This window comes from Mastacembelus armatus, chromosome 3 (assembly GCF_900324485.2).
Source record: "Mastacembelus armatus chromosome 3, fMasArm1.2, whole genome shotgun sequence".
Classification (NCBI taxonomy): Eukaryota; Metazoa; Chordata; class Actinopteri; order Synbranchiformes; family Mastacembelidae; genus Mastacembelus; species Mastacembelus armatus.
Genome location: NC_046635.1, coordinates 4,600,040 through 4,742,952, shown reverse-complemented (window position 1 = coordinate 4,742,952; position 142,913 = coordinate 4,600,040). Strand labels below are relative to the sequence as shown.

The following is a 142,913-nucleotide window of genomic DNA, read 5'->3' as shown; positions in this document are numbered from 1 at the left end:
GTTGAGTGATAAGAGTTTGAATTTGTGTGCAGCAGTTGGAGTCAAGATGTTTAAGTAATTTGTTTTGTTCCCTCAGAACACCCAGAACACCTACACCCTTTCTTAGAAGCCCCCTGAACAGCTCCTCCTGATTGTAGGTCCACTGACCGGGGGTGGGGCTCTATTGTGTTGACATGCCCAAAGCCCCTTTTGTTTCTTGGTCACACCTGCAGCTCAGCCCCTTTGTGCTCCAGTATAACAGAACTACAGCTGAGAACAGCCTTTCTCCTGTTTCACTCCTCCTCTTGCAGAGGTAGAGGAGAATGGGAGGGAAGCATGGTTTAGGGTGGCACAGCCCTCTCCTTCTGCCAGATCCCCGAAGCAACAAGTCCAACCAAGCCACTGAGAAGGAATTCTTAAGGTAAATAGCATGCGATTAAGGGTAGTGGTTATTACTGAAGTGGGTAGAGGAGTAGTAATCATTTCTGGGCCCATGTGGTGGTTCCTTTAATCATTTGTCTGACTCAGTCACCTGCGTGGCTGCATCTTGATCACTTTGTCAGAGCCACAGCAAAGAGTTGAGACATGCATTTTACAACAGACGTGCATGTATACACATGCATTTAGACATCAGACTATCTGGTTTCGTATGCCATTAGGTTTACAGCTCAATATGGTGCAAGATGACAAGTCAAGTAGCCTCAAGCTGCAACAGCATTGTTCTGCCGGGATTACATCCACCTATCTCATTGCCAAACAAGTTACGAAATCTCACGCACCGCTGTTTGCTGTATTTTTACTAGCCTTCCCTGCAAAAACACATCCAGGAGAAGAATTTATGGCTGACATATGGCAGCTGAAGCACAGCTAAGAGGTAAATATGAGTTAATCTGACATTTTATGCTTGGAACAGTAAAGCTTCAGCTGTAGGTGCCAGAATTGGGCTACAGACCCCTGCATCCACCATCAGTAGAAACAGTAATCCACCAGACCCCTTCCCCCTCTCTCCATCCTGTGTTTAACACCATGGGTCTGAGCCAACAACATCAGCAGGGAAAGTGCGTGGTTGTAGGACACTGAAAAGTATGTAATAACAGAGTGAAGCACGGCTGAACGGCACTGCGTTGCGTGACAAGCCCAGCATCTCTAGGCCTGTTGAGGCCTATATGTGCATGTACACTCATACACACACACCCACCCATGCACACAGTTGCACACACACTCTGGAGGGCAGCAACCAGAGAATGCTAAGGAATAGTCAATAGAAAACATGCTGGGCTCACTAGAGATTGAGAAGTAATTTTAGACCACTGACCTCTGGATGTCTTCTGTTTCTGTTTTACATTAAAGTTTCTGAGGAGGGGAAAGCCTTTGCCTCCGCATTATGGCTTTTACCATGCAAGGAATAATGGGAGATGGGAGCTGAGCTTCTGCCTCTAGTTGGAGTGTTTTTTCTCCTGAATTGTTTGAATGGCAGGAAAAAGTGATGTGTGCACGTACAAAGAGGCAATATAGAGTAGGACTAAATCCTGACAACCACAGAAATGATTTACCTGAGAACAGCCAAGTTTGAGAGAAAAGCACAGCCTGCAGCCTGTATGATAGCACTATAGAATTGAAATGCAAAGCTTGGGTTATTTACCTTTCATAGTTCCTCTTTTTTTCTGTTGTTGTACATTTGGTATCTATTCCTGTCCTGAGTTTCTCCTAGAAACTCAGTAATTTATTACTGGGGTTTTTAACCGAGCACATTTCTTGGTACATCTGAGCCAGGTAGTAAAAAATAGCTGCGGTGCTTTTAAGGAACATCACTGTCTCTCTGTCACTTGTCATTTAAATTAAGATGCTGATGGCTGTTCTTCTGTGTAGAGCTGTGGATTATTTGTGTCCAGTGATCCATTTGTATTTAGATTTGACGATAGTGACTACTCAAGTACCACTGGTGTTTCAGGAAGAGAAAGCAGTGTTTTGGGGGCCATGCAATCTTTATATTTTGTCAAAACATCATACCTATAATTTAGGTATTAAGTGGATTAATTGAGACAGAGCATTGTCTTGTCCAGGCTTTGCATTCCTCAGTCGTAATCACACTGCTCTTTCATAGGCCTTGGTATCCCACAGAGATCAGAATAACCATGATTACCAGTGACTGATGACTAAAACATGCTGCCATTACTCTGATTCCATCTGGGCACCACTTCCGTTCTTTTTGGTGACACATCTTCATAAAGTTCAGACCTCAACTGGATTATTAGTGCCTGGAAAAAAACAGTGTACACTTTATGGGAGGTATGAAGGCTGTGTGGACAATTTATATGTTATGTAATCCTCATAAAGTGACAAAACACTGACATGCAATACAAATCATATATTGCTGCTGTCAAGTAAACATCACACCACCTAAATTTCTGCTTTCTACATGTAATCCATGTACTTGACAACCATGTGTATTACAGTTCGTTTGGTGTTAGGAAATATTTCAAAAGCCCAAGCTTCATCAAAGATGTCCAGCCTATTACAAGATGAAAAGGACCAGATTTAGATTTACAAAGTTCTCACATGGCTACGGTGGTATGGTAAAGCCCATAGACTGCCTTTGCTGGCTGCTGATCTCCCATGCTTCCTGTGTGGATCAATCAAAGCACTAATGGCTTGGCAGGCAGGGCTCGCAGACAGCACTGGAGCAGGTGTGCTTTGGGGCTAATTGAAAAATGAGTCAATACTGTGTGTGTGTGTGTGTGTGTGCCTGTGTTTGTGCATGCACACATTTGTCAGTCTTTGCATTACACCATTTGAAAGAATGATTATGTATGTGCAGCCTCATGTGTGTCTATGTGTATCACAGTATGCTCCCAGCTAATCCATCCCTCTGCCTGTGTGACGTCTCCCGGTAAATTGTTTATATCCGTTCAGGCTTTGCCTGCATGAATAATTTGTTTGCCTTATAAATATTTGAATGTACACTGATCATTAATATGCACAGACACAGTCTGTCTCTAAAGCACTCCTCCACACACTAACATACACACTAAACTCCTGCCACTCCCACAATAGATTACCAGTGTAGTTCTAATCAGATGCTGTACAAACTGTTATCACAAAAAATGATTTCTATGGCAAAACTATTATTAATAACTAGATCCTCGTAATACACATTTAAGTGAATCACTGCACTACAGTGAATTACCCAAGAAAAGGCTGGAGCAATAACAGCCAAAAGAGAGTTAATAGAAGTCAGCTAGGGTCAGATCAAAGGCTACACTAGTGAAGGTGATAAAGTTGCTCTGCGCTGATTACTGTTGAGCCTGGCCCAGTACAAACCAATAGAAGCACAGATGTACAGACACAGCAGGCCTGCCACGCTTCTAACAGAGTGGACTTCCGCTGCACACACACAGTGAGACACCCCACCGGTCAGTTGGCTGACCTTCCATTAGACAGCAGATGCATGGAAAGGTAGAAGGAAAACGCCAAGCACTGCCACTGAGAGCTCAAACATCAATAAGCCAGAGAAGAGGTTATGTTTGCATTATGATTGTATTTTACCAACATGCCGAGTAGCAACAAGACAAGTTCTTTTTTTTGGGGGGTTTTGATCTGAAGAAAAAGCTTGGATTTGACATATATTAATGGTTTCAAACAGGTTAAGTGTAACATGAAATGTATAACACAAAGCATGCATTTTCTGTGTTTCCAGGTAACATCTCCACTAGTGTGAAACAGGAAGTGTTGTCTGTGAGCAGCCATGGGCCAGAGAGCTGCGCTTCTGCTCAGTGAGCTGCTGCTGCTGCTGCTGCTGCTGACAGCCTCACGCACTCTCCTCGCAGTCAGCTTCCCTGAGGATATTGTACCGCTCGATGTCGTTGACGCACACTGTGAGTACATGCGTGCAGCAGTACAAATTACAATTTCTGCAAATTCACTGAAAAACAACTCTGCTTCATATGCACTTTTTACTTGAGCTGCTTTGTTGTTAGGCAAAATAGACATAGAATAAAGAGAAATAACAGAACCCACATTCTGGTCATGTCAGCAGTTCAGACACCATCATGCCATGTTCATAGTAATAAAATGAATCTGTTGCATAGTCGGTTGTAGCATGAAGTGGATTTTATTTTCATCTCTGTGATGTACTGGAAGAACAGAGAAATGTGCTGGCATAGGCAACAACTAATGCACAAGCACAACAGAATGACACATAGATGTAATTATACAGAATATACTGCTTTGTTTTGTACTGTACCATTACTATAATTGCAGGAGAATTTGTGTAAAGCAGACACAGATGATGCTTAATCTGTACTGTCAAGTTACACATAAGTAATGAATGGGGTTTATTCATGTACAGGTTTCCCATTAACAGCAAAGGCGTGTGTGTGATTTCTTTACAGTTTCACGGAGGTACCCTGTGTTCAGAGGCAGGCCCTCTGGCAACGAGTCACAGCATCGCCTTGACTTTCAGCTGATGACCAAGATACAGGACACTCTGTTCATCGCTGGCAGGTAAATGCAACACACACACACACGCAATCTCTACCACTTTCTTTCTCAGATCCCCCACACCAACATAGTCAGTCACTCCTTGGCAGGTAAACAGTGGCGTAAGGGGGAAAAAAGCTCTTAGTGTTATTGGATCTGTGGCTTCTAGGCCTGCATCTGATGTATTTGGGCACTATTGATTCAGGAAAGGTGTCTATCATGCCGGCCTGACGCTGTCAGGGATTTCTTGGCATGTTTACATGCCTTTTTTGGTATTTATGGACACTGGGATTAATCTGACCGCCAGCACTAATACTGTAGCAGGAAATCACCCCGACATCTACAGTATAAAACTCTCACCTCTGGAGCTCGCATAATCACTATCACATGTATCACTGTATCAGGTGGAACCCTTCTTTTGCCATGTGTTCTCTTTGGGTCGCTAAAATTTGATTTCCATTGGTTTTATTATGTTTTTTTATAACTAAAACATAATCAAAACAATAAGTTGCAGTGTAAAATGGTTTAGCAAAGAACATTCATTTAACAGCCAGCTGCATAAAAATTTAGTTCAGTTGCTCAGATTATACCAAAAAAAGATAAATGCTATAGTAATTATAGTAGTAGCAATTTTTCAAAAAATGTGAAGTGTGGGTATGCATGTGTAGAAAATGGGTATTTTTAAATTAAGCCTTATTTTTATTTTATTTATTTTTTGTTAATATTTAAATCAAAAATGAAGACAATTCAGACTTTTTTTATAAATGTATTCTTGGTTGTGCTGTTTCACTGAGCTATGTGTTTTGTTGTCAATTCACAGAGATCAGGTGTACCTAGTCAGTCTGAGAGAATCCTACAGGAATGAGATCATTCCTTACCGGGTAAGGTTCTCGCCACAAGCTGCTCTCTCAATCCACAAACACTATAAGGGCTCCATAGAAAACACTAAGCCATTCATCACAGACTGGACAGGCTGTAAAATGAGAGTGGAAAAGGACTGCGTGAGCATGTGCACCAGCGTATGTGTGTATTTAATGTGCTGCATGTGTATTTATTGCTTCTTAATGCCTGCCGTTGCTTTTTACAGAAGCTAACATGGCGATCGGGCCAAGCTGACAGAGAGATGTGTGCTGTCAAGGGAAAACACAGAGTATGTATTAAAACATAATTTACCTGGCACTTTTTGTTTAATATTCCACCACATGGACAGAAATTTCAACTTTCCTCTGTGTTTTTTGTCTGTGTTTAGGACGAGTGCCACAACTTCATCAAAGTGCTGGTTCCCAGAAATGATGACCTGGTGTTCATCTGTGGTACCAATGGCTTCAACCCTATGTGCAGATACTACAGGGTAAGTATCCAGTGCCAGGACCCACTATGGTGCTTTCAGAAGTCAAAGTTGGTGTGTTTAGGTGTGTTCACACATGCAAAATCTGCTTTGGTATTGTGTAAATGTCCTTAAAGTAATTTGGGTAACATGCTCTTTATTTCAATTTCCTTTTAAATAAATTTGACTGGACTACTTTGACTGGTTCATGTACCTGCTTGTGTTTTGTGTTAGATTTCACTGTGTCCCTTGGCAAAGCTCTTTTAATGTGTGGGTGATTGTTGTGTTCCCTTCAGCTGGATAACCTAGAGTTAGATGGGGAGGAGATCAATGGACTGGCAAGGTGCCCATTTGACTCCAAGCAAACCAACGTTGCCCTCTTTGCTGGTAAGGGTCAAACACACACCCGCCCACACACATAGTTAATCTTACTGAAGAAGAAATACTGTGTTCCTACTTACGCTCTCATCATCACCTCTGTCTTTGCCATAGTAAACTGTGCTTGCAGCACTCACAACTCAGCCAATTAAGCCATATAAAGGAAGCGAAACAACAACACTGAAGAGCAGTGCATCCTAATTTTTAGTCACTGTGCTCGTTTCGTTTTTTTTTTTTTTAGAGGGGAAGCTGTATTCTGCAACTGTAGCTGACTTCCAGGCCAGTGATTCTGTCATCTATCGCAGTATGGGTGATGGATCAGCCTTGAGAACTATCAAATATGACTCCAAATGGCTGAAAGGTAAGCGAATGCCACTACGTCACCTTCAAACTCTTTTTCACTTTGCTTTCCTGGAGACATATATGTCTACCTGCCACCTAGCAAATGCCCATGGTGCCATTGCATGTTGAATGCATGAATGTGGCTGTCAGAGCTGTTTTTGGAGTGATAGAGAGCTCTCCTGCCTTGCCAAGATCCGTGGGGATATGGTCTGTTCTCTCCCAGGCAATCTAGGTCACCCCCAGTCATACACTGCCTTGTACAAATCCCTGAAATATTCAACATGCACAGTGGTGGTGACGATGCAGAAATACACTTCAGCTCTCTGCCTCTGTCTCTCCCTCAGAACCTCATTTCCTGCACGCAGCAGAGTATGGGAATTATGTGTACTTTTTCTACCGAGAGATTGCAGTGGAGCACAGCAATCTGGGCAAGGTAAGACAGTACACCTGCTGTTTATAATGCATTACATATTCCGCACGGATACAGGATGCAGGCCTTTATCCAGAAAAGGCTTACACCTCCCTCTGCATGCATTTCTGGCACAAATGGCCTCGGTGGTAATGGGGCCCATTCAGGCGATGACAGTACATCGCATTAGAATAGACGAGAATTTTCAACAGCCAGTGTTTGCTGGGAATGTTGCACTAATGTGAAACCATTACACAGCAAGAGGATTTGTCTCCTGGATCTTGCGCACTCTGCGTCTGTCTCTCCCTAAGACACACACACACACACAGAGGGCATTCGAATGTTCTATATTTTAGGCCAACTTCAGATTTGACCATGCCCCATTCCTGATCTGGCCTGGCCGAGCCACGGGAAGCCAGCATCCACCATCAGCCACCAGATGATAAATATTTCAACCCTACTAATGCTGGGGTGACACCTGGCTTCTGATGGAGGTTTGCACTGATAAATTATTAAAACTATCTAAGCCAACTGCTTCACACACTTAATTTATACTCTAAACCTTGATAATATGCACAATCAAACACACTGCATTAGGCCTGTCAGAGCCAATGGATGTGTTCTGTTTTTAAATGTTTGTTTCAGTCACAAGGAACAATCCCCACACCTAAAGTCGGGAGTGTGTGTTTGTTAAGCTGTCTGGGCCAAGTTGCTACAGGATGAAGAGATACATTATTCAGCACACTGAAGTGTTTTTAGTGACGTTCACTCAGCTGCCTTCCTCTTTCACCCATTTCTGTCCTCTCGTCTCCTCACAGGTTGTGTATTCTCGCGTGGCCCGGATCTGTAAGAATGACGTTGGTGGCTCACAGCGTGTGCTGGAAAAGCACTGGACATCTTTCGTGAAGGCGAGACTGAACTGCTCTGTGCCAGGGGAGTCTTTCTTCTATTTTGATGTACTTCAGTCCATCACCGACATCATCAACATCAACGGGGTTCCCTCAGTGGTGGGAGTGTTCACCACACAGATGAACAGGTGAACCATGGCTGTTATTTGTTGACTTGACCCATGCAGAGGACAGAAATAAGAAATTCGGAAGCTAACCATGCACATCACATCACTATACTTCTCCACAGTATCCCAGGGTCAGCAGTGTGTGCTTTCTCCATGGCTGACATAGAAAAGGTGTTCCAGGGCCGGTTCAAAGAGCAAAAGACTCCAGACTCTGTTTGGACTCCATTTCCAGAGGAGAAGCTGCCCAAACCTCGGTAAGAATTACGCATTGTAGTTCTTCAGAAGATTTCCTAAGTCAGAAGTTTGTAAAGGATGCAACAACAAGGCAAAAGAAAACACCAATTAGAAAAGACCTCTTTAATCTAAAACTTTTGTTTAACCCCGTTTTTAATCCAAGTAGTGGGCACTTAATAAAGTAGCAGCAGTTTACCCCTATCAATTTTGCCATTTTTTAAGACTTTTTTTGTCCAGGTTGATGAAATCAAAGATTTTTCACTAATATGGCACCAGGTCATTAGCTTTGACCCAGCACACATATTTACCATCTGCTGTTGATTAAATAATTAATTTGGCATAATTAGACGTGATGCATATTTAACGTCTTTACAGTCAGCACATATATTCATAGCACTGCCCTGTGTCCAGAAGACAGAGTCCACAAAGCACCTCATTACCTCAGTAAATCATTCATGGAGGAACAACCACGCATATGTATATTTTATGTTTCCAGCTGAGGCCTTTTTGTGATCCTAATAAACACCTGCTCTTCTCCTCACCCTCTCATTGCACTTTCCATTCATTTCAGTACAAGCTGTTATTACTCCCTGGTGTGCAAGCACATAAGCTGATCTTTGAACTTTTGCCCTCTGTGCGTGTGCACCTTCCATCCTAGACCCGGGTGCTGTGCAGGTCAAGGTCCAGCTGCAGCCTTTAAGAGCTCCATTGAGTTTCCAGACGATACCCTGCAATTTATCAAGTCTCACCCCCTCATGGACACAGCTGTGCCTTCTATCGGGGACGAGCCTTGGTTCACCAAAACACGAGTGAGGTAAATGGAGAAGTACATGAGGACTGGATATCTGTGCCAGTGCTAATACGAGACCTGAGGTTTTGGAAATGTTGTTTCTTGTGATACTCCAGTTTGAGTAAAAATGTTTTTCTTCTATTTTCTCTATAACTAAATATGCCATGTGTCTCCCATTGCAACATTATCTAAATCAGCCCTACGGAACTTTGCCAAAAGCAAATGGTGTAAAAGTCATAATGTGAATAAGAATTAGTGAGCATGAGTAAGAGTGCTACACACACCTTTAGTTCAGTACTCCAAGCATGGTGGTTTAACAGCTAACCATACAAGTATATTATGATTTACCGGCATTTGTCAAACATGAAGCTATATATATTGAAGCATGCTTTTAACTTAAAATATCCATTGTGGGTAAATAAAAAGGACTTTGATACAAAATGTAATAGATGAAGTAGAAAATGTTCGTCATTTACTGACTCAAGAGTTGGTGATTTATGGATTGAAATGTCTCTCCTATTTTCAATGGGGTAACCCCTACTAGGACTAACACTTTGTTTTCTATCATCTGTGAAGGTACAGGCTGACAGCACTAGCTGTGGACAATGAAGCAGGACCCCACAAAAACTATACAGTGGTGTTCATTGGGGCTGAGTCAGGGGTTGTCCTCAAGGTATTGGCGAAGACCACGGCTGTGTCCCTGAATGACAGCCTGCTTCTGGAGGAGATAGATGTCTTCAACAGGGCCAAGTATGTCCACACACACTTTCCATCCTCTCTCTGTCTGCCTCTGTTCTCTTTTTCTCTTCCCCTTCTGGCTGAGGATTTAGCAACTCTTAAAGTGAAGCTTCCTGGCACAGATGGCATTGTCTCTGTCTATTCTGCGTATGCACAGTATGTGTGACATATTTATTTGTGCCTGTTTATGAATGCAAACATGCATGTTGCCATGTGTCAAAGGTTAAAATCCTGTTAAACTGTGATAGAAAGCTTTATGTGACTTCTCCACCTAACAAGTGATTCAATCTTCCGAGACTGAAACAGTAGACTGACTTGTCTGATAAATCTCTGATCAGGTTTCCTGCGTCTCTTTCCAGGTGTCTGTCTAACCATGAGGATGACAAGCGTGTCCTCTCACTGCATGTGGACAAAGACACACACAGCCTATATGTTTCCTTCTCAAGCTGCGTCATCCGTATTCCCCTAAGTCGCTGTGAAAGGCATTCCTCTTGCCACAAGTAAGTGATGTGCTAATGCCCACGTGGGAGGTTAAAATGTGCTTGGTACAATCGGTCATAGGTCTGTAGCTTTATTGTATTGTTTTTCAGTGAATGTCATAACAGGAATGATAACAGCTTCAGCTTATACCTTGTGGTTAATATTCAGTCAGTCACAAATGATTATAGTGCACCTTCCATAATAATTAAACACACTGTTCTATGTGGCACCAGGTCCTGCATTGCATTAAGGGATCCTTATTGTGGCTGGAAGCCTCATGGAGTCTGTGAGAGGATACAGCCTGGTGTTTTGTGAGTTCAAGTCCCAACAGCAATATGAAGTCCAAATATTACAGATGAGAAAATAAGACAACAAATATTGCAACTTTTTGATTAATCCCTCTGTCTCCTTTTTCTCTCTTTTCAGGACTGGATATGAGCAGGACGTTGAATTTGGAAACACTTCCCAATTGGGAGACTGTCACGGTATGAATCTCATCTCCATTCCATGCCATATATCCTGAGACACCAACTGTACATATACACACACACACACTCACACACACACTGGCATACACATGGACATGTACACGAATAAAACACAGCCTCATCCCACACATACACCATGATCCTGCACTCTCACACCAGTAACCAGTCCAGTAACATGTCCCTACATAATATATGTGCAGTATTAACACACACATCTACATACAGTACATGGCCACCTGTAACTAATGCTGCCTGTGAGGCAGAATCATGGACATGTACAATTAAGGGTCATGTTCAGCTGGTGCAAATGGTAGAGGTCTTAAGATATCTGATGGTCAGAAAAGGTGCCTTTTACTGATTTTACTTTAAAAACTCCATCGCTTCATTTGTACCAACTAAACATGAACCAGCCTGAACCTCAGTATTGATCAGAACCAGAGGGCCTCCAGTGACACCAGTGAGACGCTGCTAGGGAGTGCTTTATATCTTTACTGTTAAATCAACTAAACTGCACTCAGTGTCTCCTGGAGAGTTATTTTTTGTTTTGTTTTGTTTTTACTTCTGAATGCCCTTATACTGATTTCTTGTCCTTTTAATTCTTTTAGCATTTTTGGGCACTACTTCAGCGCCAGATTACAAATCATTTGGTGACCCTACCTCTGGTTAGTTTGATCTTTTACTCAAATGGTTTCTTTCCTTGAGTTCAACATCTCCAAGCCTGTCTTTCCTCCACTGCCACCCTTCATTTTTTTTTTCTTTTACCAAATACCTCCTGAATGCTAATGACACCTACTTCATTTTCATCATAACAACAAATCCAATAGGCAACATTAGTACTCCATCTCAACACAGATTCACTTTCTCCTTTCCACTCATAACATCCTGTTCCAGGCCCTCTTCCCTCTTGCATGCTCATCTACAATTCCTTGGCATCCTTACTGTTGTGTACCGACTCCTCTTTGCCCCTCAGTATCCTCTTTTTTTCCCTTCCAAATTGCCTAAAAATGTACTTTCATTGATCTATGAATGTGAAAACGTAATTTTGCTAAAGTTTAACTGTTTATTTATTATTTTTTCAACACTAACCTTATAAATTACCCATTGCCTATGTCTGCTAACAGGGGTGATAACAGTGTGCCTTACCCACTTTTGCACAGTTTAACAATTTGTTTGTCACCACAGACATGGAGTTTTCATCAGCGCCAGTCACTGTCCAGCCCAGTGGGCCCATACACCCCCCAGTACTCATACCCACTCAGAGCCCCAGCTCTGGGCCTGGTCCAGAGCTCTATGGCTCAGGCTTTGTGCTGCAGGATGACCCAGCCACCTCCCATTCTTTAGACTCTATCCCAGGGGGCCAAGAGGGTAAGGCCCTTAGGGAGGCAGCCAGCATGCTGCATTGAGCCTGATCTGATAGCTGCCAGCAACTCTCACTAAACCACACAAATCTGAATCCACTTATAGTCTCCCATATACAAACACACATACATGCACACAATGGCAGCTATTTAGGGTTTTCATTAGATAACATGGCAGATTAAATTGAGTATTTTTCTTTTTTAAATAGACATTTTGTACATAAATTAGGTTGTCATGCATATTATATTTTCTTCTTACAATTGTTTTTTCTTTTAATTTCTTTCCTTAATTTCCTTCTGTTCTTTCTTTTTTCTTTTAAATTTTATTCACAGTTTTCTAATCATTAAATCTTACACTTTCAAGAAATCTTCTGTTTGTTAGTTTCCGTCTCTGCCAGTATAGTGTTTAACTGTAGTAACAGTTTACCCCAGCTGGTAGATAATTGACTGGACCGTCACTGCCATATAACTATTATGGCTGCACGATGGATGACTAACTCTTTCATTGTCTGTGGTTACTAACAAACTCCCAGTAGAGAAGTAGCTACCTCAGCACCTGCTTCTCTGTCCTCCGAACAACTCCCTTCTGGTTGACCTCGTGCAAAAATTTTGTTTCGCATAAGAGTGCACTTCTAACCCTTTGGTACCAGTTAAACGCATGATAAATGCATGATAAAAAGCCTCTAGTGGACCTCAAGGCAATACTCTTTTGTTCTGAACTGACAAAGCACTGCTTCTTATAGATGGTGAAATGGATGTGGGTACCTAACAGCTTCTGCCAATTTTCACCATATTTCTTCTTCATCTGGGTTTAGATGAACAGGAATGTGTCAGTGTTATGGAATTTGATTGTGATAGACTGGCTACCTTGTCTGGACTGGGGGGAGGAGGTTCAAAGCAGAAACTCACGCATGGTTGTGTTCACTCACAAACATGCACATTTGTGCTGTTAAATGGGGAGGGAGGATTTATTAAGCATTTTTCATCAGGGGTTCAACCAATGCCCAAATGTTTTGTAGGTGTGTGGGATATTCAAGCAGGTGAGACCAACCAGATGGTCCACATGAACATTCTCATCACCTGCGTGTTTGCTGCGTTTCTCATGGGTGCTCTCCTGGCTGGTCTGATTGTTTTCTGCTACCGAGATTCATTCCTCCGTAAGCCAAGACATGTCCACAAGGATGCAGAGTCTGCACCGTCCTGCTCTGACTCTACTGGAAGTTTTGTAAAGCTCAATGGCCTATTTGACAGCCCAGTAAAGGTACAGTTATAAACAACTTCAGTGCTACATTAAAGACATTTGTGGATGGCAGAGATTGAACAAGATGTGAAACTGTGTCTGATCTTACTGTTCTGATTTTACTTTCACATTCATAGGAGTACCAAACCAATATTGAGTCCCCCAAGCTGTACACCAACCTGCTGAGCAACGTCAAAGACCTGAATACACCCAATGGTGACACCAAGACCATGATCCTGCGGGATGGTTGTCAGGCCCCTGAGCTGGCTGCCCTGCCTACACCTGAGTCCACCCCTGTGCTTCAGCAGAAAGGTCTACAGCCTATCAAAAACCAGTGGGACAGGGCTCATGGGAAGGTCAGTGGCCCAAACAAGGAGTCCAACTCATCAGCTAAGAGTCCGCAGTACCTTCTATCTTCTCCTGCTCCTCCTAACTCCACCCCCCACCACCCTCACCTTGGACACTCCCACATTCCGAGTGCAGTCGTCCTGCCCAACGCCACACATGATCACCCCAATCTTGAAAATGGAGATGAGACACTGCCCCATTCATCTGAAAAGAAGTTGAAGAATCCAGATTCTAAGGGAAGTAAGAAAGATCAGAAGAGGTCTGTAGATGCCAGAAATACCCTAAATGATCTTTTAAAACACCTTAATGACTCTGTGGCCAACCCCAAGGCTATTCTTCAGGAGGGGTCAGTGCCCCGCCCAAGGCAACAGCTCACACTGGAGCCCATGCAGGAACTGACTGAACTACCCCCCAAGGTGCCCAGCCGTGAGGCTTCCTTGTACTCCCCCTCCTCCTCTCTGCCGAGGCACAGCCCTACCAAGAGAGTTGATGTGCCCATGCCCACCACTCCCACCACACCAACGGGTAGCCTGAGCATGGGGGGCACCCTGGAAAGGCAACGAGGAGGATACCAACTCCACCGGAGTGCCTCTCACAGGCACTCCTTATCCACCTCACCAAATGGGGTAACCATGGGGGTGTCTGTGTCTCGCCAACACAGTATGAACAGAGGGGGTTACATGCCCCCAACACCTCCCTCCAGACTTGACTCCCATGGCGGAGTGATGGGGACAGGAATGCACTCAGCCCACCCACCCTCTGTATCCCGACAGAGCAGCTATAGTGGACATGGCTCACTCCCTCGCACAGGGCTTAAACGGACCCCATCGCTAAAGCCTGATGTGCCCCCTAAACCCAATGGGTTTTCACCACAGACTCCACAGATGCGAGTGGTCAATAAGTACAGTTACTAAAGAGCATGGACACTTTTGGGTGCGCTCTTGGCCATGACTGTAGAGCTTTGAGCCCTGAGGGCTTGGGGAGGGGGGGCTACAAATGGGGTAGGGCCTAGTGTGTGTTTGTGTATCGACTTGAGGTGTGTTCCCCCTTTAACAGATATGCACATTCACTCACACTAAAAAGGGAAAATCACGTATGTGGCCAAAGATACTCCATGGGGCTTCTTTGCTCCCTACATCTCCATGCCCTTTCCTTGTCACAGCTGCCACAAGATATGAACAGTGGACAGTGGTGAATCTGCTGCTCCCCATTGTATCTGGGCTTGGGTGTTACCTGCTCCCACATGAGCTACAAGGTTTAGGACTCTAGCAGAGGCCGCTATGGCGTCTGCGCATGTGTTACCAGGTCAAAAATAGTGGAATACTTGAAGAATGGGTCTCATTTTTCACTGCCCTTGAGCACTGTCTTCCCACTAATGTGAACTGAACAGAGAGGAGAGGTAGGCCATGCCTTTGTTAGTAAGATGGCTAGGGGCAGAGGATAAGAAAATCAATAATCAGTGTGCATGTTGCTTAAGATACATATGAACGCAAAGAGCTGAATCTGATAGCAAATGAACAAAGAAAGAGTGCAAATGAATATGTTTGTGTTTGTGTGTTGGATGATTGGAAAGCAGGTTTGTGTAAAGGCTTATAAGGCCTTTGTACTTGGTTATCGAGTGGTGCTACATGCCAGAGGATGACCTGTCTAAAATCTGACACTCACAAGTCAATATTATCGCTTCTTCAGTCTTTTTTGAACTATCTGAACCAAGCTGAAACCATATTTTTGTGTTACTCTGTGGTGCTTGTGGTTATTTGGTTATGCCGAGGTTAAGTTGGTCATTCTAGCTGAAGATGGGACAGAGACTTTACAAGTACATTTGCTGCTATTGGTTTAAACATCGGCGATTGTCTGATGCTTTTTTTTTTCTCTGCCAGATTTGGATAGCCCCGTATAGAGGCATGCACATCTGCTTGTGTGTGTGTGTGTGAGCGTGTGTATTATATTGTAGACAGAGGCCAAGAACAAGTACAATTTTCAGCAACCAAACACACTGTTAAAAACTGATACATGGGAAGAGATACTTCTTTCCAGGTCTGAAAGATCCACTGCCCCTTTGTAGGGATAATACTGGGGTTCAAGAGACTTCTTTCTTTATGTAGCAATGGTAATAAAAACATACAAACATTTCTCATCTCACCCATTAATGAATTTTGAACAAAATTATTTACCTTTTTCCTGTTTTTTTTTATTTAAAGAATCTATTACACTGTATGAAGCTAAAGCAACACCAGTGGCTTGGCTTATGTATATGAATTCAACATTTCAAGGCACATCTGTTCTGTTAAACATGTGTGTCCCTCAGTAGAACACTAGAATTTTCCTTCTAGATCGATGCTTTTTAAGGTGTATTAAACTGACCCAAGAACAATACATGGATGTAACATCACTGTCATCTCTCGTGCTGGTTCTGCAGCCCGTGTTTCCTGTGCAGCTTCCCTCTGAGTGGCCAGTGTACAATCAACAAAACATTTACCAATGTGTCCAAATGAGTCATGCTGGGAATGACCAGATCCTGTATATACTTATATACTATAAATAAGGATTATAAATATTTTTAGGCAAGTGAACCTGAATCTGTGCATTGTGTGCCTTATTCACAAAATGAACTACTACAGTATATAATATTGGCATTGTCAACTGGTCCTCTGTATGTTATTGTCATATACTATATAAACATTTTTTATACAAGCAATTTGAAATTCAGCAGGATGTGTGTTGGAAAATTACTACCTAATCCAAACCAAAGTGATGTGGAAAATAAATTGACTTGACAAACATTCCACTTGCGAATGAAAATCATACAAAAAGACAGGCAAAAAAATTTATTTGGTGCATGAATCAATTTCTCTCCTTTACTGCCGGTGTTGAAAAGAATGGTGTTAATCTACCGCACAGAGGTGCCATGCAGTGAATGTATTTTGTTGACACTGGGATGTAGGGTGGTTAGACCTTGCACTGTGGAGCAGTCAGCTCAATGCAGCACATCCTGCCCACAGCCAATGTATTAACACAGTGTTCATATGAAATCCGTTTATTGGCCTGGGCGGCAGCCACACAGTATCTGTACTTCCCCAGGATTGCAGTGACAGGAATTATGTCTATTGGCCAGTAGGGATGACTGAGGGATCAGTTTTCCAAGCAATGGCTGCGTTATTTGGGTGACATCTGCAATCTTTTTCAAGTGTCAGTTGCCTGCTTAGCCCAAAGCCACATTTTGTTTACAAGTGATGATTGTATGTAAAGACTTTCTGCCTGTCATCTCACTAGTGTGTGGGCTCTCTTTTCTACTTGACACATGCACACTGACATCACAAACATACACTCAACATACACTGCTCAACTGCCTTGTACATTGCAATATGAACTGGGTCTTTCTGTTGCAATCTAAACTGAAGCCTTTTCTAGTCCAGTCTGAGCTCAGTGTATGTGCAGATGAACCAGATTTTGTCATGTAATTTTGATTTAATACTGTGCAACATGGGGATGTGAGGCCAGCTGTATATACAGTGTGATCTCCAGCGTATTTGAGCGTGTAGATATGTTGTAAAGTTGTACTGTGAATGTGTAAATAATTATGGTCTTTGTTTCATGATTTTTTGGGTTGATTTTTTTAACACGGCATGTATAGTTGAAATAAAACAGTACTGCACAGATGAATGGTGTGAAGGGTTTTCACGTGTTAAGGACGTCGAACTTAGTGGTGTTTCATAAGTCAGCTCCTGTTACATCATGTGTATCCTGGTGTGAAAGAGAATGACAGAAAGCTGAAAAAAGTTTAAAATCTTATGCTTGGTGGCTTGTGAATCCAGTCTAAGAGCCCTGAGATGGATTCAGCATGGCAGAGTACAGCAGTAGTCTGGGAAAAACTGTATGTGTCCTTGCTGAGCTCTTATGAGCTGACTATCAGAGACAGAGTCTGCAGAATCATTAAGAGCTTCAGATTATTTTTAGAACTGGGTTGTTTTGAAGTTTGGGGCTAGCACAGAGTCAACCACACCAGATAGCATGTGGGAAAGTTTCCAAAGTAGTTTGTTCCTGTAGACACTAAACATCTGGACTAACTACCGCTCAGAGCTTAAGATCTAAGCCACCAATGAGCTGTGGAGGAATGCATACATATTAGTACTTGCATACATTCAGATGCATGTAGCATAAACATTGTGCATGATGTTACGCACAGATAGGGCTGTGGTAAGATTAGTTGTCAAAGAATAAAGGAGTGATGGTTGGATGAATGATGAGCACTTTTCATGCGTTTCCAATTTGAAGAACTGAAAATAATTAAGCAGCAATAATAAACAGACACCACTTACTACCCTCTCAAAAGAAACGTCCATACAAATCAAATGTTCACACGAATACAGTAACATGCAGGGAAATACAGAAGGGGCAACACATAATTGCTGATGCATCAGCCTAAATTCTTTCACATCACAACACTGTGGCTTAGTGGTCTGAAAACACATAGCACATAACAGCATCATCCTCAGTTTAAACAAGGGTCTTAGTTGCGATCTAAATTAAAGCTCTCTTCACCACAGTCCCTGTATGTGCGCTCACAGAGCACTATCAGATAAAGAAAACATAGCCAAAAAATCTTAAAACACATCAACTTTTTACCATCATATATAATAACCATTTGGAGTGCTAACTTTCTGCAGAAGCTCAGGTCAGAATCTACAGAAAGTCCAAGTCAAATAGGGAGAAAAGGGAAGGGGTTTTTATCTTGTTGATCTGCACATAAAGAAAAAGTGCAATAGGGCTCTGACAGCACGGCTCCTGCTTTTTTGCAGTGTGGTGATGTAGCCCTTTGGATATTTGGCTGCAAGGCTGTGTGGCTCATCGCTGCCGTCAGAATGTTGACACAAGTGCTCCTTCATTTGCTTTCAGCAGGACCTCCTGAAAACTCACACCTCCTAGCAACCCAGCACTTTGTTTCTCTGGCTCGCTCGCTCGCTCGCTCGCTCGCTCTCACACACACACACACACACACACACACACACACACACACACACACGGGAAACATTCTCCCATCTGGGTGTTCTATTGGGGGTTGGGGTGTGATTTGGTTGGGAATGGGGAACAACAAAGAGGCGCCTTTTGCTATTCTGATGTACATCCCATCCTCTCAATTTATCAGATGGTCTCTTTGAATTAGTGGAGGCAAATCAAACACAGCCAGTGAATCTGTAGCTGTTTCATTCATTTGTCCATACGCCTGGCCACACTTAGTATCATTACTAGCACTAACTGTTCCTGGATAAAAAAAGCATGTGTTTGTTGACATGCAGACGTGTGTGCGTGTGTTGGGTGGGTGGGTGTTTTTTCCACTTCTCAAGGAAGAGAGGCAGCAGATGCTAAAAAAGCACATCTCTTAGTTAAGTGTAGGGAGAACACAGCAAGGTCACTCATCTAGATGCAGGGAGATGAAAGTAAATTGCTTCAGTTGAAAGTACAGATTAAAATGTTCTTTGAAACTGCATCACTTGCAAGCAGAAAATACTGAAACACAAAAACCCACATAGACACACATAGCACACCCTGACACAGAGAGTAATCTGGTCCATTTCTCTACTTTTTGGCTTTCTCCACAGCATCTCTTTGGAAATTTAAGGCTGGTGATTAGAGCGAAAATCATCCATCTGTACTCCTTCCTGTCATCTCTTCTTAAAAGCCCAGAGGTGAAACCAGCAATTACATTTACAAGCCTCAGTCATGGGAAGGTGCTTAGAGGGTTTCTTTGTGGGCTTTAGCAAGCACATGTGCTCTCTCTCTGATACATTAAAATCTGACAGTGTCCGGGTAATGCTTCATTTGAAAGTGGAATTAAATGACAGGGAAGAAGACGAAATTTTACAGACTTGGATTGAAAAAAAGTTTTGATACGTTTGCAGTACATCCTCCACAGTCAGGAAAAGCCATCAAAATCTAATCCATGTGCCTTACAGTGACAGTTGGTTAATAGCACACATTGACTTAAAAGGCAGGCAGGCAAAAGCAAGGAAGAGACAGGAATTGTTGAAATATGAAGACTGGACGCACAGAGAGGAAGGCACTAGTATTTCCTATGATTTTATGCATAGATACAGACATTTGGATGGTGGATAAACTATAAACAAAACAGTTTAATGAGAGGAAAAGAGCACACACATACAGGGACTTTTCCCAGTTCTCTCTCACTGAGTTTCAGCCAAGCTCTACAATCAACTGCATTGACACCACAGAGAGATGGCAGGAGGAAGAGAACTAGGATACAGAGATTTGAATTCATTGGTATATTATATAATGGCTGCTAAGATTTCCCTGCAGTGATTGACTACTGTGTTCCCAGATAACCTCTGCAAAATGACATGATCCCCATTTTTTTATGCCTGCATCTGCACTGCCATCTGTTTTATCATGAAGCATAGTTATTAAGGAGGAATATGGAATGGGATACATATGATACTGTTGCCTCAAAATATCAAATTGTGAACTTTTTAATTGATGAATTTGCTGCCTTCATTTTTGCAGTTTCACCAACACCATCATGCCTGTTTTTTTTTTTTTTTCTTTAAACCAAGTCACATCTCAAAAATATAGTAATTCATTCTGATGGATATCACTGCAACTTTCACTCACACTGTATAAGCAGGCAAAGCATTAGTGACATAGAACAGTCTGGGAAATGGTCAGCAGGAATGCATGATATTGTAGAAAACCATGCAAAATGTCCAACTTCATTATCCTTCTGATGAATAAATATAACAAACCAGATATAAACAATCAGCTGTAACAGATGTCTGCGAACCTATTAGCGAACAGGAAATAATAATGGAGTGACATAAATTACCATTGTTTGTGAAGATATCCTAGTACCATGAAATTAAACATTAGTATAGTGTGATGTGCAGTAAAATGTTGACTTTGGAGTTCCATATTTGGCTAGTTATATCTGTAAATATAAGTAACAAGGTGTCAAATCTAGATATATGTTATTCAGTATTAGAGTGCATAGCATCAGGCTGGCGATCAACCAGGCCAATCTAAGAGGACGAGTCAAGAGACAGATAGAGAACAGGCCTAAGAGCAAGAGGAGAGAGTGAGATTAATATCTGTCCAGTGTGTTTTTTAAGATGTACAGGCCCTGTTCCAGCACCTGGAAGTAAAGGTGCTTATGTGTCAGATTTCATCTGCTCACCTGGCCATGTGTGTGTATGTGTGAGTAAAGAGTGTTTTTGAGAAGGGGAGGGTGAGTAGAGCAAGTTGCAGCAAGCCTATCAAGACACATTCACTTAGTTAGACTGTAAACTAACTCTCACTGTGAGGGTATCACATCTTCAGTTTATGGATTATCACAATACATTGTCCTAATAGCTACACATGCCTGGCTTTTTCTAGATGGCAATACATGATTTTGTTTATTTTTTAACTCTTTCTTCCTTTTTGTTTCTTTCTACTGTCTTTATCCTCGTCCTTTAACCTCTCTGAACCCTTTACAGCGTGGGTGTTCTGGAAATGTTGTTGGTAAACCAGTGGATTATCTCAACTGCTTTATGACTAAAGCCTAGCCTGCTATTAAGGGGCTTTGTCATTGGGAAAATCGCAACTTCCCACACACGCACCTTGAGACACACCTCGACATACACACCCTATCCCCGAGGGCTGAAGAGAACATGCACATTGCAGTTGACAAGACCCTCATAACCTGCGAAACCCAGATCCTGGAAAAGCCCCTGATGCACAAACACATACAAAGACACATAAATACGCTGTAGTGTAGACTTACCCTCAGGCAAATTCTTCAGTTGAATGAGCAGGATGCTGTAATAATGATAAAAAGCTTACGCCATGCGCAGCAATATTTCTTAACCGAGATAATTGCAGTCCAGATCTGAATTATAAAATCAGACAAAAATTACTGATGAGAGCACACCTGCAGAGAGACAGGGGGAAAATAAAAATACCAAGCTACAACTGTATCCCATGGATTGGATTAGGGTGCAGTTGTAAGTGCTGCACTCTGCCTTTGTTACCCAGCTTAATTGAACATAGCTTGGACCTGACGTTGGCTAACAACATGAAGTTAGCTCTCCCTGCATTAGTGCCAGAGCAAATTAATTCTCCCTACAGATCAATGGGCTTATAGTCTATACACATCAGCACAGAGAGATTTCACAAGCAGGCTGCTGTATCGGCTGCTTCATTTTCTGCCTATACTCCACAGTCACCTCCCAGCCCACCTTGTTTATCAATGAGAAGAACTCAGATCAACACACAAAGGCCAACATCGAAAAAACAACTTCCCCCTGTTGTTTTTCACATTTTCATCTATATAGATACAAACATAAACATGCTCTGGCTGTCCTACAGAGAGCCCAGATCAATATGTAATGGGGATCACACTGAGCAGATGAGCTCTCTCACTCTTTCTGATTGAACCCTGCCTCTTTGTGTTGTTAAGACACATCTCCAGTCTCAGAGAGAGTGAAGAATTGAAGAAGGGTAGCTGGAAGGAAAAAGAGGCGTGAGGACAGAGAGCAACAGAGGGGAAAAGATGGCACAAAAAGGAGGGAAGAGCTGAGTGCCAAGATGTTGCACAACAACCCCTAGTCTTTCCAAAAGGCAGAATTATCATTCAGGGCAAAAACACATCAACAGTAATCCAATACCCTGGACTCTGAGGATACAGCTTAGCACCACCCCCATACCATACAGCACACAGCACATACCCACACATAACCTACATGAAGACTTCAGTCATTTCCATAGCCAAGTTATATTTAAGAACACACCCAAAAGAATTATAGTAACCCTTAAAGGATAACAAGGCATTTTATTGGGAAGAAAAGTTTATCTGTTTGTGGCACTAAGCCATAAGCCAACTGTACTAACCATGAACAAATGAAACGAATAAATTAGTATTCATGTACGGAAGAAGAATTAAGCCATTCATATTGCCATTTCATCGCTTCTCTCTACTATATAGTCCTGTGAGAGACAGGGTACACCCAAGACACACTACCAGTCTATCACAGGGTTGACACTTAGAGAGACAAACACTGACATTCACACCTCAAGGAAATTTAGAGTCGCCAGTTAACCTAACCCCAAACTGCATGTCTTTGAACTGTGGGACAAGCAAGGAGTACCTGGAGAAAACCTACACAGAAAGGCCCCGGGTTGAATGGGATTCAACCACTGCCCCACTATGCAACCCAGTGCGATTATATCTTATATCTATATCTTATATCTATATATATCTATATTATATCTATATTATAGCTCATTTATGTTTTTCATATTTTTTTTTGGACAAATACGGAGGTATTGGCTCAGAGGAATATTTTGGGTATTTTTATAATATATATAATACCTTTCATAATTCTTTTATAATTACTGATAATAAAAGGAGCACTGCTGGGTTTTCTTTTAAATAACAAACAATGGTATATAATTGTTCCTCAGTGACCAGAATTTAGATTTTTTAAAAGATATTGTGGTTTACTTTTCTTTCTGAAATGTGAGATCTAAATCCAATTTCAGTACAGGGAACCTATGTCCAGTTGGAAGTGGCTGCTTTCACAATACTTTTTCATGCTAAATCTTCATGGATGAAGTGCTTTTAAAATCTACATCATGTGGGGAAAATGGCCAAGAACCTTTAGTCACAGACAGTTGCCCTTGAGTGCTGCGTTTACAATACTGGCTAGTCAGAGTAGTAGGAATAGCTTAGCGGCTGCACCTCTGCATGATGTAAAAAGTAAAAAGACTGTCGTCTGGCCTTAGGAGCACTTCAAAAAACCCAAAGCAGTGTGAGCTGCAGCACAAATGACAGACACACACAGGGGGTCAATGGTTTGTGTGTGTCTGTGTGCACTGTGTACACGTGTGTTGCAGCCTAGGTGGACGTGTGCTTGCGTGTGCTTATGCATGTCTGTTTTTATGTGTGCTATGTGTGTGTGTTGGATGAGGGGAGGCCTATTAAAAAGCTGCCTGAGGAGAGAGCTTTCAGTTGGGAATCTGTGGGGGGCACAGAGGATGGCAGGGCCATTGTGTGTCAGAGTTCCATCCTGAGAGCTGGAATTAGAGCCTTTCTCCTCTGCTCGGCTGGAAGACTCTGTACCACCACCGACCCCGTGTTTAATTAGAGCAGCTCTAGAGAGACAGCCGAGAGAGATGAAGAGAGGGAGGAACATGAGCGACAAGGATAAGAAAGAGACAAATGAAAAAAAAAAAAAAAAATCACTGGGTGATTGGGTAGGTGGAAGAAAAATTGGATTCACACCGTTTGGAAAGGCTGTGTAAGTCTGATTGGAATGTAATGAGGTGAATGATAACATGATGTGAAATATGATAAAGGTTAGTCCTGGCAATGTCTGGAGAATATCTGTTGCATGCTACTGATTGGAAACAGCAGCTAATATTACTTACTTTCACAGGGTGTATCCGACTTTCAATTCAATTAGCTTCCACAATTTAGGATTCCTCATATAAACAATGTTGAGGAGTGCATGATATGCCTTTGTGGAGGTTATAGTCCAATCACATTAGGTAAACAAACATTAATGGATGATAATGAATGTGACCATTATCTCTGAATAGAGTGGCTATTAATATTGATGATTGTTTTTATCCCTACACATTACAAACCAAAGCAACATCAATATTTGTCAGAGCAAATGAGTGCGAGAATGTACGTTTATCAGTGATTGGATAACTAAATGGATAAATGAAGGAGATAAACATGAGTTGTTGTCTCCTCTGCTGATGATCTATCTGTTTAAGCTCATGAGGTTCATTTATGTTAAGTGGGTTGATTGTTATGGGAGGTAAACAACTTGTCAAACTTTATTCAAAAACAGCTCATTCTGCTTACCTGTTAATGCCAAAAACATCTGCTGGTAAAATGGCTCGTCTTTGAAAATGCTGCTTGTTTGTGAACTGACAGGGCGATCAAAAGGGTTGTCCAAGTGAAAAGGTAGATAATACTGGATGTCAGTGTAATCGCTGCTGTTGATTTGTAGGTAGGTGTGCGTGTTTGTAACTCCCACCTGACAGGACTCCTCACAAAAAAAAAAAAAAAAAAAAAGGTTCAGTGAAACTGGTGATGGATTATCGGAGACTCCCTTGTCATAACACTGTATAGCAATTAAATTGAAAAAGGGCCTATCATGGGACATCACAAGACTGGGTCCACAGTGCCAACAGACACACACACACACACACACTCTAGCATGAGGTGCGTGTTGACCCCAGCTATATTTGGGCTTTCTCTCTCCAGTGTGTCTTAATCCTGCTGTCTTCTGTGTTCCCCCTGATTAGTCTGATCAGTCACTTCTGACAGGCCCATTTTTATCCCTCCAAAGACACAAAGACACACACAGAAGTCATACACTCTCATACAAACACACAATACATTGGAGATACAGGCAATCTGACTCAAAGGGAAAGAAAATAAAAGGCCAAAGAAAGTGTCCAGTCACTCACAAAGAAAATATCCCATCATAGCCTACAGTTACAAGTGTTACACGTCACTTCACATGACCAGTCCCAAACAGTTGCACGCGCGCACAGACACAGACACAGACACAGACACAGACACAGACACAGACACAGACACAGACACAGACACAGACACAGACACAGACACAGACACAAAGCTGATCAAAAAATATAAATCGCCCAGGAAAAAGTTTCCAAGCTATAATATGCATAATGAATCAACGTATATTACCCCAGGGGATTTTAGTGCTGAAAGATAGAGGTATGAACAGGAGGCAAAAAAAAAAAACAAAAACAAAAATGCAAATGTGAGGTGTGACTGTGGGATAGGAGCTAGGTTTCCCATCCAATGCCTGAACAATATTGTCCTTCACCTGCTGAGATCTAAAGCAGTAATCAGGAGGCATGGAGAGCCATGGTGACTATTTCTGTGCGGGGGACCTTGCTCACTCTGAATGACTCCCTCAGGCTGTAGATAAGAGTCAGCATAGTATGTGTGTGTGTGTGTGTGTGTGTGTGTGTGTGTGTGTGTGTGTGTGTGTAGGTAGGAAGCGTAACCCTCCCCCTCTGATAAATCATATATCTTTCTCTCTCTCATTTGTCCCCTCTCATTGATCCTGTATTCTAAGCATTTCCTCAAAGACCAACCTGCTTGTAGAGCTGTAGTTGTATTCAAACTTGATTTAGTTGAGTTTGCCATGCTTGAACTCTAAGGGACCATTCTGCTCAGTGGTTGTAAATTACATTTATTTACAAGGAGGATCAGAAAAAGAAGGAAAATGTGTGGGTGTGGATGTTTATCTGTGTCCATGCTGTGCATGTCCATACAAGGTCAGCATTGCTTTCTAATAAAACACTCTTTGTAATAATTATAAAACTTCTTAAGGATTAATAAATAGATTGTAAAACAGATTGGAGATTGTAAAAACCTTTAATTGGTGCTTTTTTGTCCCCTAGCATGAAATGATTTGCTCTCTGATAGAGTGACAAGAGAAGACTGATACACTCTCAGATCTACAGAATAAATATACAGCCTGAGCCATTGTTAATAAATAAATTGTGATTGAGATGTTTGCCAACAATTTCTTTTCTTTCTTTTTTTTTTAAACAATCTGGCATGTCAAACATTGTTTTAATTAACATTAACTTATTGGACAATTAATAAAAAGGACAACAAGTCCATAAATTATTCGCTATTAGTAAATGCATTAGTTAGTACCTTATTGGGAAATGGTGCCACTGGCTCCAAGAATTCATTGCATCATGTTCCTGATATCCTATAGGCTCACCTAAACCACAAATCCCAGCTCAGTCTAGACCACAAAATCTCAGAAAGAGCCAGAGCTGCGGTTTAGAGAAAGTGAACACAAACAAACTTTGTCAAGTGATTCCCTCTTTGACTTTCATCAGCATGATAATTTTCCTCCAGCCTGAGGCCAAGATCCTCTTTGTTTATGTAACATCACACAGTGTTCCAGATAGCCCTACCTGAAAGCCAGGGACTCATATCTGTTTCCCAGCTCTAGCTCCACATCCCTCCCCCTGCTCAGGCTTCAGCCACACAACAGCTATCCCATTGCTTGGACAAAGGAAGCTTCACTCGGATGTAACTCATGCCTGCACATATAGAAAGTCAAGACAAAGCCTGCTATTCTCCTCTAGCAACAATAACAACTTTTGTTTTCTTACAAAAGAAAATACACTGCAAGCACTTGCCAACAAGAAATAAAGAGATACAAGCAGCCTTAACATTGAGTTGAATTGGTTAATACATAACAAATATATGACATGAAACAACAGCTCATTATGCTTATGCTCACAAATTCATTTGTTATGGTTTTTGTACACACATGTATCTGTCCAGAATGGAGCTAAAGATACTTGACAAGCCAAAGCCCCTCTGGCTAGCCCTGAAGCTCTCTGACTGCTCCTGATACTGTGATGATAGTGGCAAAAAGAAGGGTCCTCTTAGGACATATCCTAGAAAAATAAAGCTTTAAAAACAGATGTGTCCTTCCTGACTTGTACTGCAGCCTTTAAACCAACTTTATATACAGTACATTGCATACTCCGTCATTTGAAAACTCACAAACTTAAAACAAAGGTCAACTGCATTTATACACGTCTGTACACTCTTCACTTGTCAAATGATTCGTACTGTTAATTGAATTTTTGCACACAACTTTGAAACTGAAAAGTCACACCTAGAGTCACACAATCAGGACCTTATCTCACACCTGAATTTCCGGCCTGTTGCTTATCTGACAGTACTGTAGTTGCTAGTGTGTATAAAATGCACTGCACTTCATAAATGTTAAGGTCAAAAGACACCAGCCATATAATGTTTCCATAAACAAGAGATGAGGCCAAACCTAAAAATATATCACACAGATGTGATTAAAAACATGAGCTGAACTTCTATATAAAACAGACGCCTGCCAGGACGACACCTCATTGTAAACACTGTGTGCGTTACTAAAATAAAACTGAGTTTTGGGGTATGAATTTTCAGGCTTTGATAAAAGAGCAGCTATATGATGGTCTCGTACATATAGTTAAACAAAATATCGCCTACTGTGGAGACAGTCCTGTCCAGAAGATATGAATTATCATTCTATGCTGACTTTTCCTCTAGATTCATCCAGTGCTGCTGCCTTCTTCCATTCCTTCCCCCAGCAACATCCCCCTTCTTGCTCTCTTTTCCATCCACCTTCTATGTTATTTCACCATATGAAAGCATCTGCTGTATGTGTCAACTTAAGCCAGTGGACATAACCTACCTTGGCATGGTGGTTTGCTATGAATATAAATGCAGAGAAACATGATATTGCTGAAGAAAGCACATGGCTGATAGAGAATAAAACAGATGGGAGGCGTACATATGAACTAGGAAACAGACTGCGGGAGACTGTTTTACAACGCTGCCTAGTAGTACTGCACTGTTCATAGCGTCAGGATGTCATAGTGATTTACGCTGTACTGTGTCATTCATAAAACAAGGCAGCAAGTAAAAATGTACCTCATAAGTCTGCTGTGCACTATGCAGACAATGCAAACACATACACTAATTTCACATCTAACTCTTATTTAAAGAAAATAGTATATGCTCGTATTTACTCTTGCATTCATCTTATTATTCTCTCAAAATATATCTACAAATATTACATAAGTGCAAAAAGGAAAAACTAATTCTTGTTCATAATAAAGGCTCAGTATCATTTTATCTACATCAAACTCACTCAAATTTTAATTGCAACTGAAGCTGAACATGTCCTAGCACTGACCCTTGAGCTACAAAAATTGGGACAAACCTTCAAGTGAATTTTATGAGTGAACCAAATGCCAGCTACAGCTTGTAGACACACTGTGTAGGAAAACACAGGCTGGCCTGTGACAGATGGTCAGAGTGAACAGGTCAATTCTAACAATGTGTGCTACATTCAGGAAAGTACAATCAGCACAATGGTTCAGAAAGAGAGAAGCATCTGAAGCTTCTGTTGTGTTGCTTAAGTCAGCTATACAGCTACAATGACAATGGATGGAGACACACACTTTCACAATGGGATAGAAAAACACAGCAGCCTGTAGCCTGTCTGCCATGAACATCCTGGGACTTGTGCACAATACATTTTTCAGCTGACAAATATTAGTATTTTTGTTTTTCTCAGCTCCATCTCACCTGCCCTCTCCCTTACACCGAAACTGTAACACAAACATCACCCCCTCCAGTCACCACGTAATGCCTCTTTTGCATTTCTCTGTGTCCTGCTAGCTCTTTGCAATTAAGCAAATGGGTCATTAATTAATCGCGGCAGGCCACAGGACACACGAGGAGTTAATCAGACTGGATGGATGGACTGCTGGGACAGTGTGCACCACACAAACACACACGCACACTCACACACAAACAAATGCCCGCTATCACAAACTATTGACATTTCTGAAAAGTGAGCCTCCAGTAAGATGTGCATGAATAAAATTACAGAAAATGGCAGGAGGTGATGAAAAGCAGCTTGATCATTGATTTGTGTTGTCAAACTGTGCTGAGTGGCAGTTTCTTCCAGGAGGAAACTTTGGTTGAAACCTTGCCTCAGGCCATCAACATTCAGAGTGAGACAAGAGGATATGTTTCCAGTGCATGATGGTACACAGCTCAATTGTTGAGACTGAGGACTGCTGACAAATCATTTTCATGAAGTATATACAAATAGGGCTATTGATGGGAAAACCACACAAGGTTCCTATAGACTGGATTTATACTGAGCAAATTGGTTTGATAAGTACAGGGCTGGTCTCACACAGGTGCAGAGTCAGTGCTGAGACATCAATTTGGCTGTTGAGACATATGTTGTGAATGCCAACATGTTTCTCTGACCCTTTCTGTTTAAAAGGCGGGTTTCTCCTGAGGCGCTTGGTGCATCTGTTTTTTCTCTTTCTTTGGTTAGATTCCCCTCTCTCCCAGATGTGTATGTTTTTGTGGGTAATAACATGCAAAAATGTTTGGAATGTTTTGAATCTGCCAAATCTGAATTTGTTTTGAATAGCAGCAAAAGAGAATACATGTGAATAAATGTGTCCCGTACCACACAGCAGGAAATATAGACACAGCAGCTATTATGATTAAATCTAAAGAGGGCTGCTTCAAACAATTATATTTCTCAAATCATTTGCTTTGTCAAAAATGTTTTAACATTTTGCAGAACAGAAAGACAAGTACATGCAGCAAACCTTAAAAACTATCCATCCATCCATTATCTATACCCACTTATTCCTGTTTAGGGTCACAGGGATCAGCTGGAGCCTATCCCAGCTCTCTTTGGGTGAAAGGCAGGGGTACACCCTGGACAGGTCACCAGTCCATCACAGAAATACTAACCAGGCCTGGCCCTGCTTAACGTCCAAGATGGGCCGCTCACAGGACAGTATGGCCATAGGCCACCTTAAAAACTAGAACCAGAAAATGTTTGGTATTTTATAAGATCAAAAGAGTTGCAGTCTCATTTTCTGTTTGATTACCTAACTAATAGTTTGGAAGTCAGCTAGTGTGGCTTTTACAACTAAAGCAAACCAGAACAAACCAACACTTAAAATCAAAGCTAAGTTCAAACTGGAAGGAGCAATACAAAAATCAGATGAAAGGCCCAGTTTTTCACTAAGAGTACAATCTCTTGAACTACTGTGTTGGATTCAGATAACCATGGGACATCACTTCCTTCCCCTGGAACTAGGACAGACAGGAAAAGGTGTTTTTTGCTACATCCATTTATTTCCTTCAACCTCCCATGTCAGCCTGCCCAACCTTTTTCTGTCCGTCAGCAGGAACAGAGCAGAGCCGGCAGGTCAAAGGATGGAACAGGTCAGGGTGGGAGTAAAGACAATGGCACAGGATGAGAGTTGCTTTGTCCAGTACACTCAGCACTATCTGATCTGTCAGAAGGACAAGAGGAAAGAAAAGGTGACACCAAGCAGAAGCTTGTACTCTCATCTGGACAAACCTAAAAAGTTGCTGGTGTGGTGGTGATATTGCAGTAAATACATGCAGCTCATTTGAAGTAGACACTTCCTGATGAGATAATATTGGCAGCAAACGGGCCTGAATGCTGCTGCATTGAAACGTCTCGCCCAGTTTGAGCCACTTAAGAACATTAACTGATTGGCCAAAAGACATGAACACTGGAGGGAAGAAAAGGAACCGAGTAATATTCTCAATATTTGCACTAAATCATTGACAATAAAATGCTAGAAATTTGAAGGGAGGGATAATATAGATACCAGGGCTTTTGAGCTAATAGTCTATGTAAGAAATAGAAGAAAAAAGAAAATGTAATTCTTTATTTACTGAATGGATTTTTTTTGTTTCTTACTGCTCTTTTGTAATCAAATTTCTCTCCTTCATTAAGATAATTACTCAGAGTCTGGAACAAGAACAACTACTGTAATTTAATTAGAAAGGCTTTCTCTTCTGCTGTGCAGCTTCAGCACAACAGAAGACTACACACACACACAAATTTCCCTTCTCACCCCTATGGGTGGTGTGTGTGTGTGTGTCTTCCTCAATCTCAGGTCCTCTGGGAGTTTGAGGGTTCTTCACAGTATCTTAGCTGTTCCTAGCACTGCGCTCTTCTGAACTGAGAGCTCTGATGATGTTCCTGGGATCTGTTGGAGCCACTCTCCCAGTTTGGGGATCACAGCCCCGAGGATGCCGATTACCACGGGGACCACTGTTGCCTTCACCTTCCACATCTTTTCTAGCTCTTCTTTCAGCCCTTGGTATTTCTCAAGCTTCTCATGTTCCTTCTTTCTGATGTTGCTGTCACTTGGGATCACTACAGCTACCACTATGGCCTTCTTCTGCTGTTTGTCCACCACTATTATGTCTGGTTGGTTAGCCATCACCAGTTTGTTGGCCCAGCGGGAATAAAAAACATTTGTGTGTATACATGTGCCTTTGTCTTTTTCTAAACATGGGGACCCAAAACCAGGTTTTGGGCAGGTCCACATTGTGGAGACCTGTCTTCCTTGTAACAACTTGGTTTAAGTTTAGGGTGAGGTTAAGATTAGTCAAGTAGTGGTTTCGGTTAAAGTTAAGACAAGCATCCTGGAAATGAATGCAAGTCAATATACAGATCCTCTAGTGACAAAAACAAATGTGTGGGTGTGCCTGTGTGTGTTAAAGTGAATGTTGTAGCCTCAATAAATACTTACAGGGGGCCTAAGATCAACACGACCACTAAAACTCTTCACCTGGGCCATTAAAGTATACAGCCAGTGAAGGCTCTATTTCATTATGGTGGGATTTAACACACTCTACTTTTCACTCAAGCAAGAAATTTCTCTGGTACCTGAAGACCAAAAATAAAAAGATGAGACCAGCTTTCAGGCCATGCAGTTTTTACCTTTGCTGGAATTGAATTGAAATTCGTTGTGAGTAGCAGTTTCCTCCACTAGGTGGTGTTGCAGGGCTGTCATAAACATTCACAGGGACAAACTGAGACACAGCAAGGTCCACAGGCCTAAGGCTTGCACTTAAAGGAATGTCTTCCTGTTTATTTAACCAGAAACATAGCCCTATTTCGTTTATTTTTTTTTTTTTAAAATCAGTCCCAAGGCTCCAGTCAGGTTTATTCACCGCCATGGAAAACATGAGATATTTACTGTGATTAGACCGTATAGGAGCAGATAAGTTCTCTGGCCACTACAGTAGTTAATTCCAGTGTTTGATTTCTATCTAGAGCTGAAGGTCAAGTGTGGTATTAGAGTACAGCCACAGACTAGTATGCCATTAAATGAAAACCTTCTGACTCAATTTTCTCTTTAACAGCAGCAATAAATCAGACGAGCACCACCGCTGTGCCGAGCGTGCCTCTAACCCAGGGTTTGCCAGTTGTTCCCAGCCTGGCCAGTTAGCTCAGTATTGATTCTTTGTCTTGCTGTGATACCATTATAACCATCTGACCTATGAATGCTGAGCTCACAGCCATGGCCTGGAATCCAGTACTTGCTGCTTTTGAGGGGAGAGGGAACACCATGAGAGGAAAGACCCAGCTCATGCACAGGGCGCTGGATTGTGCTGCTTTCACCTAAAACGTCTGCCCTTGGCTTCTGCCTGCTCTAGCAACTGCATCTTTCACCTCTCACATACCTTGACCTCATCACACATCATCTTCTTTTCCTTTCGGCTGCTCTGTATCCTCCACACCCACATCAACTATTCTCACTGCCTTATAAAAATGTACTCACATGGTACAAGGGTCAGCCCTTGGGCAACAAGAGAGTTTTTGATTATCAGACATTATTGTAAGTTAGCAGGAAATAAGTATGGACTGCCAAGTATATCTGCAGAGTCATTGTCTAGGAGCCATTGACCACAGGGGCCTCAGATGTAGATAAACTGAAGGCAATGGCCCGAGGCAAAGAAGTTAATGTTAAAAATCTTACATTTGATTCTAAATGATGTTATGCTTCATGTATAAGTAAGGAGACGTGGCTCACTACACCAGTGGTTCCTACCTCTCAAACAGTCAGTTTTTAAAAATTCATTAAATAGTTGTTGGACAACTTATGCTTTTATACTTTACCTTCTCTCTTTATGAAATATTAAGAGTTTTACCTCTTCAGGCCATCAGACTAAAACAGATCAAATGCAACAATCAGAGGGAAAAAAACCACAAGACAAAATGATTGGGAACCATTGACTGGAGAAAAAAAAAAAAATCAATTTACAATGTTACAAATTCCTGAGTGACTCAAACACATGACAGAGTTGCAAAATTCCAAAGAATTATTGCAGTGTCATTTCTGACTGTACTGCAGATGTACTCCTAAAACGCAAAGAAAGAAATTGTAAAAAATAATATTTCTATTCCATTGCCATACAGCTGCATTTCTCTGCTTGCTCAGTCAGGCCCTTGTGCATGTGATGCCATGATTATCCAGCTAAAGCTCAAGGTGTGTGCAGATCAGCTCCCACCTGTGCAGAGGTAATTACAGTTTCATTCCTCTCCAGCAGTCATTGGAAATAAGACCATAACTCCGAGACACTACTTAGCTACACATAGACCTGCCTGATGGAGAGAACCACACCTGCACACTCACACACTTATGTATTCGCCCTGCACACATTCAACCAAAAAAAAACAAAAAAACAAAAAAAACAAAAAACACTATTGTTACAAAAACATAAGCTCATAAAATTGGCCTCATTCTGAGGGATTTATTACATTCTGATAAGCATCAATGTGATTTCATCTAGCAGATAGCATTGATTGTTTACAGAAAAACGTAAGACTCCTGGAATCCGTAAAACAGTAGTCAAACTGATTCAGTATAGGATATACAGTATATTAAGTACCACAATCAGCACACATCCTCAAAGAAATGAGACAATTCCTTATCATTTACTGAAGGACACACTTAATCTTGGAATTTCAGAAATCTTTAAAATGTTCCAAAATTTAACCATGTGAATGTTCAGAGGTAGACCGCAGGGATCAAATAATCAATAATCAATAATCATCAGAAAAACCTGGAAGCCCTTTTTAGGAACACAAATTTGTGCTTGTACATGAAAATCAGTTGTTAAACAAAGGAAACGCCCTTAGCTTATATATTACTTTTATACCAATAAAAATAACTTTGTAACTGATAAATCAGTCAATGTAATTTTAAATCTGGTACACATAAATATAATTTTTCCTATCGAATAGTCAAGATAACATCTTTTGCAAGCATAGCAGTACATGTACAGTTCCTGGGACATATATTGCATTGCCAGATTAAAAGACAATATAAGCATATAAGCACTTTTTGTGGAAGGACGTTACGGCCTTGATTTCAACATATATTCAAAAGCTCTGTTGCACTTCCTCCCTAACCTGTTTTAGCTGGTGTGTTCACTATGCAAAACAGAAATTTGACACTGGCATCACTCCATGACTACTTGGTATTCAGGCTCTATTTTAACCATGTAAGGTAACTTCCTGAGCAAACCCTTGCACCAACACAGACAATAAGAACAAACAATGAAGTCCAAGCTAATTACAGGTTCATTAAGTATTGAGATTATTGGAAATATTTTTCTGAAAATCTATTTTAGCATGTCTGCATTACAAGATGAATATTGCTTCTGCTGGAAGACTATAATGTTATTCCATTGCGCTGGTCCAGTGATTCCCAGAAAAACATCTATTCAAACAGGGAATTTGACTGTGTCCTTGTTAGCAGCTGTTTGGTTTTCGTTGCTGTTGTTCATCCTCTCGCAGCCTCTGAGTCTCCCTCAAAGGCCCTGTTGTCATAGCGATGCTGATGTCTCTCTGGGTCAAGGCTCCCCGGGTCAGTCAGTGGGACTTCGTACATGTGTTCTCCTGCGACTGTGATCACAGTGACATCTGGTGGTGATTCAACAGGAATGCTCTCTTTTATCTCCTCTTCAACCCCCAGAGCCTTCAGGATGTCACACTTACACATAGGGCAGGTTCTCCTCTCCAGCAGCCAGGGCTCAATGCAGACTTTGTGAAAAATGTGGTCACAGGTTAGGACTGTTACCACTTCACCTGCTTTGTAGGACTCAATACACACAGCGCACATGTGGGAATCAGAGGTAGTTTCCTCATCCCCTCTCTTCAGTGTGCGTACTTGCAAACGTCCAATTGCCCTCTTAGCCTCCGATTTCATCCTCCTCTCAGCGCGCCTATGCACACCCAGATTATAGAGACGATGTGCAGAGATAAACACAAAGTACACGATAGAAGCTGCTGTCACAATGAAGAAGGCGATGGACAGGAAGTAAAGCCAGTAGGTGTCCATCCAGGGTCCATGTGGGCTGCCTAAATCAATAATCATAAGAACATCTGTCCCATTCTTCATCAGCTTGACAATCTCCGTGCCCAGAGTGTTGCCGATCATGATAGCCACAATACCATCTGCATCTGAGTGTACCATATGAGTGGTGCTGTTCCCACTGCCATCCACATTATACACCACGACTCCAGAAGCTCCTTGACGTTTGGCACCATTGATCTTTTCAGTGAAGGTACAGTTGCCCCTTTTAACAAGAGCTATCCAGGGTGGTGAGCTGGAATTGCGGTTATAAACAGGGTCTGGGCCACAGCCTTTGGGGTCTCCCTTGGGAAGCGTAACAATGCCTACGGCTTTCTCCAGGGGAGAGCTCCGACCATACACCCCACACTCACAATATTTGTCCACTGTGTCATTGTTACTGTTAACATAGTTTATTTCAACAACGGCTGTCCAAATCACCAAGGCAGCTGAACAGTGAACAAGCCCTGACAAACACAGCGAAAGCAGCAGGCAGTGTTGTGTCTTCTTACCCATGGTAACGCTCTTCCTAAAACAAAAAGAATCCCTTTGTTGGCTTCTTTAAAACTCCTTTGTTAGTCCCAGTTTCTGGTTTGTTCGAGCCACAGCGATTTGAAGGCAGCTACAGTTTCAGCCAGCCTGCTGTCTCCAGTAACCTGATATCAACGTTTGGTAACATAACACGAGCTATGCGTCAGCCACTCACCACTTGTTATCTTCCTGAACCTTGAACACTGAGCACTCCACACAGAGGGCAGGGTGCTGGTATTCAACAAGTTGAAGTACACATAACACTGTGCTGTTTCCAGAGCCAAGGAAGAGCTTATGAGAAGCGAAGGCAATATGAGCAGATGATAAGGATAATTTTGTTGACATAGGCCATGGAACAGAGCAGTGCAGTGAAACAAATAAAAGCTGCCGACCGCCTGCAACGAATAAAGCAACTCATCCAGTTTTTCGGGTCTGACTCGATTCCTTCCTCTATTTTCTTAGTGAGGTCACTGTTGTGAAACTCAAACTGTCAAGTGTTTTTCCTCTCTGCCTTTGCTATGAAAGAGAAAAGGTTTGACTTCACCAAAGATGTAGACCAACATATAGAGCTATATTTGAAATGTCCCCTAAATCACACAGGCTGTGCACACATTCATATAATAAAGGTTTCCTCTGTGTCTGCTGGACACTTCAAAGAGTTTGAATCCACACAGCAGGCAGAGCTCTATCAAATGAGATGGAACAGGACATTGACAAGTTTCCATTGTATCTTCTTACACACAGGTGAAAACACACACACACACACACACACACACACACACACACACACACACACACACACACACACACACACACAGGCTTCCAGTGACAAATGAGATGGGGAGGTTTTTGCCAAGCTGCTATATTACCTTAGTTCTCAAACACACACAAGCTGCAGTACACGGTCCTCTGTGGAACATGCTATTAAATAATTTATCTCACTGGGACAAAAATCTGTAAATAAAAGAAGCCTGGTATTTATTCTTAGTACAGGTCATGATAACAGGAACAATGGTGCTGCTATGACTCTTAAGTTCCTGAAACTTCAATAATGACAGAGATGCAGCAAAAAAGCAAAGCACAATGGGAATACATATAATAATCAAATGAACTGAAGAGGAGAAATGTTTTGTTTTCTTCATAACACACTTTATTGTGTCAACTGTATTTCCAAAGTAACTTCCTGCTAGAGCACTGCCATCTACTGGTAGGCTACGGGTCTGGTCTACAACAATAAGCTGCTGCACTAAGTGAGGGTCAGATCAGAAATCCAGGCCTAAACACATTGGACCTTGTACATAAGAGCTGATACAATACACATAATCTTATGTGTAAAACAGACAGAAACATAACCACAAGATTATTAATTAATCCAGCAGATTTTAAAAGTTGTACTGCACCCAGTACTGAAAAGTCGAAATATTGACATTTGGAGCAAGGGCTGATTGTAAAATACACAAATAAAATAAACTTAAGAAAGACGTTATTTTGAACTAAAATGTGCTGGAATTCTGTTGTGAAGTTATTTCAGTTTCTTTTCTATAGTGACTATTTCTTTGGCTGACCTTTCCATGTGTTATTTATTAAGCTTGATCATGGTTTTATAATAGCTTATCTATGTTTGATACCAAACACTGTGAAGCTCCGTGACATCCAGGACAGTCACACCCAGTTAAGCATTTCAGTTTCCGTAAAGTAAAAGGCAGTCAAACCACCAGGTGGCTCACATTGTCGTTACACCACACGGGGGCGCCAAATACTCACTGCTGTCCATTACATGACTAATAAAAGCTCTTTACTGGGTTACTGTTGGACCCCAACACTCTGGTGCAAACTGTGGGTGAAGTAAGGTCTGTCACCCAGGGAATGTTTCCTCTTACCTTAATCTGAACCTCACTAACCCCAACCAGTCATGTCTTATGATTCTTACCTTGACCCCATCATTGCCCTCTAAACTATTACCTCTACCTACTCCTGAGCATTGGGGTCTAACGTTTACTCGCTTTAAATCACTGTCACCCATGACATCAAGAAAACCATGTGCAGCATAGTTTGGCTGATTGCGAGCACAACGCCATAAAAACGCCACCCATACCTGATGATAATACAATCTTCATGTTGTCTGGACTGAGTTAAACACACTCAGCCCTCACTGTTTAGTGCCGGTACCGGCTCATTGAAAAATAAATAAATAAATAAGCAAAGCGACTCACCACTTGTTGGGCTGGTTTGTTTCCGCAGTTTGAAAATCCACTGTGCGTCAGGTAAATGTCTCCTGAGGGCGCAGGGTCTGAAATGTCCCCTGAGCCCACATGTCCTCCGGTCTATCAGTTTGGGGGAAACTTGGGGCATGTCCAAACTAGCCCGACACTCGGAGTGCAGCGTGGAGAGTGCAGTCTGTATTTGGAACAGAGACACTGACTAATCACATGTTCAGTTGTGGGGACATTACACATAAAGTGATAGAAACTATACGGTGAATTGGCCTAATGTGAGACACTTCGCTCTAATGCCTCCTGAAATAAATGAAAGTCAATGTAATTGGAGGGGTTACTGCAAGCTGTGATGTCATGTGATCAAAGTCATATGATATCTCAACTGTCCAATCATAGATTAGGGTGCAGGAACTTTCAAAAAGTAAGCACCCCATGTGGAGGCCACCCAAAGGTCAATGACATAGCATTTAGATACATTTAATGTTAAGGGTATACATATTTTATGAGTAGAACAAGTTTTTTTTTTTATCAGGATGTGTTCATGACATGTTTGTTCATGAAATAAAAAACAGAGAGACAGACAAAGATGATAACACATAATAATAATCATGACAAAGAAACATTGTTTCCATGTGTGTAATGAGGTAATTTCTGCAGGTTTTCACACCTACACTATGCACTACAGATTAGTCATGACAGGTTACTGTTAGTAGTTTTCTGCAGGTAAAGTTTTAGCATTTGAAATGTTGTATCCATCCATCATCTATACCCACTTAGTCCTAACCAGGGTCCCAGGGATCAGCTGGAGCCTATCCCAGCTCTCTTTGGGTGAAAGGCAGAGGTACACCCTGGGCAGGTCACCAGGCCCATGTATCATTCAAATACGCCTATTATAGTTACATTGGTCACTGTTAAGTGAAATAGAAATATTTTATATTAAGCATTTGAACCATTTAATATTTAAACTTTGCAGTTCACGGCAGATTGCATCTCATTTGGTTGTTTGGCATCTCTTTCAGTGTTGTTTTGCAGCAGAGCTCCAGAGGATCCTGTTTTTAATCCCATGTATGTGGAAAGTAACATTTACCCAAGTGCTGCAGAAATGTATGATATTCTTTACTAGAGTATTTTGTATGCACCTTTATAACTGTACACACCATTACATTCCTGAAGCATTTTTAAGCCAAATATTGTACTTTTTGCAGTTTATGAAGTCCGCTCTGACCAATGTTAAACAGCTACAGCGGTAAAATTCATCATTTACATGAATGCAGCAGTAATAATCCAGAAACATACTGTATAATAGTATTAACAGAGGCATGATTTGTCTCCATAATCAGTAGGCTGCTGTCACTTTTGAGGCCTTAAGTACATTTTGCTAGTAATGGTACTTCTACTTGTAGTGGAGTTTTTTGACAATGTGGTGCTGGTACTTTTATTTGAATAAAGGATCTGCAGATTTCTTCCACCACTGATCCTGATCGATGACTCGATGGTTAATTAAGAGAAATCTTTCCAGCTTCTGGCCCTGCTCTAACTATTCACGGCCATGCGAATTGGATTTCTGTTACCACAAAGAAAAAATAATAATTTTCCACAATTAAAGACGTGGCAGGACTGTGTTAAAGTGAGTTTATCATGAATTACACTCCTGATGCGCCTCAGGCTGGAGCGTGAAGCCGACTGGAATGACTTGCAACTCGTGATCCCCCATTCATGGCAGCAGCAGCCCTTAAATATGCTTTCTTCCCCCAGTAATCTCCCTCTGTGTCTTTGCAGCGCGTAATCGTAGTGTAGTGTTAGATGCAGCGCCTGCCAGCACCTTCGGCCCACATTTAGCCGCATCTTTGTTTTATTACGAGTGAAGTGACACATGATTCCCTGGAATACTCGCTAATTTCACATTATTGACTCAATGACCATGAATCAGGTTACAGCGGTGCAGAAGAAGAAGAGAAAAGATTTTATACCTTATTTTCTGGGATTTGTAATATTTTTATTTTGCACGGTCCATCTTGTGTCATTTACAGCAAAAGCAGTTCAGGAAGCCCATCCTGCCAGGGTGCGTCGGGCTCTTGGTAAGAAAACTATATGAAACAAAGAGAAAAGTTATGTTGTTTGTTTGTTTGTTTACCTTGAGCCAGTTAATCTACTCTAGGCCTGACTCTCAGAGTGCTCGGTCATCATGTTGTCATGATATGTTTTAATGAAAATCTCTCTATCAGCAGCCTAATTCACCACGAGCAGTTCAGTCCCTGATAGTTTCTCCTCACACTGTGTTAATGCATTACCAAGCACCTGGTTTCTCCGCCATAGGCCCCAGTTGTGATCCCAGTCTTAGTCCAAGAAACAGCAGTTAAAGCATATTTTATTTCCACAAAGGGAATTTATGTCTAACACACTGGAAAGTGAGGTTCAAGGCGCGTTAAGGCTTTAATTAGGCCACTAAATCTAACACAGTTCTCATATTCACACTGCTCAACAATAGGTAGAGCAAAAAAAACAAAGCAAAACAAAAAAAAAATGGAAGTGGTCAGTTCTCTTCCCCAGACACAGCAGACCTCCGGTCATGTAAATCTCCCACAGTATTAGAACAAAGGTTTATCGTTTTAATCTGTCAAGACGTGCGTCATTAGAAATGTTTCTACTTGTATTGTTTTGCAGGGTAAGTAATCAACAGGGGCTTATACAGACTGTGACAGTGTTTGCTCGAGGCTACTAATCCTCGTATTGGCATAAAATACCGATGTTTTGGTGGTGGCAGACTTTGACGTGTGTGTATGTGTGGGGTGTGTGTGTGTGTGTGTGTGTGCGTGTGTGTCTTCCTGTTGCAGAGAATGACACAGACTGCATCGCACCACAGTCCTCCGAGTTTCCTGAAGGCTTTTTCACGGTGCAGGAGAGGAAGGACGGAGGGCTCGTCATTTATTTTATGATCATTTTCTACATGCTTCTGGCTGTCGCAATAGTTTGCGATGATTACTTTCTGCCGTCCTTAGAAGTGATCAGTGAACGTAAGTGACATGACGTTTCTGTGTTATAGGCTGGATGTGGGCTGGTTCAGAGGCCTACATGAACTGTAATGTACTGTGACACTGGGAATAATGCTCATATTGATCCAAAACTATGATGTTTGATGCTTTTATGACACGTCACACCTCTACTGATCATTTTTGAGTTGTAGTTTATGGCATTGTTGAATCAGAATGAATACAACATGTCAATTGTTATGTATTCTTAATGGTCACTGTGTCTCTCTCAGGGCTGGGACTGACTCAGGATGTGGCAGGAGCCACGTTCATGGCAGCTGGGAGTTCAGCACCTGAACTGGTCACAGCCTTTCTAGGTATTCACACCTTAGTGATTACTACAGGCAATGTTGATGGTGACACCAGCACCTTTATCACTGTCACGACATCCCTTCCCAACCTGATGGACTGTGGCTTAACCACCATCTGGGAACAGAAAGAGACTGCAGCCTTTGATTAGGACATCTTTCCTCTCAGCAGTTTATTAGCCCTCTGGACTTCTCCTTCTCTTTTTCATCAGTGCTTCCACATCATCCCTGTTTCCAACACTGAAATGTGCCATTTGTGTGTGTTGTATGTTAGGTGTGTTTGTGACAAAGGGAGACATTGGGGTCAGCACCATAGTGGGATCAGCAGTCTACAACCTGCTGGGGATCTGTGCAGCATGTGGACTCTTGGCCCCTATGGTATCACAGTATTAAAGATTAACAAACAGACTACTTCTATGTATAAATAAGAGTGACACCTTTACTTTATCAAAGCAGACAAATGATTGTGTATATTGTGTCGTATAAGCTGTAAACCACTTATTTTGTTTCCTTTATCAGGCAGGGCGCCTCACCTGTTGGCCACTGTTCAGGGACTGCCTGGCATATGGCATCAGTGTTGCTGCTGTAATTGGCATCATTTCTGATAACAAGGTGTACTGGTGAGTGTAGGTGTGTATTTGTGTGCACTGACTAAGCATCGGGATAAACTTAAGTGACCTTCAGACCTTACACCATGTGAATGTAAGGTGATGTAAAAAACAAAGGCCCATATAGCTGTTTACTGTGTCTTGTGACATGAGAACAATGTAGAAAAGGACAGTGACTTGTTGACAATAAAGGGCAATAAATGTCCCCTGAATCATAAAAATATCTTACCATAAACACAGCAATTGCAGCAGCATTCATTGTTTATGAAAGATTTCTGTGTATTTCTGCAATTACTTACTGTTGGTGATAGCGCAGTATTAAACGAAGCAAAGAGCAAAGCTCTGATCGAGGTAGAGTGAGTCATAAAAACTTATCGTCTTGTAAAATAAAAAAAAGGTTAAATTGCCAAACGTGGTTAAAAATAACAAAAAATAATGAAAATGACACCTAAGATCATAAACAAGCTAACGTCTACACACGGGACAAGTACAGCAATTTCCAAATAAATTAAAAACAAAAACAAGAATAACCCGTGAAACAGTTTGATAAATCTATCCATACAAAACACCCTTTGAGGCCATTTATACACTGTTTTGTGGAAAATGACTGAATAACGTACATCCTCTGAAGGTAATTTGGTTGAAAGCCCCAGGAAAAGCTTAGTAAGTTGATCTTGCTCAAACTGTTTTCTTTACAGGTATGACGCTGCCTGTCTGCTGCTGGTCTACGGCATCTACGTCGTCGTTCTGTGCTTTGACCTCCGCATCAGTGATTTTGTCCTGAGGAAGCTGAGCCCCTGCTGCACCTGTCTGGGTAGGGGATCTGACGAGAAGACTGAGACGCAGCCTCTGATGGGCTGGAATGACGACACCAGCCTGCGAGTCCACAGTCGCTCCAGAACAGACAGCGGGATCTTCCAGGACGACTCAGGATACTCTCACCTGTCCCTCAGCCTGCATGGCCTCAATGACATTCCTGAAGGTAAGACACACAGTAAAACACACTTTTTAACAATTCAAGCACACTGGTTCACAGATAACATGATAAAAATCAACTCAATACATGATTTCTCTACTTGTGTTCGAGCAGAGCATAAAAGTGTGTTTGCTATGCCGGAGAACGACCTGAAACGGATCCTCTGGGTTCTGTCTCTGCCCATCATCACTTTGCTTTTCCTGACCGTCCCTGACTGCAGGAGACGGTTCTGGAAGAAGTGGTTCATGGTAACCTTCTTCATGTCAGCTGTCTGGATCTCAGGTTTCACATACACACTGGTGTGGATGGTCACCATTGTTGGTAAGATCATTGCTTGAACACTTCATTCTGTAATAAGTTGTATAAAATGTGGACATTTCTTTAGTCTTTTCTGTTAAGTTCCAGGTGTAAGTCACTCTGTCACGCACCAGCTTATACAGCCTTTGTGGATTTCAAGTGTTTTGTAACTTGTGAGAAAAAATGTTTAATTTGCAGAGAAGAGTCACATGTTGGTCTGGTGGATAATTCCTGAGATGCCATTGTCCTGGAAAGTTAAGAGGGGGGTTACTGTAGCTCCAGTGGGCCATGCACCTACCCAGCTCTGTTACAGCTTACTTTACCCCTAAGGAGTCGATCATGTGAGCCCTCAGTGTATAAACAGAATTACGCAAAGGCAGTTTCAGAAACAGCTTCACCCCATCTGCAACTGTGATGTAAATTATAACACTGACTTGGGATCAAGCTAAAAAGGCAACCTCGTCATGTGGCGATGGTAGTTCTACTGAAGTATAATGAGATTATTATCCTGTTAGTCGTCACATAGCTCACATGGAAGCAGTGAAGTCATATGAAAGGGAAAGCATGAGACTGAGCAGGTACAACTCAAACACTATTTTATTTCTCAAAAAATGTATTTAGTGATTTATTAAAATGAAACTTTCTGAGCTAGGAGGGATGCTGTTGGAGAATTTGGTCTCATGACCTGAGTGTTTCTGAAATCTTCACTGCTAATTTATTAAACCTATAGCTCCAGTTACAAGCAGCTGCTGTTCCTTCCTCCAGGCCTGATATTGTTGAAGGAAACTGATTTTGTGTTGGCATCATCTTTACACAGGTGAGACCCTTCTCATTCCTGATACAGTTATGGGACTCACGTTGCTTGCTGCTGGGACCAGTATACCAGACACCATAGCCAGTGTGATGGTAGCCAGAGAGGGTAACTTTCATGTTGCATTTTATCAGCTGCAAAAATTTGCTGTTCATAATTGACACCATTGATTCCTTTTCTAAATACAGTAAAGTGGCTGTTAAACACTTTTTGTACTGTTTAGACAATGAGCTCGCTTCTTTAAAGATATTTAAGATGACTAGTCATTTTTACTGTGTTCCAATTCTTTTTCCCAGTCATCTCTTTTAGATATTAAATCATGGATATCCTGTGGAAATGTAGATTCTGATATGTAAACATGTTTTCTGCTTAACAGGGAAAGCAGACATGGCCATGTCCAACATCGTGGGCTCTAATGTATTTGACATGCTCTGTCTGGGCCTGCCTTGGTTCATTAAGACTGCATTTGTTGATACCAACAACCCTATAGAGGTCAACAGCACTGGACTGGTCTTCATTTCCTCCACACTGCTCCTTTCAATCATCTTCCTTTTTGTAGCTGTCCATATTAACAGATGGAAGCTGGACTGGAAGTTGGGACTCGTTTCTCTCATCTGCTACATCCTCTTTGCTACTCTGTCCATCCTGTATGAGCTGGGGATTATTGGCAATAATCCCATAAAGCTGTGTAGTGACTGATATCTGACCTTCCCAAGACTGAATGCCTATTTTCTGACTCCACACCAAACTTTAAAAAGGTCAGGCTTTCAAATGTCAACCGAAGGAGGCAAGGTCCCACTCGGTTTTTTGGCTGTGGAAGATGTGTGCTGATCACATCTCAAGACAACCACCATTAGGATTTCACTCAAGGTGGAAATGTACCAAAGATCATTCTCGAGCTTGTGCCTACCAAGATCCTCATCACAGTATCATTATATGACAGACCTGTTAACAAATTTCCAGACGTGTTCATACTCAGTGTCCATAAATGGAAAATTTGCTGTCAAAAGAGTGACCAGTAAGATCAAATAAATCCAGAGACTAGAAATAAAGATGTCAACTAAACTCCTTTGATTTTGTCCCCATTTAAACATCATCAGTGGCCTCATCTGGTAAAAATTTACACACAACCTGTTCTTACTTTAGTCATATATCTGTCTGCGATTTAAATGGAATTTCCCCACTTGCAGCAATGTTGAGCAACTATGCACTATCAAAAGGTTTGTTTCCACATTGATGAACAACCGTTAGTTTTATATGAAAATTTACAACCAGATTGAAAAATTCACAAGTTTATTTGTTCAAATAAACTACACAAATTAAAAGGGTTTAGAAAACAAAGATAAGAGCTATGTAGTATATATTAAAAAATGAAATATTGGACACATGGAGATATTGTGTTTTTAAAACAAAACAAAAGATCATTGGCAAGATGGCTGAATGTGGAAGTGTGTTAGCTTGACTTCTACAAAAGCTCTAGGCAATACGATCAATACGGACGTCCACCTCTCGGCCATTAATCTTGGTTCCATTCATCATCCTGCAGGCCTTCTCAGCGCTCTCTGGACAGTCAAATCTCACTGTTCCACAGCCCTTTGACTTCCCATTCTCCATCTTGATCTCTGCGAACATTACCTGGCCTGCAGTAGACAAGAACGAGCAATGAATGCATTGTGAAACCACATTCATTTTCAGATAAATTTAAAGCCTGAGATGTTGGCATAGCTGTGTCACTTTCAGAGGCCAGTTGTCTAAGAGTGTGTGTAGTTTTTAGCAACGCTCCAGCAATAAAGAAAGAAAAAGTATTAACACAAACAGACATACCGCAGTGACTGAACTTCTCTTTCAGCTTTTGCCATGTAAGATCATAGGACAGCTGCAACACATGGATATTTCAGTCCACACATTTGTCACCATTTACATAAGGTCAGGCATACAAACAACAAACAAATGAGTCAGTCAACACTACAGCAGAAATCCAACATTAAGAACTAGACAAGTGCTAGCAGTCAAGTTGTCCTACTGTGAATTTAAAAAACACCCATGATGAACCCATTTACAGAATTATCAAGATTTATACCAATGCACTGCAAAGCTTGAGTTGCGTCCCATTAAGACCACAATCAGTAACAGGGCATCAATGAACAAAGAAAATGTATTTATTAATGAAAGTGCCTTTTTAATCAACAAAACAGTCTTAGAGATGGTTCTGCAAATCCCATTAAGCAGATTTCATTGTCTGTTCTCACATACTGAATCCACACTTACATTTCGCACAAAGATCTGACAGCCTGCTTTGGACCCAGAACCTCTGTCAGACATGCCTCCACCCATGTGACCCTGTCCCCCACCTCCATAGCCACCAAAGCCACGGTTCATGTCCATTCCTGACATGCCCATACGGTCAAAGCTGGAGCCCATCCGATCCATTGACATATTTCCCATTCCGCCACCTACAATTTATGGGCAAAGACACACACGCATGCAAGTGTGAGCATGGTTCAATCCCTGCAATTGCTTATCCCAGATTCATGTGAATGATGATTTAAGGTAGTGCCTGCATGTCAAGGTAGTATAAACACTATAAGCACTTCCTCACTACAAAGCATGAGCTGTCCGAACAAACTCCACAAGGACGAGAGGGAATGGAAATTATGTTGTGAATACAAAACACACTGCCGTTTTGTATTGTCTGCACAACTGTCAATTATAATAATCTACTTACAGACCACTGAACACACATCACAAGAACAGGTAACTATTATGAATAAATAATCTCTCTTAAAAAGGAAGAAATTAATGTTGGTACAAAATTTAAGCATTTTTTGTTTGTACAAAGATCAATACTGGGAACTGCCAATTACATCATTTACACAGATCAGATGGAAATGACACTCAGAGTGGCAAATTCACTGTAATCAAAAAAAAAAAAAAAAACCTATTTAGGAAAACCAAGCTTACTTTACCCACACCCTCTCGAACGAGTACCCTAACTTTATCAATCAACAATTCAGCAGGTCACGGTGCATCATAATGACTTGGTACATTATGGTGCAATCACATTCATGCCCTCTTTTCTAGATAAACTGACAAATGTCATCATCAATGCTAAAGAGACGACCACAGCTGGCAAGTACCTCCCAAGCGAATGTGTATCTACAGCGAAAGTATATTTAGAAAAACTGTGGATAGAATATCTCATGTACCTAATCCAGTCCCCATGTGCCCCATGCCACCACTGCCTCCTCCAAAACCTCCACCTAAAGAGAGCGAGAATGTGCAAAGATTAAGATTAGACCTATAGTTGGGGCAGTGGACAACAGACATCACAGTGTTGAGCCAGTGTCATGATGTAACAACCCCCACACCACAGACATACACAGATTTAATTTCAGCATCACTGCTCCAACACAGAAAAATATTATTACTTATTTGCAGGGACTTCCCTGGGCTTTAACTTAATTGAAAACATGTCAAGGAGTGTCAGCCAGAGTGGAAAAATTAAGGATGAGTTTATTCTAATTATATAAGCTCCTTGCACACGATTTCTAGGAAAGATTATTTAATTACATCATGCTGCCTTATGTTTTACTCTAGGTGCAAACATAAAAAGTTCTTTTAAGTCTACCTGGTTTGTACCTGCTTCAGTGAATTGGTGAGCAATTTTTTATTTGTATCACAAAACCTAAGATTAAAACTTACCAACAGGGCAAACTTGTTTTCTGCAATACAAGTGGTGGTCTTAAAAAAAAAAAAAAAAAAAAACTCCTAATAATTTTATTATTAATCCTAAAACAGCCTAGCTAGCTCAGCAGTGCTGTGTGTGCCCTTTGGGTGCTGCACCTTATCTGATTATGATGATCAGATGAGAGCATGGATGTATTCACCATTATGTATTTTAGGTGAGAACAGTCAGGTGGACAAGCAAGCAGGTCATGCGACGCTTAAGAGAACTCAAATGTTGACACTGAAAATCAAATGTTCAAAAATGAGTGGACCCACAAATGCCTTTATTCTACCACTCTACCACAAGTGTAGCAAGATCAGTCTGTGGTTGCTCTAAAGAGTACACATATAAAAAAAAAAAAAAAAAAAAAAGAGACACTGACAAAAGGAAAATGACCTGCCAGTGTCCTCGCCCAGTTCTTCACAACACACTGCAAACAAATGGGGGGCGGGAGGGTATAAAAACCTGTCTAATGAGGGAGGTGTCAAGGGGTGCAGAAATGCAAGTGCTGAAACACTGCAGGATAGTAAGCAGAAAGGTCAACTGCAAAGTTAAACACACTGTTCTTCTGGTAACTGTTAAAATCTGATACAAAAATTAAATCTTAAGCTTTTGATTAATTTCTTTCTTTTGATTGATTTCTTTGTGTTATAAGGTTTAAATTTTTATGTAATCCCCCAGCACCTGATGATATTAGCTCTCAGTGCTGTTTCACAGTAGACATAGTCTAACAACTAACCCTAACTACACTATAAAATCCTAGCGTTACGGCTGAGCACAGAATAGCCAGACAGAAACACAAAGGCACACATAAAAAGCAATCTCTGCACCCCTTCGTAACATAGAACCAAAATATACAGAAGTTTAAATATCTTCAGCTGTACTTGGTGTTTCAGTACTCAATCACTTACCTGCTCCTCCGAAAGAATCCCCAAATCCTCGATTCATTGACATGTCACCATGTCCAAAGTCTCGATCCATTCCACTCACTGCTGACCGGTACATATCTTAACGGAAAAAGAAAAAGAGGGCTGTAACTTTAAAGTGATGTTATCAATAATGAAGTTGCCTCTTCATGTTTACGATACACTATCCAAGAACCGAACGTGATCTCTGCTGAGTAGGAGTGAATACACATACTAACCACCCATCCTGCCAACCGGGGCCATGTCTCTCCCACCAAAGCTGCCCATGTTGCCCATGTTATCCATGCCGCCGAAGCCCCCACCACCACCACTCATACCTATGAAAAGCAGCACCAGGTTTAAACAGTGCTCTCATCTTCCATACACAGAGTTTGCAGTCATCCATCATGGGGAAAATGCATACATAAACTTACCTCCTCCAAGTCTGTTCATTCCACCATACCCTGGAACATCCATACCTATAACAACACAAGGTGTCAGTCAGGCCACCCAATGTGCATTATTACTGCACAATTGTTGCAGAATGATGTTCAAAGTTGGTGACTGATGCTGCCTTGTGGCGTTCATATGTTAACCAACAAATGGACATGTACCACTAGTACTTGCCTAAAGACACAATGCAATTTGGGATGTGAGCTTGTATTGACTTCAAAGTTTCTTTTGATTTTTCTTGCTCACAGATGTTCTTTTTCTCTTGTCTATATTCAGTTTGGTGCGCAGAATGCTATCCAACAGCACATTTCTTCATTTACAGTTGTAAATTTACATACCCTTAGAACAATTTGAGAAATGTCGGCCATTTCTTGAAAAATAAAACTGACACGCAGCACGTGCCTGCCTTTTAAAAATAACTGCAATCACTAAAGACACTTTCTCACCACTTTTCTTAAGAAAAAAATTTCGATGTCATTTTCTTTTAAAATGGCCAGTATTTCTCAAATTGTGAGATGAGAGAAACTTCGTGCTAGGTGTATTAAAATTTAATTAAAGTTAATTTAATTGAAGAAAACTATTTTTGAAAAATTACCACAAGCTATATATATCACCACTTCTGGAGGGGATCCATATACTGTTGTTCAGGTCTTTTCAGAAATTCATCTCTGACTTATTTATTCCTATGGTGCATCAAGGGGTATTGTTTCAGTTAGGTGTAAAGATACCAAAACCTTTAGCCATGTCTGTAAGAAGCATCTGCCCACTCATAACTAAAAATACATGAGGCGACTAACCTCCAGGCCCCATGGAGCTCATGCCTCCTCCACTGCTCAGACGGTTGGCATTTATTGGCTGCCCTCCTGGCCCGAGTCCCATGCCAACACCACCTAAACCTCCTAGACACAAAAGATTAAAAAAAAAACAAAAAAACAATAATGTACAAACACTAAAAGCTGAGTAACCTAGAAAGCACAGAAGATTTGTACTATACACATACTTCTTTTACATATTAATACAAAAAGGTATTTAGTTATAAATATATATTTATAACTAAATATGCATATAGAGAGAGAGAGAGAGAGAGAGAGAGAGAGAGAGAGAGAGAGAGAGAGAGAGAGAGAGAGAGAGAAACACAAAGCAGCCTAATCCTTTAACATTTAGCAAAAATTCTCAAAGGCATGTTTTTATTCCGTCATTTACTGATTGATTGACACTGAAAACATTTAAACTTATAAACTACAACAACAAACTGCAAAGTCAGCATCACACGTGCACTAAGTGCGTGTGTACTCACGTGGTAACTGAGGCGTCTTTTCTACTTGACGGAAATCATCGGGTGGAAGAGATTTCTCATCCTATAAAACCATATAATTGTTATTTTTACATCTGCTCTACAACTAATAATTATATAATTATACTAATTATGTAAAAATAATAGAACATACCATTTTAACATGCATTTGTCTGTCAAACAACATCTGTCCATTGAACATGGCTGAGTCTGGAGTCAAGGAAAGGATTACAGTAAAATTGTATGCCATGTTATCTTTTTTCCCCCCCATTCTAAAAGGATACATATGGCCTGCACAGCCTCCAGTGGCTGCTCAAAAGTTACTGTTCCCATCCCACGGCTTTTGCCATCTTTATCCTCCTTTACATCTGCTCGTTTCACCACTCCTGCCATGGTAAACACCTCCTTTAACTTCTTCCAGCCCACCTTGAAATCAAGCTGGAAAAATGGAAAAGACACCACAATTTTTTAATCAACACAAATAACCACACAGAACTGGAAAACTATTCATCACAATGTCCTCACATTGGCCACAAACACTGTGGTGCCAAGTCGCCCCGCCTGCAGTGCATGGATGATATCAGGCGGGATGTTGGGGTTGTTGGCGATGGATGGTGGGAGGTTCATCCCCCCAGGCCCCATGTCCTGCCAACGACCTCCCTGCTGACCCCCTCCCATACGTTGCAGCACACGACGGGCATGTTCTCCATCAGGGTCCTTAAATAAGAAATTAATTACATACATTTACTTCAGATAATACAAAAAAATTACAAAGTTAAATGTGCATAACTAATAAAATACAATTGTATAATATAATACCACAGCTGACTTCATAAGAAAAATATCTGTTAGGTTAAGTGTCTTTATAAAATCTGGACTTCGATAAGATTGCAACAGAAACAATGCAAGATAAAACTTTACATCAGCTGCTACTCTGCAAGTGCATGTGTTGCAGATTTTTGCGTTTGGCTGTGGTTATTTAACAATGATGTCTTCCCACCTCCTTGATGTTGAGTGGCCTTCCATTCAGATCATGCTTATTCATAGTTAGTATTGCCTTCTTCACAAATGCTTCATCTTTGAACTCCACCACACTGTGGAAATCAGAAAACAGTGAGTCTAGGCAAGCACAGGATTTGGATTTTGGGGGGGGGGGTGTGATTAAGAAGGTAAGGTAGTTTCTTACCCACAGCCCTAAGCAGGAGGCATCACAGGAGTCCAGGTAGCACACATTCCCAAAGGAGTGAACAGAATACATTTAAAATCAAGACAAAGCACTGAAACATAAATTTAATGCATCTAAATGCATCTAGTATTTTCACTAGTGCACCATATGTTTTCCGCTGACCTGAGCCAGCAGTTATTTGGTTGTGTTCAACTCTACTGTAAACAAGAAAGGCTTCTAAGAGCATATTCTTTGGAATCATTTAAAATTTGAAGCAATATTGTTAATACGAATATTTTTACTAATAAATGAACAGTAATAAATATGTTTAATAAAGGTTTTTGTAAATCTGGCATTGAAAACATCTATGCATTGTACTTCACCTAGAAATGTTTTGAACTGGACACAAATATAAATAACAGTAACAAAATGCATTAACATATTTTTGTAGTACATTGTTTAGGATTAACCAGCTTTACTCTTGCAGTATAGACAAATTGTGTGATTCACATTTATGGTATTCATCTTTGTCACTTAATATAAAAACATAAAACAAACCCTACAGGATTTTTCAAGACTGTTTTGTTCTTATGATATGAAAGCTGTGCCATAGAACAAAATTATAAAATAGGATTTTGAGACATGAGGATCAATAAATAAGACAAATCACACAACTCACATTTCCCTTTGGAAAATTGCCAAACAAACAAACTTGTAAACCAATTGAAATGACAACAACAAGAGCAAAAGTGTACTCTTAGATGAATTCATTAGGCTACTTTTCCAAAAATCAACAGGACATCTCCCTTTCAAATAAATATCAGTCATTAGCCATCTATCAGGCTCTAAACACAACCTACAGATTCTCCAGTTCAGTAACATAGTAAGACCCAAAGGAACAGAACCTAAAAGAGCACTTGATTAATGAGAGCCTGCTGAGGACATTTAAAACCTCGTGCAGCAAGTTGGCCACATCACTTACCCTTGACTTTCCTTCTGCATCCTTAAAGAGCTCCACGTATGTAACCTCACCAACTACATGAGACATACAAAGGAAAAATACCAAAAGAACAAAGGAATTTAAGTCACCCAGTCTTAAAGTCACCATTGGCCTTGGCAATGCCACTACAGATGGAGATGCCCCATTATTGGTCAACAGTCAGCCCAGACCAACATCCCACCAGACAACACCATGCCTTTTCTGGGCAGTGACAGACACCCAAAGGCCAAGGCCAGAGAAACATATCTACATTAAACCTGCGAAATTCAAAAGACTTCAGCATGATCAACATTTGTCAACAGATACCATTCATGGCAGGTGAGAATTTTAAACTGTCCTTTGACCTTTCAAAGGGCTTCTTGAGACCCCCATAAATAAGTAGAACATTACAATATTTTCATTCATATAATCAAGGTCACCTTACAACAGATGCAACAAAAACATTCAACAATCAATTCTACTACTGATTTGAGGTTACATTTTGGAGCTGACAATGCCATAAAACACATAACAATGTAACTAAGTTCATCTTCCTTTTCTCAGACATATCAGCCAAAACTAAATTAGTGTCCATCCAAAGGACATTATTAAAACTCCAATAACGTAATATCCATACTTTCTGCACTAAGTGGATCCAGAGAGAACTACAAACTAATTGACTACTGCTAGAATCAGAATACTCCATCTGGTAACAAACGAAAAAGAGTCAAGAACTTCTAATCAGCACAACAGAGAGGAGAGACACCATCCCCATCACTGAGGACATTACCTTTCTCACGCATTAGATCTTTAATTGCCTGCCACTTCATGTCATAGGGGATATTGCTGATGAACACCCGGTTCCTATGAGCACCCTTCTTTTCTCCACCATGTTTGTCTTTGTAGGGATGATAGCGGTTTCCTCGTCTGCTCCCAGAGGATTTCTCTTTAGCATCATGTTTTTCTTTGGGGGGCTTCGTTTCTTCAGTATCATCCCTACAAAACGCACAAAGCTGCAAGTCATAACAGCCCATCTCAAAACCACAACTGGAGATCTCACAGTGCAGTTTATTAAAAGGGCCTCAAAATATCATTACGCAAATTCTGCCATCTCTAGCATCATTATCAAAATATGTTACACCTGCTGCTAAAATCTTAGTGTTAGTTTTGATTGTAATCTCAGTTTTGAACTTCATAGCACCAAAATCTGTTATCAACTTGAGAACATTGTGAAAATTAGAGCTGTTAAATTTTAGTGATGCTGAAATTATTGTACATGCCTTTACTTCTCATCTTAAATTGTAACAGACCTTTTTCCTGCCTTAATCAAAAAGACTTGAGACATTCACAAATTATTCAGAGCTCAGCTGCCAGGGTATTAAGTGGAATAGGGAGAATCAACCAAATTATTCCTCTTCGTGCCTCCATGCACTGGCTCCCTGTTTGTTTTGTGATTGATTTAAAGATTTTATTAATCATCTTTAAAGCTTTACATCGCTTGACCCCAACCTACATATTTCACGTTTTACACTCATATGACCCTTTATAAAATTTGACATCCTCTGGTAATGGGCTACTATTTGCACCACCATCCTGAGAGAAAACTACACAAGACAGCCTTTTCAGTCTGGGGTCCAAGACTGGGAATAATCTTCCTGAGAAAAACAGGCTCTGAGAACACCTTTAAACCTTTAAATCACATCTGAAAACACAATTTTATCGTATTGCTCTCTTTAATTTGAGCATATAATTGGTCTTAATTTTGTGTTGTGTAATTTTATTCTTTTATTTATTACTATGTTTTCTTCATACTATTTTTAGCCTTTTATTTCTATTGTACAGCACTTTGCATTTAGTTTGAAAAGTGCTTTATAATCTACAATTTATATAATTAGAAATTATAGTATAATTCTGCCATAACTTGTAATTTAGCTGGTGAAAACAAGTAAAGACAAAAAACAAATGATTTATGGCAAAGAGTAGGTTACAGTTCATTTTAACTGTGTCATCCTGCTATAAAACTATCATCTGATAAAGCACTGTTAATTGGCGTGATTAATTAAATCTGTGTCACTTAGGCTAAAGTTAATGTGTTTTTTACGGCTAACGTTAATTTTACGCTGTGCGCTAAAAATAATGCATTTGATTGACCCACCTCGTTAACTAAATGGTTTTCAGCCAAGTTTAATTTGTTTTTTCTAACGCGTTTGACAATTAAATTAGCATTAGCTCGGGATTAGCACCCATTGGAGGGTGACCCACTGCGCCGTGTTTAACGAACCACTTTGAGCTCCACATAGAAAATGCAGAGCGAAAATTTACCTTCGTGTGAGGCCAAACGTCCATCACACAGGTGTGGTACGATGTTTTGTGACAACTGAGGTTTTGACGTTTCATGGCTAACAATAGCAAAGCTTTCAGGTCTCCATTTTAACTCAGGCTAGCTAACAGCTGCACAGCCGGGACGGACAGATACATTCATGATAGATACTCACGTTTTCACCCCGTTGGGTGTTTCTTCAGATGTATCCTCTGTTTCGGTCTCGACGGATTCAACAGATTCTTCTTGCTTCGGCTCCTCATCGAGACCTACATCTGCCATGTTGAGGTTTGTTCGCCTCACACAACGCAAGATGCCTGTGTCTCTACGCAGTTCAAAATGTGCTTTGGAGATTTACGCTGCCACCGCGAGATTTGGGAGCTGCTGCAAGGAATCTTGGGAAAAGTGAATGAGGAGCACTATAGGAGGGAACAGGCAGTAATGATAGATTACAAAAACACTGTGCACCCCATTGCTCTTTTAATGGCCAGTAAGTGAATAAAAGATTCAGTGTGTAACTGATAAGTGGAAGCAGAAAGTGACCTTAAGTGATTCTGCACGGTTGACTCCCTAATTGTAACAATATAGAGCAACAGCTTTATATTTATTTTTTGTATTACAGCACGAGTATATTTATAGAAGATGTATAACCTACACTGTTCTAGGCTGCATGCTCACAATAACAAATATTTTAGCTTTATTCTTTCCAATACAGAGGCAAACCAGTACACCATCAGCTTTGTTCTCCTCATACAAAATGCCCTAACATCTGTAGAGAATAGTCTCAGCAGGTCTGTGCAGATTCCACTATCACTCCTCAGTGACACACATAAAGTTGATTATGCACCTTAATCCAGCTGCTGACAAGTTTCCTAGATGGGGCAGTATTTTTTTCTTTATCTTAATAATGATGTTCAAATACGTTCCAGCAGATCCCTGTGACCCTAAGTAGGAATAAGCAGGTATAGATAATGGATGGATGGATGATGTTCAGACCTCAGTTTTTATGAAACTGTTGTGACAACAAACCAAAACAAAAATGCAATCAGAAAAAATAGTATCACCCCTTTTCAAGTAATCGACTAAAAAACATAAAATAACATTAGCTTATTTTATTCATAGTGCAAATGGTGCAATGTTGCACAATATAAACCTGCCCTGTGTCTAATATGGCTATTGCTATCTTATTATAGAGGTCCACCCTCTCTATGAGCACATTAAATTGTTTTTAAAAGTTTGTTTAAGCGCTGGGTTCAAGTAAAATTAGTAAGTCCTGCAGGTAGGCTAGTGGAGACTCAATAAAGAATTTTAAATCTTTTTATTATATGTGTCTTTGTGCTTTCTTATAAGGAGTGCAATGTCAGACAAAGATGTAGTTTAGAGTTCATTAATATTAAAGCACAGATGGTGAGAGAAGCAGAGGCAAACTGATTGTGGCCAGTGGACTGAACACAGTCAATGCCTGTCACACTCACTGAACAGAGGCAGGCACACAACATGGCCATGGGTGGACTGGGACAATAAATCACCTCTAGAGTTTGACTTGAGAAGCAGCTTGACATGTCCACTTCATGAACATGGCAGGTCTGTCTAAATAGCTTAATTTGACTTACTTTAACAGGATTATGAAATGCCAATGTATCAATGTAGTAGTATCGGAAATGAATGTAGTAATATGAATGTAGTACTATAACACTGATGTCAATTTGATGTGGTGCTTCACATGGAATAGCCTATATTTCTTATTTTCTAGCTGTACAAAAACATCCACTCAGATGATATACTGTTACCTATCCACTTTTTGCATACCCAAAGTTTCTAGTTTATTGTGACTTTATTCAAATTTGACCAACGATTTTTGGTAATACATCTGGAAACACAGTTTCTACAGATAAGCGATAACCTTATGCTATCTAAACACAATGAACATTTGAAACTAACTAATTTTCTAGCAAGCCATGCTAGGACTGTATTATTTGGTCAAATATGATTTATTTAAATATATCCCAACATCTAATAAAAGCAGCATCCAATAATGCTAAAATCTAAAAAGAAACACTAAATCATTTGACTTCATAGTGTGAACACCATTTTCTCCAGAATATTAATATATATTTAGCAATATTTGTTGCACCAGGCTGCTATTGGGAAAAATGGGTTCAGTAACATTTAAGTGTTAAATAAATGTAGGAAATGCAATAATTGGCAAAAGATACATCTAATCATTGAAGCATAAAGAACTATTGCATACATAATATACTTGTAATGCTTATTACTCACTTGACTTGAATGCTGATTGATTACTGTATTGTGAGCCCACAGTGGCTGTGATCATAGAAGCACCAGTCTCTATCTCAAAAACTATTCTCAGATTAAGCACAGTCTTTATGGTCTTTAGTATACAACATTGTTAGGAATATTTGGAGGCTCAGTCTTGGTCTCTGTCTTCAGCCTATTTTTTTCTTTACAGTGTTTCTCTCTCCACTGTTGTACTTTTTATTGCTGTTTTCTCTTTCCTCTCGCTTTGTGCCTTCATTCACTTTCTAGAAAGGTCCCCCTTTATTTGCATATTAATTATTACAGTAGTTGTGCCTTAACATTCTAATGTGGTGTGAATACAGATGATGACCTAACGTAAACTGTAAAGCAGCAACGTAGCTGATAAATTAAACAGTTAAAAATTCTGTAAAAAATAATGCTGGACTCACTTTGATTCACACTCCTCCCAATGACAGTGGGGTGTCTGCAGCATTCAGTCTGTCCGTTTGCATCAGCACGAAAGGTGCATAGGCCACAATTTGGATGGCCACCTCTGGTGAGGGGTTCTGGTGGTTGTTGACTGTATCAGTCCACCAAGTCGTCTGCACTGACTGTATTCTGATATAGTACTTTGACAAAATGTCCAGATTATCAATCACCCTCTGGGCTGGGATTAAAGTGTTATCCTTACATCATGAACCCTGTATACTTTTCTAGTACACCTCAGGTGAAGATTGTACAATTTCTCTGCAGTTCCTTTTCTACAACACACACATAAAAGCACAATGCTTGTACCAATTCTGACAAATATAATGAAGGCAATCCAGGAACAAATGGCCTAATGTAAATCACTGAACCTCTTTGTTTTTTACAAGAATGGTCTTTTGAAATCTTCTCTGGCACCAAGTTAACTGTAATAGATTAACACTTGATTTGCTGTTAGCCAATATTTAGTTTTTGTTTTGTCTTTTGTCTTTTTTAATTAACATGAGGGCAATGCAGTAAAATGTTTAATGATCTCATTTTCTGTACATTTCTTCATTTAATTTTTAAGAAATTTCTTTAAAATAAATGTGAAAAAAATGGATTTATAACTAGCTGACTCAACAAATCACAGAGGTGGCACGCTACATATTTCTGCCCTGACACAGCCAAGTATCAACAGAGCAGTACAGCGAGGTTAGAAAAAAAGGATGGTTCACTGCAGAGGCATAAAACTTTGAAGTACAGATAAACATGAGGGAGGCAATACAGGTCTGTGCTTAGATTGTCTTAGGGAACTTTCCTGCTGTGTACAATAGGAAAAGAAACATGAAGCTCTCTTTCCCGCTTTTAAGTCATGAATTATTGCACATTGCACACAAGTGATGACCATCTCCCCAGTGGCATGCCTTAGCCTTAGATCCGAGTCACTGCACCACTGTGACAAAAACTACGTTGCTGATATGAATTTGCACTGCATAACAACAAAACAGATGCCCAGGCACTTCACTGCTGCATTCTGTTACAGTGGGCAATCAGATGACCTGCTGTTGATTTTTCTATACAATGCTGCTTTTCATTCATTATGGAAAAATGCATTAAAATATCTGTCTTTTCTCTGTCAGCATATCCAAGGTAGTTACATTTGTATGCCTTTAAGCAGAGGGGCTAATTTAATTTGATCACACAAACTGCGCCAATTAAAAACACATCATCAAACCAGGCAGATAATGGAGGATAAGGCTGTGCTGTACTAGAAATACCTTTGCAGCAGCATTTACTGGCCGGGAGCAGTGAGAGGCAGCAGTTCTCCACCTGGCTAAGCCATGATATTCCTGTCCCATTTTGGTGGAATCGTTTTGAGAAAACCCAAATAAACCAGGGAGGGGAAAATAAGGAGGGAATACGCGGCGGATTGCTTGTTTATGCTGCTGCATCTGTCCTGCTGTTGCTGAGGAGGGAATGTTGTGAATGAGGCAGCAGAGCAGCTGAGTGAGACTAACAAGTGGTTGCCATGCAGCAAGAGGAAGCGTGTGCGTGCTCCTGGAGGGAGAGATAGAGAAACAGAATGATAATGAGTAGGAGGCTGCAAGTAAGGGATCAGGGGTAGAGGAGCTGCACCTCCGAGAAGAGACAAACAGCATAGCTTGATCCTGTCTTTGCCTCGCTTCTCTGTTTCTCTCTTTAGCTTTTTATTTAGATGAGAGGTTAGCCTAGCACATCCAACATGCCAGCAATAGGTGGATTGGTGGATATATGTCTGAGGGCTCGAAGATGGAGGAGTTGCTTCCAAGAAACACCAGCAACAGGTCTGTAAGGATGGAACAATAATGAAGGTAAGATGACTGCTTTTTCCTGCTTAGATATCCACACTAGTGGTTCTGTCAATGCAGTCTCTCCTATCCCTTTCATCTTACCTCTCCCCCCCTCCCACCATGCATACTTGTGCAGTGTCCTCTTCATCAGTCTACTTCTCTCTTTCATTTTTCTATCCTAATTCTCTATGTTCATAACCTCATCCCTTTTCTATACACATCCTCCCTTTCTCATCTAACCCCCTCCTGTTCTCTCACTCGAGCCACCTGCTGCTTGTGTTCAGATGAAAGACATGGGGAGGAAAAGAATGACAGAAGCAGACTTCCACTTGTGCCCACATCAGTTTTGCTGATTATGTTTGGTCAATCACCTTCGCTTGCTTATCTCATGGAATTACCCCGGGTGGCAGACAGATGCTTACGAGCAACAGGTAGAGATCGCTTTCTTCTAAAGCAAACATGAAAAACATCCCACCTTCATGAGATGTGGCGTATTCAGTGATACCTTACTGCTTTGCCTGTGTTTAACAGCTGGCTATGCACTGCGACACACTGCAATTCGACTTAAAGGAATGTAGTCATGTCATTGACTTGTATTCCTGATTCCAGTCTCTTTCACACTTATGTTCATGTTTGCGTTTTGTATTTTTCTCCAGTATTCCAAGAGGAGCAGAGTAAGAGAAAAATTATAGTCTCAAGACATCTGTTTGATACCACAATCATAAAAGGCTATTTATAGCTATGTAATTTCTGTACTTCCTCTATCATATCTGCACTCTTGTTTTGCACAGCCTATGCAGCGTATGCATCCAATATCATATGGATTTATATAGGTTGATTAAAAGAGACCAGCCCTAATCTGAAGCCGTCATGTAATTTCTGTCCAGGTAACATGGAGGCTTCTAAACGCCTGACCCTATCAGAGGAGAGATGAGGCACCTAGATGCTGGTTTAAGATGTTCAGTGTCCACTACAACCACTCCCTTGCTGCCATGAGCGGAAACGACATGATGGCGCACTCTTTGACTCTGGAGCAGAAGACAGCATTTGCCTTTGTGGGGATGCTACTGGTGTTCCTGGGGCTGCTGATAGTAAGGTGTTTCAGGATTCTGCTGGACCCCTACAGTAGTATGCCCTCCTCCAACTGGGCTGATGGTATCGAGGGGCTGGAGAAAGGGACGTTTGAGTACGCCCTTACCTAACACAGGGACATCACATCCAGAGATGTCCTGACAAACAGAAATGCCTATGGACACACATATACACTGACACAGATACACTTGCACACATACAAACACAGATAAGCCACAGCCTTGCACAACCCTTGCACCTGCCACTGACACACCATTAAGACATCTTTCTGCAACGGACTGACAACTATGAGACTGAAGCTGTGTATGTTGTTCAATGTGTGAGCACTGTTAGTTCAGAGCCAGTGGAGGGTCTCTCTCCTGCATGTGACTATATGTCTGTTGAGTGTGGGAGGCAGATGCTGTGTCATTTTCTCTGCCCTTCTGCCAGTGGGTGTGCATTTCAGCTCATCGATTTACACAGAAATGGCTGAAGCTCCCTTTAACCCATACCTGTAAGTCGAATGTCTGGAGATGATAAGAGGTGGTAAGAGGCAGATGCTCATGCGATGGTATGTGGAGTTAGGGTGCAGTGGGGTTATTTAGATATAGTTTGGAGACTCAGGGACAAGATTCCTCATGTGAATGGGAAAACAGAGTGGTTCCACGTCTGCACAGCAGAGCTGCTCTGTACAAGAATGTCAGATGTATGGCTGGATACAGGGTATTATGTTAAACTAGTGCTTTGTGGACTAATCAAATCCAATCTGTTGGTGATCCAAAGGCAGGTTGCTGCTGTTTGTACAGATTGGTCTTTTACATGATGTCTTGTTTTTTGAAGTCATGCAGTAAAAGGCAACTGAACAAACTGTGATTTACATGGTATTACTGTTTCCAAATGATGCAAAAACAACTCTCAGAGTTTGTACTGCTGCTGTCCTTGAGTGATGATATATACTGTATGCTGCCGCAATTACATGTCGGAGTGAAAGAAGACGGTTTTATTTTAACAGTATGTCTCCAAAGACATATGACAATGTTGATTTATGGACTGTCAATTGCTCCGTCTGTCAAGTATTCTAGCTAAAGTTTGGCTGATGCTTTCGAGCCAAAGAAGTTTTAAGGGATTAGAAACTAGGACGGACTCTCTTTCAGCACTGCTAGTTTTCTAATGACAAGAAGAAACTCTCACTACGTGTCTGCAGAGAAAAAGGTCACATGGAAAAATGGGGGTGGGATGTCTGTCAGCACTGGAAGTGAACATTTTTTCCTCCTATTCTCAGCCATCCTCACTTGTTCTCACCTTCTTTCTTCCCTCCAGACAGAGGAAGACGAAACTAAACAGAGAATTCTGTAATTTGGCAAACTAGTCAAAGTCTTGAATGTTCCTTTGCTAATTTTTATGATCTAAACTTTCTCCTTTGTGCTGTGAATCTGCCTTACTGTGACCTTCAATGGGTTTATGTGCCTTCATCTAGAAACATTAGAGCACCTATTTGTGTGTGTGCTTTTGTGTGTGTGTGCGTGTGGCATATCATGACAGAGAGTCCTCCTGACCTGTTGCTTGCTCAGCTGGTGGTAGAAATTTCTCATTGAGATAGATTTAATTCAATGATGTGAAATAAATAGATTTTCTTCACTTTAAGGTATTGTGGGTCAAATCTTTTGTGTCTTTTTTTATAATTAGGTCCAAAAAAACCCCAAAACAATGTTTGTTAAATCTAAATAAGCAGCAGTAAGAGAATTAAAAGTAATGCTTGTATGTTTAGATTCTCATATGGGAGATTAGCTGTGTGTGTGTGTGTGTGTGTGTGTGTGTGTGGTGTGTGAGCACACACTAGAGAGAAAAAAAAGAAAGACAAAAGTGAAACAACAAAATGTGATACACGCTGGCATCTACTAACAGTCATGTGGTGAATCTGTAGAGACTTTACTCCTGTAGCTAGTTCACATTCAGAGGCTAGGCCACTGTGCTCACCCCCCTCAACACGCGTCATTCATTAGGAATGCAGTCATTATTGTATTACTACCTCTCTGTGTGACATCCTTACCTGAAGTGTATTTTAGTGGGAAAAGACACTGCCCTTTTTCTCTTAAGCCCTAGATGAAAATTTAACTCAACTAATAACAAAGGTTATAAATGAATTACATTTTACCATGTGTGTCTGCTTTGAATTGTGTTTTCAGTGTGCAACTGGGTTGTAATGTCACCTTAAGTTTATTTTAAAAACCACAGATCATTGTCCCTTCTTTGATTTGAACAGACAGATTTGACTGAAGGTATTATAAGGAGAATCTTCAAACATATCATTTTTATATATAACATCAGACTAATGAGTCAGCCAAACAGTGAACCTTAGCTTTTGCTGACTATCAGTCATCGATTTTATTATTTGTTGTCTTTGGACCTCACTGGTCATATCCTTGATTTGTTATGATAACACCAGGAGATACAATAGCTTTTCTCTTAAGCTCTAAAAGTGCTATAGTCTGCAAAATTATGGTATGTTTGCCATTTCATAAAACAGTATGGCATAGTGAATATTGTATTGTATTGTAAGTTTTCTCCTTTATTAAAAGGCTCTATTTTATGTATTTTTAAAATTAATACTACACAAATAATATTAATATTCAGTTAGATTCATATATTCTGGGACAATGATAAATTATTTGCTATTTGGCCTCTGTACACCACCACATAGATTTTGAAATGAAACACTCAAGATGTAAGTGAAGTGAACACTTCCAGCTTTAATTCAAGTGGTATGACAAAACTGTGGCATTAACCATTAAGGAATTACAGCCATTTCTACACCCACACCTATTTTTGGTGGCTCATAAATGATGGGACATAACAAAATTACAAATATAAGGTTTATTTTTAATACTTGGATGAAAATCCTTTGCCATCTTTCTGTCTGCAGTTTTGTTTTCAGTAAGTGAAAATCATGCTCCATCTGACTGGGATCAGGTGACTGACTTAGCCAGTGAAGAATAGCCCATTTCTTTGCCTTGAGAAAATGGCAGGCTGCTCTTGCTGTATGTTTTGGGTCATTATCCCTGTGCAATATGAAGAGGTGTCACTTTTGCAGGATTTGATGGAGTATAGTCCTATACATTTTTGAATTAATTCTGCTACTTTTACCAACAGTCAGGCCTGGCAAAGTCCAGTCTGTTCTTAAGCAGTACCAGTGGTTTGCACCTTGTTGTGAAAGTGATGTATTTACACAAGTGTTCTTGACTTGATTAAATGCTGTGGAAGGGACATAATTGTGCAGTCATCGACTTTAGTTGTCTTCCATGGTCTTCCAGGCCTTCTGGTGTTGCTGAAGTTGCCAGTTAATTCCTTCTTTTTAAGCATGGTCCAGATTGTTGTTTTGGTCGGTCTCAAAGTTTTAGCTATCTCTCTGATGGTTTTATTTTGTTTTTTCAGCCTTATGATGGCCTCTTTCACTTGCATAGACAACTCTTAGGACCCCATTTTCTGTGTTTTTCCAGGAACAGCTACCAAATGCAAAACTCAGAATCAACTTTAGACCTTTCATCTATTTAATTTCTCATCGACTAATGAGCGAACAGGCCATAAAACCTCTTGCCAGCCACTGGTCCGGTCATTTGGTCCGAGCCACCAAAAATGGGGGTATAAAAACGGCTGCAGTTTCTAAATGATCAATGTCAATCTTTTGTCAAACCCCTTGAATTAAAGCTGAAAGTCTTTGATCACATATTGAGTGTTTGAATTAAAAATCAATGTGATGGTGTCCAGACACCAATACTGTACGAATATTTGCAAACCTGATTGTAGATATTAGGATATGTAGGATAAATGTATATGTAGGATATGTAGGATAGAAAAATCTACTTCTGCTGCAGATACCAACTAATGTGACGGAAACTTACTGCCTCTCCAAATGCACTGCTTGTCTTGTGTTATGAACTGGACCCAGCATGAAATTAAGAGCTTGAATCTCTTCAGGAGTGAAGGCTGTATGAGAATTTAGACTTAACCATGATGAACACCTGTAGAAGCCTGTATGAATGGATAAGTCAGTGATTACCGACTATGACATATTTGACACATTGATATTTTATGACAATTACTTATGATTATTAAGCTATTATTATTTATTTATTTGGCAATATAATTGAGTCAAAATAATTTTAAATTGAAATTCAAATAGAAAGAAAAATCTGATTTTCCATTTTTATTTAGTAAGCAAGATTATTACATACATCAGTTTAAAGTTTCTAAACTACTTAATAGTTAAAATAATATTAATATTCATGATTTGTGAGAAATCCAACTCAGTTTAACATTGCAATAAATTTCTTCAGTATATTTAAAGTTTAAATGCTAGATGTGAATAGTCTTCTGTGCACCGGACAGAGTAGACTACAGTTCAGTTGTAACTTTTTTTTTAACCACAAATCATGCATAATAGATCACATTTGCTGGAACTATTAATTTTATTTTTGATGGACGAACCCATTTAGTAGGGTAATGCTGACTGTGCCAAAAGCTGAGATGAGCTATACAGATTACCCGCCCATTTATTTATCACAACCTGTTATGTAATTCACTGGGATCCTTTGTGCTGGTATCTGCTATTTGAATCAGTTTTTTCACATTGCAGTGAGCAGAGCAACATTTACTAAACACTGCAATGGGATGTTTTCTGCCTCTTTCAAACCCTTTGGATATTAATTAGAGTGCAGATTTCCTTGATCTCTGTTCAAAGGACAGCATATGAACCCTCTGCCACAGATTCATAGTATATACGCTCAACAGAGCTCTGCAAAATGCTGCATACTGTGAATTTAGTCAAGCAGAGTAGACACAAGTCTAGCAGCCCCAATATAAATTAATATAACAAATCACTTTAATCTTGACTCCACACTGTGGGGGATTTAGCAGGGCCTGAGGATCTCTAACAAAGACAACTGCAATAGGGAACATATTGTTTTAAACTTAACATAAACTGACACAAAGCTGATCATTAAAATCAATGTTTTCAGCTAAAATTACCTGTTGCAACATTAAACCACTGTTTTCAGCATTATGCAATTGCTTGCTTCTTTTCAGTCCACACATAAAAACATGTGCTGAAATATTTTTCTCAGTCTGCAGTACAGCCAAGGTCAGATTTGAAGTCATTAGTCTGCCTTTCACTGTGTGCATAAATCACTGTGGTGTAATAAGGAAGTAAGAAGGAATATTACTTAAGTAATAAGTAATAAGGAAGCTTACCTGTTAAGGGGTCTTTTAAAGGCACTTCAGAAGTCATGTGGCTATAAAGAAGTGCCTCCGGCATGTTCCTGTAATTCATGGTCTCATATTAACTCTCATTTTCCTCATGAATGCGGCCATTTCTTTTCTGCTATAGCCAACCTGTCAACTTTCGCACTAAACACGTTGTGGCAAAGAGAATCATTAGGGATTACATTTATTTAATCATTTAAGACGTATGAGCCCAATATTTTCGTCACTAGTGCTGTTGATTCTTATAGAATTAATCTGTATCGTTCCACATTAGCTTTATTTTTTCCACCATAGCCATACATTTCAGGGTCTGTAATCTATACATTTTTTAGCTTAGTTGTATGGATTTTTTTTCCAATGGCAACTTCCATGTGTAGGTTTCCTGATGATTCATTCAAAGAGCCTGTAGCTCTGAGTAAATCCTATCCACAACTACAAAGTGGAAACCACAGAACAACATGTGCTCCTGTTCTGTACTGCAAACAATAATATTAATTATCAATTCTCTGTAGGGCAGCGTGCCTTTATCACTAGTTTGGTTTTTATGACTTAGTTAATCGTTAAGGAATGTCTTTCTGTCCCCTAGAAAGAAGCAAGGACATATATGACACCCCCTGTTCAGTTTTCTGAGAGTTGATCCAGGCGGTTAGCCAATCACTGGCAGCCAGTGTATGACCCTAGGATTCAGGGTATAAAGGTGGGCCATCTGAGATAAACCGAGCTTACACACAAGAGGCTCAGACACAGAAAAGATAGTTTTACGTTCAATCCTGGTCTGGGCTCAATACACAAGGGCAACTACAGCAGTGCTCTGCTTTTTTAAATCATTATTGGATGAGTGAAGACTTTTACATTATTGTTTTTTGATTTGACTTTAAATCTGTGGCTCTCTATTCCTCATGAAGAGGTTCAAGGCTAACGGAGGGGAACACGTTAACCCCAGTTATGATTCGACTCTGGATGAACCTCCTTTCTATGAAGTGTCCAACTTCTCTAACGGGGAACACCGGACAGTCCGACCCTCAGTGGTCAGTGCCTTTGGTCATGACACTTTGGACCGACTGCCCAACATTGACTTCTATCGCAATCCAGACACCGTGAGCGGTCACCGGGCTGTGCGACCATCCCTGCAGGAGCTCCATGATGTGTTTCAGAAGGTGAGCACATGTACACAAAAGTCGGTAGGTATGAACACTGGATCATCATCACTCATATTCTCTTCCTGGCTTTCAGTGTTCTATATAATACATGGGTTTCATCCATTTCCCACTTGTGTTAGACTTGTCTTTTATTTAAAAAAATTTTTAAACTTTTTTTCTCACTGAGACTCAATTTTCTGGCACCGATCATGACACTGTGGTCTCTGTTCTGCTCCTGGACTACAGGGTCTATTCACTCTGGTTAAAAAAGCCTGAAATTAAACGTTTTATAGTTGTTTAACTATTCAAATGTTATCTCTGTAACATGCCCACAGTTCAGTTATTGAGAAACTAAAAAGGACTCAACAGCAATTAACACAGTTGACACTTACAAATTTCTAGTGTTTTATTAGGTTGTTTGCTGCCTTGTAGTGAGAAATTGGCTTATAAAGTCATTGGGTTTTATAGGTTGAAATAGTTTTACTGACTGACAAAAAAAGGCTGCTCTTTGAGCTTTGAGCCAGTCATTGGCATGTGGACAAAAAAAGTTTTAAAATGTTGCCAAAGATTCAAATGTATTTTTATCATTTAGTTAGATTTAAACAACAAGAATGGCCATGGTACATTCAATGTAGACATATTCAGATATCAACACTTTAAATTAATGAATGACTGTAACTGCAAGCTCCATGCCACTGAAAGGCTGAGAATTGGTTGCCAAAATCTCTTTCTTTCAGTAGATGGAAATGAAACACTTCCAAGAGGTCTTACTAAATCAAAGGTTGGACAAGAGAGTTGTTTAACAGTCAGCATTCATCTTCATAAAAAGTTAAAATGAAGTTTGTCTTCTGCTCTCCATTTTTCTCTTCACTTTTCAAGGACAGGCACAGAGCAGCATAATGTCCCTGCAACTGCTTTATCAATCTTTATCCAAATCAAGCCACAGTGTTTTTCTATTTTTCTAGTTCCAGCTGTTCATTACAGAGAGAGCAGGAGAAAACAAAAGACACATTCCTACGTGAAAGGACTGTATCACCTCATGAGAGGACATAAAAATACCAGATTGCACCTTTATAATAATAACAGTCTTTCTGTAGAATAAAATATATATATATAACTGCTGACCTGTCCATGGTGTACCCCTGCTTTTCACCCAAATAGAGCTGGGATAGGCTCCAGCAGATCCCTGTGACCCTAAATAGGAATAAGAAGGTATAGATGATGGATGGATGGATGAATAATAACACAAAATACTAAAAGCACTCATTGTGAACACATGCCAGTTACATCCATTTAGATAAATTGACATTTATTTTCCATGACATTTACCTTTACGCTTGCCAACAGAATGGAGCAATTTCTGTGCCAGACACTGTGGAGGACGATGACCAGAGGAGTGATGGGACTCCCTCTCAGGATCTGGAGTCTGCCGGTCCCACTGACACCGACATAGGCACAGTAAAATTTGGCTGGATAAGGGGTGTCCTGGTGAGTTTAGGCTGGGTCATGACAGCCTCGCTCCTGGTTCATTTTCCATAATTATGATCAGACAAGAGGAGATACCAAGCTTTATACTGTTGTCTACTACTTTTTAAAAAGTTTTTAGACTTTATAGTTACAGGTGTTTGTCACTGAAATTGAAGCATGTGGCTTAATAATAAATGATAACCCACAATAAAGATCTAAGTTGTTTCTCTTTCCTGCAGGTGCGATGCATGCTGAACATCTGGGGTGTCATGTTATTCATCCGTCTGTCCTGGGTTTTTGGTCAGGCAGGCTGGGGTAAGTGAGACAAGAACACATGTTGGTCTGATGGGACACATAGGACGACTGTGTAAGCACATGGTTTGTGTTTTCTGAACAGCATTTCTGCTGACAGTTTTCATCACGCTGTTCATTTTTTCTGGCTCCTATGTTTGAACTCTACTTTCTTACTTTCTTAGGTATTTTGTGGGGAGTTTTTCTCCTTACACAGCTCAGACTCAGATATAAACTGTTTTAAAAATCCTACTAGATTTTGTATGTATGATGCAAATAAACAAATCAATTTAATCAGGTTGACCTGTCAATCCAGCACCTTTCCATTACTGGAGATTCCCAGATTTGATTAATTTAGGAACTACAAACAATTAAAAGATTAGATAGGTCTCCACTTAATAGCACAGAGTGATCTGAAGTCTATTCAAATGTACTCTGTCTTAGCTGATGTAAAATTGCTGAAGGTATATTCTGAAAGACACAGAAGGGAAAGAAAGTGTAACTAAAAGATTGTGAGAAGCTGAGAAAGCTGTAGGCACCAGGTAGAGCAGATACAGAAGACGTTATAGCCTCCAGTGTCCTCTGTGAGTTTGACTTTCACTACATTTAAAGGTGATCATGGAGAAATCCCAATGTTATGACTGACCACATAAATATAATGGACGAATAAGTTGCAGTAAAAAAATAACAATGTTAAGCTGTTACAAGTGTGCTGTTACTTTCAGGTCTGGGAATCGTCATTATTGCTCTCAGCTGCGTGGTCACCACCATTACTGGCCTTTCCATGTCTGCCATTTGTACCAATGGTGTGGTCAGAGGAGGTACATGCACAGTCAACCCACATAACACAACTTCATATTCAGAAAAGCAGCTGAATTCAACCGGATTGACTAAACTTTCATGTAGACATTTAATTCATAACTCATAAAAAAAAAGAATCACTGGCACTGGCGCCGCTAGTTAAACATTATTTATAAATTTGTATAGCCTGAGATAACAAACTAATTCTGGCATAAAATCTTTAAAGGAGAAAATGGAACAATCAGTGGACCAGTTTGTGTAGATAAAAACGCAAATCTCAAAACTGCAGCTAAAGGTCACCTCTTGAAGCCTTTTCTCAGTTTTAAAGCCTTTTTAATTTGTCAGTGAATTAATGATGTGGTGATTAATCATCCACTACTTTATGTACATTATGTGTGTGTATTTGATTTTGTCAATTTAGGAGGAGCCTACTACCTCATATCTCGCAGTTTGGGACCAGAGTTTGGGGGGTCAATTGGCCTCATTTTTGCTTTCGCCAATGCAGTGGCTGTAGCCATGTATGTGGTAGGATTTTCTGAGACTGTGGTCGATCTGCTCAAGGTGTGTGTTGTAATAATCAGGTGAGCACTGAAGGAGCTGTAAGTATGTTTCATTGATATATGTCTGACTTTGCACTTCTGCCACACTCAGGAGCACGCTTCCCTCATGGTGGATGAAATAAATGACATCAGAATCATTGGCTGCATTACAGTGGTGTTGCTGTTGGCCATATCAGTCGCTGGTATGGAATGGGAGGCCAAGGTGAGAGATGAGAATATTAAGCTGGTTGTTTCTCAGTCTAGGGGCTTGGTAAATGTGCAACCATAACTTTAATCAATTTAATTCTTTTGTCCCTAAAGGCACAGATTGTTCTTCTTGTTATCTTGCTGGTGGCCATAGTAAACGTATTTGTAGGCACTGTCATTCCTGCAACCACTGATAAGAAATCCAAAGGCTTCTTCGGTTATCAGTGTAAGACATCCTCTTCAAACCAATGCATATTGTCATCACAAAAAACAACCATTTAACAATTTAACATTTGAAGAATTGACTCCACAACCATTTTTATCCCTCTCTCTTTTTCACAGCAAACATCTTCATAGAGAATTTTACACCAGTGTTTAGAGATGATGAGACATTTTTCTCAGTGTTCGCCATCTTCTTCCCTGCTGCAACGGGGATCCTGGCTGGAGCCAATATCTCTGGGGACTTGCGGGTAAGTTTTTCATATAGAAGTCACTGCATAAAAGCCATGCATAGGAATCCCTACTAGCTATAGTACACAGGTTTCTAAACAAACTGCTGGAGGTGTTATTTTGGAATTTGAATTTTGGACTCTATTTTTGCAGAATAACATTTTCCTTCATAATCACTGTTCTTTGATCTGATCTGTGTTATTTCAAAGGATCCCCAAGGAGGCATACCTAAAGGTACCCTGCTTGCCATCCTGATCACCGGTGTCACATACTTGGGTGTGGCCCTTTGTGTGTGTAAGTACAATAATCAATGAAATGTTGCCCTGATAAGTAATTCTACATTTAGCTGGGAAATAGCATTTAGACATTTGTAATATTTGGTATTTTTCAGTTTTCCAAAAGTTGTTAGACTACTTTAAAAGACTGAGCACCTGTCCTTCTGTCTAATTGCTCAGCTGCCACTGTTGTCCGGGACGCCTCAGGAAACATAACGGACCTTGTTACTCCTGGAATACCATGTAATGGTTCAGCTATAGCTGCTTGTGAGCTTGGCTATAATTTCTCTATCTGCGACGTGCAAAAATGCAATTTTGGCTTAATGAACAACTTCCAGGTACAGAGCCTCCAAATCTACACACAAGAAGTGGTCTTGTTTGATCTCTAATTCTCTCTTGTCCTCTGGCTCAGGTGATGACCATGGTGTCAGGATTTGGTCCCCTCATTATTGCTGGAACATTCTCAGCTACCCTTTCGTCAGCCCTGGCTTCCCTTGTCAGTGCACCCAAAGTCTTCCAGGTCACTAACTCACCACTTCTTTTCTAGATGCAGTGCAACTGCAGTGCAATGTTTTAACCTCCACTGCGATGCCACTAAATTATTGCTCGTATTTCTAAATGAACCTTTGTCTTTTTTCAGGCTCTATGTAAAGACAACATCTATAAGGCCCTGCACTTCTTTGCCAAAGGACATGGGAAGAACAATGAGCCGATTCGTGGCTATGTCCTCACATTTGTAATTTCTGTTGCCTTCATTCTCATTGGTCAGTTCAGTTGTCTGTTATGGCCTGGGCATAACATCCTCACATGCAGCACATATCTTATACTTGATCTTAAAATGAATTATGGACTTCATCCTCACAATAACTAACATCTTATACTGTATTCAAAAATAAATGTTTGGCTTCAAATGAACAAGTAAATCAACTGAAATATGAAATTACTTTTATGTACCATAAAAGAAGTTGAATTTTAAATTAACTGATTTTTTTTTCTCCATAGGTAACCTCAACACGATTGCTCCTATCATTTCAAACTTCTTCCTGGCATCTTATGCTCTCATTAATTTCTCCTGCTTCCATGCATCCTATGCCAAGTCTCCAGGTGGGTCTCTACAATGTAGCTTTTAAATAATCATTTTTGCCAGGCGCCTTATGTATTTCTGCTTTTTCCATCCACTGAGAACTTCAATTTTTAATTATGAGAAATGAAGTGAATTGGCGGTGTGTAAACCTATACCTATATAAAGTATAAGTGACTGTGAATGTATTCAAAAAGGTGCCATCACGCTTGGCACCTGATTTAAGACATTAGCTTGGACATACTGAGCTGCAATAGATAATTAGAGTTTGATTTGTTTCTGTACAATCCATGTCCCATTATATTTCTCTCATTTGAATTGGATCTTGCTTTCCCTCAGGTTGGAGACCAGCATATAAATATTACAACATGTGGCTATCTCTGATGGGCGCATTGCTGTGCTGTGTTGTTATGTTTGTTATCAACTGGTGGGCTGCTCTCCTCACATATGGCATTGAAATCCTCCTCTACATTTATGTCACAGTTAAGAAGCCAGGTGAGCTGTGTGTACATGTTTGCATGCTTGGATGTACAGTTGTGATGCCTCCATTCCAGAAATAACCTGTTTGGACTATTTTGTCTTCAGATGTGAACTGGGGTTCATCCACGCAGGCAGTGACGTTCGTGAGTGCAGTCAGCAACACTCTGTCTCTGTCTTCTGTCGAGGATCATGTCAAGAACTTCAGGTGAAACTCTGAATGTTACTGTGGATGGAAAAATAAAACATCAGAATCAAAGGACATTTGCAGAGTCAAACCAAAATGACACAATAAAAAATATTTTGTTTCTTTTTCAGGCCTCAGATCTTAGTACTGACCGGTTCTTCGCGGACCAGGCCAGCTCTCCTTGACCTGGCTCACTCCTTCACAAAAAACTTTGGACTCTGTCTCGTCTGTGAAGTGTTTGTGGTAAGGTTATATCATAGTGTCATTATCTGAAAATGCAAAAGTTTGGATATTACCAAGGCCACACATATTGTCTTTATTTAAATATCAACTTCTTTTCAAATAAAGATTTGACATCAAGTGAATTTAAATTGAGTGCAGACTTCACATGCAGCAGAGGTTCAAGCAAATATCAAGCAGGGATGAGGGAAATGCCAACTGTCTGGATACCTGAGACTAAAGTTTAGGGTCAGTAGTGTCTTGTGAATATGAAAACAGTGTATGTGGGCTCTCCTTCTCTGTCAAACACACTTACACTCTTATACTCACATACCGCTTTATGTTGTAATCTTTCCAGGGCCCGAGAACTGAGGCCTTCCAAGAGATGAACGCAAGCATGGAGAAGAACCAGCTGTGGCTTAGGAAGACCCAACGTAGAGCATTTTACACTGCGGTGGCCGCTGATGATTTCAGAGAAGGAACTGAGAAATTGCTGCAGGTCAGTGTGGTCATGATTTACAAGATGTTTCACCAACTGAAAAGAAAACAAAAAAGATGTAAACTAATTCAAAAATCACTCAACTTAATGTGTAACCCATGAGGTTTGATCAGAGGGAGATGCCATACGTAAACACTGGAGAAACAGGTTTTATTGACCCATATTACTGTGTTATGACACTGGTCTCGAGCTATCATTAAGATCTGGCCAAGATTTTTTGCAAGAGAAAGACAAGGAGAGAGAAAATGAGGACCAGGAACAGTCTTATGGCTCTGGCTATCACATCTGTGAGATAAGGCCTCACTTCATTGTCAGGATCGTTTACTTCAAACAAAGCGGTAGATTAAAGGCTATAATTGATTAACACTGTATTGAATGAATCCCTGCAGACAAACTGAGACCTACTGAGTAATCTGGTCATAACTTCTACCATCAAAACCTGTCTCTAACATCTTTTAAACTTTTTCTTCTTCAGTTAATGCAGCCTTCTCTTTATCTTTATGCTATGAGTGGTGTGATTTTCTTTACAGGCATCTGGCCTCGGACGTATGAAGCCTAACACATTAATGCTAGGTTTCAAGAGAAACTGGAGATCTGCAGGCACAGAGGAAGTGCAGAGTTATGTGGGAATACTGCAGTAGGTCACAAATAAACACACACACACACAAGGTCAAATAACAATAACACAACCAATAATTAAACATACAGGAGATCTGTGTGTGTCCTTACTTACTCTCTTTTCCTCATTGACAGTGATGCATTTGACTTTGAGTATGGGACAGTGGTGCTACGGATGAACCAGGGGCTTGATGTGTCGCACCTTGTCGAGGCAGAAGGTCATTATGAAAACATTTTTAGACCATGTGGTTTCATCCACTAGTACTGTCGCATGAAAAACTGACGGGAAATAAACAACAGCATAAAATATATAAAGCAGCAAACAACAATACTACATAACAGATAACTACAAAAAAAATGTTGCATTATCATAACAAAATAACAAAACAGAAAAAAATAGGTGAAAAATACTTTTGTTTTAAGAAATGCCATGTGCATTATGGAGATAGTAGTAGTCACCCTACAAAAAGAATTAAAAAAAAAAGAACTGTAAAACAGTGCACTGTCACTATAGTGTGTGAACAGCAACCAAATGTAACTGACTATAATAAAATATTACTGATAAGCCTGGACACTTTGTTCTGTAGATTACATTTTCGCAGTTCAGGCAGTTAACAGATATGGTTTTAAAATAATTACCGGTTTACAGCTGTGTTCTGTGGAAATGCTTACAATAATAAGGATATTATACTAGTATACTATATATACTAGCATATTCACCTATTCACCAATTTATTTTAAACCAGAACTCTAATTCTGTCTTTCAGAGGAGATGTTAAAGGCAGCAAGGGAGCAACAGGCATTGGAGGATATGATGATGGCAAATGGAGAGAAATCAAGGGGACTGTTCAGGAAGTCGAGAAAACCCTCTCAGCAAGTGCTCACCACCAGAGGTATCGGTCTAGGAGTTATTTCTCTCCATTAACACCTTAAGTGACATTTCAAAAAGGTTTCAGAGTAAGCCATTTCAAGCAAAGGTTACATTATTAGACGAGTATGTTCACACACACTCTTTTCCACTGCGTCAAAGAACAAAAATAAGATGCATTTAACAAAATGAAGCCAATGACACACATCTTTGGATTCTTCTCCACACTCCTATTCAGATATAACTGAATCAAGTGCTTCCATGAAAGATGCCTCTGAGGGCGTAATCCAATAATATGGTCCCTTTCGTTCCAGTTTGAAGAGCAGCTCTTCAACCCAGACAGCAAAGGGTGCATGAAACCGCTCACTTTGTCTCAACATCACACACACACACTAACAAACACAATAACCCACTGAGCTGCATCTTGGCAAGATGGTGATGGGCGTTAGTATCAGTGTCCTTTTCACTGCAACATTAGGCCTGAGGGATGGTCGTTACTGCTGATGTAGCCTAACCTCTTAATCTTGGTTTGTGCTACACCCACCTTAAATCTCTGCACTCTGTCAGTGAATTACATTCTGTAATACAGTTCCTCTTCCTCATCCTGCTCTCATTTCTTATATCTTTCTCTCTCTCAGTGTCAGTGTGCAGTCCCCCATCCCCACAAGTTGCCAAAATGAATGAGAGACTGTTGGAGGCCAGTACTCAGTTCAATAAGAAACAGCCTAAAAGCACTATTGATGTGTGGTGGCTTTTTGACGATGGAGGTAGGTGTTGATTCCCCAAGGCAGCCTTCTCTTATGTAACCTGACTACAGATTATAACAAATACTTAATACAGAGCATCTTTCCTGATACAAATGCAGAGAACATGCAGTTTGAAGAAAAATGGCTGAGTTAAATAAATAACACCTGAACAAAAGCATAGCCCCCCAAAATCTGGTAAACTAGAAGTTATTAATGCACTAAACAGTTTCTCTACATAATGCTAGATACAAAGGTATCATTAGACAGACAGACATTACTAATAGTCTAATAGCAAAAATGCCAGATATTGATCACAATCAAATTCAAGTCAACTGTTCTGACACAAACTTAAACTGTGCACCACATTTATGCAGCTAGTTTAATGGGTTTTGAGATCTCCTGGTGTAGGACACATAAATGTACATATATACCCCTCTCTCAGGTCTTACCCTGCTACTACCCTACATCCTCAAAACCAGAAAGAAGTGGAAGGATTGTAAATTAAGGATCTTTGCTGCAGGGCAACCTGGACGTAGTGATTTGGATAAACAGGAGTAAGTACAATAAACTAATTAATGCTTCAATATCAATTTAATCTTAATAGGTGGAAGGAAGTTTGAGCAAATTAAGTGGTAAAATGCAGATATTAAAATTCACCTGCCAAGAGAATCACATTATATGAGATATTATCTTGTTGTAAATGGAAATAATTGCCAACATTTATTTGAAAGTTAATAATTGTGGAATAATCTGTCATGCAGGATGATGTCTCTGCTGCAAAAATTCCGAATTAACTGCAGTGACATCCGTGTCATTGATGACATCCATGTCAAACCCAGCTCTGAGAGGTAGCTACCTTTTCAGTTATAATGGTGACAGCAAACCAGATTTTGCAACAGAATAAGTAAAATGTGTGAAAAATTTATATTTTCTGCAACCAGTTAATGTTCTTACCTGTTTTCCACCAGCTTGAAGAAGTTAGAAGATATGATCGAGCCTTTCCGTCTGCATGAAGGTTCTAAGGACACTGATCAGGCTGAAGCCATGCAGAGAGAGCAGCCCTGGAAAATCTCAGACAAAGAGCTGAACACGTTTGAGGAGAAGGTAAAACCACTGGCACTAAGTTAAGACCTAATGTAGAGTATTGAAATCAGCAAAATTAGGTTGACATTCAATGTTAAAAATAACTGCTACTTTTTTACAGACCAACCTCCAAGTACGACTGAATGAGCTGCTTAAGGAAAACTCTAGATCAGCTAATCTCATCATTGTGTAAGTATAACTGTTGGCTGAGTAACACTGAACTTCCAATATTAATCCAGTTTGTGGACAAAAACAGTACTTAAAATTCTGCCTCTCCCCTTACACCATACAGGAGCATGCCCATCGCTCGTAAGGAATCTGTCTCTGATTTCCTCTACATGGCCTGGTTGGACATTCTGACGAGAGAACTTCCACCAACCCTGCTCATTAGAGGCAACCACAAGAGTGTGCTTACTTTCTACTCCTGAGCACCTTGCAGGCTAAACAATGGAGTAATGATGAACCATGTTCATAAAGTTACAGGAACCTCATTGATGTTTTTCAGTTTTCCAGACCAACACCAAAGTATAATGCAGTCCACTGGTTTTAGTTAAGGACCGTCATGCTCTAATTCTCATTCAAACATAGATAAGTAGAATAAAACTTTCACCAATGAACATAAATGCTAAGTAATAAATACATAAAAGAAGTGTTTAGGTCATTGTCAGTCACAGATTTTTAAACACCCTGTTAATAATTTTCCTAGTAACCTGTTTTATTTCTTGGTCTGATAGAAGTTTGATGAAGGCCAATGGCAAGTTGTGCTATGGTGAAGTTGCAGCACAGTTCTCTACTAAATACTATAGTATTTTACCATGAAATTAAACTTTTTTTTAACTGTTTTGTTAAGTAGCAAGATTAGTTTAAATACATTTTTAAAAAATCTGACACTGAATTCAAAATGTAAGAGTCTGATTGTGGATTCAGTAGCACAGGCAAAGTTTAAGATGTTTGCAACACTGGACAAAAAATAATGTTATATGTTATAATTTTGGGTTGGAATGAAGCCATATCACATCTCTACACCATATCAGTTCCATAAACACAGGCAGAGACCCAGGCAGTGACACAAGGCTGCTTCCAGAGGTTACAGTGAGAAACAACACTGCCTGCTGCTGTGATTGTAAAATAAATGTATATAATAGATATCTGAATTCACTAGTGCATATTTTTTGAGCAAAAACCCTTAAATGATTAACAACATGATGTTAGTGACATTACATGTCAGTTCTTTTACACAGTGGAAAAAATTGTTTATTTTTTAAGCATTCTTTGATATTCACTGAGTGTAACATATACTTATATTACTACCATGTTTAACTGGTTCATAATCATTCTGTCTAAAGATGTTTAATGTTTAACAGTACACTTTATGTTCAAGTAAAATGATTGGGGAAAAATGTAAACCCAATTCTGTATATTTTAGCCTGTTGTCTGTTTTCCTATTTAAATATATACATTGTGATTAAATTACTGGAAATAAAGAATTAATTAAATGTTAAGGCTTTTTTTTATTATTGTTGTGTCTGTTGTTTATTAGAGACAGCAATTTGTCATGAGAAATGTGTTAGCTTTTGCTGTTGTGTTGGTTTGTTTGTTTGTTTTTTGTTGAAAATATACTTGAAAATTTCATTCTTTTTATTTGATGGCTGTTTTACGTGCAAATCAAATATAAAATCTTTGTACCTTAATAGAAACAAATGCATATTTGTCGAATGAAGACGGGATATACCCTTAATGTTTATACCAGTCAAAAATGCAAGTCAAGAATATGATTTAATTCTGAATGGATATGCCTATTTATTCCAGATGAGGGCAGCAATGAACTGCATGGAAGAACTTTTACTCAAGTAAAAATACCGTATTAAAAGTAAAGTTCATGCATTAAGTTTTACTTAAGTTAAAGTAGATTAGCCTATTTTATAAGATGCATTATAATAGTTCTAGTTTCACCTACACACTAAGTGCATTACTAATTGATATGATGCGTATACGAACTAAAAACATTTCTACCAAAATCAGTGACTTCGTGAGCCACTGGTGTGACGTAAGAGGACTGTGCTTCCTTAGCAGTTTGTGCTGACGACGCTAGGAAATAATATGATGCGAGTGTTACTGAGGAACCTCCGGTTACAATGCCCTTCGTTTTTTGATGTTTCTCTACGTTTCTCTGGAATACAATGTTACACACAGACGTGGTCTCAAAACAAAGGCAAGCAAAAGACAGGATAGGTAAAATTACCAGTAGTAGCAACAGCTTCACGTTAGCTGTGATAGGCTTCATAGCGTTTTATAACTGACCATTAACACCTAAACAACACCGACTCGGTGCGTCGTGTATTCTGGTGCAATGCGTTAACTAGTGAGGTAGAAGTTAGTGTTCTTGTTGATATTTTGGTGAGCTTTTGTTTAATAGTTTTTGTCGGAAATAGGGTTGTTTATGCCCTTAATTCTCGCGAGAAGTGTGTTTCTTTGATGGATGTGACGAAAGGGTTGCTATAGTTACAGAGCATACTTATGTATAATTTCTACTTAGTTATTAAACGGCATTTATTAAATAAATGTTCTACCAAAACGTAGTACTGCACACAAAATACACACTCCGATGCATTTCTCTTAAGAGTGGCGTTGTATAATAAAGTGTCGCTTTAAGATCACGTGTTTTTGGGGAGGAGCTAATCTGGCGCAATTTACAGCGCGGGAAAACTGGATTGGACCATCTAAGAAAGTGCAGCGGAGGTTTAGAGTTTTAACGCTGCATTAGTCAGATGTGAGTCTCTCGTCCTTAGGAATTATATAGGCTTTAGTACAGTAGTACATTCATTGCACTATCTGTTTTTTAACTTTGAAAACTCTGTCAACATGCCCGTGCTAGAAGTTACAGGCGCATCTGATGTTTCTCCATCAAAGAGAGCAAAGACAGAATCAAAGCCTGCAGAAGAAAGACCAGTTCTCAGATTTGCAAAACTTTCTGAAAATGCTACAACTCCTACAAGAGGCTCAGCTAAAGCTGCAGGATATGACCTCTACAGGTTGGTTACATTACAGGTTACATTAAAATTAAGTTTGCTTTCACTATTGAGTTAATGTCAGCAGATCACAGAAGCTTTCTGAAGTAACGTTACATTTCCTTTGTTACGACTTTTATTATGTTTGTAAAACCTGATTGTACATTTCACTGCAAATTTCTGTATAAACCTTATTCTGCTCTTGCAGCAGGTGAATCAACTCACGTCATGTTTCCTTGTATAGAAGTAAAGTTATCTGTAATACTAATGTCATGTAAAGTTGTTAAGCAGATTTCTCTATTTCAACAGTGCATATGACTACTCCATTGGCCCTATGGATAAGACCATTGTGAGGACAGACATTCAGATAGCAGTCCCACATGGCTGCTATGGAAGAGTGGGTGAGTCATGCTAATATACCCAGCACCCTTGGGATGTTTTTCTGTCTCTGTGATGTACTTTACTGTATTGTGTCTACAAACTTTTTAAGTTGTGCTCAGTGACTCTGACTTAAAGATAGTTTTTTTTTTGTCGGTGGACATATCACATTTTACCATTTGCAAAAAAAACTATTATAACTTGACTTTTACCATGTTTCCTTCTCAGCTCCACGATCTGGACTGGCAGCAAAGCACTTTATTGATGTTGGCGGTGAGTCTACCTATTTGACCTGTTTAACCTACGTATGATGAGCTGGTAATGTTTGACCTTTATCATTCAACTTCTCTAATATCTCTGTATACCGTCTTCAGCTGGAGTTGTGGATGAAGACTATAGAGGAAATGTGGGAGTTGTGCTCTTCAACTTCAGTAAGGAGACTTTTGAAGGTGAGTTGTGGCATCGGTTAAACATATCGCTGTGTTTTAGTATAAGCTTCCAGCAGTGTGTGGTAGGTTCAGGCACAATTAAGTGTGTACATGCTTCTCTGGAGCTTTTCTGGAGGAGCATTATGATGGAAGGCTGTAGTGAACATATAACTATTATTTGCTTTACTGTCAGTGTCATACATACTGAAACTGTCTATAGTGTAAATTTTTCTCTTTGAAGAACAGAAGAGGGGAAAAAGTGCTAAAGTGAAAATAAGTACACTTGTTTCCAAGGCTGATTCCACATTTCACTTCATGTTTAAACTACCTACTGAGAATTAATAGCTAACATTTTACTATTCATATCATTTAGGGTTTGACTGGGGTCACAAACTATTTATACAGATGTTTTATTTACAAATCGTGTTCATATCCTTCTGCTCCTCTTTGTGTTCCAGTGAAAAAGGGTGACAGAGTTGCTCAGCTGGTGTGTGAGAGGATCTGCTACCCAGATCTGGTGGAGCAAAAGGTAAGACTGAAGGACAATTCATACATTCATGTGTTAGTTAATTAGCTACACCTAGCTAAAACTAATGAAGTGTAATTCAGCAGTACTAACGCCATAAGGATGTTGTTTCCTAGCCTCATTGATATAAATGAAGTGGGCTCCCCACTAATGTATGCATCAGTTTTAACATGGTGTTTCTAATAACTTGCCAACTGAGTGTATGCTTGTCCTGTCTAAATACTTGTGCAGACATTGTCAAAATTTTCTTCAATTTCCCTTCTGGAATTTAAAAAAAAAAAAAAAAGCTTATCCTAAGTTCTGATGTGTCTCTTATAGGTTCTCTCATGGTCAGAGGTCATTTTAATTAATCAGTTAATTGGTTGTTGCCTTTCAGACACTGGATGAGACAGAGCGTGGTGCTGGAGGCTTTGGATCCACTGGACACAACTGAAGGTTCTTAATATAACAGAAGAAACTGTATTTGTTCACAGTAAAGATTATGTGGTAATAAAGTCTCTGTTTTTGTAATTTGTAGATTGGTGTCTTTACTGAAACCAGTTTTGAGTTCTGTCTGAAGTTCATCTCAAGTTTCCTGTTAAAAAAAAAAAAAAAAAAATCTGCAATGTGCACATGGGGGCAGTGCAGGACAACAACTGCATCTCAGCCTAGTGAATGAACCTAAGCTCTGCTCCTTTACAGATTTCATCAGTGTAATGTGATCTTCTCAAGCTAAAACATTCAGAGATCATGTTGCATTTTCTGTTGCACATGACTAAAGGTGAGGGGTACTGCTAGCAGCTGGCTGTTAAAGCCAGTTACAATAGTAATTCTAGATAAAGGGGAGAGCACAACAGTGAATACATATACACCAAAAAATGTTTTATTGTGAATTTACAACTAAACCCTCACTGATGTGAACAGAGACACAGCCTGGGGTCAGGTTGGTCCGTGGCTATTCTGCACTGATTGTACTTGTGAGAGAATGTGTGGCCACGAAGACCTCAGTGCATAATCATGAAGGCCCAGGTTTGGCATCATCAATGTGTTGTGTGTGTTTGCAGGTGTGTGTATGTATACACAGTTTACAAAGGAAGTAGTTGGTCATTATAAGCACCATTACAAAGCCCTCTATTCCAGGGGCTTCCTCTAGTTTACAAATGCTTCATAGATTAAAAGTGGCATTGATTATTACAGTATAAACACAATTTACATGTAGTATAAGGGGAGAGCAGACAGGGTATGAAGCTAGCTGTTAGGGCTGCAAAGACATGAAATCTTCAGAATGGCCGATGGGATTGTATCTTGTTGACTACTGTATTTTGCATTTTTGTATAGTAGTACAGTGCATTCAGAAGTCTATGTAGTAGTGTTGCTAGCACCAGTAAATATGAATTCTAGTCAGTAGGAAAGATGGAAAAGCATAGTTTAAATATGCAGTAGGAGTCATTCAAGCTCAGACATGGCTACATCTCAATAGTCCATAGTGGGTTCCTTTCCTCTCCTAAGCATTCTCATCTTGTTTCATCTTCACTCCATTAAATTAATATCAAGGGAAAGAGAAATATGTTTACTTCCGTTTATCTAGTTCTGTTCAGTCATTTACATAAGGGGAGGAAATGAATTTGTTCTAGACTATTGGGACTCACCCCTTTCTTCCACTTAAACTGAGTTCCAAGAGAAAAAAAAACAGCCTTTAGAGCTTTCGGCAGTCCACATGCCCTTCAAAATGGCACCTGATTCCACATATCATTATAGAATATTAAACCTTACAATTAAAAACCATTCACACTCACAATAGTGCTTTACACATAGCTGAAGTAGTGTGTCAGGGCAATATGTTCCTCATTTGACTGAAATTATACTGCTGCATTCAGGTGGCATTTTGCACAGAAATTGTATCTATGATATGTAGAATCATCTTTGGCAATCAAATGACACAGTCCCTCCCCCCAACCCCCTTCTTGTCTCTTTGGTGGCGAGCCCTTCTCCCTGTTAAAGCAAGTAGAAGTTGCCCCCAACCACTGACCCAGTGTCACAGATGTATGGCCTTTTGGGGACTGTGAACCTGACACTGGATTAGCAGCTGCTGGCCAACATCTGCTTGTCTTAGTCTTTTGATGGTTAATGGAGGATGATCTGCACCCTCATCTTCAGTATGTCTCCCAGCTGTCCTGTGAGGTAGTCTTTATCATGTTGGTCCTCCAGCTCATCCAGTTCCTTCTTCCTGTAGAGGGGCATACTGCTGATCTGAAGATGGTATGCCCCTGGGTGCAGGGCCTTCTTCTTGGTCAGATGCAGGTAGCTGACACCCTCTTTCTGGTTGATTTTGAAGTAGCCATCTTCATTTCCATAGTCAATGCTGTAGCGCACATGTTCAGTGAGGGTGGAAAGAGCTGGGGTAAACTTAAGGATGTGGTCACGGTTACTCAGGTCACTGATGTTCAGGTGTAACTGCAGTGTGTCCTCGACATCCATGCTGGCCAGACTGACCACCTCCTTCTCAGTCAGCTACAGAAAGAAAACATGATCCAACTGAATGCAGTGATTACAAGATACTGTATGTGCACTGCACTACAGTATATTTCCTGTCATTAACAGAGAAGCAACAAGACTAGAGGTAATTATTGCAAACAGGGTGACTGTCGGGATTTTTAGCACCCACTACCATACTGAGATAATTTTGATCTGAAACCAGAGATGAAAAGTAGAGAATTCAGCATATAAAACACCACTTTAGGTTTTTAATTGTTGAATGTTTAGGCCCCCCCAAGTCACTAAAACTCTCCAATTCCCCTATAGAATACAGAGAACATGACCTCTGTGTGGTCAGTAGTAGCCACAGCCCTGCTTACTGCAAACACACAGACAGATTACCTGTATATCTTCCACAGGGTCCTCCTGTGTTGAGTTGGTGCTGCGGCGTTTGCGTCCTTTTTTGGGATAACCATTGATCTTACATTCATAGCAGGCCTCAGGAGACAGAGAATTATCATCTACCTCACTGCCGTGTTCACCACTGGAGCTGCCACTGCTAAAGCCCAGGCCTGTGACACAGTGGCTGAAGCAAAGACAAAACCATCAGTCAACTACAGACATTTACAGACAGCTTTCACACACAGTAAGAGTTCACGCATGTACCCTTGTCCTGCACGGAAGTATCCGGGGGGACATCCACAGAGGTAGCCCCCGTCTGTGTTTGAGCAGCCGAACTTGCAGGGGTTGCTGGTCGAGCATTCGTTGATGTCTGTGCAGCCTCCGTTGGTCTGCTCGTAGTTGAAGCCAGTGGGACAGAGACAACGGAAGCTCCCCAGGGTGTTGTGACATGACGCTCCCCCGCAGATCTGGCTATTCAAACACTCATTCTCATCTGGGTCACAGGAAGTTGATGAGAAGTAAACAAACAAAAGGTCATTGCAAGTTAAAGAACGCAAATGATAATGGGAAAGTCTGCTGTGAATGTTGTAAACATGGAGTGATTCCAACAAAAAATAGAGGTTTAACTTCCAAAATCTCATTATTTGAGGTATCCATTGAGGCACACACACTATAAAACCCAGTTTGGCCAAGCCTGTGCAATTTCTAAATATTAATGACAAGTAAAATACTTCCTTTGCTCATTAAAATTTTTTTTGACATATTTACATATGTAGTGTAGAAGGAAAGAGGTGAAGGACCGATAGTTTAATGTTATGCAGGACAAGAGCTTTTATTGAGAACCTAAGTACATAGGGAGAACTAAACTGAGAGCAGAGTGAAGGCAAGAGTCACAGGGGAAAAAAACACAGATGAACCAGCAGTAGACAAAGGAATGAGGCAGGTATATATAGAGACACGAGGTGAGGGAGACCAGGGAGAGCAAGAACAGGTGAAAATGATCAGGAATAATTAAACACAAAACTACTGAGGACTACAGGAGGAGGAAACAGGAACTACATGCAAAATAAAAGTCCGCAGTGGAAGTCCAAATGAGGATCATGACATTTAAAAAGGTCAGACTAGCACAGAGCACCATGTCTGGATTGTAATACTGTGACAACCACATCACCAAGATTCCCCAAAAGGAAAGAATTTTTATATTTGACGATGAACTGAGCAGTGGTATTACTCACCCACACACTGGTTCCACTGGTAGTGCTGCAAGTAACCCTGCGGACAGCTGCACCTGTATCCACCCACTAAGTTCTGACAGCCATGTTGACACCTGTGGTTACCATCACACTCATCCATATCTGTCAGATACAATCACACACACACACAAAAAACACTGAAAGTAATGCAAGTGCCTATTTTTTGTAATGAGTCGGGTGATAATTGAGGTTTTCAGACCTTCACAGGTTTGTCCATTAGGATCTAATGAGAATCCCCTCTGGCACTCGCAATTGAAGCTCCCGGGAGTGTTCTGGCAGACACCATTGGAACCGCACAGATTGGAGTCTGTTGCACATTCATTGTTGTCTACACAGAGAGGAAGGAGGGTTCAGACAACAGAGAACCTCATATAAAGGCTGATTATGACCCCAAATTGAATGTGCTGAGTCATTTTCACATTTTTTGGAGAGTCAACATTGGTCTTGAAAAATAGGGCAGGTCAGTACAGTCACACAATCTCAGTCTACAGAAAATCTCTCACCATCTGAATCAGTCTCATTGCAGAAGAGGTAATCACAAACATCCGAGTGTGGAAACTAATTCTTGACTCTGGGAATAATAGTTTGACAAACTAATATAAACTCGACATTCTGGAAAGACGTTCCTGCCTGTTTTGTCAAACACAAATATATTTGACCGTTTTAACTGAAATCTGTGCAGATCTGAACACGATGATAGTTTGGGCTATTTAGCGACTGAGATCAAAGCAGAAAATGCTCTAATCTCTAAATGTCAGCTGTTAAACGTGTGATTCTGGGCTTTTCCACAGTCAGTTAAGATTTTAAAAGTCTTTTAATGTGTTCCCAGCTTTAGATGTCCATTTAGTGAAAGCGTCAACATGTGGGACATAGTGCACAAAGGTGAAGAGGGAGTAGCTACTTCTCCTAAGCACTACCTGACAATGGATTTAAAACAAGTATTGCTTTGAAGAGAGAATTGCTAGTCAGTGTGACTAAAAAACACAAACCTACAGTATTAATGCTAAATGACATGATTTTTTACAGTAGGAGCTTGGAGGAGCAGATAGAAAGAAATAAGTGTGTGTTAGACACTACTTAGAAATGTCTGGAAAAGTGTTCAGGTCAGTAAATAAAGGGTTCAGTGTATTATGTTTTGGCACAAGATAATAATTTGTCTGATTTGAACAAGTGTATCATGTCACATTCTTGTTGCACGAATGTTTTTACTCCTAAATGTGACTACACCTACTCTAGGATGCTTGCCTGGTGAAATTCATATAAGCACAGCTGAGAGTTCCTTGTCTGTTATTTAATGTGAGGTCATGGGAGCTGCTTTATGGTCTGGAAAAAAGGCTTGTGGTAGTCATGGCACTGCACTACAATGTTCCATAACAAAGCATCGCTAAGCCGCCATGACTACAAACCAGTCCAGCCTAATAAGATCAGTGTGATATCAGCCAGACCATTAACTCTGAATGAGAGTTAGTGAAGGTTAGACAAGAGGTCTTTTATGAGCTGGGCTGGAAGATACTGTAAGAAATGACCTTTTCGAAAGAACAAACCATGTGTGCACTGGGCATGTAGCTTGGCCCTTCACAGAATGCACAGACATGTATGAAGATCATTTTAAATTACAAAAAATCTAGATGTGTAGTATATCTGTAATGTACATGTACTCACCAATGCAGGCACTGTGATGCTGGGTGAAGCCAGGAGGACATTTGCAGGTGAACCCACCGATGGTGTTAACACATAAGAACTGACAGTTATGCTGTTTGGTCGAACACTCATCAAGATCTGAAAAAGAGAAGACATTTTAAAATGTAAGACAGGAACTTATGAGAGAAGCTAAAACTGCTCAGTAGTTTATGTACAGCATTAAAGATACTGTGGTTGGAGCTGTGTCAGAGCATTTGCAAGTACAACAGTATGGGAGCTACTCTTTTTTTAGTCAAATTCCAGTCCTTCTGCAGTCACTGACCTACAAATGAACTACAAATGAAGCAGACAGCAGAAACAGAGGGCAACTGTAGAGGAGGAAACTAAAGCTGTGGTAAATGAAGATGAAAGAGGTCCTGAACACCACGAACACACTTGTTTAGATTTAGAAACACGCCTGATAAACAGACACACTAACAGATGCAGTGTCACAGGTCCTGGATGTAGGGCACACATTCACGAACAATCGTGCATGTGCACACACTATTTCCAAATGGAGAGGCTCAGGACAATGAGCAGAACACTGGCAAAGGGCCCGGTCCTCTCAGCACTTCAGTGGCTCTAATCTGGAAGTCTAGCAAGAAGAGCAACTGATCTGAGTAGCACTGGGCCTAATGTAGGCTGCTCATGAGGTTCTGTTTTGCTCTGTGTGTGTGTGTATGTGTGTGTGTGTCACCTTTGCAGCTCTTTCCATCTTCCTGCAGGATGTATCCACGAGGGCAGGAACAGAGGTAGCCTCCCTCTGTGTTTTTACAGATGAAGTTACAAGGCTTCGGTGCCTGTATGCACTCATCCACATCTAGAGGGAGAGGGGACAGGGTGAGAGTCAGACAGAAAGGGTGAAATGGAGAAAAAGAGAGAGAGGGTTTGATTCTCTAGCCAGATATTCCATACAGGGAGATGATGAGACAGACAGGCTTGAACTGCATTTTTCAGAGGAGTGTGTGGGCAGTCCAGCCACATAGTTTGGGCTCTTTACTAGACAGGAGTAATGAGAATGGGAGGTATGGTAGAAAAAAGAGTCCATAAAGTGTAAGTGCTGGAGGTCTTACCCACACACGTAGTGCCGCTGATGTCCGTAGTGTAGCCAGGTTTACAAGTGCAGCTATAGGAACCCAAAGTGTTGATACACTGACCGTTCTTGCACAGGTTCCCCATGACACGACACTCATCAATGTCTGGATAGAAACAGATACATTAGCTCCAGATAAACTTACATTAATTGAATTAGCAGTGGACTGGAAATGATAGTGTTTGCCCCTGGGGATGTCACACTGATCACTGCAATTAGCAGTGTGCTAAACATTAGTTGCTAAGATAAGATCCATCAACACGAACAATTTTCTGCTTTATTTTCCAGCAAGGGTATGATAATGGAGTTTCAGCAGGGGCCATTTGAAAACACAGCCTGCTGACACGGACTGGTAATAACGGATATTTTAATGTAATCACAGATGAAATTGGCATTTTCCTTTTCACTTTTTACTTGATGCCCTATGGGTTTAAGGTTCTGATATCACAAATAATAAATGCAATGAGTTTCTATAGGTAAATATTCACTCTCAAATGATGCAGACTAAAGCTTTTTACAGTGATTAAATTAAACTCAGTCCTGTTCAGCAGTAAGATACCTCTTCCATCAGTGGTGTACCCAGGTCCCAAAGGACACATCTTCTTGTACTGGGTGGTCCCTGGCAGGGGGCAGAGCTCACAGTTGTTGCCCCAGCCTCTGCCTCCATCACAGCAACACTCTGACTTTGTCACCAGGTTCCTGTTACTCGAAGTCATCTGACACAAAGTGGTCAGAACTTCAGTGAAACAGAAGCCTTCACGGTTATCTGAAGGGTAGGAGAGACAGAGAAAATGTGAAAGTGAGAATGAAACAGACAGGCAGACAAAAAAACAAAAAAAGGAAACCAAACCACCCAGACGTAAACAGATTACCTACACTGTTCTATCACCACTAGTCTGTATAGACTAAGATAACCATAGAACATCATGACTTATATCATTTCCCTGGGGACTTTCAGTCATTGAGTTCAGCACATCACATCTATCCAAAAGTATAAATTTAGATTAGGGAGGAAGGCTTTGAAAGGATTTTCTTGCTTCTATCTTGACAGTAACAAGATGCATGGTTTTTAACGAGACAGAGTCATGGAACAGTTCAATTCCTTCTGAGGTGAAAATGTATTTTTCACAAATTTAGATTCAGTAACATAAAACATTTCCACTCAAATGCAATATCCAAAAAATCTACCATTTTTTTTCTCACTAGAAAAAACATTTGACTATGTTAAAATGTGAACTATCACTCTTGCAATATGGGCCTCCAGGTGAACCCATGTTCTTGACCCAGTGGCTAGAACAATTTGTGACACCTAAATCTTACAAGCATTATTTAACTTTTCAACTTTTGAAATACAGAAATGATATGTCATTAAACGAAGGTGAACAAGCTGGGATAAGTGAAGTTAGAGCACAATGTACATACCAATACACTCTGTCTGTGTGGGGTTAGCGATGAAACCTTGATTACATCGACAGCGGTAGCTTCCTATCGTGTTGTCACAATGGCCATTCTTACAGATACCTGGTTTGGCTGCACACTCGTTCATATCTAATACACAGAGATATATATATAGATAGAGGGACATGATATCAGATTTTTTTTACACTCATTTACCATATGTCACAATTTGAATTAATAAGCATGTTTGTTTGCCACTAGGACCATTAGGCAAACCAGCCATGTCCTTCCTGTCAATATATTCATTTATGTGTCATTTTTCTTCCTGATTTGCTCAGAAAGGTATAATTGTTTTCTGGTAAAGTCCAGATTTGATTATGAACTATAATGATGGTCGATTGTTTCATATTCAGCAGCAGGACACTTGGTAATCTTACCCATGCAACCCTCTCCACTGGGCAGGCGGCTGTATCCAGGGGAACAGATGCACATGTATGTACCAATCAGGTTCTTACAGGTCATGCCTCTGCTGGCACAGTCATCTATACCATCTTCACACTCATTCTGGTCTAGAAGACAAACAGTATACTAAGAGTAAGAATATGCATAAGTACTTGTATGTGTATGAAAGCATGTGCAGCAGTTTCACTAGTGATGTAACACAGACAGATACTCACACACACACATACACACTGCAGCACTCCAAAGTTTAATGTAAGCACCCAAACCAACACTAAGCTTTGAAGTGCTAACAGGCATGTAATGGGAGAGTTGGTGGTCTGTTTGGAGCTCAAGTGTAAACAGTGATGCTACAGACACTGACAGCTTCCTCCTGTCTCAGCCCTGTGCTCCACATACAACTGTTGCTATGGTGTCCGAGCTGTTTGAGTGTGCGTAGGTGTAAATTGTGACTTGGCCAGTTACGGTTTCCAGCATGTGTATTTAAGTTTGTCCAAGACAGAGAATGCTTGAGGATCTCAAAGAGATAGCATGTTATGTAACTTAATGGAAGGGAGCCACATGTGTATGAGGGAGTTCATTTTCTGCCAGTAAATGAACCATGACTGAGACGAAGAGTGTGTGGGTGAGTCATCTAGATTTATATTTTACCTTTACACATCCTCTTGTCCTCACGCAGCACATAGCCTGTTGGACACTGACACTCGTACGAGCCCACCACGTTAACACAGCGGAAGGCACAGAGTAGAGGATTCTGAGCACACTCGTTAATATCTGGACAAGGAACAGAAGGCAACGGGTTACAGTATGATACATAACTACAAAGACTGAATAATACAAGTGAGAGTGTGCCTATAATCTCACACACCTTCACAGGTCATCATAGGCCCAGGCTCAAAGCCGTCATCACATGCACACTCAAAGCCGCCGATGACATTAGTGCATGTGCCGTTGCCGCATGGATTGCCAATGTCACACTCATTAGTGTCTGTATCGGAAACATTGACATAATCTCTGTTAAATCCTCATTAGTGTTTAACTAACATCTGTCAAAGTCTATGGCAGAGACAAACAGAGAAGGACGATGAGGACAAAATGACATTGAGATAGCAAAACAGTCAGTAAACTGGCCTTCGCATCTGACTCCGCTAATGTCCAGACGGTATCCCATGGGACATTCACAGCGGAAAGAACCATCCGTGTTGATGCACTGGCCATTAATACAAGGGTCATTGATGCATTCATCAATATCTACAATTAAAAACACCAACAAGTGAATTACATTACACAACTATAACAGTGATGCAGGACATGAATATTCACTGTTGATGACACACATACCTTTTGGGTGGTCATCTGGTCCCCGCTGGTATCCCTCATTGGGACAGAGAAGACGATACCCCTCTAGAACCAAGAGATATGAAGAGTCATATGTCTAGAACCGTTAAATTATACTAATAATTTAATGTTTAAGCTGTCATGCACATTAGTGTTTCCCTGGACATGTGTATGTTGTGCTGCTGTGTGCTGTGATAGGAAACATACGCACCCTCTGCCTTGCTGGGACAGATTTCACAGGGGTCTCCCCAACCTTGGCCTGGCATTCCAGTGCAGCAGCATGCTTCTTTGGAAATGTTCTGAGGCTTTGGAGCCAGGCAGCGCCCATTTTCAAACTTGGTATAGCAATAGTTGATACGGTTGTCTAAGGGTTAACATACACAGAGAAGGTAGTTTAAAATGACAGAGACAGTGAGAAAGAATATACGAGTTGGAGTGACAGATGGAAGGAGAAATTCACAACATATAACTAAGCAATTATAAGTGTATTAAAAGCTCAGTGAAGTAAAATACATCTTTCCATTCCAACATACCAGATTAAATTCTGTTTGCATGTAGGTCACATTATCACACTTCTGACCAATGTTTCCATAGGTAAGGGTGATATTTCATTATCACCATTATGGAGGTTCACATGGGTTTTAAATGAGTCTAACGTGATTGTGAGGCTAGAAGCTAATTATTGCTAATCAGTGGTCGTGTTTTCCAGTATCTCTCTCTCTCTCTCGTCTCAATGCTTCTTCCTCCTGGACTAGGCAGGCACTTACCCGTAATGAAAAGCATATGGTTACATTCTGCTGCTAGCATCAACCTTCACTGAACTCAATGCAAATAAGCTTTCTGGCCACTCTAGCTCAATCACACATGTGCTCATGCCTGGCTCAGAGGCAAGAATCACATACATGAACACCTGGAGCAGAATGTCAGAAAGTGTCACAAACCTTCCCCCATGGAAATCATTTGTCTGCCATTCGGAGAAGAGCTGCATGGTGCTCTGTGGACACATGTTGTGTCATTCTTACTTTGCAGTTTGTAAATGAAACGTATTATATAAACTGTAGTGAGAAAATAAAATGCTAATTTGCTAAAAAAAAAAAAAAAAAAAAAAAAAACTAGAGAAAAACATTGAAATCAATCAACACTTGGGCCAACAAAAGGTCTGATAGTCACAACACAAATCTGGTCATGAATATGTGAATTACAAAACCACAGTGGCATTATAATTTAAAACACAATAATTATGGAGTCCTGGCAGCCTAGTGGCAGAGACGCATACCGTGTGCTGTTATTGCAGTATTTCAAAGTTGATTTCAGACATTTCAGAGATTGATGCTGCATGTCACCCCCCTCTGTCTCTGTCTCAGCCTATGTTTCTCTACTACCTACTATCAATAAAGGCTTTATTAGCTGGAATGCCTTTATCTTCTGCACATGCTTTTGCATTTGTTTTCATGTCATATAATTTAACGGAGCAAAGGTGTATTCATCCAACACTGCTCCTGGACTGAGTTCTCCTAACTCCAAAACTTATTTTATGAGACCAGATAAAATACAGTTATATATAAAATACATAAATCCTGCTATATATCACAATAGTGCTACATTAAAGATAATGTGCAGTTTTACGACACAATAACCTATAGATTACATAGATATTACTGTGTAACTGTTTAACATCTCTCCACATCAGTTTGCTGACTTTAGGGCTGTTCTCTCTTTGTGCCAGTGTTACATTATGTTTTCGAAGTTTTCATTATCCTGTAACTGTCTTGTTGCCCCAGTGGCTATTATATAATCTAATACATATTCTTGCTTTAATGTATTATTAATGAAAAAGGGGCGTTCTGAAATACTGTGTTAGAAAAGGAATGGCTACTAGCCTTTATAAACTGCTGTAGCTTATTCAGAAAAAATTTAAAAATGTTACCATATTTGATAATGTAATTGAGTGTGAAAACATATTCCAGTCTATACAACTATTAAGGTAAGGTAATGTTTAAACCTCCTACTCGATTTAGTGTATTTTTGCTTATGCCTCTCTTTAAAATATTTAAAATATATAAAACATTTAACAAACATTTAACAAAACATAAAACATTTTATTGAGTCCGATAAAGATATAAATGATTTTCTTCATGTCTAACAAGGGTTTTTTCAGTGGGACAGGGTTTGTCCTTGTCAAAAAACCTTGATCTCTTTTACCGCCCATGCTGCTCTTTCTCCACCCAGTTCCTCCTGTTTACACCCCCACCCTCCGTTAATCAATTTACTGGAGAGAACAATTAAAGTGTAAAACTGTGAACTGCATCTCTGAACTGATGATGTCATTACTTTAGTGTTTAGAGGGGGAACTCCCTAATAGAGGATTTACACTGCCCCCACCCAACCTAGAAACATACAGATGTACATAAACACACACATGCACACACACACAAGTGAGGAAATGGAAAAGTGATCTGTTCAGAGCCACCCTTGGCCAAGTGAAGGCAGCAGCAACAGAACCAGCTGGAATGCAGTGTGCTCATGAAAGAGCAGGAAAAGTAAAGTGCTGCTTATCCTTCACTATCACTCAGAGGCAGACTATACAGATACACTTTAAACCTGAGGCATATGATAGTTTTATAGCTGCTTCTCCCCACTTTCTCACACCCACACACACAATTACCTAAACATTTCCGTCCAGAACTAGAGAGCTGGAAGCCTTCAGGACACGTGCAGGTGAAGCTTCCTTCGGTGTTGGAGCAGGTTCCTAATCTACAGATCTCGGGCGCCTGGGAGCATTCATCAATATCTGACACAGAGAGCAATGGCATCATTCACTGTATCAAATTTACAGTTCAAATCCATCAAAAGCCATTCCTATTTCCACACTACAGTGTTTCATTGACATCATTTTCCTGGAACTGCTGTCATACTTTGCAAGCATGAAGTCATACCGGGATCTATCCAAACACGGTAAAACTACTTTGGGTAGTTGAATGTCTCATATTTGCTCATTTCAATGACTTGCTGCTGCTGTTACTGGTGCTGATAATGGGCTGTTGCTCTCTGCTCCCAGGAAATGAGCACAAACCAGGACTGTTTTGAAGACTGCCGAATATCTCTTCCTCAACCCCACTATAGGTTGAGCTTACAATCCAATTGTTGTGGCTTGGATCCACTCTCAAGTGTGAAAGGGAGTAGAGTGGTGTTTAAGCAGCAGTGGGGCAATTTAAGTGAAGAAGGAGGACAAAAAATGGTTTATTCTCTTTTTGCACACCTCAGCAGGGCTGCTATATTTGTGCATGTAAATATGTGTGTGTGTTGCCTCAGGTGCAATTTGTCCATGTGTGCAGATATATTATTACTTTAGAAATTCCTGTTTTTATTACTATTACTTTTCATGTTTCAGAAAGGACTTTAGACTTCAGTACCTTCACAGGTTTCCTGATGGAGATAGTAGCCGGGTGGGCAAATACACATGTAAGTGCCGTCCCGATTCAGACAAGTTCCTGCACCACATGTGCCTGGATTCACTGCACATTCATTAATATCTGAGGAAAAAAGGGAATATACAAAGGATACACTGTTAAACATACATATTACATTCAGACACATATTTTAAAAATGGCTGTTCCTTACCTGCACACAGTCTGCCATCTGGAGTGAGCTCATAGCCATCATGACACACACAGAGGAAAGTGCCCACAGTGTTCACACACTGCCCGTTTCGACACAGGCCCCTCTGCGTCGAACACTCATCAATATCTGATCAGTGCAGAAACACCAAAAATATCACATAAAGGCTATACTCCCTGATTTTTCTCATTGACTAACCCTTATCAGCAGATGCACCCACCTATGCAGTCACTGTTGTGCGAGTTCTGAAAGCCGGGATAGCAGAGACAGTTGTAGGAGCCCACTGTGTTTTTACATGTCCCGTTGCCACAGGGCTGTTTCTCACACTCATCCATGTCTGAAAACACAGAACATCATCACAGCTTTGCCTCAGACTGTCCATAAATACTACTTTCACAGAGTAGCACTGACAAAAACAAGAACAGATAAGGAACCAAGCTTACCGACACACATTGACTTGTCCCGTGTTGCTTTGAAGCCATTGGGGCAGATGCATTGGTAACTCCCCAGTGTGTCAATGCACTGACCAGGACTGCATATACCAGGGTTCTCAATGCATTCATTACGGTCTGAAAATCAAGTCATACTGTGTGAAGACCATGAAATAAAGATCCCTCTATACTGTTACTACGATTCCCTCAATGTACTGTCAAACCTTCATTTTCAAATGATCATTTAAATGTGTCACTCATTATTTAATATTTTATTATTTAATTAAAATCATCAATTTTTAAATACTTTACTATGCATTACACCATAATGCAATGCTATTAGTTGAAAGAAATATTACTAAATGTGCTTAATTCAAACATGTAAGATAATCTGTCTCCAGTTACACTTCAGGTTTATTTCTCTAGAGTGTGACCACATTTTCTCCTAAGGCCTTTCATGAAAAGCAGGAAGCAAAACAGGATGTTGATTTAAATTTGCTTATCGGTGAGGACTGACGGTGACATGTTTGAGATATATTGCAGCACGTGTTCAACAGCTCCACGCATGCTTCAGATTCTCTCTTACTTAATAACAAGCCCACCATGAAGAATTCCTCCTCAGCTCTGGCTGTCATTGTGCTTTCTCTTTGGCATATGACAGGCAACAATGTACAGTTAAAGCTTTTCATATAACCGAGTTTGATAACATAACAGAGGAGGCAGCAGTCAGCAGCATCCTCATAGAAGACAGCAGTTTTTTGGCTTCTTCCTCTAATTTTTCTTTAATTAGGCTCCATGTTTTCATAATTCTGTATAACTAAGGTCATTAGGAGCTAACCAAACTGCTGTAAGCAGAGTGAACATCGACAGCCTTGCATAACACCATTAATTTGCTTTAGAATCACCACCATAGACTTACCTAGACATTGTCCAGTAGGAGTGAAGCGATATCCAGGTTTACACTCGCAGCGGTAGCTTCCTGGCATGTTCAGACAGGCTGCGTTCTGCTGGCACATGGGTCCATTCTGACACTCATCAATATCTAACAACAGGGGCGAGATGTTTTCATCAATTGGTAGAACCTTTACAAAAAGAACTGACCTGATCAAAATCAATCAAAAGAATCAAAAATCAATCATAGCATTTTATGTTATGTCCTTGCCTACAGTAGAGCTTCAATACTTCAATGCATGCCTTACCTTCGCAAATCAGCAGCTTGTCATTGTAGATGAAACCAATAGGGCACTCACACCTGAAGCTGCCTATCATGTTGATGCACACTCCATTCTCACACACTCCTGGGATTTCCCTGCATTCATCAATATCTAGCACACGAGGAGAGACAGAGATAAGAACAAAACAAACTTTCCTTTTCATCATATAAAGGCCCGAATGAGAAAATCTTACCAATGACCCGTCCAGTTGTGATGTCGATGTAATATCCTGGTCGCTCACTGCCGCACAAAACTGCAAACTCATCTGAGTGGACATAAGACAAAAGAGCTTATAAAAGTTCCTTATACTTTTTACACATCTGTGTACTAACATCTGTGTGTGTTTGTGTGAAACCTCACCAGTGCTGGGCACAGGACACTGTTCACAAGGTTTATTCCATGCCCGACCAATGTTGTAGGAGCAGCAACACATCTTTTTAGTCATGTTGAAGGTCAGCTCTCCATCACATGTCCCATTGTCAGAATAAAAGTTTCTGTAGCAGTAGCTCTTCCTCATGTCTGTATTTATGAAAATAAGAGAGAAAGTCAATGAAAAAAGGTCATAGGGACTGATCACCACCACTGTGAAGGGGCAGCATGCAGACCTACCCATGCAGTTGTTTCCTCCATTGACCTGCATGTAGTCCACAGGACAGATACAGGTGTAGTTCCCAATGGTGTTGTAGCACTGGCCGGGGCCACAGATGCCTGGGCGTTCACACTCGTTGATATCTGCACACAGAGAGAAACGCAGACAGAAATTAGCACTGTGCCTCCTTTTGATAAACGGTGTCTGGCAACATACTGTATAGGTTCAAAGTGACCTACAAATATCATTATCATATGTGAGCACACTGCACACCCTGCAACCCTAGGTTGAAAATTGCAGCTGCCACCACTACAGCAGAGGGTGGAATGTGCTTTAATTGTTGTTAGTTGTTTTAATAGCTTTCCTTATTTCTATAATTTTTCTCTACCTTCTCTTTCACTATCATTGCCAATAGCAGACACATTGTGTTTTCTTCGGATCCAGCTGAACCAGACTGTTGATTGACTAGGGACATAGTGGATGTGCAATCTTGGACTTTACAAAGCAGACACCCGCTTTTGTTCTCCTGGCCAACAAATACACACTAATTAAAATGCCGCCAGCCACATGTCATTGTCTAACCCTCAGCCCCATCCCCTCCTTTCTGTTCCCTTTTCTCTTGTCTAAACACCCTTCTCATTTATCTCTTCCCCCTCTCATCTTTCATTCCTTCATCTCTCCCTCCCTCCATCTTCTCTGGCCTGTCTACAGGGGACTCGGCATACTTCCCTGAGGATAGGGCTGACCACATCAGAGCCTCGCTCCTCTGGACACAGTTAGGCACTCAGCTGTCTCATCATCCTGAGCGAGCTTTGCTGGGTTAGCAATAGACAGGAACTAGACCAGACATATGTTGAGCTGCAGTGTTGTCTATGAGGCCAATGGGTCCAGGATTTCTGTCTTTTTGCACCCAGTTCTTTTTCCTCTCTCTCCATGTGTTCTCGCTGAATGAAGGCCTCAGTGACTGGATTCAATTTTCTTCCAAATAAAACATCCCAGGGCAAGAGCTGTTGAGGAATAGGTCACCTGTGTGTTCATGTGTGGGTGTGGGTGCATAGAAATATATGTATATGTGTGTCCCTGTACCTTCACAGACTCTGGTCTCTGTGTTGAGGGCGTAGCCCTTTGGGCATTCGCACTGGAAGCTGCCAAAAGTATTGATGCATTGTCCTCCTTGGCACAAACCTGGCAACTCCTGGCACTCATTGATGTCTGGCAGAGAGAGCACAGAAACACTCAGTGCTATTGTTGCTGGATGTGTTGTCTGTGAGAAAGTCTGGCAGCGTGGACAGAAGCAGCCTCACACAAACATATGACTGCATGTTGCTGTCTGACCTTCTAAGATGACAGTGATGGGGTTTGGTCTGAAGCCTTCTCCTCCGGGACACAGTGTCTTGTATTCAGCTGTAACACAGAACACCACACAAAATCAGATTAACCAGCCACACACAAACAACATATGCGCAGCGCACAAGCCACAATCACTGTTGTTTTTCTGCAGGATTTGGCAGTAACAACTGGCTGATGGTGAGACATGAAGTAAAGTCACATGCCGAGTTGGTCAGGTGCCTGAAAAAGATGTTTCTGGCCATTGACCCATTTCCTGTCTCACTTTGTTCGGCTTTTTCTGATAAGCCAGATCAGATCTCAGTTTTCCACAGAACACAGTGGACCGGACATGACTGCAGCTACTCCGAATTACAAACTAAAAAGAAAAAGGTTTTGTTCTTGCCATAGAAGCAAGCATTTCCTTTAGTTGAAAAGCATGAGTCATTACCCATAATGTTTTGAACCATCTGTTGGCAATTTCCAAGTAAGTTGCACAAAGCTGCCTCATCTTTAGCAGCAGCAACAATTACAGCAAGCACATGCTCATTCTCATAGAATGAGCATGTGCAAGAAGCATGAAGCATGTAGTCTGGCAGAGCAGCTAACTGAAACCTTACAGGGCCTGATCTAGATTTTGGTATCAATATTAGTGCGCTGGTTATGACTCTTCATGTCGCTGAATGGTAAGTGAAAATCTTAGACCTCTTCAAGGTTTAACTCCTCGGCTGACATACTGACTGATTTCCTCTGTCCTATGGTACAAAACAACTGACAGTGGGATTTGACAGGGTTGTTGACAGAGACCTCTAAATTACTTTGTCAGATAGATACACCCAGAACTCGGATGCAGCCAGCCACTATAGTATTCAGCCAGTAAATTAAAACTGCCCACCCACCACTTTAGAGCTGTTGAAAACTTCACATTTTTACTTATTCACTGATGGATGAGACAGTTGTGAGTAAACTGAGACTTATAATGAAAAAACTTAGGCCTTAAGGCAAGAAACAGAAAGAAAAGTAGCAGCAGTTAAAGTATTTTTCATTAGATATCTGTATTGGTTATGTGTTCTTATTCTGAACTCACTACACGTATATTAACACCTTTGATGTGGTGATGAAAATATCAATAGCCATTAAACATAGCTCTAAGATTTATGTTTTTGGAGTCAGGCAGACCATTTACATTAACATTAATTGCCAGCTGTAGAACTTCACTGAGGCTGCCAGTATTATGTCATCTCAAAGCCTCTATTTGTCTATAGATCTCTTGCTAGAGGTCACAAACCTTGTATTTGATCTGAAACATAAAACCATGCATGAATAATGCACACAGTCTTAGCAACAACAATATAACTCACTTGAGTTGACAGAGGGGCATGATTCACATGGATTTCCCCAGCCCTGGCCCAGGGAACAGCAGCAGGACGCCTTGGAAACACCAACTCCGATCTCATTAGAGCAGTCCAAGCTCTCTGACGCGTCTCCTCGGGAACGAACATCCAGGAAGCAGCTTCCAGACCTAGTGTCTGTATGCACACAGACACATGAGGGCATGTAGGTATATATGTACTGTAGGTATGTGTGTTTGGCATTTGCTTCAGATCAGAATAAATTCTATGGTAAGTTCAGATCAAAAGGCAACAATGTGTAGAAGGAACTTGATAAGTCTCACCTACACAGCCCACCCGAGTGGGGTTGAGTTCAAAGTCTGGCGGGCAGTTACAGTGGTAGCTTCCAGGGATGTTGACACACATTCCATTAATACAGATGGTGGGGTCTGCACATTCATTAATATCTGATGAGGAAAGACAAAGTAAAAGTCAGTAAGATTTCTTCATCTCAATGAAAAAATTGGAGTTTTTCATTTTTTGTCACTAAGCTGCTGCAACAAAGAGATGAACAGTGTCTGTTTATCTCAGGAGATACGGGCTGTTCATCTCCTCACAGTGTTGGTCTATTCCTTTTACACCCTTTAAAATGTTGCCAGTTCATTAATGGGGCATCACAGTTGGACTGGAGTGTTAACTAGTCTTACCTGTGCAGTTTCCTCCGCTCCTGTCCAGTTCATAGCCAATGTTACATTCACATCTAAACAGTCCTGGCATATTCCGACAGCGTCCATTGACACAGATGTCAGAAAAGGTACATTCGTCTACGTCTGTGAAAAAGACAAAAGACAAATTGAGAGAATGATACAAATGGGGAGAGAGGAAGAGAGAGGAAGAGAGAGGAAGAGAGAGGAAGAGAGAGGAAGAGAGAGGAAGAGAGAGGCCCAGCTGTGAAGGATTAGTGGATCACGGGATCATGGTGGAAAACTGGCAGCCAGGAATAGGAAGTGAAGGCCACTCACCTCTGCTAAAGAATGACAGTTCTGGGGCAAAAATGGCCAGACATATCCAGACACACACATACACTATCAGAGCAGCAGCCAAGGTTATTCAGTTGTGCTCTTCCAAATCATTAGACTCTGCACAAATCATTAGAGTCCAGACCTACCTGAGCTTAGAAAAGTCTGGACAAATTAGCTTGGATGTGGCACATACTGTAGGTACAATGACAGTACTTAGCTCATTTAATTGAATCCAGAAAGTCCCTTTCAGTGAAAGCATGAAGCTCACTGTTCAAAAGTGTTCATATAATATGTAAAATCTACAATGGCTCAAATCTGGATTTCATGCAAGATGAGTTTCTAGACCAGTGAACACATACAGCCAGTAAGATGTCAGGAACACTGAGACTGAAAGTTTCTGAAAAATATGAGACATTTTCCACCCAGCAATTTGTTTTCCTGAACCAGGAAAACCTTTATCATTCTGTATAACATGGACAATACCAAAACAGAAGATCAATTTACTTAAACATCTGTGCCTGTTCAGCCTTGTGGATTCTAACCTCCAGACTGGGCCTGGAGAAATTAGCAGACTAATAATCCCATACTAACACTGGCTAATTTCATATCCAACGTCCAATTTGTTCCCACCTTTTCTTTTGTTGTTTGTGTTTTCTATTACACATTGGAGTGAAAAAAGCTAAACGTCTACATCTGGGTCAGCAACAGAAGTACTTTGGAAGTTAACACATTAGCTAACCAGCAGATATGACGATAGGGCTGTCAGCCTTTGTCTGCTAATTTGACCCACGTAAAAAAAAAAAAGAAAAAAGATTTGACTGATCAACTATATGCAATGGACTCTAGGAGTTCACAACTTGTCATCTGCACTGGCTTTTTTCAAAATGTTAAGTTCAGTGATCAGTTAGTGGAAGTTACCTTTATCTTATTTGTTAATAATTATTATATTTGACATTATTTCTCACTACAAAATGATGATGCTGTTTGTGAAATGCATAACAAGGGAAGATTCATGTTGTCTATCCTTTAGCAATAATCTTATAAGTAAAACCACTGAGATGCTAAAGAAGCTGAATATTTCCCATGTCCAAAACCCTATCTCATGAGTTCATTTGCAGACAGCATCTGTGTGGTTATTTCTCCAAATAGGAAAACAAAGAGCCATTCACCAGATTAACACCAGACGTTTTTGAATCACTCAACATAATTTAGGATGTGGGCACCAATTCAGAGGTCTGAGGTCTCAGAGTTGGGAATAGTAGTGTTGTACTGCCATACCTTCACAGGCCTTGCCATCAGCACTGGGGTAAAAGCCCATGTCACATTCACAGCGGAAGCCTCCTGGCAGGTTCAGACAGTGGCCGTTTTCACACAGGTTGCTGTTCTCTGCACACTCATCGCTGTCTGCAGTGGTGATCACACATACACATACACATGATGTCTGTCAAGGCATATTGCACTCAGGAGCAAAAACATTGTTTGAGGTTTGTATGTGAAACCTGAGCAGTAGAATCCATCTCCAGAGAATCCATCCTTGCACACACAGCGATATGAGCCCATGGTGTTGAGACACTCAGCATTGCTGTTGCACATGTGTGTCCCATTGGAACACTCATCCAAGTCTGAAACACAACAAAAGTCCAACAGTTACATTCAGATAGGCGGAAACTGCTTCATCCAAATGGTTCATCCAAGATTATGGCTGGTGAGAGTCAATGTTTTTCGTACTGTTAACCAGGAAACCCAGGAAAACACCAAAACCAAATGCATTAGTCCATCTTTCAAAACTTCAGCATATCTGTGGCATATACTTTCATTGCAAATGGAGATAAAGTAAAAAAACATGTCACAAATATAAAACATAAATGGTGCATCTGGGAGCACCAGGATACGGTATGTGGGAATGATTTGAAACCAAATACAGTATCCATTTACAGTACACTGTAGTAGACGCACTGAGCATTTACCTGTGCATTAAAGGCCACCAGTCTTACCTGTACATTTGAGGCCATTGCCAATCCACCCTGGAGCACAGTTGCATTTGAAGCTGCCAGCTGTGTTGGTGCATGTAGCATGTCTGTCACAGTTGTGGGCTCCGATCTCACACTCATTGATATCTACCAAAGAGAAAACAGCCAAGAAGCAATGTTAAGAAACTAGACACTGCTCTGATGGTCTGATGATTTGGGTCTGCATTCTTCTTCCAGTGAGGTCCTTGGCACTGAAGAGCAAGTTGACACTTTGTTTGAACTGTATAAAAGACACCAGAAGGAGACGACAGAACTAAGTCTTTCTGGCTCAGTGTCTACATCCATGCAGAGCTGTGTTTCAGAGCAAAAGGCACTGAACCATTCTCATGAGCTCTGATACTAATAGCCTTCCTGCAAAGGTTTAATGAGCAGACCCAGACTTTGGATTTTCATTGTGCAAGTGTGTCCAGAGAGCTATAAAAAAGGCCAAGAGGGAGAATGATACCATAATGCTAAGGCCTTGTTCTGTCTGCTCTGTCTAGTATTTCTGAGGTTATTTTAGGCAAAGACTTTCTGCCTCGCCCAGAGAATCAAAGATACTGCACTGCACATATGAGGATTTGTAATAGCACATTGCATACCCTGTTCTTATGCTCCTATCTCACTTTTTCAACCAACCTAAATGTCAAGCATGAAACTGTGATCTTTTGATCAAAATATGATTTCTATACAAATATAAAACCAAGATAAATAAAGAATTTCTGAAATCTGCTAACGGATGAAGTATTGAGCTATTTAGTAAAAAGGTTATAAAAACACCTCTTTATTTGTGCTAAGTGTGTGGCCCTGGATTCTAATAAACAGATGTCAAAAATTAAATTCCGACCAATTGAACTGGCTACTGTTAAAATCTGTCCTGCCCGTAAAGCTGTTGGGTGAAACTAATGAGGCTGACCATGGAGCAACTGGTGGTGATAAGACACTGAATGCGAGTGGCTTTGCAGCTCTTGTTCCTAAGGCAGTTCTGACATGGCACAATGGAAAAAGCTTGTATGGGGCTACAACAATGACTGCTAATTTGAGCCAAAACAACCCTGTGAAACACTGACCAACACAATGTTTGGCTCTGAGCTTGAAGATGGAGTGCTGCAGCTTTGACACAAGGATTGTGCAAGTGTGTGTATCTGTACATCAAGGGAAGCCATGCAATGAACTCGATCAAGATGTTAGGCATAACCAGCCAATGAGACACACGTCTCTCTGTGTGTCTGTCTTTGTGAGGTTAGTAATTCAAAACACTGTCAATTAGAGATTAGGGCTGCTGGTTTATAGTCTTCTTGAGGAGAGGGTGTGCTATATTTACACTACATTTGATGACAGAGATAATATGAAGGTTGGGAGCAAACGAATCTCCCTGGATTACAGAGGGAATTAAAGATCATTTCCCCCAAGTCTTTGATGGAAGAGAGAGCAAAACAAACACACACATTCTCATGTGGAAATGTAAAATGCAAACAGGGATTGTTGCATGCAAGAAATGTGTCAGCAGTCACAGCTGGTGTCAAAGAAGAGGTTTGATTTAATTACCCAAATGTTTGACAGTTGAAAAAAGGAACAGCAGACAATTACACAACTGCCTACCTGACTGCCAAGCTGTCTCCAGCTTGTATGCCTGTCTGTTTTAATATATGTCTAAAAAAATGGCTGCCTTTTAGAGAAGCTGACAAACGTGCATTGTAAATAGATTCAATTACTATATAATTTGAGTGATAATTACAATCAAATAGAAACACATGCAAGATCCAATAAAATAAGACATAAATAATATATATAGTATGTGTAGGTAATAGGTACATGCTGCATAGGGTCAAAAAGCCAGTCGTCAAATGCAACAGCTACATTAGCTGCAGGTGTACTCAGACTAGGCGACTCATAGTGTGATCACCCAGCTACAGAAGTTCTTTAAATCAAATGTTATTATGCATGAAGCACTGTTTACTGCGCTTTATAATTTATTTAATTTAAGTCTGTAAGACAAGTCAGAGGCTGGTGTGTCACAAAATGACTCCACATACTTCAAACCACAAGGTAAATAAAATCATGAACTTGAGAGTACAACATCTTATATAAGGCCATTTAGCATGAACCAGTATAAGCTACTGGTCAGTGTTTTACTGCTTTGGAATTTACTCTTTCTTTAGTAAATAGAAGACTGAGTTATTTCTTGTTTTTAACACAACATGGTCTTGATTTAACTAATTACTTAAATGTTTTGTCATTTAGCTAAAAGATGATAAAGTCAACAGGATTAAGCCTTCACTCAGATTCCCTTTAAAGCTAACATGCTCCCACCCTTGTAAACTCCACTAGTACATCTCCACCCAGTCCTAATTTTCCAATACACACGCAAAAACACAAAGTACATAAGTGTACATATATTTTAAATACTCACTCCCTGCCCCTGAGCATTGCAGAATAAAAAGAGTAGTAATTCTTGTGGGAGTTTCATCAACAGCTGGATCAGATCTGGGTTTAATAGCAGCCCTCACTCATTAACACTCACACACACACACAGACAAGATTTAGTCTACGCATACCAATGCAGTCACATAAGGTAATTTGACAATGACAGCCAATTTCTTATGCATTTTTTAATATATTGGATGGGAATCCAGTCCAGAAAGAGTAGCAGGTTTTGTTCACTTGTCTGTAACAAGACATCCTGCCTGCCTGAGAGGAATTAGTGTCTTGATTCCCTGGAATTCTGGGGCTGAAATTCCAAACCTGTGAATCAGAACCGGCTGCTTTTCTGCAACCCCAGGTTTCTCAAAACCAGGAAAATACTGCATGGACATGTTAATGGGATTTGAATGAGCATGGTTTTTTTTGCATGTGCGTAAGGGAAGTGAGGGATAAGAATAGGGGGCTGAATGACATTTCAGACAAACCAGGTTATTTGCATCAGAAGGAAGACGTGCGGCTGCTGGCTGCATGTCGGATGCAGTTTGATCCCTGAGACCAGGCCAGATAACATCACTGGGTAAACCCTTCACATGTGCTCAGTCCTAAATTCTGTAAATGGCCCTATAAATCTTTGGACTTTTGACTCTTTACGGCTGGATGGACTTTGTATTTATGTGTTCTGGAGTCGTTACAGGTGATTACGTTCTGCAGAACTCGTCCAACCATCACGTAATGTTTAACTGACCTTAATGAAAGAGCAACAAAGGAATAAACAGAGGTGCAATATGATGCATACATCTGATGGAAGACAGTGATCTCACTACTCCTGCTGCTATTATTGCTGGTGCAATTGTGTGTGTGTGTGTGTGTGTGTGTGTGTGTGTGTGTGTGTGTGTGTGTTAACATACTGCATGTGTGTTTGTGAGCATGTTTCTCATCAATTCAGACAGGAGCTCTTGACTGAGGGTGAGTAATGTTTGAGCTGCTTCTGCTTAGCCAGACATTCTCCTTGCATCCTCTCATTTCTCACCTCTCTCTTCAGTTTACATTCACAACATTCAGTAAAATCACACACACACACACAGACACACACACTTCTCTTTCACCACCTAATCAGCAGCAGTAGTCTCTTGACTCACCATCCTTTTCACTCCCATCCCTCCACTGACAGGACATTTTGTTGAGCTTAGGAATGCTCATGTGTGCGTTTGTGCTTGTGTTGCTCACCTGTGCAGCCTGTGGTTCCCTTGCGTACAGAGTATCCTAGGTCACAGTGACAGATGAAAGATCCCTTAGTGTTCTCACAGTTCCCACTCAGACAGATGTTTGGGTTCAGCTCACACTCATCCACATCTAGACAGGGAGGGAAGACAAGTGAAATAGAGAAGGAGCAAGAATGTTAATGTGCTAAACACAACTACAATAAAGGAAAAGGTTATGACAATGAATAAAACTAATTCAGCTAATTTGTTGATTCAGCGTGACAAACAGGTTTTGATATGCTGTACCGAAAGAATGAGTCGCAAAAGAATTACATCATGGACTATACTGAGATTTTAAAATGTGTCTACTTATCTTGAATCCAGCAATAAGAGAGTATGTGTTTGTGTAGACATGTTAAGAAGTCCGTACATCACTGATGTCAGAATTTTGTTTTCTTGCTCAGTGGAACCAGACATCCAAATGTCATGCATTCCTCCCTGCCCAACCAAACTAACACAATGTTCACTGTCTAAATCAACAACAACATCATTACTCTCAGTTCTCGCACACACAGACTCATAGATCTGAGTCATCGAGCCTTCTTCTCATGACTCATACACTGGATAAACTTTAAGATGATCATTACGTTCCTTCAGAAAATCTCGAGAACCCCTGAAGTTAACAAGCCCAGAGCTTCAGAAGGTGTAGCTGCAGTGTTTTATTTTGGGCATAAAATGCAAATCCGTTACCCAGGCAGGTCTTCATATCTTCAGATGACATGAAGCCATCAAAGCAGAGGCACTGGTATGTCCCGGGGGTGTTGGTACATTGGCCTCCATCACAGATGTCTGGGCTCTCCTCACACTCATCAATATCTGAAAATTGAAGACAGAGAGGCAGAAATGCAAATCAAAAAGGAAATGGGAGCAGATAAAGTGATGAAGGTGGTAACCCAGGCTGGACTACTGATGAATGACTTAGCATAGAGTTTGTGATGGAACACAAGATTACAACATAAAGCACAGCTGCTTTAGTTTCCTAATAGGGACATAATAAAGGACTATTCAATATGTAAAAACTGTGGTGTACATGTACCTTTTCACTCATGAAAGAAGAGCCTAACATGACTGTTGCTCAACAAAATGTTCAGTTTATTACACAAACTCTGCGACAGTGATCGTTCTCCAAAATGAACCACAGTGTGTAGTTGCTGTATCAAATAGGTTTCCTGATGTGCTGTTTTATTCCTGCTCTTAAACCAGTTCCATCTATGCACAACCTTTGATATGATGAAGCCACTTGGATGAGTGGTGAAACGTTTCAACCTAAAAACTGAAAGTCCAGTTGCCATGACTCACCTCTAGATAACTTCCCCTGGACAACAGAGAATATTCACAGACAACCTTTGATATATTTTGTGCTACAATATGTGCGATGTACAGACAATGGTAGAAACTTATCAAAGACAAAAGACAAAACACAAAAGAAACAGCTACTTACCAGTGCAGCTTCTCAGATCAGGCATCAGGGCATAGCCACTGTGGCAGCTGCACTCATAGCTACCCTCTGAGTTGGTGCAGAAAGTCTCACAGCCACCGTTCTCTATAGTGCACTCATCAATGTCTGACAGGCAGAAAAACACACTGTAACATACCAGTACTTAGAATATGTATTTGTAATTAAAGAGTCAAGTGTTCAGTACCTACCAACACAATCCAGTCTGTTCTCAGTAGATTTGTATCCCGTGTTACAAGTACACTGGTAGCGGCCGATCATATTGACACATTGGCCATTCCTGCACAACCGGTCACTCAACTCACACTCATTAATATCTGTAAAAAAAGATGTCCCACATATTTAATGCTAAAGGTAACGTGTTAGAATAGTTAGCTGGAAGTTTAAATCTAATAAATCCAACATGAAAACACTCCCAAACATTATTTCAAAGTCGTTCAAAGGGCAACTAAGCAACACATGCACCTATGGCCATCATGAACAATAATTTCATTTATGGATTAACTGATTATTCATTTGGTCAATTAAATGAAAATAACTGTCTGACCAACAGACCAAACCCCAATAATATTCAGGTTAGTAAAATGAAAGACTAAATAAAAGCAACTACTTACTCTTAAGTGTATGTGCGTGTGCATGGGCTATTTAAATGAGCACCTGCCTGAGACCAGGGGATTACAGCTGAGACTATTAGTCAGTTTTCTATCAAAAATTGTGACAGATATTCCATGATGGATTCAAAACCTAATGTTGAAAAATAGGACATTTCCATAATATTTCCAATAGGGAATCTGACATCACTAAGCTCACTGCATTACACCCATCTGTATGACATTTGCTATATCAAAAGTATCAAAAGTTTATTATCCATATTATCATCTTAGCACTTCAGCTTCACACTTCAGGAGGCATAATAAAAGCCACTGTCTCAGAAGAGATAATGTGGGCAGATTTTAGTGAGGCTAGTCTTTATTACTTTTGGTGGTAATAAAGAAAATAAATATATTTAAGGGGCACTGATTGAGCATTAGATCATAGGCTGAAACTTTGACACACTGCATTAAGTCACCAGAATGACTCCCAGTGAATAATGCATAATCAGCTCAGTGCTATAAACTCAACATGGGAGTTTTTCAGCTATAGAAAACATTGGAAAAGACAGGCTCTACTCTTGCACTTCTACAAAGACTGTGCTCTCGGTACTTCCCCAGTCAACTAGGTAACCAACTTACTGGAGGGTAATATATATTGTAGATATAATCTAAGACGTAATCATTAAAAAGCACCACTGTCTTCTACTATGTAAGTATAAAAATGATTTTCTGTCATCTTTCTGTTATCTGTGCTGACAGTTAACATTGAGTGCCCATACATCAACATACATGTACACTGGTGTAGCAATCATGTTAGGCCATTTATCAAATAACATACTTCCAACACATACACAGACCTGACTCAAACACTCCGAGCCCATTTACTGGTCTTTCTTTACTTTGTTAGCAATTTGAACATATTACTCAAAGAAGGGAGAAAAGCAAAAAAAAGGGGGGGGGGGGGGAGTTGGAGAGGAAGAGTTTACTGATGACCTCATCACTTACCTAGACAGGCTGACCCATCGAGTGCTATCTCGTGGCCTTCAGGGCAGATGCACTGAAAGCTGCCCTCCGTGTTTACACAGTCACCCCCTCGGCACAGCAGAGGGTTCCTCTCACACTCGTCAATGTCTGGTGGTGGAAGAACACAAAAACAAGTAGAGACATTTACAGTTAACGCTCAGTCGCCAATCTCAAACATTTGTTTCCCCTTCATCAGTTTCCGAAGAAGCCCGCTGGACTTATACTTTCTGGCACATTTGCTGGACAAACTTCATACCTGTTAAACTTTTTTAAAGACTGTGGGTTTGGTGCGTCCAGATTCAGGAAGTACTTGAAGTGAAAATATACAAGCAGCGGCTCTATGGCTGGCAGTGATTTTAAGAACTGAGACTGACAGTAATAAAACGAGTTTGGTTAAACACTGTATCATTTTTAGTTAGTTATTTTTGCTAGCCTGCTGAGCCAGGCTGTACCAAAAGCTTGTGATTTTTTTTTTTGTCAGAGCATGCAAGTAAAATTCGTCTCTACAATTTTAGTATAATAGTGGCTTTAGGCCAACAAAAGTATTGAGACTCTCCAATTTGTGCGTAAGAATTTAATCAAATGGCGTCAACGGTAGACCAGAACAAAAATAGAGCTTTAAGTATTTTCACAGACGGCACAGCATTAGTGCTTGTAGCTGCATATAAAAAACATTTCATAGGGCAGCTGAAATTGTGTCCCTAGCATGGTCAAGTATGTAATAAAGAACAATTATCTTTAAGACTCTGTGGAGCAGTTTTTCAAGGCGATGGTGACGACACTTGGGTTGCACAGACTAGCCCGTCTCAACACCCCAAAATTGTTTCAATAAAGTCTGTTTAAGGCACCCTCTCTGTTTAAGACACACACACACACACACACACACACTTAATGTATAGTATACATACAAATGCACCCAGTCTGCAAATTTCACATTACATCAGCAATGCTAACAGTGAGTTCTAGGTCTGGCATGTGAACCCAAGCACCTCATCCATAGCTCATGGACCAACAGGGACTGTAGAGGACATGGTTGGGTTGTGGATTGGAGAAAATCCCTGTGCTCAGATACAGGGTGTGTGAGTGAGATCATGTTTGTCGCTCATGACTTTAGAGGCTGACTGATTTCTTAAAATCTGAAACTTAAAACTCGCTGCGTCTCTATGTAACTGAACCAAATTACATCAAGCTGAAGAGGTGATTCATTGCATGTATGTGAGGATTTGTCACTTACCCATACAGTTTTTCATCATCATGAATCCACTCTCATAACCTTCAAAGCACTCGCATTTAAAATCGCCTGGTGTGTTGACACAGGTGCCCGGTCCACACAGGTCAGGAGAGATGCGGCACTCGTCAATGTCTACATGAAAACAGTGCAACAAAATTCAGCGAGGCAGCGTGTCCTTTAAATACTGCATAATGTTCATTCATGCAGTCAGTTTATAATATAGAGAAAAATTCAATTCATTTTTTTTGTAGAGATTTTTAACAAACAGAGCAGTCAACAGAGCAGTAATGTAGCTAACCAGACTACAGGGACCAGCTCCAACAAGTCCAAAGCAGCCAGACTCCCATTAGAGATAATGAGCTGAATAAGGGTAATGGCTTTACAACACTTTACTGTAATTTGCATTGGGATTCAGAAAAGGGACTGATGAAGAATGGTTAGACTCGCAAAGATGCAACAGAGCTGCAATAGCTGATGTTCAGCTAATATTCCAGCCAAATCTACATGTATGTCAGCTGCTGCATTTTTGTCAGGATGTGAATTACTGGAGAGCTTCAAATTTAAAATCTAGTCTTTGTCATGATTTATGAAACAATTGTACTGTTTATTAAATGTTGTCTGTTCTCACCAGTAACACTGCATCTACTGGAGTTTGCTTATTCTACAAAATGCTAGAAAATAGAAAAATATTACAAGAGAATACTAGAGACACTAGCGTTTCAAATTCTTCAAAATGTCCAAAAATTGCCAAAAACCCAAAGATATTCGGAAATATTTACAATGATAAAAAACAAAGCAGCAAATTATCACATCTGAAAAGCTGGAACCAACAAATGTGTGACATTTTCAACACCAGGAAATAGTTGATTAATTTCTTAATAGGCAAATTTTTCAATACTACTCACCCGTGCAATTCCTCTCATCAGAGTCCAGAGCGTAGCCACTATCACAGCGACAACGGAAGCTGCCGATGGTGTTTCTGCACCTCCCATTTGAGCACAAGGTGTTTATCATCCTGCATTCATTAATATCTTAGGTAGAGAACAGAAGGATAAAGAAAGGTGAGAGGCCAGTGATGAAACCCCCCAGCTATGCACTCTGTGAATAGTGCAGTACCTTTGAGGAAAGGTCTGCCATTGATGAAGTCGCCCCTATGTGAGAACCCTGGACCCCGAGGACAAAGCTGGGCATATTCTGGAGTGGCCTTCTCTGGGCATTCATCACATTCTGGGCCCCAGGCCACACCGACCGAGCAGCAGCAGGCATCAACGCGATGCTTCCCTGGGATGGGAGTCCCACAGCGCTCATCCTCATGGGTGAGGTAACACTGCTCAGTACGCAGGTCTGGAAACCACACACACATTTTAAATATGATATGGCAACATGAAGATTGTGTGCTCTAAAATCTACAGACTAAATTGCAGAAAGCAGAAAGGATCACACTTAACAACAGTACCCACCAATGCACATCCTGCCGCTGACGTCAACAGTCATTCCTGGAGGACACTGGCAGAAAAAGGAACCTGGTGTGTTGACGCATTTACCATTGATGCAGACTCCAGGAAACACTTGACACTCATCCACATCTGACAGTCAAAAAAAAAAAAAACAGAACGACATCCACAATAGGTTCAAGTGTTTCAGTATGTATTTCTGTCAGCATGGCTTCAAAGCAGACCTTACCTTCACAAACGTTTCCTTTCACTCTAGCAAAGCCTTTAGTACAGATTGGATCTGGAAAAGCAAAAAGGAGGGCACACAATACACTGTCAATCAATGCAGATCTATAGTAAAATTAGAAAATGGTGAATGGTGCATATTGATCATCTCACCTTTTTCACATTTGGCACATGGACTATTCCAGGCTTCTCCCAATGTGGCACAGCAGTGGGACTTTAGTGTAGCCCCATTGATATTGACCTCACAGCGATTATTGATTATCTTCAGCCAGCAAGTGCTCTTAGTAGTCTCTGATTATTGAAACAAAGATTTTAATTACAAGATTTTCAATTATATGAAATGAAATCATTTCTGGTCAGCATGTTTGCATGCTTTATTTTAGAGTAAAATTTTGTAATAATTTTACAATTTATTTCTCTCCATAGTTGTTCTAAAACAAAAAGAGTGCTGATTGGCTTAATAGTTGTTATAACACGTCCTGGATGGGACAGCTGTTTTTGCTGGTTTTAACTCTTAGTCTTTTTAAGTAAGCACTCATTCACATCTTCTAAGTTTTGGTGGTATTTCCAAAGCAATGGGGGCAGTATTGATATAGCATTTTAGCTATCTATAGCATATTGTATTTTCAACTCAGTTTTTTTGTACATACACTACCAGTCAAATGTTTGAGATGATCTCCATTTTTCCACACCAATTTTTTCATTTGATATAAACATTTAAGTCCAGAAATGACCCTTAAATGCTACAAAGCAAAATGGTAAATTGCCAAAGGTTAAAAGCAGGTGTCCCAGCTTTTGTTGGGCACTGAAAAGAAACTGTGATGGACTCATCCTTTGAAGCATTATCTGGACAATACAACACAACAGGAAGTAGTACTGTATATTGTTATTACAATGGGGAGGAAAAGGCAATTAACAATGGACGTCAGGATAATGACCCTTGCAGGCTGTTTTAGAAAAGAATGATGGAAAAGAGTCAAATCAAAGAAACCAAGTGCAGCACTTTTGTGGAAACCTGCAACAGTGCTGCCTACGCCAATAATATTTGATTTCAATGCCAGAAATGTGTTTGCCTTTAGAAGGAGTCAAATATTTTGATCAAATCTTCAAACGTTTCCTGGTGTTATGCTCTCAGTTCGGAGTACACTGATAAACTTCATACATTTTTGTAACAACTGGAAAACTGAGATGATGCCAAACATTTTACCAGTTAAAAATGATAATGATAATTTTATAATAATATCAGACCCAAGCAACACGATGCTCACCAATACACTCCAGCCCGGAGCTGTCCAGCGAACTGCCCACTGAGCAGGTACACACAAAGGACCCTTGACTGTTCTTACAATCTCCATTAATACACGGACTGGACTCACACTCATCCACGTCTGCAGAAAAAAAACAACCACCCAGATTCTCATTTCCTTAAACTGACCATCTCTTATGTTTTGGCAGGTACAGAAAATGCAGTGATGAAGCAACATTGCACTGTAAAGCAAAATTAGTGATTCTCTGACCCTCGCAGACATCTGTCTCAGGATCAAAGCGGTATCCTTTGGGACACTGGCAAGTGAAACTGCCTGGTGTATTCCTGCACAGACCGTTTTCACACAGCAGTCTGTTCACCAGACACTCATCAATATCTGAGAAAAAACACATGACACACATGATGACTTTCCCGGCACTGGTTCTCAAGCTCAAGGACGTATACTTCAATTTTACAAGAGGAGGAGGGGCAGTATAGAGCAGTTCACCTACCAACACAGCTCTTGCCCGTCAGGTCAACCTCAAAGCCGTCATTGCAGGTGCATTTGAATGTCCTCATCATATTTTCACACATTCCATTCTGGCAGAGGTCAGGGTCGAGGGCACACTCATTAATATCTAAGAAGGTAAAGAAAAATCATTTGAACAGAGTAGGAAAATAACTCTGTATGCTTGGTGTTTTTAAAGCCAGGCATGCACACAGGGATGTGTACATTACCTCTTCCATCACCAGTTATACCAATGCCATTGGGACACAGAGCCAGGAACTCAGCTGCAACATAAAACACAAATAGATATAAGAAGAAATAACACTGTCTGGAAAGTAATACATTTGCTAAAATTCAAGAAATCTCAAAGCTGGACATGTAATTATCCATTTCCATGCTTTTTCATTTAGTCATCATGTATATAAAACCTTCTCCTTAATGTGGTGCAGATCTGGCATCTTTTGCTATAGAAACTTTAATTGGCAGGACTAATGAGAAGTGACTGGGAGGATGTGTGTGTGTTTGTGTGGGCTAGTATTACTCATGCTGTGGGGACATATATCTGTTTACAGCATCACAGTTTGGGGACTGGCACCTTTTATGGGGGTAAATTTTAAGTCCCTAAGACATGAATCATTCCATTTTAGGGTGGTACCTTGGTTAGGGGTTGGTAAGGTTAGAGTAAGTCTCCTGTAAATTAATGTCTTAAAGTCCTCCTAAGAAATGAAAGCTAACATGGACATGCATGTGGAGGCTGCCATCTCCTAACCAAGGACATTTCTTATCAAACAGCCCTGACTTCATCACTGTGAGTCTGTCATTTATAATATTTAGATTGGTATGTCAGAGAAGATGTGTTTGGTCATCCTGAATATGAATACAAGCTGTGTGTGTTTATGTGCCATGCAGCAGGAGGTGGCCACATTTGTGTAAAGGGTGGAGTGAAATGAATATTCGTACCAGAGTTTTGTGGTGGGCAGGGTTGGCAGGGCTCTCCGTAAGCGTACTCTGTGCTGGCACAGCAGCACTCTGACTTGGTCACAGCTCCAAATAAAGGCCTAACACACTGCCCTCGCTTGTAGCCACCATAACATGAACTGCGCATATGCGTGTCTGTTTTGGACAAAACAAGATAGACACACTGTGTGAGAAGCAGAGATGAGGCAAGGGAACGAGGGGATCGGGACGGAGAGCACAAGAGAGAAATGGAGGAGAGAGTCCATCACTCTGACAAACAACAACACTGGCAAAAAAAAAAAAAAAAACAATTGTTCTCTCTCCATAATATCCAGTGATTTGAGGCATTCTCCTGCACTGATATCATCCTGACGAAAAGTCACCCAGACAGAACAACATTATTTCAACACTTCCCACACAATACACAAAGAAATGTCATTTGGGCAAATGTGGGAATGTTGGCAATAAACAGATCTGCTCTCCAAGTGCCAGACTAGGTTACTGGAGCATAAGGAAGCATTAATGTTGACCCACACATGCTCATCAAAACAGTAAACACTGCAACAGGTTAATGGGATGAGTTGTTGGTAAAGTTTACCACATCATTATTCTCTGCTTTGTCACATTCAGTTTTCATATTCGTGTTATTCAGGTTAATATATGTAGACCATTGTGATATTAATCCATCTTAATCCTGCTGGTTACTTAGAAAACTGGGATCAACATTATGACAATATCTTGTTCGATCAGGGCTGGATAAAAGAAAAAGATGGATACCAAACCTATGTAAGCAGTCACCAAAAAACAGTATGTGTTCATAGGAAACCACTGAATGTACCAGTGCTTTTCCACAGCAGTCAGTTTACTTATTGAAAAGAGATGTGGCAGAAACAAAACTAAAAAAGTTTATTTTTTCTTCTCTGTGCAGCAACAAAAAAAAAAAGTTCCAGAGACGTTGCAGCCAGCCTGAAACAGGACACATGCCAGATAGAAAAAGCGGGTGTTTGGGTTGCCTTTAGTAACTGTTAAAACAAAACTGTATGTAGCTACCTTCACCTAAAAAGGGTAGTGCTTTTAAACCCAGAGTGCTGTGGAATTAGTGTACCAAAGACATCTGGGCAAGCCAGTTTTATCTAAAACATCAAAACATTTCAAACACAGGCAATTCAAAAAATTTACAAAGGCAAAGAAAACACTGACATCAATATATACAATAAGCACTAAAACCCAGAAATACAACCAATTAAGAAAAATAAAGATAAAATAAATAAAAGGAAATAGAACAAAATGAACACATGAATAGTACTGGAAACAAAACTACAGCTACATTTACTCACCAACACAGACCCGTCCATCCAGGCCCACTGCCATCCCAGCCATACAGTCACAGCGGAAAGATCCCTCTGTGTTGACGCAGTGGCCGTTCATACACATGCCTGGAGTCTCACACTCATCAATGTCTAAAAATGGATATATCAAAGTCATTCTTCATACTCGATTAAAATAAACTCATTTCTTGCTAAAGCAATGGTTATTAAAAGTCCTCAGACACTTGATTCATTAAAAATGCAGCTCAAACTGCTGCATGAGTCCAACAAAGAAAACAGTCTTCTCCTTCCCCTTGATCCCATCACTGTATTACAATAATTACCATAATGAGCATAAGCGGTGATATGGCATGAATGTATAACTGTGTGTTCATGTGTGTGTGTTCTGTCTGTATGTGGTGGGAGACAGACAGTAGATAGAGATGAATAGAGAAGATGAGGCCCCAGGGCCCCTTATTTCATTAATGACTGCATACATCAGCCTGTTTAATCCATACTCTACTTTGCTATTTATTTATAGTGTTATGATTTGTCCGGTTCATTTTCTATGAGATCAAACATCTGTATCTTAATCCATTATGGTGCAAAATGGCCAGAAACAGGGCATTTGTGTGCAAGGGAAAGACCTATGGTTTTAAACATTACATTCATTTACCGTATGCTTTGTTTGATTGTGTATCTAAAGCCATACATGGCAAAAAGCTTGATCAATTGCTATGTGACTCACAAGTTCGTGTGTTCTAATCAACAGGGTGTGTATTGTGGCATGTTTTTTCAGCTTCAGGGGAAGGCCAAATCTTTTTTCTCTTTGCACTGCACAAGTTTAGGGAAGGCTTTCTGCTAGAATCTCAGAATAGGTGGGCCCCAGCTATCCACATGTCCAGCTGGCCTGCCACTGATGCTGAGGGATTTTTCCAAGGCATTTAGGGGGATTTTTCACCCTGTGTGCTGAGACTCACATAAGAGAACTACTAACATGCCAGAGAGGTAGCCACTTTCCAAGCTCGTCGAAAATGCAAGCCAAAAGAACAATTGATTCAAAATATATTCTGGTAGTACAGCCAATGCAGAGATGTGATTTTTATAATCTGCCCATCAGTAAGCTTTCTGATAAACACACCTATACACATGCGCCCACTGTTGTCAAGCAGGAATCCAGGTTTACAGATGCATTTGAAGCTGCCATCTTCATTGATACACAGTCCATTGAGGCACATGTTTCTGATCAGACACTCGTCCTGGTCTGTCAATAAACAGAAATGATTTAATGGATTGATATCAGTGCACAAACAGTCAGTCAGGGCACAAACAACTGATTTAATAAACATACTTTACATTATCACTGAACATAGACAAGCTGCAGTTTTCTGTCATTCATTCTGAATATGTAAAGTTTCAATACTTTATAGCAAAGAAAAAATATTGAGGCCTGCAGGTAAACAACAAGTAAACAACATGAAGCTCTTCAGAAAAATGTTGGTACTAATATAAATTGTACATATTTAGAGTCAATGGGCTGAAAACCATAAAACCACTAGCTTGATTATTTAACATCCCATCTATTATGGTCCATACATTCAGCAGGCACTGGTATTAAATCAGCACCTCTAACAGATCCACAGTCCATTAAATATAAACATAAAAATTACACATCATGCTGTTATTACAAAATGCCTTTACTCCATAAATGCAAATGTAAAAAACTGACAGACCTTTACAGTTTTTCCCATCTGCAGTAATTTCAAATCCAGCATTGCAGACACAGTGGAAGCTGCCCTCAGTGTTCACGCAGCGGCCGTTGTTGCAGATACGACCATTGGCCACACACTCATCCAGATCTGGTAGAAACAAACAGAGAGCACAGTAAATGCATACATTCTTTTAAAGTGAGTTTGTGTATGTGTATGTGTATGTGTATGTGTGTGTGTGTGTGAGAAAGACCTCGGCATTCTGTCCTGGTTGCAGTTGACTGGAATCCAGCAGGACACTGACAGATGTAAGACCCAGGCGTGTTCACACATTCTCCATGTGCACATGGGTTTCTCTCACATTCATCATCATCTGGAGAACCCAAATCAAGGTCAAAAACTTTTTTCACTTTCACATACCTGAGGACTGGTATTAACAAAACTTGATCCACTTTATCAAAACTTACCAATGCACTCTCCCCTTACATCCAGCCTGAATCCCATGTTGCACTCACAGCGATACCCAATGCCCGGCATAGGGATGCACCTGCCATTCAGACACAGGTTGCGGTAGGCCTGGCACATGTTGGTGATATTCTGAGTTTGGATAATAGCAGGACCTGATAGAAACATTTGCACAAGCTTATAATCAAAAATAATAAATATAGTATTACAATAAAAGCTTCACAGCATCAGTTCAATCCAGTACCAAAATAATTTGAAAGACATTTGCTCAGGAGAAAATACAGGGGCTATACTGTATATACTGCGGAGGCACATATAGTACTACAAACTTAGTACCGGAAATGTAACAACCTCCTGCAAAAACAAAATGCCATTTTTTAAGCCTGCAGTTTTGTATTGCCAGACCTATCTACACTACATTTGACCTGTGCTTTTTGGCAGGACCCACTACCATTTTCATTAAGGTACAAAATGCCTTGAGTTGTTTGAATTTCCTCTTTCTAAGAAGCCTATACTCTGCCCAGCTCCCGACATTACATGTGAGAATGTTTTCTTTTTGATAGAACATTTTCTGCCCATAATCTTTAAATATCTTTACAGTAGAGGTTGAGTCATGGCAACTGGACTTCTAGTTTTTAGGTCAAAATGTTTCACTACTTCTTAACTTCACCTGGATGACTGAGAATGTTCACAGACATCTTTACAGCAATACAATAAATGAAACAGTACAACGTCAGTGGAGACTAGAAGTCTTAAAGTTTTCCATCAACATATTGCTCATTAGCCAGAGGATGTGGTTAGTTGTTGCTTAAAACTAAGATTCTGAACATGGCAACACAAGATCAGTAGGAGGTGAAGTATTGCAAATCCACTGAGTTAGACCAAAAACACTCGTTATAGACTATAACATGTGAACCAAACACAAGGACAAAGTAAGACCATACCTGGATGGGGAGGTTGTGGAAGTAATTGTCCCGGGATTATTCCAGGGATTTGCCCTGGAATTTGTCCTGGGATTTGTCCTGGAATTTGACCTGGAATTTGCCCTGGAATTTGCCCTGGAATTTGCCCTGGAACCTGACCCGGTATCTGGCCAGGAGTTTGACCAGGATATGGAACTGGGTAGATGCCAGGTATTTCAGGGACACCAGGGACACGACCAGGTACCAGCCCTGTGCCAGTCCCATCAGGGATCTGGAAGCAGAGTTTCTGGTACTCTTCTAAAATGAGCACATGTGAAAAACAACAGAAGATTAGATTTGTGCTGAGGCATGAAGAGAAATAGATGAAAACAAGAAACTTAAAGCCATGTGAGTGACCCCACCTGTTCCACGAATGGGGCACATTTCAGGGGTGGACCCATCAGACCAGCAGCGTCCACTATCACAGCAGCACTGCATTTTGGTCAACAGCTGTGAGTTTTGGTTGGCACAGCGCCCATTCAGCAGGGCAGCATAGCAGTACCCACCACGAGCATCTGTGAGAAACAGTACAGCATGAAGTCAGTTAAGCTAACAGTGCTGTGTAGGATATGGCATGTGTTGTCTCCGTGTAGTACAAACTGGCAAAAGTACAATCAAAAGGTAGTCGCTCCAGATTTTCCAATATTTAAAAGAGGGCAGCCACTTCCAATAATCATCACTTCCTTCTTGTGAGAAACTTTTCTACATCCTGCAGGTTCTGGCACTGTGCACCAGCATGACTAACACTCAGGTTCCCTATTAATATAAATATATCATGTCTTGTTTCACACACTGCCCATCCAGCATATTCACATGGAGAAACTGATGCGCTACACTACTGATTACTTGGTTGAGTTCGACAAGATGTCAGATGAGCATATAGTTGTTCAGTGGAAAAACAGTTGGGCCCTGGAGTGGGCTGCACTAGATGTTAATGTTCGAGTGTTGCTGCATGAGAAACAGACTAAAATGTTTGGCGCAGTAGTTTTCTGGAGCAAAAAACTCAGACATTCCTTCCTCACAAACATCCTCCGCTGGGGGGTAATGTGAGCATGTGTGGGTTCATGTTTGTGTGTGAATGCATGTGTGTATGCATGCACATGTGAGTATGTGTGTGTACACCTCATGGACTATTTTGACCCAAATTCCTCCCTGGTCTGTTTTGGGTCAAACAGAACTGAACTTGCAAGGTTTACAGACTTTCCTGGTGATTGTGTGTGTGGATATGTGCATGATGTGTGTGTGTGTGTGTGTGTGTGTGTGTGTGTGTGTGGCTGTGGATGTGTGCATGGTGTGTGTGTGTGTGTGTGTGTGTGTGTGTGTGTGTGTGGATATGTGCATGATGTGTGTGTGTGTGTGTGTGTGTGTGTGTGTGTGTGTGTGTGGATGTGTGCATGGTGTGTGTGTGTGTGTGTGTGTGTGGATATGCACACTGTTACTAGCTTTCAATGACACACCTGCTTTATAAACTGACAAAAAGTTGCACACACACGTCACTTCTCCTAACATAACGTCAAAATTAAAGGGACCTGGAATGTGAGACCAGTTCATGTTACTTCTCTCATCGTGGCCCCTCTTCAGTTTGGGGAGAATATAGCTCATTGTTGTGGAACTAGAAACAAGCAAGTGACTACTGACCTAAATTCTACCAGCTGGAACATTGGACATATTTCAGTTCTTTCTGCTCTCAGTGCCAGGTACAAGCAGAGAAGAACCAGAATGGGGTGGAGAAAGGAAAGAGAATGAGGTAGCACCTTCTTTCTACAAATGCAGTCTCATATTTTCTCTAAGTATTGATTAACCAAAGCAAATACAATGAAGTGCATTAGCCTTCGGAGAGATGTGACAGCTGATGTGACGGTATGACTCACCTACACACCTGGACCCATCCACAGAGGTGTAATACCCCTGGGGACATTTGCAAAAGTAGCTTCCCACAGTGTTAGAGCATTCACCTACACCGCAGAGACCAGGAATGTTTGAACATTCATCCAGATCTACAGGGAGGAGGGGAGAGGTGATTAGAGTGGGAGGAAAATCTAATCTGTCAAGTACATTTTTGATTGCTTCCTGTTTGTTCTATGCATATGTGACATGTGATCTTATGTGTTGACAAAAGTTATTGAACTGAAATCTTGATATGTAAGTTCCTTGAAGAGTGACTACTGTGCATGTTGGTTGTAAACAGAAATAAAGCATTGTCACAGGATATTAAACCAAGGTAGATGCAGATGTTCTTCTGTTAGATCTGTTAACCACCAAGAGCATCACTCAGAAAGTCTGTTAAGAAATGTGCTGTAACTTACACCCATTTGAAATGTCTTTTACACAGTGCAGAAGTTTTCCAGCAATTATTTCTGGGCATAAAATAGCACATATTTTACTCTGCAAATGAGCACCACAAAACCCTGTTAAACTTGGTCTGGAAATTGTCATACTCATGCCTTAATGAGACAGTATGTTTCACAGGCTAACTGTGGGTCTTTGTTTGTGGAAAAATAGAAGTCTTGCAGAGGAAAGGATTTCATTAATGATTTTTCAGCTAGAAACATTAAAAATACTCTGAATCTCCCAGTGGCTGTAATTATAAAGTAATAAAAGATCTAGCAAGTCTGAAAGCCAGCCAGAAATTGATAAAGGATCCAGAGCTGAGAAAAAAAAATGATTTCAAAACTGCATGTGGATATACACTTTAGTGACTGTCCCTTGATTTATATTGTGCATTGAGATACCTGGCTAAGAAGCTGTTATAGAGACACTCAGTGGCCACTGTGGCAATAAGTGCCAAGAATACTACATATATAGTATATGCTGAATTTCTGGTGCTAAACCAGCAGGTTAGGGGTAAATGCTAAACTAAAGAACCACAGAAGTTATCTTTGACTGCCTAGTTTTTATGTTGAAACATTTTACTACTCAGCCAAGTGGTTTCATCAGTCTAGAACTGTCAGTCTAGATACCATGCTGCCTTCTACTTTTAATTTGTCACAGAAAATGTCTTCTTTCAAAAGTTACAAGGTCTTGCTTTAACACATGTAAAGGTTAAAAATAAAGTCAGCATTTCTTTCAAGCCATACAATTAAGTGTTACTAAGAGAAAACACACTGCTACTTTGGTTTAATTAAACTTATTTCAGGAAAGGGAAAGGTTTCTTACCGTATGTGTGGTCTTTCCCCACAACATAATAATCAGGATTACTCAAGTTAAAGTTAGCCAGATGTGGCTTTCAACTTTACTTTTATATTGTTGATTAGAAACTTTTAAAATGTTTAATCTACTGTGTCATTCAGGATAAGTTAGAAAAGAGAGAAAGAGTTTTACAATGATGGCTGCAATCTTGATTCTTACCTTCACATTTCTGTGAGATTTCATTGAACTTGTGCCCAGCAGGGCATTTACATTCAAAAGATCCCACTGTGTTGATGCAGTTTCCTCCTTGACAGATACCAGGAATGGCCTGGCACTCATCCACATCTGTACATACAGAGAGGCAGTCAATACACACGCTAATACACACACATCCACACACACACGCACAGGCACACTGATTCCTCTAATACACATAACAAGAGAAATGACACAGAGATGATAAAGTAAACTCAGCACAGAGAAAATAGCACTGCACACAACTTAGACACAAATCTGTGCATGCCTACTTGTGCAGGGATTGAAATGGGGTCTGGCCCTGACTTCACTGCAATCAACAGAGTGACAAGGGAAAAGAGAGAGAGAGTGAGGAATGTATCCTGCAGGAGAAACAAAAATTGAAGCCAAGTCAGCGAAGGAACAGATAGGCGGAGGGAAGGAAACACAGAAAGCACAGAACTACAGTCAAATAGAGAGTTAGAGTTGTAATCACATATGGTAACTTATGTATATGTGCTACAACACTGGAGATTTAACTGTATTTGTTCATCAACCTTTTCATCCATCAGCTTTTGGGGAAAAACCTTTGACTTTGTAATTAACATTGATGATTAAATTAAAATCATTTAATTCACTTAATGAATTTGACAGATTCAAATGTAGGTGTTAGGCTGCAAGTCTCCATGAGGCTGTGACCTGATGTAGTCTCACATTATTCCATGTCCCTCCGGGTCCTGGCTCAGGTTTAGCACCCCTGCAGAGGTTCTGCTGTTGTTGGGTCTGGGGCAGGCAGGCAGAGGGCCAGCTTACCAGAAATGAGCTCTCCCACGTGGCACCACCACTGACCCGTGTTACTGACTCTGACAGTCCCGCCACAGCGGGTGTCTGTGAGCATTCCATACACATGTGGGAGGTACTGCCACCCACCCCAATTTAACCCAATTAGAACTAATCCTCTGGAGCGGGGATGGTTGATAGAGACAAATGGAGGACAGAGGCAGAGAGGAAAAGGCAGACAAGAAGGGAGAAGGAGTTAAGATGGGCAGAGAGGACAGAAGCTGCACTTTACTTGTAGAAGGAGAGGGGAGGGAGAGTGACAGCAAGAAAAAGAAAGGCAAAAACAGAAAAAGAAAAAGAAACAGAGACGCTGAGAAACAGACTTTACCTTGGCACGCCCCAGTGCGGTGGTTTGGTATGAACCCTCGTCGGCAGGGGTTAGGCTGAGCTGGGCACATCTCACAAGGGTGACCCCATGCCCTCCCCACTGTGGCACAGCACAGAGTCTTTGTGCACACAATGCCTGTGATCTGGCCTTGACACATCTGGTTATTCACCGAGGCAAAGCATGGCCCAGTGCGGTAGTCTACAGAGACAAAGCAGGAGTTTGTTTTTTTTTTTAAATTTCCATTACACAATGCAAAACAGCAACATTTGGTAGGCAGTCAAACACATAAACAGAGGAAAAAAATTGTTGAAGTATGTTAGATAAAAAAAAAAGCTAGAAGGCTGACGCCAATGTCGAAAAACCTAGACCCTGAAACTGAATGAAAAAACTGTTTGGCATACACAAACAGAAATGGTCAAACTAAATGAAATTCATCATGACATCTACAACTCACTTACATTATATGTGATGAAAGTGCTGTAGGGTGGACAGTAACACACTCCATAAAAATGCACTGTCTGTGCCTGGCATTTTAATCGGTCTGGCTCTCAGGTGTTGCTTATGCACGTGTGTGTGTGTGTGTGTGTGAGTGTGTGTGTGTGTGAGTGCGTGTGTGTGTGTGTGTGTGTGAGAGAGAGAGAGTGAGAAAAGCAGAGATAGGAAAAGAGTCTGGAAAACCTTTTAAAGTTGTGTGGGCGGCTGTAGAGGGTAACAGACACAAGACAAAGTTTAAAAGATCAAAAATTATTCTCCTGCACACATGATCATCGTTCTTTAGTTACATTTGTTGTTGTTGTCATTTACTACATAGTGGTAAATGACTTCTCAGTAATACACTATCGAGGCTGACAGACACGCCATGTCTAAAGAACACACTAGCTTATATTAAAGATAAACTCAAGTGTGTCCCTCTATCAAGATTCTTCATCGCTCCTCTTCTTCAGCTTTGTTCTAAACTTTATTTCCTTGATCTCACTGCTTGCATGCATCTATGCTCTCACTTCATCCCTTCTCAAAACACCACCCTAAGTTGCAAACTCCCCTTGGATTTAAGATAATCACTGACTCTTATCAGGTAAGGACTGAAGACGGTGAAATGGCAATAGGGACAAAGAGAAAGAGGGAAAAACTCATCCCTCCCAAAACAATCTGGCCTAGATCCAAAGGAAAAAATCATTTCCACATTTCACAGCAGACAACAGACAGCAAGAGGAAAGAGGGAGACCAGTTCCAACAGTGAAGTCGTTTAAAACAAATGAGACATTGTGTGTTTCCCATGTGGACCAGGGCCCAGCCCAGACCTGTCACGTGCACCCCAGCCTCCACAGTCTTTCTGCTGCTGGAACCAGCACTGTGCAAAACAGAACTGGGTCATCTCTCCTTCTCTTTTGCACTCCCTCCTACTCAGGCTCTACTGGAGATCGAATGCTTTTGATTCTTAGTTTACTTCTCCTTCCACCAGAGGTGGAATGTCAGTACGACATTTATTGAAGTACAGTTTTGAGGTACTTCATTTAACTTCTACACCCTAACATTTAAGAGGAAACTATTGTACTTCTCAATTCACTTCATTAATTTAAGAGATACCACAAAGTTACTATTAATATTTTACAGATAAAGTTACATGCTGAAAAAAACCACATATCATATGATCCTTTGTAACATAACTTCCTACAATATGTAGTAATACTACAAGTTTGAAAGCACTTCAGAAATCAGCCCAGTTGGATTAGCAAACAGTAGCAGGACTGGAAGGTGCTAGTGTGATTCCAGCTCTATATTTAATATGAGAGTGGTATCATTCTCCTTAACGAAGTCTAGGCAAGAAAATTAACATTCTCGAAGGGGCCGTTCCACAAACTAAGTACTTTTCCTTGTGAGATTTGAATACTGTTGCTTCTGTACTTTTGCTCTGAATATTTCTAATTGTAATGGAATATTTTAATGTTGTATTTTTAGTTTTACTCCAAAGGATCTGAAAAAGTTTACCCCTACTTTCAACAATGTTCAGCTTTGAGAAAACAAACCCTACCAGTTGCTAGGTATCCTCTAAAGCTACCGAGACCTTACATTATGTGCTTTACATACAAGAAACTACATGCAATACACTGGAATATACTGTACATAGGAAAAGAAATTACAGGAGTTGTGGAAAGTTTATACATGGCGACCATATAAGCTGCTGAGTACAGCAGACTGCGTAAATAACTCAGGTTTCTCTTTTCATCAGATTAAGGTTTATATGTTATTACTGTTGGGCTGCCACACAAAATCCATCTGACATAATACATGCTTATTAAAGTTGTTTGTACAGGAGCGCCAGCCCTAAAAAGATCTCAGAACGAGATAAGATAAGACTTGCACCAGAGATCGATCCATAATGCGAAAAAGAAATGCCTGAACATAACCCAGTGCCCCTACATAGCAAAAGCTACCTTAAACAAATAAAGTCAAATACAAATGCAGCACTTAAACAGTCAGCTGAGGTAAATAGGGAGAGGCGAACAGCTGTAGGGTGAAAGTGGTGTCATTTCATCCGTCATCGTACTGTCTCTCTGAGAGCTACAGCTGGGGGATCCACCCATGTCTTGTACATCTGGGAGCAATCACACGTGTGCACACACAAATGCACTAAAACACACACACACACACACACACACAATCTCAGGCAATGTCCTAACATCTCATCTGTAGTCTAGCCAGAGGCAATCTCAAAACAAACCAAAACATACAAAAATGCTGCTCTTGTTTTTTCTTTGCTGCTCTACTTTTGGAAATGTGTTTGTATATTAACCTAGATGTTTTGGAGTAGATATTTTGCTTTGATTCTCATTAGCAAGTGATTTTATGTCTATGCAGAGGTCTAGTTACTTTGGGAACACAATAGCAATGTTGGCTTCTTCAATGACCAGTGAGTTTATGCACAACAACAGCCTCAGTGTGAACAGGAGGGAAGCCCAATGGGAAGTGGGTCAAAAGAGTTTCCAGGATTAACTCCAAAATGTTAATACACACACAAACGTCTGTTCACCTTTTCCATATTCATCCTCTCCCAGTGTTCCCCTTGCCAATGATGCTCACAGTATCTTTACATACCTAACTTGTGCACATGCATGCATGTATGCACACAATCATGTGATTTGTGTTTCCATGTCTCATATGTTACGGGGTCTAATATCTAGGTGGGGCCTTCCTACTTGGCCCATCAGCAGATTTCTCCATCCTCCCTGGAGTAACTACACACACACACACACACACACACACACACACACACACACACACACACACACACACACACACACACACACACACACACTTAGTTATCTTTCTACTGAGATTTGAACTGGGCTAGAACAGAGCCTGACAGGGAAAAGTCATTGAGGCATTAAGAGACAAGAGAGCCCCTATACTCACTGACCAACATCATTGTTAACTCACATATTACCACATTTCAGGCTAGTCTTTCCCAAGTGAACTCAATCTCACCACACTAAAAAAACTCAACTTTATTACTTCGTACCTTAAAAGAGCAGCAGGAGGAAAGAGCCCTGCATAAATACAGTCAATAGTGGTGTGACTGGATCTCACCAATCCCACATTCCAGCTTAAATCACATTTGTATCCAACAAAGAACATGTTGATGTACCAGGCCCTATTTTCACTGCAGTCAGCCATGACTGCTGTGGGACCAGTGGTCAGCAGATCACCAGTCAATATGGCCACAACTCAGATGACTTCTTTTGTGAAAATTTGTGTTCTTGCTAATGTGATAAGTCCAAGTGATAATGGGGGGCAGTTCTGTGAACTGCACTAAATACAGTTTAGGCCTGTGCATGTACACATGGACATGTGTATGCATACAATTTGTGGTTGTGTTTATGTAAGAGCACAGTGTCTTACCCTTGGAACATAATGGATCCTATTGAAGGATAAACTAAATTCCACTGAAAGTACCAGGCCAAAATGCCACTGGATCCTAGGGCCTACTTTAGCTAGCTCTTTAAATAACTGATACATTTATAGCCCTGTATTATAGTATTTGCAGCCCTGATACATACAGGGCTGCAAATACTATTTATTTTGATTATTGATATCAATCTGTTAACTGTTTTCAATGATAAGTCAATAGATTGCCAACAAAATGTGACAGAATCATGGCCAATGCCCAGGAGCCTAACATCAAATGTTCTAATGTAAACCTTGGATTCAATGCAAACATGAACATGCATTGACACAAATGGATCTCTCAGCTTATTTCAGCACAGTCCCCAACAGCTGTTCCCATACACACATACACAACACAAAACAAAAGCATGTATGTTCGAGTCAGAGAAAAACACTATTGCTATAGTGGAAAAAAATCATTCAAGCGTAGCAGACAGTGAGTGGTTAGTTTGAATGCTTGTCACCTTACATGGCAATACAAGACTTTAAAACCAAATGCGGTCAAATTCTTTGCCCATATATATCTTCATCAGAAATCATTACACAGAACACAACAGCTGAGCATTTCTGAAATTCCCTGTGCTCCTTGAGAAGTATGAACATTTAGGAAATACTGTGTGCCGAAAAATGCTTAGTTTGAATTCCTCAGCAGTCTCACAAACCCTTTGGCCATGCTTCCACAGGAAAGACTCAAAACCAAAATCAAAACATGCATAAGTGTGCTTCGGCAGATAAGGCCTGGTGCTAACCCACCAAGCAACCAGATAGTGGCTTATTAGTTGCAGGTTTAAGAAAAATGCTTTGTAGTCCAGAGGGCAAAACTACATCCAGGCCAGTGAAGCAGGGCCTTGTTAAAAAGGACGTTACTAATTAGGAGCTCAGCTGCGAATCCAAATATTAGTTTTATAAGGTCAGACCTTTGCCCTCCACAGGTCGTCACTGCCGCTGACCCCAAGCACATACATAAAACCCAACCATACGCCTGCATACGCGTACATTTCACTCAAACACAGTGCAGGCAGCCCTTGGTTTGTGTGTACTTGTATACTTTGGAGCCTTTGCTCACATGTGCCAGAGAGCAACCACAGGAGGTTGGGAGGTCTTCAGCAAACAAACAGCACACATTTAGAAAGACATTACATTCCCCAGAGCGTCGTTTGAGAGCAGATGTGGAAAATAATGGTCATTTCTGAGCTCAAGCCTGACATGCAAATGTTCCACAACAAATCACATTCCTGGAGTTGGCGGCATGAGTAAGCAGGAATTGTCTTCAGTCACAAAAAACAACCGCCATTCAACATCGAGTCACGTTTTCACAAAAACAGCACGTGTGGCTTTAAAAACCACTTCAGCAGTAGTGAGTAGTGAATGTAGAGCACAGAGACAGTGTGATGTAAGATGAGTAGGAGAAAAGCTGAGTGCTGCAGTGCAGTGCTTATTACCTCTCTCACACTGAGCCCCGGTGAAGCCATAGGTGCACACACATCTGTTGGGAGCCACACATCTTCCTCCATTAAGACATCCATTTTCACAAACCGCTGGGCAGGAGGAACAAAAAAACACCATGATGCAACATTAACATGAAGACAAGATGTCCAAGAATATTTCTGGTTTATACATCATGGGTCTTATGCTTGTTGTTTTTTACCATCATTATGATCAGTTATGATAACATGGCAGTCACTAAATTCAGTGCAGAGATCTGCGAATGACATCACTTAAAAAACCTCAGACAGGGCAAGAAAGAAAAGTAGCCAACAATCAGTCAGGCCACAGAGAAGCTACCAGTATGGGTACATTAACTAAACCACTTCATTTGGAGGAAAACCCAAAAATGAGCTCACCCAAAACACTGGCAATAATCCCTCATAACACAGGACAAAAATGTGCACATACAACTACAACTAGTAGTTGGTCTATACTCTGTCATCCATGTTTAAAAAGTGTCTGATTAGACGTTTTCCAGTTTGCCTTTATTTTCTTCTCCAAATAAGTTTGACTAATCTGGTAGTTGTGGGTAATTGAGCTTCTAACAACTGGTGTTTCTTCCTCCACTGCACTAATTTTTAGAAATGCTACTATGAGAATGTCTCAGCAAGTAACTTTGTAATGACGAAGTTACTACTATGGACCAGAAGGATGACAGCGATGCCAGCAGGTGTTTAAGGATGTACTTTGGCACAGCAAGACCTTGAGCTAAATGGTAATGCTAGCACATCCACATGCACAAAGTGACGTATGTTGAATGCATATCCTATTTGTCGACTTACTGTAGCGTGTTAGTATGTTAACATTTGTTCATTTGCAGCAAACGAAAGCATGAAAATGGAAATATCAGGAAACAGCAAGTTATACAGCATGTTTTTGTCTTAAATAAAGCTATGATGTTAAAATATATGTTGGTAATGTTGAAGTGTGGTCTTGTGGTACTTTCAAGATGATCCTTACGTTGACCACAGTGGTTTCCCACGTAGCCTTTCTGACACAGGCAGTTGTCCTCAGCACATGTTCCCCCGTTCATACACCGAATATTACAGTTCTGGACTGTTCACAAAACAATGCAGACACGCACACACACACACACACATACATACAGAACAATGTTGGAGTTAAATTCACAGTACCCAAACATACACTACAGATTGTATTTACAACATAAACAAATTGCACTCTGAACCATTATTCTTGATAGTCATGTTCAGATATAATTTCTTGGAAAATTATGGTGTGCAAACAGATGAGCTGCAAGAGCGAACATAGAGGAGATGTTGACCATGGATGTCTTCCAAAGCATATACACACACACACACACACACGCACACGCACACACGCACACACACACACACACACACACACACACACACACACACTCACTCTCACTCTCACTCACTCAACACTGACCACTATTTGGAAAAAAGTGATTGCAAAATATATCAATTGTTGCAATCTTGGGGCAGCTTCAAGGGATGTTGTCAGTAGGTTCTTTGGCTTAACGTCTCATATTATCTCATACAGTGCTAGTTAGTTCTCATTACCAATGATGAGGAGAAAAAAAAAAACAGCACAGTTTGGTCTAAGCTCAAAAAATCTGGGCTAATTATAAAATCTTTAATTTTTATCCTGCAGAAAAAAAAAATATGACAAGACTCCATATTTCTGTCATCGATCATGTGTCACTGCTGGTAACTGTTGCACTGCATGGTGAAATGTTTTTCTTAAGATAACAGCTCCATTATTAATAAAATGCAAAGACAGGGGTGTGGTCTAGGCCGTGCTTTCCAAAAAACACTTAGTTTCGACATACACTCCTCTTTACATAAATCTTAGCATTAACATGTTTATCTCTTGGCTAAGTACCAGTGAACACCCCTATCTATGAACATTGTATAATAAAACCCATCAAACTGATGATAGCGAGCTTCAAAGAAGTTCACAGTGTATCGTGGTGGGAAGGGGGAGCTGCTGAATGACCTGACTTGGATCCACAGGATGGGGCGATCTGGCCGTTGGGGCAGGTGCACATGTTGGGTCTGGAGCAGAAACCATCTCCACATGAACTCCTGCAGATTGCTGAAAAGAGGAACATGACACTCAGTCAAACAACATGAAAACATACCCTGGCAGGTGCAATAGCCAGCACTAATATTTTAACCAAGGATTTGTCTTGGTGGAGAGTGAGAGGAAAATCTTAAAATGTATCTGCTGATTGTCAGATGGTCCACTGCAGATTTTGAATTTTAGCAACTCAGGCCATGATCTAAACTTCATAGTGAACTCTAATCTATAATATCACAAAACTAAAACATACCACAGACCAAATATGGCCAAATATTCCTTTTAACCTTTAACATGGTTAAGTTATAGAAGCTTACTTGGCAATAGCGCCAGACTATTTTCTTCTTTGCCACCATAAATGTGTGTTTTTAGTTGAGTGTTTTTGTTCAGTGCACTCTTTCCCACAGACTGCTGCTGGCATGGCCCCCACCCCCTGCTCTCATCAGGTAGAGTCCAACCGCTGACCCTTACTCTCCGAACCCCACTGCTAAACAATGTGATTAGAGCCGCGACAGGCATCCTGCCAGCCGACCAGCCAGACTGCAATCACATAATTCTACCTTCCTGTTGACTGAGGGAGTGACAGAGGTGGGGAGGAAATACGAAAAAAGGGAAACCAGAAAACGAAACCACTGACAGAACACCAGAGTAAATGGACCAAAATGAATGACCAGTTCCCACTTGTTTTAGGTCATGTTATTGATGTGTCACTACTGTAACTACAGTTCATTAACCCATTGTTAACACCTTTAAACTACTCACCTACAAAATTTGATAAAGTCCTATAAGTGAGCCCAATGAATTAGGCCAAAGGCCTCACTAGTCTTATAGTCCTTATAGTCATCACTATAAAACTATATTGTTTCTGTGCAGCTGCATAGAAAAGAGAAGTGCATCTGAGATCATGAATTAAACATGTTTTAACTGTATAGAAAGTATATACTGCTTTTAGATATTTTGTATTACTTCATATTTGCAATATTTCTGGCATATGTATATAGAGTAACTGGTGACTACAATATTAGGACACTGTTTTCTTGCTGTTCATTTAATAATTAATACAAGAGAAAGTCTGGAAAAGTAGCAAATCCTCACACTGGAGAAGGGGGAACCATTTTGCTCAAAAATCGGCATAACCAATTTAGCTTATCAACATTTTTCCTATTATTTTTCTTTTGTCTAAGTCAATTAAATTAATTGGTTCAGCCCTAACCCCAAATGTTTCATACTCTGCGACTGAATGACTCCATACTTCATATGGAGCAGCAGTGGAATAATGGAGGTACTCACGAACAATGCACTGGTTTCCTCCAGTCAAAGTCTTCCAGCCTGGGCAGCAGTAGGCGTTGTTCCTTGAGCCGCACACATTTGGTCTGTGATAGACAGCATCAAAAAGTCAATGATCCATGTCACATGGTTCTGATCACTCTAAAGTTAAGGCCTTTATATTCATATAAACCATAACCAGAGTCTTAGAGGTCTTTACAATTTCTAAAACGTACAACACCCTCTGCCCTTAGAAGCTTTGATGGGAGCTCAGTTATTACTGAGAACAATTAGAGGCCTCCAGAATAACAACTCATTGCTCAAGGACACTTCAGCCTGACCCAGTTTTCCTGACAGAGGATCAAAAATCAGTCAAAACACATGCTCACCTCCACATCTGTCAAAATTCCACTAAAGTTTGTAGGATTTACAAATGCACAGTCCCTCCCAAATACTGAAATGATGTTTTCACGGCCCATCAAAAATGCCAAAAAATGTCTGTCATATTTCTGAAAACATCTTGTGCAACAACACTACACTATACATCACTGACTCTGCCAATGCTCTCCCAGCTTTAATACGAAGCTAAGCCTATGGCGTTTTCATCAAGTGAGATGAATTTTGAGCAGTTCAGTGGAAGAGTTTTTTCCCTGCTTTTGAGTCCTGAACAATTAAAACTACAAAGTATTTGCCCAGAAAAAAGCTTCTTGACCAATTAAAGGTTATTGATTCTTACCTCTGCAAATATCAAATGACCCCTTAAACTCATCTTGTGATCAAGCACAGGGGTCCCAACCACTGCCCTGTGCTATGGTCAGTGCTAGTTGATGGGATCTTTGCTGCTGTTTGAGCAGGGCCTAGCAGGCAGCATTTTGTATTTACAGAAACATTGCTGGTGAGGAAAATATTTCATCTGGAAGTGAATGCCAGAGCTAATCTGCAACTTACAGGTCTTGTCTACAAGTCTACATATATAAATTTGTCATCATATATTGTGCTGGACCTGTATTGACCTAGCTTTATGGATGTTTGAAAGTTTCTTATAGTGACACGTTATGCAGCGTGTGTACACTTCCTGCCTCTGAACTCCAATGTTCAGATAAATGCACTTAAAGCTTGTCAAATAAAAGTGCCTGTGGAGCGTGCTCACTGAGCTGTCTACTGTGTGACCTTCATCAGCTGTTTTCTGTCATCACTGGACACAGCCCTTCTTTCCTTTCTTTCTTTCTTTCCTTCCTGCAGTCTGACTTTCTTCTTCTCGCTCATTCTCCAGTCCTCTCTCTGGCATACACACACAACCTCTCCAGCAGTGACCCACTGTGTACAGCTGCAGATGTGATTTATCCACAATTGGGGTGTGGTGTTTTTGGCCAGAAAGCGGATTGGGCTGTTAGTCTCTCTCTCTCTCTTTCTCTCTCTCTCTTTCTCTCTCTCTCTCTCTCTGCCACAGCCACACACGACCAATGGCCTCCTTTGTTTGGATGTAATTTATTATTGCAGTCAGCAGGAATGTGATATTCTTGCCAATATTTAATTACTAAAAGTTGCTCTAAACTTCCCTCCAGAGTTAATGTCCCTCATGGGTCTCAGTCTCCCTTAAAAACAGACACAAGTGCTTTCTGACCTTGACAGATCATGAAGGAGCAGCAGATTATAAGTGAGAAGAGAAGGACACCTGCTCCAAGCCATGAAACTAAAACACACACTGAAAGATGCGCATTTAAATTAAAACTGGGGACGGGACTACAATAGAATAGAGCAGTGGGGGAAAGCAAAGTAAAGAAACTGTTCCTGATTTAGACAGATAGGGGTTTTCACAGTGACATTACCCTCTGAGGACGTCCGTCCCTCCCCTCCTCTTGGCCCTGTTGGCTCTAGAGTCTGTCGGCTTGGTCACCAGCTCGCTGTCCCCGATGTCAACCACCTCTGAAGCGTCTCCAAGCTCGGCGTAGAGCGACAGCAAGGCCACCAGAGCCACGGCCAACTGCAGCAGCCGTCCTCCACACTTACTGTCCGGCATATCCACTCTCGACTGTACAAGTCCAGTGCTCGGTAAAATAAAAGTCACCTTAACTAGTTTCGCAGCCTGCAGTCTGGAGTCAAAGCTGCAAAACAATTTAAAAGCATTTGGAAAAGACGCAGAGGAGCAGGAGATGCTGCGGACAGAAGAAAAACAACTCTGCTGCACTGAGAAAAAAGCTGCCGTGGTGTGACTTCCACAATGATTAAGTTAGAAAATCATTAAGACAAGACTCGTAGAAAAATGCAGAATAAAATTATAATGTGCAAAACTGCGCAGGAGAGAGTCGTTACTTTACCTTGTCTCCCAAACAGGAGATTCGCCTCAGACCCGACAGAGGACTACTTTACTCTTACTTGCAGGTATTGCTGAATAAACGTTTAGAAGAAACTGCGGAGAAGAAGTCACTTAAACTTTTCCCTGAGCTGCTATAAATAGATGCGCATTGTAACTCACGGAGTCTGCTGAGGCGCATCCAGTGGTGTGATAAGTCAGATGCATTCCAGAGGATGAGAATGGCAAAACTCACTGTCTCTCTCCCTCACAGCACAGTTTTTTTCCTCATCCCTGCTCTGCTCAACTTTCCCTCAACCCCCCACCCTTGCTCTCGCGATACAAAAGCTTGAGTGTAAAAATGCAAAGTTAATCTCTGGACATCCAGCTTGGACTTTCAGCTGCTACAGTCAACCCAGAAAAGCTCCGAAGAATAAAAGCTACAACTCCCACATTACTCCTAAAGTTTGATCAGAAATAATCCAACATGAAATATTTTTGAGATTTTTAAAAACAATGCACCTGTCCCACTCCAGTTGTATGTACCCTTGTTGTAACTAGGAATTACTAATTACTAATATTTATTCAAATTGAAGCTGCTAATGATTTATAGATCAGGTATAGGCCAACACCTGACACACACGCTGAAAAGACCAAGGCCCCTTGCTGTTCTGGTACCATGTGTTAGAAAATACCCCTTTTTTTCTTCATTTAGTATTGAATTCTGCTCTATAAATATTTACACTGCACATACTGTATGTTTGAAGGAATTTTGTTCAGTGCAGTGATATTTTTCACACACACTGATTCATGTCTGCAGCCACACCCAGCAAATATAGTCAGCACGGCTCCTCTCTCAAGCATGCTATCAGACTAAAACCAAGAAAAACGTCTTGACACTGTATATTCCACTATACTGGTTTCAACTGTCTGCATTTTTCATTCTTTCGTCTCGTCATTGTTTTGAACACAGCCTCAGCCTGCACTTACTCAAGAGTACGTGCTGATTTTGATTCTATACTGTTCTTAATTAAATGGGAAATGATCAGTGCAGAACTTTGCCAGTGTAAAACACAGACTTTTCCATTTCTGTTCCCACACAATTCATTTCTTTCACCTCTTGTGTGAAATGGCGGTGACCTACAGCAACCTGCTCTACTTTATCTGGTGTACAAGATAGCATGTATTTTATTAAGCGAACTTTGAAAACTTTTTTTTCTCCAACATCTGACACTCAGGTTGAGGCACGTGTCTCTACTAGCCTTGCTGACATCTCCAGCTGGATGTCTGCCCACCACCTCAAACTTAGTCTCAACAATTCTGCACTCCTTTTTTCCCCCTTGGAAAGTCCTGCCCTCTGCAAGGCCTCTCCATCACTGCAGACAGGACCACGTTCACTCCTGAACAGACTGCCAAGAGTCATTGTCTGCCTCGAGACAACCTACTATCAGGCAATGCAACCCTGCAGGCATGCTCTAAATATTTGACACCCAGTTCAACTTTCTAATCAATGCACTTACAAAGCCTATTTTTCGTCAGTTTCATCATGTTTAAGCTATTGCAACTCTTTGGTAGACAGCGTCCTGAACCACACCCTGTGGACCTCCAAACACTCACCCAAAATATTGTAAAAATCACATCTTTAGTTTCATGTTTCTCCATTTTATTCCCCTTGTAAACTCCTTTTTTTGCCTGTCTTTGACGTTTTGCATATAGTATTGCATGGTGATGCTTTTTCAGACACTTTACTGTCTTTTTTGCTAATGTGATAATGTGCTAATTTTTGAAAGCAAATGTTCCATTTTTATATATGCTGACGACAGAATAATTTACTAATAAGACCGAATGCTTATGTTATTAATATGAAACCCTCTACTGACCTCTGTCATTGGCTCAGTTGCTTATTCATGAAAAACATAAGAGAATGCATGTAGTTTGACTTGTTTTCATTGTTGGGGTCATGTTTCATTTCCCACCACCAAAGAAAGGTATTTTGTTACCAAGACTAACAGGACCTCACGATTAGACAATGTGTTAGGCTCTATATGAAGTTCTCTGCTACTCAGTCAAAATCCATTTCCACTTTTTTATTATAGTATTGCGACTTAAATTGCATTCAGAACTCTTTGCTCCATAGTAATGAAAGTATTGCAAGTACTGTGAAATGAGACATAACTTACTATTGAATTGTAAGATCAAAAAAATATCAGTTACTGGAGGTAGCATGTGTGAGTAGGGAGGGATGCTGACAGAAAAGACAAAGGTCCAGGGGAAAGGGTGAAGGGTCTGGAGTCAAGGAATGAGAGAGTTTGGAAAAAAGGCAGAGGGCAGAAATGACCACTGTTGATTGGGGTGGATTGTTTTGACAGTAAGAAAGCCTCTCCCTGGTTGTCTCGGAGCCTCAAACCTCTCTGAGCGTAGCTGAGACCAACCTCAGAAACATAAGCGTGACCTGGGTGTGAGGGGCTACGATGAGGGTTCTATAAACGCTTATTTGCTCGCTCGAAGCTTAACACCATGCTCATATCACTGCATAAGAAAATAACGCAAAATAAGAGAGAGTTAGTGTGTTGACTATACATACCATAACCAAACTGTACAGACGTGGGTTTCTGTAAGGATTAGACAAACATACAAGATTTAATTAGTGAACTGTAGAAGTTTTGATACCTGTGTCCTCCTGTTTTCAGTCTTTAACTGAAACTCCCTACTCTTTAACTTCATATTCACATTACAGACATCAACTACAGAATATGCTCATAGTGGTTCATTGGCGAGAAAGCAAAAAACATTTGCTTTTCTAAAATGTTATTCTTTAAAATATAGTTTGGGGGGCTTTTCTATCTATTTATATTGTCCGCCACTTATTCTCCTGCTCTAATATATTTTAGTGGCTAAAATAATAATTCAGACACACACACACACACACACACACTGATAGCAGTCAGGTCAGAGTGTACTGCAGGATGAAGCTTCACATCATGGCTCTCATGAAGAAAATGTGTGGCAGAAGGACACTGCCAGTCAGTGCAGAGTCGCCCACTGCTCTTCCTCGACACAGAGGAAACATCATTTACAGTAAAACAACACCCCCACCCACCTCTGCATCTCACCCTATCCTTTTCTCTATTAATCTCCTTTCTGTTAGCAACTGAGTGTGGGTTTCATTTTAGGGAATGTTTACTCCTCTGTCCTGAAATGGCTGAACTCAAAGGCCTGAAATAGCAGGACTGAAACAGAGGTTGGATAAACATCTTTAAAGGGTAGCTTAATGCAAATTATTAATCTCACTAAAAATATCCTTGAGACAACCAAGCTACAGTACTTTAATAATAACATAACACTGATATACTTGTTTCCTGCTTTAATGTTCATCTTGACAGAGAAGTTTTTCTCCAGCTACATCACAGATTTTCTTTGACCAACTAATTTTCATGTATTTCATATATCCAAACGCAGTTTAAATAGCTTAGACTGAGATTATCTCTCACTGCACTGTGACCAAGAACTGTAGTGAGACTTTCTCACACTGTGTGTTGCCTTTGGCTCCAGCAGCCATGGTTCATTTCCTTTTGTCTTCTGCAGCACAAATGCTGCCAATATTCATGTGAAATATTTCAAGAAAATGAGCTGCAGCAGAAATGAATCTTCCCATCTCTCCCCTCCTCTCTCTTTCTCAGTCTTTCTCACACACTTTCTGTTCGTGTGGGTGTAATTGGGTTGCTTGTGTTTATGGTGTTTGGCCTCCGTTGCTTTTTTGTCACGTGAATAATGTAGTGATGGAATCCTACAGTATCAACTGTTAGGGTTTGGCTGTCTATTATCACGTATGGTCTCCTGCACTAGCAGACACTGCACATACAATATACAGTGCGCTGATCAAACAAAACCACAAAATAACTCAGAGGAATCCCTTTTTGCCTCCAAACGGATTATTTTCCTTCTGTGTACCTAAGCGCTGCATGAACTCATTTCCCTTAAAAACTGTTTCTCCAGAAGAACAGAATTGAATTTTTTGGGTCATAAAAGGCATCATCACCATGAAAGCTGATGAAAGAATGAGCAGTCTTTACGCTAAGGTAGCAATCTCTATGCTGTAACTCTGTATTTATTGGACAGGCACAGTATGGGAGTTTAATCAACAAGTTAGCAAATAAGCAATTTTTCTGGAATTTACCAATTAGTCCAGTTCAGGGTCATGGGGGCAGGGGGCTGGAGCCAATCCCAACTGACACTGGGTGAGAGGCGGGGTACAGCCTGGACAGTCAATCACAGACCTGACACAGAGACAGACACTCACATTCACACTTACAGACAATTTAGAGTCACTAATTAACTTAACCCCAAACCTGGACTGTGGGAGGAAGAAGGAGTACCTGGAGAAAACCCACACAGACAGAGGGAGAGCATGTTAACTCCACATAGAAAGGGTCCGGGTTTAAACAGGATTTGAACCAGAGCTAATCACCACACTGCAATACCGCCCCACTGAGGTAATGCCCTGCTGAAATACAATTACCCTACAATGAATACTATAGCCTTCTATTTGTAGTTTGTAATATGTTTTCGTGCACATGATGATTCAACTTCATATTCATTTTTGAGGCTGTAGTCATGTAATCTGGTCCACACCCTGTGTCTGAATAGGCACAGATTTATTTGGGCTCTGTTCCTTGTGGGGCACAGTGCAGTATTTTGGCTTGAGCCATCCATTCAGGCTGGACTAGTTGTCCACTTAGCTCCCCTCTACATGTGATTTATGCACACTCACTGTCCCCCCACACAAATCTGACCATCTTAGGGATGGAAAACATTCCCCGTTGAGTTTTTCCGCTGGGGGTTTGCTGCCACCATCAGTAAGAGACACTCAACACAGATGTAGAGACCCGTAAACACACCCAATGTAAATCTGGAGATAATATACTAATCTGCACATTACCCCTGTATAAATGGGATTCCTTAACAGGGCATCAATTTAGACTTAATACACACTTTGTTTACCAAAAGGAGAAGAGGAAGTGATGAGGATGACAGAGAAAGTGGGTGTCAACAAAGATACAGTAGGTGAAAGTTGCCTGAGGTAAAAGCCAATGCAGAGTTTTGAGATAAGATTTTGGTCTGACGATTTTGCAGTACGACTAGTAAGGGCACCAACAAAGTTATCACAGTTCATCCTGAACATCTGTAACAAATTATCAGGCCAGTGCTGAAGATGCTACGATACCTCAGTGACAACTGAAAATTGGCTGACCAATATTACCACGCTCATAGCAATGTAGCTACTAACCATAATCAATTTAAAATCAACCAATTATTACCTGAGAATACATTTTTTCTTCAGACCTACCATAAAGCAACGTTATTACACCAAATAAGGTTAATATGCTTTAAAGGCTATGAATTGAACAAATATAGTATCAGCTTGTCTGTCAAAAAGGTATTCACCTACATGAAGCATTGCAGTGTGTTATTCTGCATAGTGTTGTTTGGGTCAGCAATACCCAAGAGCACTCCAGTAATAGAAATCTTAAAGCAGTTCTCCAGAATTTGAGAGATGCAATGCTATAAAAATTACTGTTACCACTTACAGTTATAAAGCATAGCAAATTCATTTTATTTAACCATGTTATACAGCCGGTGTCTCTCAGACCCCAAAGACACATAATGGATCATTTTCTGCAGCTTCCAATTCATGTCAGTAGGTTAACATTGTGTTTCTAAACAGTTTTTATAAAGTTGGACAAATCATGAAGTATCACACCAATAAAACAATATTATGTATGTTTTATGAGAGCTAAAAGAAATGATGTTTTCTGAGCTGCTAAAGAAGCCCAGGGTCTCCAAGATCACAAACAGAAGTCCATCATAACAACAATGCACTGAATTAACCCTCCCAGTGTTTGACAGAATTCAAGTTTTGATCTCAGCCTTGGCATGAAATCCAGGGGAGAAGTGTGAGCTGTTGGCCAAAGCATGAGAGAACAGCCGAGGAATGGTGAGCAAAAAGAGACCAACACTGGAGGAAAGTCGCCTTTTGAAGTTGGCCAACAGAAAAGTTTTGATTCAAGTCTCTCACATCTGTCTGCTGCCTCGTGCAAGAATCCTGGAATCCCCCACCCCCTCATCATCACCATGTCACACAAACACACACACATGCAAACTTTTTTCCATTTCTCATGGGGACATTACATTGACTTACATTTATTTCCTGGAGACCTGCCCAAACCTTATCCATAACCACCACCTGGCTAACCATAACCCTCTTTAAAATTCAGTGATTTACATGATGAGGACCTGGAATTTGTCCCCACAAGGAAGCCCCAGTTCCCACAGGTCACTGTGTAAACAGGTTTCTGTCCTACAATGTAGCAAAAACATGGTACGCGCACACACACACACACACACACACACACACACACACACGCACGCACGCACACACACGCACGCACACACACACGTTTATTTGCATTCCTCATGTAGACTTTACACTGATTTACATTAATTTCCTGTAGACTTACACCAAGTCTAACCATAACCAATACTTGCCTAACCCTAACGCTAACTTTAACCTTAACCTTAAACCAAGTCACCACCCTATATTTCAATGATTTCCCATGAGGAAGGCCATGTCCCCACAATAAAAGTGTGTAAACAGGTTTTGGTCCTCACAATGTAAGTAATACCAGGTGTGTGCGCACACAGTCATACACTTGGAGCAGAAACTAATGGCATGACACTGACCTAGTTTCCAAAGGGGCAGTGATAAAGAGAGAGTGGAAAGATTAAGATTTGGAAGAGGTAAAGAAACTCCAGGGAATTTGTGCTTGAGGACAAGTGTGTTGTGCATGAGAGTGTGTCTGTGAGTGTGTCTGTGTGTGTGTTTTCACTTAGGCTCGCCAACAGCCAATAGTCCACACACCCATTAGAGCTTCAGGGATAAACCATCATGCTAAGCCAGATAGAAGGCTGAGGCCTGAGAGCAGAGGGAGGTAAAAGCTCAAGGAGAGCACTGCTGAGGAGTGAGGCGATCACTGTGGGGGTTACACACACACACTCGTCTATTCTGCAGCGACTCTGGCCAACAGCAACTCACTGTATACTCATTTAACAGAAACTCTTGGCTTGCCCCTTGCCACAGCATGTCCTCACTGGTTCCTGACTTGTGGAAACAGGAAACAGAACCAGGCACAAAAACCAGTTTCTCTCTTTGTTTGTGTGTATTTGTTTGCAAACCTCACGTGACTCACGTGTTTCCTCCTCTGCGCTGTCTCTGGAGCAACACACATGTAGCTTTTGGCATCTCAGTAAGTGCTGCAACACTGCCCCGTCAGTGGCCGGTTCTTGTTTTGTTTCCTTTCATATTTGAACTCTGTGTGACTCTGATAACATTGAAACGAGGAACAATTTCATGCTCTTGTACTCTAGGCGCTTTTTTTTATAACTTTAATTGTTCCATTAAGGCGCTTCAGGGTCTGGGAATGCTTTGTCATATGTAATGTACGGTGTATGAGTGTAAGTATGTGTATGTGTGTGTGTGTGTGTGTGGTTGTGTGTTTGTGTTTAAAGTTAATGCCCTCTAGCTCATTAGTTTATTTTATAAAGGAATTAAAAACCTTCATGCTTTTTAATTCTCTGGATCTGAACCAAAGCCACAGAACCTGAAGATTATAGTTCTGAATG

At 40.6% G+C, this 142,913-nt stretch overlaps 8 protein-coding genes across 20 annotated transcripts in view; 5 read left to right on the top strand and 3 right to left on the bottom strand.

Annotated features, from left to right (window-relative positions):
• sema6d (semaphorin 6D) overlaps positions 1–17,264 on the top strand; it is a 20,036-nt gene extending 2,772 nt beyond the window's left edge. For 2 of the 8 annotated variants that reach the window (XM_026319695.2, XM_026319699.2), the window contains exons 2-20: positions 3,677–3,854; positions 4,371–4,482; positions 5,279–5,339; positions 5,546–5,608; positions 5,708–5,809; positions 6,082–6,172; positions 6,405–6,524; positions 6,850–6,938; positions 7,733–7,950; positions 8,052–8,183; positions 8,822–8,977; positions 9,530–9,703; positions 10,051–10,191; positions 10,405–10,482; positions 10,598–10,656; positions 11,265–11,321; positions 11,842–12,024; positions 13,037–13,278; positions 13,395–17,264. In XM_026319695.2, the coding sequence (XP_026175480.1) occupies positions 3,725–3,854; positions 4,371–4,482; positions 5,279–5,339; positions 5,546–5,608; positions 5,708–5,809; positions 6,082–6,172; positions 6,405–6,524; positions 6,850–6,938; positions 7,733–7,950; positions 8,052–8,183; positions 8,822–8,977; positions 9,530–9,703; positions 10,051–10,191; positions 10,405–10,482; positions 10,598–10,656; positions 11,265–11,321; positions 11,842–12,024; positions 13,037–13,278; positions 13,395–14,519 (3,333 nt within the window). In that variant the 5' untranslated portion in view covers positions 3,677–3,724 and the 3' untranslated portion in view covers positions 14,520–17,264. Of the gene's footprint in view, positions 1–290; positions 401–804; positions 854–3,676; positions 3,855–4,370; positions 4,483–5,278; positions 5,340–5,545; positions 5,609–5,707; positions 5,810–6,081; positions 6,173–6,404; positions 6,525–6,849; positions 6,939–7,732; positions 7,951–8,051; positions 8,184–8,821; positions 8,978–9,529; positions 9,704–10,050; positions 10,192–10,404; positions 10,483–10,597; positions 10,657–11,264; positions 11,322–11,841; positions 12,612–13,036; positions 13,279–13,394 lie in introns of those variants that run through there. The other 6 variants (XM_026319697.2, XM_026319696.2, XM_026319700.2 and 3 more) reach the window with 6 other exon arrangements.
• Positions 17,265–33,775: 16,511 nt separating this feature from the next.
• rnf128a (ring finger protein 128a) lies at positions 33,776–36,367 on the bottom strand. The gene has a single exon (XM_026319704.1). It carries the CDS (start codon positions 35,926–35,928, stop codon positions 34,843–34,845), a length of 1,086 nt encoding a protein of 361 aa, XP_026175489.1. The 5' UTR covers positions 35,929–36,367; the 3' UTR covers positions 33,776–34,842.
• Positions 36,368–39,947: 3,580 nt separating this feature from the next.
• slc24a5 (solute carrier family 24 member 5) lies at positions 39,948–45,417 on the top strand. The gene is made up of 9 exons (XM_026320060.2): positions 39,948–40,237; positions 40,994–41,173; positions 41,422–41,505; positions 41,771–41,874; positions 42,016–42,116; positions 42,803–43,086; positions 43,195–43,401; positions 44,195–44,296; positions 44,565–45,417. Exons 1-9 carry the CDS (start codon positions 40,075–40,077, stop codon positions 44,885–44,887), a joined length of 1,548 nt encoding a protein of 515 aa, XP_026175845.1. The 5' UTR covers positions 39,948–40,074; the 3' UTR covers positions 44,888–45,417.
• Positions 45,418–45,464: 47 nt separating this feature from the next.
• Positions 45,465–55,387, bottom strand: myef2 (myelin expression factor 2). Of its 3 annotated transcripts, XM_026320057.1 has the most exons (17): positions 55,207–55,387; positions 53,502–53,707; positions 52,715–52,767; positions 51,754–51,761; positions 51,568–51,661; positions 51,093–51,284; positions 50,852–51,005; positions 50,722–50,771; positions 50,571–50,631; positions 50,071–50,172; positions 49,255–49,299; positions 49,060–49,158; positions 48,827–48,922; positions 47,395–47,448; positions 46,457–46,641; positions 46,013–46,064; positions 45,465–45,828 (listed from the first exon to the last, which is right to left on the bottom strand). In XM_026320057.1, the coding sequence occupies exons 1-17, from the start codon at positions 55,311–55,313 to the stop codon at positions 45,665–45,667; spliced, it is 1,722 nt and encodes a 573-aa protein (XP_026175842.1). In that variant the 5' UTR covers positions 55,314–55,387; the 3' UTR covers positions 45,465–45,664. The 3 variants fall into 3 exon arrangements, with proteins under 3 accessions (XP_026175842.1, XP_026175843.1, XP_026175844.1); XM_026320058.1 differs by lacking the exon at positions 47,395–47,448; XM_026320059.1 differs by lacking the exon at positions 49,060–49,158.
• Positions 55,388–59,889: 4,502 nt separating this feature from the next.
• ctxn2 (cortexin 2) lies at positions 59,890–60,789 on the top strand. Its single transcript, XM_026320323.1, has 2 exons — positions 59,890–60,018; positions 60,475–60,789. Exon 2 carries the CDS (start codon positions 60,544–60,546, stop codon positions 60,787–60,789), a length of 246 nt encoding a protein of 81 aa, XP_026176108.1. The 5' UTR covers positions 59,890–60,018; positions 60,475–60,543.
• A 5,815-nt stretch (positions 60,790–66,604) lies between these two features.
• On the top strand, positions 66,605–78,032 carry slc12a1 (solute carrier family 12 member 1). Its single transcript, XM_026319879.2, has 26 exons — positions 66,605–67,074; positions 68,404–68,544; positions 68,763–68,838; positions 69,540–69,635; positions 70,037–70,176; positions 70,267–70,377; positions 70,476–70,587; positions 70,704–70,831; positions 71,021–71,105; positions 71,267–71,424; positions 71,499–71,606; positions 71,727–71,850; positions 72,089–72,190; positions 72,507–72,662; positions 72,753–72,852; positions 72,963–73,074; positions 73,409–73,549; positions 74,080–74,186; positions 74,303–74,385; positions 74,935–75,060; positions 75,674–75,802; positions 76,224–76,335; positions 76,543–76,629; positions 76,750–76,885; positions 76,986–77,053; positions 77,157–78,032. Exons 1-26 carry the CDS (start codon positions 66,817–66,819, stop codon positions 77,290–77,292), a joined length of 3,132 nt encoding a protein of 1,043 aa, XP_026175664.1. The 5' UTR covers positions 66,605–66,816; the 3' UTR covers positions 77,293–78,032.
• An 888-nt stretch (positions 78,033–78,920) lies between these two features.
• dut (deoxyuridine triphosphatase) lies at positions 78,921–81,720 on the top strand. Of its 3 annotated transcripts, none has more exons than XM_026319710.2 (7): positions 78,921–79,076; positions 79,740–79,896; positions 80,182–80,273; positions 80,479–80,523; positions 80,625–80,699; positions 81,137–81,207; positions 81,581–81,720. In XM_026319710.2, the coding sequence occupies exons 1-7, from the start codon at positions 78,965–78,967 to the stop codon at positions 81,635–81,637; spliced, it is 609 nt and encodes a 202-aa protein (XP_026175495.1). In that variant the 5' UTR covers positions 78,921–78,964; the 3' UTR covers positions 81,638–81,720. The 3 variants fall into 3 exon arrangements, with proteins under 3 accessions (XP_026175495.1, XP_026175497.1, XP_026175498.1); XM_026319712.2 differs by having other exon boundaries at positions 78,923–79,096; XM_026319713.2 differs by lacking the exon at positions 78,921–79,076 and having other exon boundaries at positions 79,250–79,896.
• Positions 81,721–82,044: 324 nt separating this feature from the next.
• Positions 82,045–135,503, bottom strand: fbn1 (fibrillin 1). Of its 2 annotated transcripts, none has more exons than XM_026319708.2 (66): positions 135,259–135,503; positions 134,770–135,045; positions 132,965–133,047; positions 131,591–131,689; positions 130,568–130,663; positions 129,562–129,657; positions 124,175–124,372; positions 122,992–123,117; positions 121,515–121,640; positions 120,006–120,158; positions 119,626–119,901; positions 118,684–118,836; positions 118,470–118,589; positions 118,241–118,366; positions 117,649–117,771; positions 116,538–116,660; positions 115,204–115,356; positions 114,474–114,527; positions 114,248–114,373; positions 114,007–114,132; positions 113,758–113,877; positions 112,643–112,780; positions 112,494–112,544; positions 112,271–112,396; positions 111,927–112,154; positions 111,716–111,841; positions 110,814–110,942; positions 109,562–109,687; positions 108,155–108,280; positions 107,949–108,071; positions 107,198–107,323; positions 106,473–106,598; positions 102,807–102,929; positions 102,312–102,434; positions 102,091–102,216; positions 100,498–100,620; positions 100,135–100,257; positions 99,821–99,988; positions 98,469–98,537; positions 98,220–98,345; positions 97,154–97,276; positions 96,905–97,063; positions 96,738–96,809; positions 96,530–96,655; positions 96,250–96,372; positions 95,343–95,468; positions 95,120–95,236; positions 94,903–95,028; positions 94,695–94,814; positions 93,947–94,072; positions 91,493–91,645; positions 91,285–91,347; positions 91,075–91,194; positions 90,812–90,931; positions 90,595–90,717; positions 89,922–90,053; positions 89,509–89,634; positions 88,646–88,852; positions 88,067–88,192; positions 87,691–87,813; positions 86,976–87,092; positions 85,513–85,641; positions 85,296–85,415; positions 84,325–84,553; positions 84,061–84,244; positions 82,045–83,694 (listed from the first exon to the last, which is right to left on the bottom strand). In XM_026319708.2, exons 2-66 carry the CDS (start codon positions 134,958–134,960, stop codon positions 83,308–83,310), a joined length of 8,751 nt encoding a protein of 2,916 aa, XP_026175493.1. In that variant the 5' UTR covers positions 134,961–135,045; positions 135,259–135,503; the 3' UTR covers positions 82,045–83,307. The 2 variants fall into 2 exon arrangements, with proteins under 2 accessions (XP_026175493.1, XP_026175494.1); XM_026319709.1 differs by having other exon boundaries at positions 135,417–135,496.
• Positions 135,504–142,913: the final 7,410 nt, after the last annotated feature.

Excerpts from the sequence above, each read along its gene's own strand:
- ctxn2 (XM_026320323.1), top strand. The coding sequence starts at position 60,544 with ATGTTCAGTGTCCACTACAACCACTCCCTTGCTGCCATGAGCGGAAAC.
- slc24a5 (XM_026320060.2), top strand. The coding sequence starts at position 40,075 with ATGACCATGAATCAGGTTACAGCGGTGCAGAAGAAGAAGAGAAAAGAT. Across the intron at positions 42,117-42,802 it reads TCTGATAACAAGGTGTACTG|GTATGACGCTGCCTGTCTGC; the intron begins GTGAGTGTAGGT and ends TTTTCTTTACAG. Across the intron at positions 43,087-43,194 it reads CCTCAATGACATTCCTGAAG|AGCATAAAAGTGTGTTTGCT; the intron begins GTAAGACACACA and ends GTGTTCGAGCAG.
- slc12a1 (XM_026319879.2), top strand. The coding sequence starts at position 66,817 with ATGAAGAGGTTCAAGGCTAACGGAGGGGAACACGTTAACCCCAGTTAT. Across the intron at positions 72,853-72,962 it reads GATCATGTCAAGAACTTCAG|GCCTCAGATCTTAGTACTGA; the intron begins GTGAAACTCTGA and ends TTTCTTTTTCAG. Across the intron at positions 76,886-76,985 it reads TGAACACGTTTGAGGAGAAG|ACCAACCTCCAAGTACGACT; the intron begins GTAAAACCACTG and ends ACTTTTTTACAG.
- rnf128a (XM_026319704.1), bottom strand. The coding sequence starts at position 35,928 with ATGGGTAAGAAGACACAACACTGCCTGCTGCTTTCGCTGTGTTTGTCA.
- fbn1 (XM_026319708.2), bottom strand. The coding sequence starts at position 134,960 with ATGCCGGACAGTAAGTGTGGAGGACGGCTGCTGCAGTTGGCCGTGGCT. Across the intron at positions 107,324-107,948 it reads TGATCTGAGAAGCTGCACTG|ATATTGATGAGTGTGAGGAG; the intron begins GTAAGTAGCTGT and ends TTCAATTTTCAG. Across the intron at positions 102,217-102,311 it reads AGATGGATTCTACTGCTCAG|ACAGCGATGAGTGTGCAGAG; the intron begins GTTTCACATACA and ends TCACCACTGCAG.
- myef2 (XM_026320057.1), bottom strand. The coding sequence starts at position 55,313 with ATGGCAGATGTAGGTCTCGATGAGGAGCCGAAGCAAGAAGAATCTGTT. Across the intron at positions 48,923-49,059 it reads CCCGGTTGGCAGGATGGGTG|ATATGTACCGGTCAGCAGTG; the intron begins GTTAGTATGTGT and ends TTTTCCGTTAAG. Across the intron at positions 47,449-48,826 it reads GGATTCTTTCGGAGGAGCAG|GTGGAGGTTTTGGAGGAGGC; the intron begins GTAAGTGATTGA and ends CGCTCTCTTTAG.
- dut (XM_026319710.2), top strand. The coding sequence starts at position 78,965 with ATGATGCGAGTGTTACTGAGGAACCTCCGGTTACAATGCCCTTCGTTT. Across the intron at positions 80,274-80,478 it reads TGGCTGCTATGGAAGAGTGG|CTCCACGATCTGGACTGGCA; the intron begins GTGAGTCATGCT and ends TTTCCTTCTCAG. Across the intron at positions 81,208-81,580 it reads CAGATCTGGTGGAGCAAAAG|ACACTGGATGAGACAGAGCG; the intron begins GTAAGACTGAAG and ends GTTGCCTTTCAG.